The 133683-nt window shown below is 43.8% G+C and overlaps 1 protein-coding gene and 3 pseudogenes across 5 annotated transcripts; 1 reads left to right on the plus strand and 3 right to left on the minus strand.

Annotated features, from left to right (window-relative positions):
* Positions 1-23264: 23264 nt before the first annotated feature.
* On the minus strand, positions 23265-94584 carry LOC132216703 (insulin growth factor-like family member 3). 5 transcript variants are annotated; one of them, XR_009448782.1, is made up of 7 exons: positions 94293-94584; positions 71944-72168; positions 70715-70801; positions 68827-69067; positions 27852-27905; positions 27453-27723; positions 23265-27280 (listed from the first exon to the last, which is right to left on the minus strand). XR_009448782.1 is itself a non-coding variant. In XM_059666081.1 (6 exons), the coding sequence occupies exons 2-6, from the start codon at positions 52845-52847 to the stop codon at positions 27274-27276; spliced, it is 468 nt and encodes a 155-aa protein (XP_059522064.1). In that variant the 5' UTR covers positions 52848-52955; positions 68131-68198; the 3' UTR covers positions 23267-27273. The 5 variants fall into 5 exon arrangements, 1 of the variants encoding a protein (XP_059522064.1); XR_009448784.1 differs by lacking the exon at positions 94293-94584 and having other exon boundaries at positions 27453-27737; positions 27866-27905; positions 71944-72291; XR_009448781.1 differs by lacking the exon at positions 94293-94584 and having other exon boundaries at positions 23266-27280; positions 71944-72290.
* On the minus strand, positions 29120-29883 carry LOC132216333 (TCF3 fusion partner-like; annotated as a pseudogene).
* An 11711-nt stretch (positions 94585-106295) lies between the features above and the next one.
* LOC132216704 (pre-mRNA-splicing factor RBM22-like) lies at positions 106296-107968 on the plus strand (annotated as a pseudogene).
* Positions 107969-122630: 14662 nt separating this feature from the next.
* Positions 122631-124224, minus strand: LOC132217287 (programmed cell death protein 2-like; annotated as a pseudogene).
* Between the last annotated feature and the right edge of the window lie 9459 nt (positions 124225-133683).

Genomic DNA, 133683 nt, shown 5'->3' on the forward strand with positions numbered 1-133683 from the left:
TTTCAAAGAAACAGCTCTTTGTTTTGTTGATCTTTTGTATTGTTTTTTTGGTCTCTATGTTGTTTATCTCCGCTCTGATCTTTATTATTTCTTTCCTTCTGCTTACACTGGGCATTTCTTGTTGCTCTCTTTCTAACTCTTTGAGTTGTAGGGTTAAGTAATTTATTACCATTGTTTCTTGTTTTTTTGCAGTAGGCTTGTAGAGCTATGAACTTCCCTCTCAAGACTGCTTTTGCTGTGTCCCATAGGTTTTGGATTGTTGTGTTTTCATTGTCATTCGTTGCCATGATGTTTTTTATTTCTTCTTTGATCTCTCTGATAACCCAGTCGTTGTTTAATAGTGTGCTATTTAGTCTCCATGTGTTCGAGTTTTTTGGATTGTTTTTATTGTAGTTGATTTTCAGTTTTATGTCATTGTGATCTGAGAAGATGCTCGATATGATTTCTATCTTCTTTAATTTGAAGAGACTTTGCCTGTGACCCAAAATAAGGTCTATCTTTGAAAATGACCCATGTGCATTTGAGAAGAATGTATATTCTGTGGCTTTGGGGTGAAATGTTCTGAAGATGTCAATTAATTCCATCTGATCTAGAGAGTCATTTAGGATTGATGTTTCTTTGCTGATTTTTTGTTTAGAGGATTTGTCCAATGGTGATAGTGGGGTGTTAAAGTCCCCTACTATGATTGAGTTGCTGTCAATCTCTCCCTTGATCCACTCCAGAAGTTTTCTTATGTATTTGGGTGCTCCTATATTGGGTGTGTATATGTTTACCAGAGTTATTTCTTCCTGTTGGATTGCTCCCTCTAGTATTATAAAGTGGTCTTCCTTATCTCTTTTTATGTCCTTCACTTTGAGATCTAATTTGTCAGATATAAGTATTGCTACCCCAGCTTTTTTTTCCATTTCCATTCGCCTGAAAAACCTTTTTCTCTCCCTTCACCATCAGTCTGTGTGCGTCTCTTTTTCTGAGGTGGGTTTCCTGTAGACAGCAGACATATGGGTCATGTTTTCTTATCCACTCAGTTACCCTATGTCTTTTGACTGGGGCATTTAATCCATTTACATTTAAAGTTATTATTGATAGACTAGGGGCCCGGTGCACGAAATTCGTGCACTGGGTGTGTGTGGGGGAGTGTCCCTCATCCCAGCCTGCCCCCTCTCACATACTGGGAGCCCTCAGGCGTTGACCTCCATCACCCTCCGATCGCCTGATCGGCCCCTTGCCCAGGCCTGACGCCTCCGCCAGAGGTGTCAGGCTTGGACAGGGGACCCCCATCTCCCCCCGATCACTGGCTCTGACCCCGCCCAGGCCTGAGGCCTCTGGCCCAGGAATCATGCCTGGGCAGGGGACCCCCATCTCCCTCTGATCGCTTGCTCCACCCCCCGCCCAAGCCTGACGCCTCTGACCCAGGCTTCAGGCCTGGGCAAGGGGACCATCATATCCCCCCAATCCCCAGCTCTGCCCCCCACCCAGGCCTGATGCCTCGGCCAGAGGAGTTGACCCTCATCACCCTCCGATCACCAATCACCGGATCGGCCCCTTGACCAGGCCTGAGGCCTCTGGCTGAGGCGTCCGGCTCGGGCAGCGGGGACCCACAGCTGCAGCGGCCCCGCGATCGTGGGCTACGCTTTAGGCCCAGGCAAGGGGCCCCTAGCTCCCGGGACTGCCAGCTTTGACTGTGCCCAGCTCCCATCGCTGGCTCCACCCCTACTTCCTGCTATCACTGGCCAGGGCGGCAAAGGCGCCTGATTCTCTGATCATGGCTGGGGGGCAGGGCAAAGGTGGCCCCAGGGCCGCCTTTGCCCTGCCCCCAGCTCTTAGCTCCCCCCTGGGTTTCCGATCACTGTCAGTGGCAGGGGGCTTCTTGCTGCTTTCCCTTTCGCCTCCCTGCATTGTGCCTACATATGCAAATTAACCGCCATCTTGTTGGCAGTTAACCGCCATCTTGTTGGCAGTTAACTGCCAATCTTAGTTGGCAGTTAACTGACAATCATAGTTGGCAGTTAATTTGCATATAGCCCTGATTAGCCAATGAAAAGGGTATCGTCGTACGCCAATTACCATTTTTCTCTTTTATTAGATAGGATACTTGTTTGTTTTCAGTTTATTCTTTACCCCTGTGTTCCTACTTCGTTTCCTAGTTTTTGTTTTTACAGCAGACCCTTTAGCATTTCTTGCATTGTTGTTTTGGTGGTAATAAATTCCCATAGTCCATTTTTGTCCGTGAAGCTCTTGATTTCACCCACAATTTTGATTGATAGCCTTTCTGGGTTCAGTATTCTTGGATTCCGACCTTTCCTTTGCATGACTTTGTATATTTCATTCCATTCCTTTCTTGCCCGATGCGTTTCTGTTGAGAAATCGGTCGCTAGTCTGATGGGGGATCCTTTGTAGGTAACTTTTTGTCTCTCTCTGGCCGCTTTTAAGATTCTTGCTCTGTCATTAGTGTTTGCCAATTTAATTATAATGTGCCTTGGTGTTGGTGTTTTGGGGTTCATTTTGTTTGGGACTCTGTGAGCTTCTTGGATTTGTGTGAGCTTTTTCTTCCCTATATCAGGGATTTTTTCTGTCATTATTTTTTCCAACAGGTTTTCCATTCCTTGCTCAGTTTCCTCTCCTTTTGGTACCCATATTATGCGGATGTTGTTTTGTTTTGTGTTGTCCCAAAGTTCTCCTAGGCTCTCCTCTTGCTTTAAAAAATTTTTTTCTAGAAGCTGCTCTGCTTGGGTATTTTTTCCTACCTTGTCTTCTAGCTCGCTGATGTGGTCCTCTGCTTCTTCTAGTCTACTGTTGATGCTTTCTGTTGAGTTCTTTATAGCAGTGATGTCATTTTTCATTTCTTCTTGGTTCTTCTTCATTTCCTCTTAGTTTTTACACATATTGTTGAATTTGTCTCTCATTCTTTTCATCCACCTTATGGCCATTTCTCTGAATTAATTCTCTGACAGGTAGCTTGCCTCCATTTCATTTACTTCCTTTTCTGGTGATGCCTGCTTTTCTTTCATTGGCAGGCTGGTTCTTTGTTTCACCATGATCTCTCTTCTCCAGGTGTTTGGTTATGTAGTTCTCTCTCTGCTTTCTGTGAGGAGAAGCAGGGCTCCACGTAGTCGCGCTGTCCCAGATCCAGTCTTTCCGGGTTAGCATCCGATTCGTGGATGCCGAGGTTGCAGGGTCTCTGGATGTATACACTTCCGAAACAGCCACTCAAGATGGCTCGGTCTCCGTAGCTGAACCGGCGCTTCGGGAGAGATTCCAGCTGCCGTTTCCAACCGTCCCCTTTCTCTGTGAGTCCTCTGCCTTTCCTGGCTGAAAACTGTCTCTCAGCTGAATATCCTCTGCTTATTCAGGCTGTATGTTACCCGCTTCAGCTGCTCATCTCTATCTGCTCAGGGACAAGGCACGGGACACGTCCGTCTATACCGCTGCCATTTTCTAGAATCTGTTGGGATGTATTGTTGACGTAGCTTGTGGGAAGAAACATTTGTCAGAATGAGACAGAATAGTAAGAAGCTAGGAAAAGTTTTTGGCAAGTGGAATGGGGAAAGTGAGACAGACAGCAAACAAACTAGCCTAGCAATTTACACCAGTTACAGAAGGCCGCCTCCCTAGAGACAATATCTAGGCCTCTGTTGTATGTGACCTCCAGGCTCAGAAAAGCAGCAAAACCTTGTGGGCCCCACAAGGAGCAGCTGCCATGATTTGTGCCAACCAATCAGTGGAGACCATGACCCTGGAAGGAAACACGTGGAAAACTCAAGAATATTCTATGGAGATCTCCCCTAAGACCTCCCCCAACCCCCCCCCCCCCCAGCATTTAAAAACCCTCAAAACAAAGGACCCAGCCTGAGCTCTCTCCTTCCTGGAAGCAAGTCCATGCCTTACCCTCTACTCTCTCCTTCCCCCAGAGTGTGTATCATCTAAACTTTAGGGGACCGCCTACCGCTGTCTCCAACCCGACCTTTCTCTGATTTTCTAGTGAAGTAATGGCAGCCCCACCTTGGCCCAGCTCTTCATGATAATATTTCCAGTGATCCCATCAGCCCCACCTTGGCCTCTTCTTCCTGATAACGTTTCTAGTGACTTCAGCAGCCCCACCTTGGCCTGTTTCTTCCTGAGGACATTATTAGTGACCTGAGCAACCCCACCTTGGCCTGTTTCTTCCTGATAATGTTATTAGTGACCCCAAGCTGTGGGGCCTTGGCTCTCCTGTTGCTTTATCTATCCTAACCCCTTCCTTTATTTCACTAAGCACAACTTTACTAAACAGTCTCATAATCACCTTGTGTTGGGAAATGTTTCCTGGATGCAATCAAGGACCCAACGTTACCTGTGGTCGCTAGGTTTATCCACTCCAGGTCTGGTCACCATCCAGTGACAAAATCGTCCACTCAGGACTGGAAAGTCTGTGGAACCAAGTTCTCCCCTTGAGGTTGGTTTGTTTTTAGATCCAGCACAGCCCCAGGAATTGGTCGCTAGTACTTTTTTAAATTGCAATTTTCCAGCATGTTCCTTGCATCAGACTCCCTCTTATGCCTTGATGTGGTAGGACCCATGTTTCTGAGCCATTGACCAGCCCACACCTGCAATCACCCACCTGTGATCACACATATTTTTCCTCTGAAGCCTAAATTTTCTCTTGGAAAATGAAGTACAGGTACATAGTAAATTGTGGAACTTATGAAGGTTTTAATGAGATTTGGTCCAAATGACCTAAAGCGTATGTGAACATGAGAATTTCATACTTTTCACTTACGTAGTAAAAAGGATTCATCAACAACGTTGAAAGATCAGTCTCCAAATACTAGAAGCCTTCTGACTTAATTCTGGAAATAATAAGGAAACCTTTTCATTACTTGCCTCAGTCCGCTTCTACCCTGAGGTGTGGCGGTTTGAGGTAGTAGACTCAGGCTTAGGAATCTGGAGGGGCAAGAGAAGCAAGGTTGTGGAGTAAAACAATTCACCACATGATTCAAAGCTGAGGGAAGAACCTATCAAAGTGCAGCGATGGTTTATAATTGGGTCTGGATTTGGGTTTCATGTGAAGAGGAATTTCAAACACTTGTATATGGAATTACCTACTGATGCACATTTCACATCCCATAAATCAGGCATGCACAAAGACTCATGCATGCTTACATTCAGTGGGCTAAAAGCAGCCTGGAGGAGCAACTCCAGACAAGCAAGTGTGGGTCCTGAATTGTATGAAGTGATTGGGTCCTTACTAAATTACTTAAGTGCACTGGCATTATCAGACATGCCCCACAACCACCACTAAAGCCTCCCTTTTCTTTCTCAAAAGGATATTTAGAATACACACACACACACACACGCACACATGCACACACATCATTTATGCCATGAACTATGGATCATGGCCTCATCCGTCAGGAGTCAGTTCTAAAAGCTCTTCCTCGGGGCACTCACTCACTCACTCCTGACATTATGTGAAGTCTCTTTGTTACCAACTCCCTTTGTGTCCCTTTACATGCACTTTAGGAAAGAGTTCAGTGCTTATCTCTTGCATGTCTGTCCCTGCCCTAGACTAAACCGTTTGCCTAGTTGTCAGCTATGCACTCTGGGTCCAGCACAGGGCCCTGCCGGAGCTGATGCTCTCTGTTTATTGCCATCATTAGCAGCTGTATTCAGGAAGGAGGTGGAGGTGACCCCGATCCAATTTGATGATGAAGGGTCAGGAAGACCAAATACCTTGTAGTCAATCTGATACAAGCATGCAAGATGGTCACACTGGCAACTTCCAAACATTGCTGAAATATAAGTCAGTCCCTTGTGACAGTTTTGAGGATTATCCAGACATGAGCAAGTCTCCCAGGTGCCCACCTGGTTGAGAAACCTGCCGCTCCTTGGATTCTCTGCCTCTTTTGACTACAGCAATGGAGGGACGGTGTGCATGAATGCGTGCGTGTGTGCATGAGTGCATGTGCGTGTCCGTGTGGTGTGTGTGTGCGTGTCCGTGTGGTGTGTGTGTGCGTGTGTGCGTGTGTGTGTGTGTGCGCACTGTGTGGGAGTGTGTTCTCCCAAAAAACGAGGAAGTCAATAAAGCATACAGACAGGCAGATAGACGTGCACTTCCCAAGTGTTCTGTCCTCTGTCCTGGATATTCCCTTGCAGCCGCGGCTCAGAAGAAGAGGTCCACATATTTCTGTCTTCTGAGAGGGTGTGAGCCCAGAGAAGCGGGCCTGGGTTTAAATCCTAATGGGCACTGCCTCGGGGGAGCCGCACTGGATCATGGGAATGAGAGGCGGGGTTTCATACCTCTGTATCCCCAGGTTACTCCTGCTTTGTCAGGCTGACTCTGCCCATTAGCCAATTGCTCTCTTGACTCGACAGTCTATTTTATGATGTCAAACACTGTAAGGCCAGAACGTAGGTATTTGGTTTTAGAAATTTACAGAGGCCCTGGCCGGTTTGTCTCAGTGGTTGATTGTCCACCCATGAACAAAGAGGTCACCGGTTCAACTCTGTCCCATGCCCAGGATGCAGGCTCCATCGCCAGCTGGGGTTGTCCATGACGCACCTGATCAATGATTCTCTCTCACCTTTGATGTTTCTATCTTTCTCTCCCTCTCACTGCCTCTCTTTGAAATCAATTAAAACTTAAAAAAAGAGAATGAAAACATTCAAAGATTAAAAATGAAACTTAACTTACGTTAATTACCTATGATTCAGAAGAAGAAAAATAAACAGATCCTTATACCAAATATTTGTGTTTCCCACCATCGATGAACAAAAGGGAAATCAAATGACAGCTGGAGAATACCCTCTACAGAGTCAATGACTCTGCTCACCGAGTTTCCATTCAGTATGTGACTTTACATTTCTATGGTTAAATGCTTTTGATAAATATGTTGTGGGAAAATTTGTAAACATCTTTAAAACATTTTCACTGAAAAACATTCTAGTGTGTGAAAGTACACACATGAAGCAAATAAGTGGATGAAAAACGCAATGTTTTCCCCACTGAGAAGTGGTGGGACATTTTTGATGCCTCTACTTGCAAGTATTTTCTGTGTCCACTCTTAGAAGTGTACATATAATCTAACTAGAGGCCCCGTGCATGAAATTCATGCACTGGGGTTGGGGTTCCCTCAGCCCAGCCTGCCCCTCAGTCCGGGAGCCCTCAGTGGATGTCCTATTGATGGCCACAGTCTGGCAGGAGAGGCTCAGAGCAGTTGCTGTGTGTGTATGTCTGTTTGTGTGTATGTGTCTGCTGGGGCCTGTTCCCAGCTGCGCCACGTAGGCTCGGAGCAGTTGCTGTGTGTGTGTGTATGTGTGTGTGTGTGTGTGTGTGTGTGTGTGTGTGTGTGTGTCTGCTGGGGGCCTGTCCCCAGCCACACCGTGGAGGCTTGGAGCAGGCGCCCCTCTCTGTTGATCTCTCAGGCTCCTGGCCTCCACTGCATGTTGTACTCTCACGTGAGCTGTGGCCGGGTGGGGTGCTGCCTGCAGGCCTCGTTTTCCTGCTCATGGATCACCATGGCGACCCAGGAGCAGGCCCACCTGGGTGGTTCCTGCAGGCCGCCCTTTCCTACTCACCCGATGGCTGGATCGCCAGGGCACCCGGGGTCAGGCCCTGCTGGGTGCTGCCTGTGGGTGGCACTTTCTTGCTCTCTAATCACCATGGGGCCCTGGCTGGGGGCGGGGCTTAGGCAGTGCAATTGCGCAGCCTAAGCCCCGCCACCCAGGGCTTCACACAGGGCCTGGATGGCAGTTCGGCTGTCCCGCCCTGCCTGCATTATACAAATTAGCTGCCATCTTTGTTGGCGGCTAATTTGCATATCACGCTGATTAGCCAATAGGAGGCGTATCAAAGGTAAGGTCAATTACCATCTTTGTCTATTATTAGATAGGATTGAAAAATCCAACACCAAAACCCCAGTCTGATGAACCCTGAATGCTACTCAAACCCACCTGACCCAGTGCCCTGCATCATGCTCACCCTCTGCACCAGCAAATCCGTGTGCAGCCCGACCCACCACAGCCCTGCCACCCACTTTCATGTCACCTCTTTGAGGACGTTTCCACTGTCCACTGTCACCTCAGCAGACATGGAAGCCCTTCCCAAGGTCCTGGACGCTCCGCACTACAGCGCACGGGGAGGGCTTGGCGTCACAAAGCACAGCTTCCTAAGGAGGGGCCGGGTTGAGGGAGGACATTGGTGTCCACGGCGGATCCCAAGGGCTGGGAGGAAAAGACACCCCAGTGCTTGGCAGCGGTTCTCAACCTGTGGGTTGTGACCCCTTTGGGGGTTGAACAACCCTTGCACCGGGGTCGCCTAAGACCATCCTGCATATCAGATATTTACATTACAATTCATAACAGTAGCAACATTACTGTGATGAAGTAGCAACGAAAATAATTTTATGGTTGGGTCACAATATGAGGAACTGTATTTAAAGGGCCAGAAGGTTGAGAACCACTGCTGGAGGGTCTGGAACTGCTCAGCTTGGATGCAGGGTCGGGCCTTGGGCAGGTAAAGAAATGCACAGGACCCTGGACAGAGGCCCTCGGGGTCCCAGAATCTTCTGCAGGTGGAGGAGTCACTGGAACCTGGGGCTTCCCTGGAAAGGAAGCCTGAGCGCCACCTGCAGCAGCCTGCTTTCAGGGACCTGAGCATGCGCACCACAGGGGAGGGCGCCCTCCCCACTCACTGCCAGGTCAGATCAAGGTCATTCAGTGAGAAAGGGCCCACTTCCACACCCTCGCGCATTCACCCTGTGGATCCGGGCAAGTCCCAGCCCACCGCAGGCCAACCACCTGCAGTAGCACTTTGTCCTGAAAGGATGTGGAGACCCTGGACCAGGGGCCCATTTGTCCTCCATTCCTCCAGACACAGCACTGAGCTGTGAGCAGGAATTCATCTGGGAGGCGCATCCCGGAGACACACAGATGTGTGTCTACCCACCTGGGGGCTCCCTACACCTGACCCTGTAATTCATTCACTCCAGCGTCTCACCTCTGGCTTCCTGCTAAAACACATGCGCATGCGCACAGAGGGCCAGGGCATCCAGGCAGAGATGGGAGCCCCGCCCTGTAGAGAATCCCTAGTTCTGCTGGATTGACACTGAAGCCAACCAGGAGCCACGGACCACAGAACGCTGAGCGGAGGCCAGGTTGAATGAAAGCTCCATCGTGTTGTGCTTTGATGGAGGCCAACAGGAGAGTCTGTCTGAACACCTCTCAGGATGAGGGACGCTTGCTGAGGGGGCCCTGCAGCCATGTCTCCTGAATCCTCATGGCACTCAGTCCTGAGTGACCACAGTTCCTCACCGGCTCTGTGAGAGGTGGAAGCTGAAGGCCAGGTCTTCCTCCAACTTACAGTCACCACCCTCCCTGGGTTCCCAGACCCAGACCCCAGCCAGGCCATGGGCCACCAAGCTGGGAATGTCCCTGTCCCCTCCACCTGGCTGTGCTGAGGATGAGGAGCTCCTGATCTGGCTGTACCGGCTGGGGCCCGATGTGCTCACACACACAGGCTGAAGTGAGTGTGGTCTAATGCTGTGTGACCAAGCAAAGGTTCCTAAACACTGACATGATAATAAACACCAGAACCACAGGATTTATTCTAATTCTAGGGTGAACATGGATATAAGGTAAAGGGCCTCATGATATATACGGTTTGGGGAGGATCAGGTTCAGTGGTGGAGGGAGGGAACAAGTGAGGGGTCCAAGGGAAGGGACAGGGGTGGGACTCAGACAATGTCTCAGGCAGAGGGTCAGAGGCAGTGATGGATGACAGCTGAGAGGCCAAGGCAGGGGGCGGGAAGACACTGAAGGGCTAGCAGCCAGCCAGGGAAAACCGAAATGAGGAGTGGTTGGTGGTTGGACCTGGTGAGACGCTGGGAGGCTGAGAGGCTGTGTGAAGGCAGGCCCAGGCTCATGTCAATAGTCACCTTGTCTTCCCCCAGAAGGTCATATAAAAGAGAGGGGACTCTTCAGCAGTGACACAGGTACAGTGGGGAGACCCTTGGGGTGGAAGCTTGTGAGGTCTGAGTGACTGCTTGTTTCCTGTGTGTGATGGGCTGCCTCCCGCAGAAATCTGGGGATGGTGGAGAGTAGCTGGGTGCCTCCGGAGAGTCCCTGAGGTCTGGGGGTGAAGGATTAGGTGATGGCAGGACAAACATGTGATAGATTGTTTGTGAGCAGGGTGACCCCGAACACCTGCTACAAGTGGGGGTAGAATTGACACAGGTGACAATCGGTTCTGATCTAGAGAGAGGAATGTGGAGCCGTGTGGTGGTGGTGGTGGTGTGTGTGTGTGGCGGGGGGGATGATGGCGATGCAGCTGCAGTCACCATGGCGGAGGATGGAAAGGAGCCTGGGGTCCCAGGTGAGGAGAAGCCTCTTTGGCCTGGGTTCCTTGGAGAGGAGAGTGGGAAGCTGAGTGAGGTGGACATGGAGTTTGGGAATGTAGGGCCTGGGGACTGTTCTGGGGAGGAGCCAGACATGACACCACTCTCCTCAGGTGCCCACCTGGTGGAAAAACTTTCCACTCCCGGGACTTTGCCCCCTCTTCTGACTGCAGCAATGGAGGGAGTGGGGTGTGTGTCCTCCAAAAATACACAGAAGTCAACAGAGCAGACAGACTGGTAGATAGATGTGCACTTTCCAAGTGCTCTGTCCTCTGTCCTGAAAATTCGCTAGCAGCCAGGGCTCAGACGAAGAGGTCCATACACTGCTGTTCTCTGAGAAGATGTGAGCCCAGAGAGGCGGGCCTGGGTTTAAATACCAGCCTTGACGGGAGCCGCGGTGGATCATGGAGACGATGGGCTGGTTTTACCCCTCTCTGTCTCCAGGTTATTCCAGTTTTGTCAGGCTGACTTCACTCACAGTACAGGAAATTGCTCTGTTGACTTGATAGTATATTTATAATAAACAATTTAAGGCAAGAACCTAGATATCTTGTTGGGCAAATTAATCATGATGCCTAATGTATGTTCATCAAATGTAACAAATTGTCACTTCCCTGGGATTTGGGATTGGGGGTGGTGTGTGGAGATGTTGATAATGAGGCCGGCTATGCTTGGGTGGGTATAGGCTTTGAAAATCTCTATACCTTCCTCTCATTTTTGCTACTAACCTACAACTGCTCTATGAAATTAATTTCTTTAAAAATGTTAGAAAGTAAGAGGGGTGATTGAAATAGGGAGAGCTGTGGGTTTAGAGTGGGTGCTCTGGAAGAGTAAAAACTATGTAGACTCCACCCAAAAATGAAAAATAGAGCTTTCATAGTAGTCCCACCTCAGGGTACTTACCTTAAAGAATTGAAATAATAATCTGAGAGATACTAGCGCTGCCATGTTGATTGCACCTTTATTCACAATAGCCGAGATATGGAAACACCTGACATGGACATGGAAAGATGAGGGGATCTTGACAAGGTGGTAGATACACACCATGGAATATTGTTCAGCCAGGAAAAGGTAGAAAGTCTACATTGTGCAACAACATGGATGAGTCTTGAGGACATTTTGCTAAGTAAATAAGCCAGTCATGGAAAGACAAACACAGCATGATCCCATTATCTGAGGTATCTAAAATAGTGAAATTCATGGAATCCAAGAGTGGAATGGTGGTTGCCAGGGGCTTAGGGGATGGGAAATGGAAGTTAGTAATCAATGTGCATAAAGTTTCAGGTAAGCAAGAGGTATACCAAGTTTTAGAGACCTGCTCTATAACACTGTACCTGTGGTTAACAATACTGAATTTTACTCAAAAAATGTGTTAAGAGGGTAGATCCCATGGTAAGTGTTTTTATCACAATAAATACATTACAAAATGGGGGGGGGGTGAGAATGGGCCCTAGCCAGTTTGGTTCAGTGGATAGAGAGTTGGCCTGCTGACTGAAGGGTCCCGGGTTCTATTCCAGTCAAAGACACATGCCTGGGTTGCAGGCTCAATCCCCAGTGGGGGTTGTGCAGGAGGCAGCTGATCAATTATTCTGTCATCTTGATATTTACCTCTCTCTCCCTCTCCCTGCCTCTCTGAAATCAGTAAAAGTACAGTTTTAAAAATGTCTATCTCCATTTAAAAAATGTAATAATTAAAATAAAAGAATGGGAGAATGGGAGAGGAGATGCAGACAGAGGGAGAAATGGAGAAATGGGGAAAGGGAGGGACAGAGAGAGAGGCACAGATAGAGACCTTGGTTTTTTGTCCCTTTTTGATATTTCTCATGGGGAGAAAAGCTAGGCCACAGCCACGGAACAGAGCAGTGATGGATGGCAAGAAAAGATGAAAGAGCTGGGAGAGGGCAGAGCACGGACAGAGGGAGCAATGATAGGCAGGAAGATCAAATGAGGGCCTGATGCTTTGAGGCTGTGAGGGATGCTGAGAGGATGAGAGGTAGTGTGCAGGGAGGGAAAGGGGACATGAATCACTGTCTGCTTCTGGCAATCGGTAGCCAAAAGGATCAGTCCAACAGTGACACAGGCACACCACCATCCAAACCCCATCCTGAGAGACTTGACCAAACTCTAGCATGGCTTCTATGGCAGAAGGCTGTGTCCTAGGATGACCCCAGCCATCCCACCTGCACCCCCAATAGAATGCCTGCCTGGGAAAGCTCAAGGCCGCCAGGGTGACTTGCTGTTTGTTCTGGACATCTGATGACAGGCCCCTGACCTCCCTTTCTTAGCTTGCTTGCTTGCTTGCTTGCTTATTTATTTATTTATTTATTTATTTATTTATTTATTTATCTTTTAATTTTTTTTATTGCTTAAAGTATTACAAAGATTATTACATATGTCTTCTTTTTCTTCTCCCCTTGACCTTTCCTTGGCCTCCCCTACCCCACAGTGTCTTGTGTCCATTGGTTATGCTTATATGCATGCATACAAGTCCTTCGGTTGATCTCTTACCCCCCCACCCCCACTCACCCCCGCCCACCCCCCAACACACACACCAACCCTCCCCGGACTTCCCGCTGTAGTTTTACAGTCTGTTCGATGTTGCTCTGCCTCTGTATCTATTTTTTGTTCATCAGTTTTTTTTATAACGGTCTTAATTATCCATAAATGAGCTTGTATACTCGTTACACAACCAACCAATTATGTTTTAGCCATCTTATCCCTAGAATACCCTTTGACTTACCAGTTCCCGGGAACAAAATATGTGCAGATGTATTTTTGGTTGTTGTTCATCTTCACCTGAGGATATTTTTTCCATTGATTTTTGCAGAGAATGGAAGGTGGGGGGGGGGAGAGAAAGAGAGAGAGAGAGAGAGAGAGAGAGAGAGAGAGAGAGAGAGAGAGAAAGGGAGAATCAATCTGTTGCCTCCTGCTGGGTCTGAGGATTAAACCTGAAACCCAGGTTCGTGCCCTTGACTGGGAATTGGACCCTCCACCCTTTGGTTCAAGGGCCGATGCTCCAACCACTTCAGAACAGTGGTCAGGGCAATGCAAATGTATTTCTACCTGTAGTTACCACTGTGTCCCTATAGACTTTTCCTTCTTCTTGACAAAAACCTCCATTCTCCTGCGGGGGGTGGGGGGAGTGGGAAATGGGGGAAGTTTGCATTCAGTGCATCACATGTCTATTTAGAGAAACAAAGTCCTAATTTTATTAATTCATTTGCCAAGCTTGATTGCTTGCTGTGGCAAGGCTTTGTGTTACCTGGGGTTAGATAACATGCAACCAAAAGAGCTTGACATTTTCTCCTATTTTCTTTTTTTTTTATCCTCATCCAAGAATATATTTTCCATTAATTTTTAGAGAGAGTGGAAGGGTGCAGGGAGGAGAGAGAGAGAGAGAGAGAGAGAGAGAGAGAGAGAGAGAGAGAGAAACATGGACTTGAGAGCCAAAACAGCCAGGGTTCTTCTCCTATTTTCATAGAACTGTATTAAGACTAACTTAAGCCCAGTCAGCATGGCTCAGTGGTTGAGAGTCAACTTATGAACCAGGAGGTCATGGTTCTATTCCCAGGTCAAGACACATGCCCACGTTGCAGGCTCGATCCCCAGGAAGGGGTGTACAGGAGGTAGCCGAGCAATGATTCTCTCTCATCATTGATGTTTCTTTCTCTCTCTCCCTTCCTCTCTAAAGTCAATAAAAATATATTTTTAAAAGAAAGGCTAACTTGAATGCCAAATAAATTGTTTCTTTTGGTTCTGGGGGAGCGGGGTGCGGGGGGCAAGGGCTTGTAATTGTGAATATGCATCTCTTGTGACTCAGAAGCATCTCTGTCAAGGACTTGAGAGCCACCCCTTTGAAATGTAATTATTAGAAAAGATCAGGCAATGATATTGGGATAACTTTACAGGGTGACAGATGGTTACCAGACTTAGTGTGGTGATCACATGGTAAGGTATATAAATGTCAAATCACTATATTGTACACGCAAACTAACATAATATTGCATGCCAACTATACTTGGTGGGATCCTAACTTCCCTGTCAGCTGACAAACACAGCCGGCCTCACTTATCTACACTCGCCAGCCCCTTGAATTTTTTCACATCTCTGAATCCACCGCACCCCCGCACACCCCACCCTGATTCTCCCTTTAATGGAGCTCGGCTTTTCCCCTACTGTCATCATTTACAGAATAAAATACATTTTTGTCTCTTTCACTAATATCTTGCTGTGTCTACCTTTTGTTGTTGTTTGTTTGTTTGTTTGTTTTGTTAATCCTCACCGGAGGATGTTTTTTCCATTAATTTTTAGAGAGTGGAAGGATGAGGGGAGAGAGAGAGAGAGAAATGTTCGCCCTAGCCAGTTTGGCTCAGTGGATAGAGCATTGGCCTACGGACCAAAGGGTCCCGGGTTTGATTCCTGTCAAAGGCACGTACCTTGGTTGTAGGCTCCTACCTGGCCCTGGGCGCTGGTTAGGCTCCTGAGGGAGGCAACCAGTTGTGTTTTGCTCACATCCATGTTTCCCTCTGTCTTTCCCTCTGTCTTCTACTCTCCCTAAAAATCAATGGGAAAATATCCTCAGGTGAGGAGAGAGAGAAAGAGAGAGAGAGAGAGAGAGAGAGAGAGAGAGAGAGAGAGAGAGAGAGAGATATGAATAGGAATGAATCCCGACTGGGGCCAGGGAGAATTGAACCAGCAATCTAGGTACATGCCCTTGACTAAGAATCGAACCCAAGACCCTTACGTGCACAGGTTGATGCTCTAAACACTAAGTGACACTGGTCAGGGCATTAAAGACATTCTTGAATAACAATGTCCATTGGGGATCCTGGGATAGCCCCACACAAGTCCCCCTCGGGGTTCCCTAAGGCAGAAAGGCACAAAAGTCAGGGACAAGCAATAGGCTGCTTATCTCACCTGCTCTGAAGAAGCTGGGAAACAGCAAAATAATTCAAACCTCACACCTCACTCAACTGTGGAGGCGTTAAGCTGTCTACAGAAATATGTTCCTGGCCGAGTAAACCCCACAGAGACGCCATGTTCTCCTCCCAGCTCTCCCCTGCATCCTTCCGCCCCAGAGTATCCTCCAATGGTGTGAGTCCCAGCCCCTCAACGCCCTGTAACCCTGAGAATCACTGGGCCCCCATCTCCGCAGATGAAGCCCAGGGGTACCCATTCCCCAGTGACACTGACAGAAGAAATAACACTTGAACCTTGGTCAGGTCCACATTTCATGACATCACCGAGGACTCTTCTGTCCCCAAAAAGGAAAGGACACAATTTACCAAACCATCTAGTTGCTCTGGAAGCACACTCCCCAGAATTCCCCGACGTATAGCAACGGAGCCAATGGGTTGGACCTGCAGGTGCTTCCCTTTGATTTGAAAAAGCCAAAGGGATCCACCGTCATCCCCGAGGAACTTCCAGCATCTCAGACTCCCCCAGATTCCCACTGAGGACTGAGAAATCAGAGAAAACGTAGCACCCTTCTGCCTAAGGACTTAACTAAGCCCAAAACAGTAACCGTCCTTCTTGTGGTCAACAAACTTCACAGATATTGAACATATATGGGACGCAAAGCTCCTTAAGGTAGAATAATGCTTTTATTCTTTATGTCCACTTCCCAAGATTCATCAATATCATTTAAAACTGGAGCTATTTGAGAGGCTCAGCCCAGGATCCAAGATTTATGATGACAAACTCCTATTCCCCACTTCCAGTCCATGCAACACTCCCATTCTGGCCACTAAAAAACCAAATGGAAAAGGATATTGGCTAGTCCATGATCTGAGCTCTGAGCTCTATCAATAAGTCATCAAGCCCAGACTTGATATCTCACCGTCATCAATTCATATTCAGCTTTTTTTCTTTTCTTTCTTTCTTTCTTTTTTTTCTTTCTTTTTTTTTTTTTTTTTTTACTATTCCTGTCCATAAAGATTTCCAGTACTTACATGCCTTCACCTGGGAAAATCAGCAATATATCTAGATTTTATGCCCCAAGACTCACTGAGACCCCTGCCCCCTTCTTGCACACCATAATATAAATTTGAGGGACATACAATTTCCAGGAAACTCCACTTTAATCCAGTATGTGGACGATCTCATCTTCTGTTCTGACAGTTCTGACAGCTCACTTCTTGACCCAGAGTACATTCTTTTTTTAAAAAAATCTTTATTGTTGAAAGTATTATATATGCCCCTGTTTTTCCCCCATTGACCCCTTCTAGCCCACCCCACCCACTGCTCCAGGCCTTCACCACCCTATTTTCTATTTCCATGGGTTATGCAAATATGCATACAAGTTCTTCCATTGATCTCTTCCCACCCACCCACCCCTGTCTTCCCTCTGAGATTCCAGTCTGTTCCATGCTTCTGTATCTCTGGGTCTATTTTGTGCATCAGTTTATTTTGTTCATTACATTCTACATATGAATGAGATCATGTGATACTTGTCTTTCTCTGACTGGCTTATTTCACTTAGCATGATACTCTCCAGGTCCCTTCATGCTGTCTCAAAGGGTAAGAGATGCTTCTTCTTCTTCTTATGTTTTTTTTTTACTGCTGCATAGTATTACATGGTGTAAATGTACCACAGCTCTTTTATTCACTCATCTACCGATGGGCACTTGGGCTGTTTCCAAATGTTAGCTGTTATAACTTGTGCTGCTATGAACATAGGGATGCATATATTCTTTCTGATTGGTGTTTCTCATTTCATAGGATATATTCCTAGAAGTGAGATCACTGAGTCGAATGGCAGTTCCATATTTAATTTTTTTTTTTTAGGAAACTATCCTGTTTTCCATAATGGCTGCACCAGTCTGCATTCCCACCAGCAGTGCACTAGGGTTCCCTTTTCTCCACATCTTCGCCAGCACTTGTCATTTGTCGAGTTGTTGATGGTAGCCATTCTGACAGGTGTGAGGTGATACCTCACTGTCTTTTAATTTGCATCTCTCTGATGGTTAGTGACTTTGAGCATGTTTTCATGTGCTTCTTGGCCATCTGTATGTCCACTTTGGAAAAGTGTCTATTTAGGTCCTTTGACAATTTTTTTAAAATATATTTTTATTGATTTCAGAGAGGAAGGGAGAGGAAAGAATGATAGAAACATCAATGATGAGAGAGAATCATTGATCGGCTGCCTCCCGCACGCTCCTTACTGGGAATCGAGCCCACAACCCAGGCATGTGCCCTTGACCGGAATCAAACCCAGGACCCTTCAGTCCACAGTCTGATGCTCTATCCACTGAGCCAAACCGACTGGGACCCTTTGCCCATTTTTTAATTTGTTTGTCTTCCTTTTGTGAAGTTGTATGAGTCCCTTACATATTTTAGATATTATCCTTTATCAGATGTATCATTACCATATATTCTCTCATACAGTGGGTTCCCTTTTCATTTTGCTGATGTTTTCTTTTGTTGTGCAGAAACTTTTTATCATGATATAGCCCCATGTGTTTATTTTCTCCTTAGTTTCTTTTGTCTTAAGAGACGTATCTGCAAATATATTGCTACAAGAGATGTCTGGGATTTTGCTGCCTATGGTTTCTTGTAGGATTTTTATAATTTCACAACTTACATTTAAGTCTTTTATTCATTTTGAGTTTATGGTTGTGTATGGTTAAGTTGGTGGTCTAGTTTCATTTTTTTGCATGTATCTGTCCAATTTTCCCAACAATACTTAGTGAAGAGACTGTCTTGACTCCGCTGTATGTTCTTGCCTCCTTTGTCAAATATTGAGTTTAATGAGTTAGGTCGATTTCTGGGGTCTCTGTTCTGTTCCATTGATCTATATGCCTATTCTTGTGCCAGTACCAGGCTGTTTTGATTGAAATGGCTTTGTAGTATAACTTGATATCTGGGTATTGTGATTCCTCCAACTTTGTTCTTGGGTACATTCTTAAGTCAATGGCAGCAAAGAGCCACAAGAGGGCTCTCACTCTGCATAAGAGCAGCAGGAGTGCAGGTTACCATCTGCACTGACAACCCCAGGCCTTTGGGGTAGAATATGACTTTGATGTGTTGCAGTGATGGCAAACCTATGACACGTGTGTCAGAAGTGACACGCGAACTCATTTTTTTGGTTGATTTTTCTTTGTTAAATGACATTTAAATATATAAAATAAATATCAAAAATATAAATCTTTGTTTTACTATGGTTGCAAATATCAAAAAATTTCTATATGTGACACGGCACCAGAGTTAAGTTAGGGTTTTTCAAAATGCTGACACGCCGAGCTCAAAAGGTTCGCCATCACTGTTAGGGAAACAGGCTATTTGACAGCAGCTGGTACCCCGGTCAACATGGACCCCAAACAGTTGGAATTCTGGAGGCACTGTTATTACCCCAGCAAATTGCCATTATTAAAACCGAGGGATGTAATATAAAGAACTCAGAGGGACCGCAGGGAAATAAAGTGGTTACTAACTATGCCAAACTAGAAGCCTCATCCCCAACCACTTGAGAAATTCAAGTCGTTTCCAGACTTTGAGATTATATCCTCAGGTCCCACTTTGAGGCCCCAGACCCCTGGTGAGATTATCCACCTTCTGAGAGGAAACAAGCTTTTCTATGGATGCCTCCCTACGGAATTAATAAAGGAGATCCTCGTGGCTTAAATAACGGAGGAAGAATTGGGTGGGGAAAGGCCAGATGTTTAATCCACTCAGATGGACTTGGGAAACACCGAGATGGCCACTGGGTGGCGCCCAAGATTATCTCCAGAGTCAGTGTGTACAATTAACAAGATTTCACATAACATGCGGGATATTTTTTTTTTCTTTATAATATATTTTATTGAATTTTTACAGAGAGGAAGGGAAAGCGATAGAGAGTTAGAAACATCGATGGGAGAGAAACATTGATCAGCTGCCTCTTGCACACCTACTACTGGGGATGTGCCCGCAACCAAGGTACATGCCCTTGACTGGACTAGAACCTGGGACCCTTGAGTCTGCAGGCTGATGGTTTCAGTTACCCACAGTCAACTGTGATCCAAAAATATTAAGTGGAAAATTCCAGCAGTAAGCCACTTATAAGTTTTAAAATTGTGCAATGTTCTAAACAGTGTGATAAAATCTCATACTGTCCCACACCTTCCCACCCAGGACCTGAATCCTCCCTTTGTCCAGTGACTCCACACTGTATACGCTACCCGCCTGTTAGTGACTTAGTGGCCGTCTTGGTTCTCAGATTGAATGTTGGGGTATCACAGTGCTTGTGTTCAAGTCACCCTTATTTTACTTACTAGCGGCCCCAAAGCACAAGATTAGTGATGCTGGTGATTCAGATAGGCCAATGAGAAGCCATAAAGTGCTTCCTTTAAGTGAAAAGGTGAAAGTTTTCAACTTCATAAGGCAAGAAAAGGAAAATTGTATGTTGAGGTTGCTAAGATCTACGGTAAGAACGATTCTTCAACCTGTGAAATTGTGAAGAAGGAAAAAGAAATTCACTCTAGTTTTGCTGTCACATTTCAAACTGAAAAAGTTATAGCCAAGTGTGTGATAAGTGCTTGTTAACATGGAAAAGGCATTAAATCTGTGGATGAAAGACATGATTAGGGGAGGGAGGGTAAGAGATCAGCCAAAGGACTTGTGTGCATGCATATGAGCATAACCAATGGGCACAGACAAGTAGGAGGGTGAGGGCATGTGGCGGGGGGTTGGGGGGGGAGCATCTGGAGAGAGGTCAATGCGGGGCAGGGGGGAAGGAGACTTATGTAACACTTTAAACAGTAAAGAATTAAAATTTTAAAAAATATATGAATGAAAAACTTGTTTCTATTGACGACAATGTGGTGCTCCACAGAGCATAGAACTTAAACGTCACCTTCAGCAGGGACCCCCTGGAAGGAGTGACACCAAGCTATTTTCTGCCACTAAGGGATGGTCACACAGATTCAGGAATAAAGACAAACTGAGAAATGTAAACATTCCTAGAGAGGCTGCGCCTGCCGATGAAGGGGCCGCTGCCACGTTCCTGGCAGAGTTGAAGAAGTTGATGAGGGCTCGGTACCATCCGTGGTTTCAGACATCCACTGGTGCTCCTGAAACGTATCACCATGGGTAAGGGAGGGGGACCGCTGTATTAGACCAAAACAAATGTTTGGATCTTCTAGTGTTTACGGACCTGAAGGGTTGCCAGTCACCTCATCCACCAGATAAACATGAACCTAAAAAACCGTAAGGGCAGGACGGGAAGGGAGGAGTTGCCCTTGGGCTCTTCCCTCACTGGCAAATAGACTTGGCCCAGTTACTAAAAGGACAAACACCCTTTCTCATGTTATCCCCTGTGAAATATCTTACTCTATAGTGCTTTACCCTTTTATTATATTTGTTTCACCTGTGAGGATAAAATAATGTGTCAATGTATTTATTTACATGCAAGTTTTTTTTCTTTCAAATTTGAGAGGGGGCTCCATAAGAGCAGGCATCTTGTCTGTCTTATTTTCTGGTTTCCTTGTGCCTAAAACAATGGTGAGCACATAATAGGCACTTAATATTTTTCTTCTTTTTAATGTTATTTATTGATTTGGTAGAGAGACAGAGAGAAACATTGATTTGTTGTTCCACTATGTATGTATTCATTGGCTGATTCTTGTATGTGCCCTGACAGGGGATCAAACCTGGAACCTTGGCAAATCCCAGCCAGGGGTAAGAATATATATTTTTAAATATATTTTTATTGATTTCAGAGAGGAAGAGAGAGAGAGAGAAACATTGATGATGAGAGAGAATCATTGATCGGCTGCCTCCTGCACTACTCCTACTGGGGATCGAGCACACAACCTGGGCATGTGCCCTGACCAGGAGTTGAAACCAGGACCCTTCAGTCGGTGGCCAATGCTCTATCCACTGAGCCAAACCGGCTAGGGCAAGAGTATTTTTTGAACATACAACAAACAGAGAGAGAAGGAATCGAAGGAACATCAACATCTAACTTTCTAATTAAGACCTCACACCTGTCCCTGTGTTGCTTGTCACCAAAATCTATGTGCAGCTGAAGTCCTTCCTCTTGTCTGAAAGCTCAGGACTAGAAGCTATTGATGTAGAAAGGGGAATAAGGAGGAGGAAGGCAATGGAGATTTCCATTTGACTTATTTCTCTGCTGGACTTGAGTAAACTAGGGGGAGACAGGCTGAAGGTCCAACAGCCAGATTCCATGTGTGACCACCGCTGGCCAGAGGCCCTCCTCCATCACCCCCGCAGCCTGGGTGGGTCCTGAGTGTAGCCTCTGAATGGCCCCAGAGCAGCACCCGGGAGAGCGGTGATGTTCCCTGCTCCGGCCTATTTGCAGGCACTGTGCCCTGAGGAGTTCCTTCTGTGCTGGCACGTGGTCAAGACCAGCTGACTCTGCCAAAGTGCTCCCAAAAGACGCCAGAGGGAGGCTGACGCTGACAGTGAGTCAGGTATCAGCACTGTAGGCCTTTCCCCCATGGAAGTGACTCCCCACTGATGAGACTCTGGGACTGCATCAGACTTCTGCAGGAAAATGTTTTCAGGAGGTACTAGACCCTCACTCAAAATAGCTCTAACCTAACCCAGCTGCAGACCTGCTCACTTGCCTCCCAGAGGATGTCCCTCGAAGCCCCATCCTCAGTTCCCCTCCTCCCCCTCAGCTGCTGCCAGCATCCTCACCTTCCTGAGTGCACTTATGGTGGGAACACAGGTGAGGACAGCGGGGAGTGAGGAGAGAGGACGTGTTTCTGGAGAGGAGGGTGAGCCCGCTTGGGGTTCTCCGCCACGTGGTCCCTCAGTCTCCAACAGGCTGATCAGGGAGTGTTCACATTTTTCTAGTTTCCTGAGAGAGAAAGAGGAATCACCAAGGTCTTAGACTGGCCTGTGTTTTGCATGTAGCTGTCCAATTTTCCTAGCACCATTTGTTGAATAGATTGTCTTTAACCCATTGTACCTTCTTGCCTCCTTTGTCAAATATTAATTGGCCATAAAGTCATGGTTTTATTTTTGGGTTCTCTATATTCCATTGATCTATATGTCTCTTTTTATGCCTGTACAATGTTTTCAAAAAATATTTTTATTGACCTGAGAGAGAGAAGAAACATTGATGAAAGAAAAACATCAACATCGACTGGTTGCCTCCTGCACATGCCTTGCTGGGGATCGAGCTCGCAACTCGGGCATGTGTCCTGACGCAGAATCAAACCGGTGACCTCTTGGTGCATGGATTGATGCTGAACCACTGAGCCTCACTGGCTGGGCAGTGCCATGCTGTTTTGATTACTATGGCCTTGTAGTATAGTTTGTTAACGGGCAGTGTGATTCCTTCAACTTTGTTCTTTTTTTCTCATGATCGCTATGATATTTGGAAATGTTGAGGTTCTGTGTCAGAAATGTTATTTTCACCAATAATTTCAGGGGAAGGAGATGTCAAATAAGAAAACAAAACAAATGACATGTGGTGAATGAACTTAGATTCTGTGAGTCAGGAGAGGGGCACGTTGATGTTGAGGCTTTTGGAGTGAACCAAGGGAAGAGAATTTCAGACACGAGAACTAACAGGAACAAAGGCCCCGTGGGAGAGAGAAACTGATCACATAGAACAGACATGGGCATTGAAGCTGGGGTGAGGGAAGGAGGGCCAGTCAGAGACTTATTAGATCCCTCAGGATGAGGACTTACTGGGGGTGAGAATAGTGAGCAACTCTGAGAACTTGGTGGGTCTGTTACCAGGAAACTCCCAGATAAGCTCGGGCTGCCTGTCTCTTTGTCTAATAACAAAGTCAGGGTTGAATCACATAAAGCATTTATTGAGAAGGCCAGCCAACCAAGAACAGACACAGGACCTGATAGCGGGGATCTATACTCTGATAGAGCACCTGAATTAATCTGAAAAATGCTTACAAGGGTGCTTACAAGCATTCAAATCCTGTCTTCCAGAAAGATTCAGGGACAGGATTATAAAGGGGAGTGGACTGGGGTATGGAATGCAGCTACATGCAGTCATGGAGGTCCGAAGACGTCAGCTATCGTCAACAGTTACAGGCTATAAGATGATGTTGATGAGTTGATGTTTGACTCCTGGTGGGTGGGTCTAACTCTGCTTAGTGGTTCTGCTTGCTGGATTCACAGCTGAGTCACCTCCTTAATCGCTTCGCACAGGCCCTGAAAAGGAAACTTAAGGAAAACTTAACCGCCTATTCACATATAAGAAACTTAACCCCTATTCACATAAGTATATGTGTTCTAAGATTTAAAATAATATTATTTTTCAGATTAATTCAGGTGCTCTATCAGAGTATAGGTCCCCCCTATCAGGTCCTGTGTCTGTTCTCAAGCCCTTTATATGCATCCAGCCTTTTAATAATCTCAACTACCCCATGAGTTTAGGAATTGCAGGGTCCCCGCTTTCCAGCTGGGAAAATGAGGCACTTAGAGGCTATAGTAACTGGCCCCAATTCACCTGGACCACGCTGCAGAATGTGACAGAGCTGGAATTTGAACCCAGGATGTGTTTGGGCCCAGAGTGAAGTCCTGACTACTGTGCTGTCCTGCTCAGGGCCTGATACCAGCACAGCAGCAGGCCTAGTCCCGCACAGCGACTCGGTCCTCTCTCTGACCCCGACACTAATACTGTGCCTGCACCGAGCAGACCTCTGTACCCATCTGCTCACTGCATGACTTACTTGTCACCAGTTTTCAGATGGTAAATGCAGGCTTACATTTAACAGGCCTGTGGTCATGTGGCCCCGCCAGGTTCCAAATCAGCTGCTGACCCTGCAGTGCTCTGCACTGAGCCTCTCACTGGGGCTTCCAGGTGCTCGTGACCAAGACACTCAGCAGGAAACAAAGTGGCCCAGAAGTCTGCCTCTTCCTCTCTGTTTCTCTCTCATTCACTTGCTCACAATCGGTATCCTTCTCCCTCTTTAGTCATAGATGTTAGGTCGCCGAAGGAGGAACACACAAGGCCAGAATGGCGAGGGATTACGAATTTATTCGATCATCCACACACCAGGTGGCTGAGCCTGAATGGCTCCAGCACCCAGTGACAGGAGTCAGAGGCCTTTAAAGGACTTTTGGCGGGATTTTTTCTGGGTGGAGACCTCTTTATGCATACCTGGAGGGGGAAATAATGAAATGTGGTCACTGCGAGTGAAATGTGGTCTGAGCAAAGGGAATGTCCATAGTGAAATGATCTGGAAAGCCAGTTCCTAGGGGGAGGGGTATCAATTCAATTGCTCGATCAAATCTAACATTCCAGCCTTTTTGTTTATGGAATAGGGACGAAGGTCATATCTTCTGTAATTGCTTCCTGCTGAGGTGGGACATCAAGATCACAGGGGAACGGACTCTGAGAGTAGTGGGCTGGATGAGGGTTGCAGAAGCATGATTTTCCCAAGAGACTGGTTGGTGAAGTCTCGAAAGTGGTCCTGTTGAGTGACTTGGGAGGTAAAAGCTGGTCCTGAGGCCGCCCCAGCATCACTTGCGTAATTTTGCTGCTTTTCTGGGCCTGGAGCTGAAATACAACTGAGATCTAGATGTTATTTTTAGGGGGGAAAGAGTAGGGGTCTCCGTTGCCTCACTAGTGATATGAAAGGGGAGAGTAGGTTACCCTGGGGGTGAGGTTCTTGTTTTCCCAGTTGTGCCCCTCGCTGGGCATCCACAGGTTTCTTGTAGGTCCTGAGACAGGGTTTCAAAATAGGTAGAGCAGTGGTTAAGTCCCGATGGCAGTTCCAACCCCTGCTGTGATGCCCAGGGTTATGAGGAGAGGGATTATCTGGACTCCTCTTTTGTGTCAGGTATGATGGGTTACAGGGCCAGGTAAAGACTGATTATTGGGGGCTATATCTATATTGGGTGAAAGATGAGAGTACAGATTCCTGTCCAGCTGATGGGGAGACAGATGTATGTGTTTTCCCCACAGAGGAAGAAAAATCCCTGATCATGGAGACAAGCTGATAGCTGTAAGGGGAAGAGGTGGACTAAAGGGTAGGAGGTTCCTTTTTCTAGTTCTGCACTCCAAGCTGAGAGGGTAGTCACCATGGCACTGCCAATAAGGGCTGACAGATGAGTGGTTGAGATTTTATTGCAGTGAAAGTGGGAGGTAATGCTAGAATGGGCTGTTATCCAAGGGAAAACAGAAAAGGAAGGAAAGGAGCAGTTGAGGCCAGGGGCCAGGATGGTTGGATAAGAAGTAAGACACTGCACTCAGACCAGCCAAATTTGGCACTTTAAATTTCCTGAGGTGATAATCTGCCACTCACTGGCTTAACTTCTTATTTTTACTGAACCTTAATCCTTGCTGTTTTTACTTTTAAACCTTAAATTGCTGCACTAAAGACTTTTACTTTCTTTCAAGCAGAGCAACCATCTTAGTTGATGTCCAGGAAAATAGGTAGGAGAGAAACATGTTGGCCAATACTACAATGCATACATCTCAAGTAAAAGTAACTTTCTTTTTACTTATGGTGTCTCATTAATGGTGAGATTTAATGCTTCAATAATAACTTTTATTTTACTTGGTAAATAGTAGTGGAAGAGATTTCTACATTTCTTCTTTTTTTCTTTTTTCTTCTTTTTAAGCTTAAATTTACTTCTAAATAGCATTCTTTTTTGGCTAGTGCTCATTTGCATATATATGCAAATTTTACTTTGGACTTTACTAGAACCAGTTGCTCATAAAATATTGGCTTCTCACATGAATGAATTTATATGAGACCTTGATTATATTGTGAAAAGCTAACTTATCAAGTAATTAAAGTATGCTCCTTTATTGAAAAGCAAAGTAAGCAAACCTATACATTTGACCCATTAAGTACAGACCCCACCCCCCCGCCACCTCAGCCAATCTGAAGAGCAGGCTGGATGGTGGTCTGAGGCATTATGCACACTCTTATCTTTAAATTCTGCTGCTGAATATTCTGGTTTAGCTTAAGAAGTATCCAGCAACCTTGTCCTGCCAGGCTTAGAGACTGAAGCCTCACTTTCTTGACCAGAGTAAGCTGGCCCTTTTATATTTCTTGTAAATAGTTAACTTTAGAACTTATTTCTTTCTTTCAACATTTCTCGTTTTCTTCTCATCACATATGCAACCTTCACAAATTTCACACTTTCAAATTAGCCTTCAAACCTTCTTTCTACGTCCTTCAAAAATGCATAACCATGCCTCAGACCTTCCATTAAGTATTTCTACTCTAATATTCTTTCTTTCTGTCACACCTTCAGCAACTTGTACAGACCTTTTATTTCTTTTTTCCTTAAAATATATTAGGATTCTTCACTCTTAGAAACCTTAATTTTTCAATGATAACCAAAAAGTAAACAGCCAACATTTCTTAGATTGACATTTAACAACACACTTCCTTTCAAGAAAATATACATTCAACAAAGTACAAGAGACCTTCTGTAATAAAAACTAAGAGCAGGCGAATTAAATTGTGTCTAGCAATCAATGTTTGAGTATTGTATACTATTTAAAAATATTTAGATGTTTATCATTTAACCCAGCAATGCTCCCGCTCCTCCGGGCAGCTTCCATCCTCCCCACCTCCCACAGGAGCTGCAGGTGCAGGAACCACGAGGTGGCTCTGGGGCTGGGTCCTCTCCCCCACAGGGAGGAATATCCACCTCCCCAGCCTCACTCCTTGTCCCCTTGAAGAGAGAAGAATCCTGACGCAGAGGAGAGAGAGGACACTTAGGCTGACTGAGGACACACTGATTGCTGTGGGCAGGGGGGCTTTAGGAGCAGAGAGAAGTTCCTGTGTAATCATTGCTCAGCAAGTTGCCACAGGAAATTCAGAAAGAACACATCTAACCTCACCAGAATCTAGGACACGGTTTTATCATTTGAAAACCATACCACCCACCCATTTCTTCTCATATGTTAGGGTGCGTGCTTTTAGCCAGATGTTCCAAGGTTCCAATAGGATGTCCAGGTTGTCCCTCATACACTGCAGAAAATGAAAGAGATGGAGACTGAGCGGTTTCGGAGAGATGCAGACATGGAGAGGGATAGGGAGATGCAGGACTGGGATCCCTATCCAGTAGGGCCCCAGCCTCCAAAGTCCATCCCTGCCTTAGCCCCCTTGTCCTGTTGTCATCTTGAGTGAGGCAGGTCCTTACGTGGGACAGAATCTGGAGATGGGAGAGGTAAGGCACTGTGACTTCATGCCTAGAACCTTCAGTCTCACAACAAATCTCTTCTGGGGGCCAAAGGACTCGGGACAGCAGAGCTCAAAGCAGGGCCAGAACCTGCAGCCGAGGCCACAGAGGTTGGTCCGGTTGAAGGGCAGGATGGTGTCATGATCACAGCATTTCTCCGTGGGGTTGTACATCTGGTTCCCGCATCTGGGTGCTCGCTGGCACAACCACAGGCCGGAGTTCATGTGGGCCCCTGGAGACAAATTGCTGGTGACTTCAAGGAGAACCAGGCACTATCCCCATCCCCTGAATCAGGATCCTCTTTAAACCACTTCCCAAGGGCAGTCTCATCCCTCTTCACTCTTTCCACCCTGCACTCACCTGACTTTAAGCACAGGAGGAGGAGGAGGAGGAAGACTAATATGCAGATGAAACCTGGAGAAGAAGGAAGGAGGGTTAAGGCCGAGGCTGAGGTTGTGGACCCCAGGTAGGGCAGGCCAGTGTGGAGAAGGCTTAGTTCCAGATTTGTTTTAAAGATTTGAGTTTGGGATCATCTCTATGTAGGGTCTAGTTCCTGACACAGGTAAGAGTCCAGAAATCTGGGCCTAAACATACTGGATCCCTTGAGGGGAGAGAATGGGGGGGAGAGGGAACTCTTGGAACCATATGTTACAATTGTAAGAATGCAGTGAAGTTTCCCAGTTGGCAGAAGGGCAGAGGGAGGGGGAACTCTTGGAACCATATGTTACAATTGTAAGAATGCAGTGAAGTTTCCCAGTTGGCAGAAGGGCAGAGAAGGTATTAAAGGTGTCAATAAAGTGATTTGGAAGGATGAAGGAAGCTGAAGTTAGATGGGGAGAGAATTGGGGTGCATGGTTGCTTTTGGGGATATGATTTGGCTTGACTAGGTCTTGCAGTTGGAGCTCTCCTGTATTTCAGCTTCTGGGCACCATGACTGCAAATGAAGTTTGAGAGATGAAGTTCAAAGGATGGACATGAATGTTTTTTATAGATGCAACTAGAGGCCCGGTGCACAAAAATTTGTGCACTCGGGTGGGTCCCTCAGCCCACCCTGTGCCCTCTCGCAATCTGGGGCCCCTTGGGGGCCCCTTCCCCTGGCTGCTGGCACCAGTTTTCCTCCGGTGCCCGGAACCCAGGCCTTCGCTCTTCGCTGGGAGGGGCCCACACGGTGGGCGAGGGGCTTAGCTCTTTTAAAAATACTTCTGAATGTTTGGTAAATAACCCTGTAGGAATCTACTTTCTGAAACATGCTGGTTGTTAAGAGCTGATTTGGGTAATCAACAAAATGTATGTTAAAATCCTAATCCCCAGAACCTCAGAATGTACCTGTATATGGATATAAGATCTTTAAAGAGGGGATTACATTAAATTGTGGCAGTTCCAGTGGGACCCTTAGCCCATCTCACTGAAGTCCTTATAAGAAGAGGAATGTTGGGGTCCAGCCCCAGCAGGTCCAGGGGTTCCCAAAGAAGGAATGACACAGAGGCAGCATTCAGGTTATCATCATAGCCAGGTTCTCTTTTTATTGTCCTGTTACATCTATATTTATACTATTTGATCCTATAAACATGCCTCTATAAGCTTTTTTTTTTTTTTTTGCATCGGGTCCATTTATTGGGGGGGGGGGGTCAGTCAAAGGGGGAGCTGGCTAGGGTGGGGTAGGGCAGCAGCTTGTCTGGCCCCCGAGAAACCCAACTTAAGTCCAGAGCCTCTAGGGCTTAGAAGCCAAAGTCTTCCTCCACCTTTATCTGCACGGGGGCCAGCTCCGGAGTCAGTGGGACTCCTGCCCAGTGCCCTTCCTATGGCACTCGCCGCCTCTTCCAACTGCTGGGCCCCTCGCCAGGGGCCGGGCTGCTGGCTTCTGTGGGCGCTGGCGTCCTCCTGGGCGGGGACAGCCCCTCTTTCTCTGGAGGCTCGTTCTCAGCGTTGCCTGGGTTGGGGGCGTCTCTGCCCTGGCTGCCCTCGTCCTCCAGTAAGATGGTGAACTGGCTGGCCCGGTAGTTGTCACCGTAGGAGTCCAGCACCTTCATGAGGAACCTCTGCTCCTGCTGGAGTCTCCATGTTATCCTCTATATCTGATGGAGCCTGTTCAGGACCCGCTCCTTTGCCTGCTCGATCTCCCTGCAGCGCCGATCCAGCACCTGGTACTTCCTGCAATTGAGTTCCCCTTGGCACCGCGGCCTCTGGCCTTGGGCTGCCTTCTCCTCTTCGTCTCGCTCCTGGAGGCTGGAGCTGCCCAGACCCCCAGACACGAACTCCACTTCGGTCTCAAGCTCGCTCTCCAGGATGTGACCACCTTCAGCGGAGGCAGCGCCAGCTCCCAGCCGGGAGGTGCTGAGAACTCCTCAAAGCCCACAGCTGCCATGGACCCTTCTCTCTGCTCCAGCTCCATTTCTCCCTGGCTCCCCGCAGAACTTCCAACCTTGCAAGCCTCTAGTTTAAAGTGGCTTGCGAAACTACAGCCCATCCAATTTCACAGCCAGGCACCCAGGCCCTGGCCGCTAAGCCTCCTGGGAGTTGTAGTTCTCTATTTCCGGCTTGCCTCCCTCGCCCCACTCCCACCCCAGTCCCAACTGAAAGGCCCTGCTGGCTGGTCTAACCCTGTGGCCAGGCATCTGAGTCACCTCGGGTCTTTATTCCTGTCCCGACACCACGCCATCTGACCATGGAGACTCTCCTCTTGCGAGGCCCCTGGGTCTCCTTCTGGGTCTCCTCAGCCCAGGTACTGGATCGCGTGCCCCAGCAGCGATACAGCCCTGGTGCCTGGGTCTCCTTCTGGGGCCTGGCTGTATTGCCCCCGGACTGGATGGTGTGCCCCAGCTGCGACGCAGCCCCGGGCCCTGGGTCTCCTCAGCCTGGGCACCGGATTGCGTGCCCCAGCGGCAAAAACAGCCCCGGTGCCTGGGTCTCTTTCTGGGTCTCCTCAGCCCAGGCACTGGATTGCGTACCACAGCTGCAACTCAGCCCCGGGCCCTGGGTCTCCTTCTGGGGCCTGGCTGCATCGCCCCTGGGGTCCAGATGGTGTCCCCAGGCAGCTATGCAGCCTGGCCTCTGGCCCCGCCTCTGGGTGTTCTCCCATCACTGGTGATCAGTGATCTGAGAAGCCAGGCAGACATCGACCTCTTTCCTGCCCCACTCAGCTTCTCCCATTACTGGCCCAGGGCCGGCAAAGGCGGCCAGGTTCTCTTATCACAGAAGCCGGCAAAGGAGGCCTGGCTTCTCCGAGCAAAGGCAGCTCGGTTCTCTGGCTCTTGGCTGCCGCCTGGGTTTCCGATTGCAGTCAGCGGCAGGCAGCTTCTTCCCTCCTTCCCCTTTCACCTCCCAGCATTGTGCCTATGTTGGCAGTTAACTGCCAATCTTAGTTGGCAGTTAATTTGCATATAGCCCTGATTAGCCAATGAAAAGGGTATCGTCGTACGCCAATTACCATTTTTCTCTTTTATTAGATAGGATAACATGACTATAATATAGGTTAAAGCATAAGTTACCTAAAATGATACAGAAAAAGCATTTGACAAAATCTACATTTTCATACTTTTAAAAACCCCAACATAGAACAAGCTATTAATAGAAAAGAACCTCCTCAACCTGATGAAGGCTATCCACAATAAATCTCACAACATATCATACTGAATGGTGAAAGACTGAAGGCTCTCCCTTTAGCATCAAGAGCAGGACACTCTCACCACTCTATTCAACAGAGCACTGGATGTTTAAGCCAGAGAAATTGGGCCAGAAAAGAAATAGAGTGCACTCAGATTGGAAAAGAGGTAAAACTATTTCTATTTGCAAATGACATGATATTGTACATTAAAAATTCTAAGGAAGCTACCAAGACCCAGCAGAACAAACTGAGAAAGTCAGCAAGGTTGTAAGAGACAAGATAAACATATAAAAATCAATTGTATACACTAGCAAAGACCATCTGAAAATAAAATTAAGAGAATAATTCTACTTACAATAGAATCAAAATTACAGACTCATGAATAAACTTAACAACAGAAGCACAAACTTTGTAAACTGAGAACAATAAAACATTGTTGAAAGACAGTGAAGAGAATACATAAACAAACTGGAATACATCCATGTTCATAAATTGGAAGACTTCAGAAATCAACTAACTGATCCTAAAACTTGCATTGAAATACAAAGGACCTGAATTACTTCAGAGGATTGGCAGCAGGAGAGAGCACTTGACCTTTTCCATTGAAATACCAAGTTAACCAACTATAATTCAACAAAGAAATTGCTGCTCAACACAGACACTTGAAGAGAAAACCAGGGATTGAACCATCTAAAGGTGAGCAACCGAGAATAAATGGGGAGAGGAGAAGGGAGGAAAGGGCAGAAGGTCCAGAGAAGCAGCCCTGCAGCTGGAAGCCCATGGCCAGACCTGGAGAGGGAGGGAGCGGGACGTAGCAGGAATTCCCTTTGGCTGGAAGGAACAGAGAGCTGCAGGGTACAGCCCAGAGGGCCAGTGGCAAGGGCCAAACAGTGTCTGAGTTGCCTGACAGAGCACTGGGTTCTGCCATGTGGTTCTCCACAGTTGGCAGGTGGTGGTGTTCAGACAAAGAAATGGAACCACAGAGCTCTTGGACCCCCAAACTCTCTTCCCGTTGCCCTTGGAGTTAGGCCCTGGAGCATATAACCTATAAACCATGAGCTATTGCAGTAGAATCACTGTTTCCCTCTGTGACTGATCCCAAGGAGGGATGCTTGGGATGGAACTCCACCACAGAGGTCAGGGGTCACCATTATGGTGAGGGCAAAACAAATCCCAGTCCCATAGAGCAGGCTGTACTGTCTTACTCAAGTCTTGGAGGTCAAGACAGGTAGATCACAGAGGTAAAAATAAATAAATAAATATTTTAAAAAATAATCCTATCTAATAATAGACAAACATGGTAATTAACCATACCTCTGCTACGCTTCCCATTGGCTAATCAGGGTGATATGCAAATTAACTGCCAACCAAGATGGCGGCCGGCAGCCACGCAGCTGAAGCTAACATGAGGCTTGGTTGCCCCGGCGATGGAGGAAGCCAAGGTTCCCCGCCTGCCGCGGCATGGCTCTGAGCTCCGAAAGCAACAGCTCCGAAAGTAACAGAGTTTCAATTATAGAAGCTAAACAAACCCCAGATACCTGATTTCAGCCAGCTGGCCTCAGAGCTGGAGCTGCAACAAAGTTTCAATTACAGAAGGTAAGTAAATCCCAGAATAAAAAAAGAAAGAAAAAAAAGGAGAGACTGGGAGCTTCAGTTGCAGGCTTGGCCCACCTGAAAACAGCCCTCAGCCCCTCATCCAGACTGGCCAGGCACCCCAGTGGAGATGGCCACCCTAAAAGGGGTGTGGCCAGCCTGAAAACAGCCCTCAACCCCTCATCCAGGCTGGCCAGGCAACCCAGTGGGGACCCGTACCCTGAAGGGGGTGCAGGCAGCCTGAAAACAGCCCTCTGCCCCTCATACAGGCTGGCCAGGCACCCCAGTGGGGACCCCCACCCTAAAGGGGGTGCGGGCAACCTGAAAACAGCCATCAGCCCCTCACCCAGACTGGCCAGACACCCCAGTGGGGACCCCCACCCTAAAGAGGGTGTGGGCAGCCTGAAAACAGCCATCAGCCCCTCACCAGGCTGGCCAGGCACCCCAGTGGGGACCCCCACCCTAAAGGGGGTGCGGGCAGCCTGAAAACAGCCATCAGCCCCTCACCCAGGCTGGCCAGGCACCCAAGCAGGACCCCCACCCTGATCCGGGACACCATTCAGGGCAAACCAGCCGGCTCCCACCCGTGCACCAGGCCTCTATCCTATATAGTAAAAGGGTAATATGCAAACTGACCCTAACAGCAGAAAGACTGGGACTGACTGGTCACTATGACACACACTGACCACAAGGGGGCAGACGTTCAATGCAGGAGTTGCCCTCTGGTGGTCAGTGTGCTCCCACATGGAGGAGCTCTGCTCAGCCACAAGCCGGGCTGATGGCTGCCAGTACAGCGGCGATGGTGGGAGCCTCTCCCGCCTCCTCAGCAGCGCTAAGGATATCTGACTGCAGCTTAGGTCTGCTCCCCGCTGGCAAGTGGACATCCCCCGAGGACTGCCAGGCTGCCAGAGGAATGTCTGATTGTCAGCTTAGGCCCAATCCCCTGGGGAGCAGGCCTCAGCCAGCAGATAGTCATCCCCCAGGGGTCCCAGACTGTGAGAGGGCACAGGCCGGGCTGAGGGACCCCCCCCCCCCCGCCGAGTGCACAAATTTTTATGCACCAGGCCTCTAGTAATAAAATAAAAATATTTTGATTCAGCACCATCTACTGGAAAATAGTAGAAAGACTTCTTCATTAACATAGATACAAATGTCTAGGGCAAAGAAGAACAGGAAGTACCATGAATAACTATGGTAACAAGGATGATCAGGAAAAAAAAAATGAAAAATCCCCAGAAAGCAAGCTGGAACACATGGAAATATGTGATGTAAATGAGAGATTTCAAGTTTGCAATTCTGAAAATACTCAACGAGATGAGAGAAAATACAGACAGGCAATTCAAATGCACTCAGGAAACAAATCAGTGAACAAAACTAGTACTTTACCAAAGACATTGAAACTTTAAAAGAAAAACAAACAGAAATCTTGGATATTAAGCATGCCATTAAGGAGATTACGAGTGAACTACTGTGCATAGAAAACAGAGCCAACCAGATGGAAGAAGGAATTAGTGATATTGAAGATAGGAATCTAGAAATGGCACAGATGGAAAAAGAGAGAGACCCAAGCATCAAGAAAAATAAAAGAGCTCTATGAGAATTATCTGACTCCATCTGAGAAAGCAAAATATTAGAATTATAGGCATGCAGAGCAGGAGCAGTGGGGGCATGGAAGGGAGAGACTATTCAAACACATAGTGGATGAGAACTTCCCAAACCTATGGAAAGAATTAGATCCTCAAATCAAAGAAGCAAACAGAACACTTAGTTACCTCAATCCAAAGAGGCCTTCTGCAAAGCACTTGGTATTAAAGCTGTTAAAAATTAATGACAAAGAAAAAATTCTCAAAGCAGCCAGGGGGAAGAAGGAAGTGACCTATAAAGGAAAACCCATCAGAATTTCTTCCAACTTCCCAGCAGAAACTCTACAAGCCAGAAGAGAGTGGGACCAAATATTCCAACATCTGAATGAGAGAAATTATAGGCCACGAGTAATATATCCAGCAAAATTATCCTTTAGATGTGAAGGAAAAATAAGAATGTCCCCAGCCATACAGAAGCTGGGGGATTTCATCACCAGAAAACTTCCATCGCAGGAAATACTCAAGGAAGTTATTCTACCTGAAACAAAGAACGTAAGGTCACAATATCATGAGTAAGATCACCAAAAAACTTACAACATAAACAGGGATAATTTGTGATGACAAAAGTATAAAAGGGGAGGGGATAAAGGTCTGAACTGGCAAATGGGGATGAAGATCAGATGCACTCAAAAGAAAAAAAGCTACAGTATAAATGCAGGTTTATTTTTTATAAACTTAATGGTAACCACATACAAAAATCCCCAAACCAGGACACAGAGCTTAAAAAAGGGGAAACAGAGGAAAGAACTACGGAATATCACCGAACAAAAACAACAGAGAGAAAAATAAAGGAAAAGAACCAATGGAGGCAGAGCAACCAGAAAACAAAAGATAAAACCGCTATAGGGAATCTTCATACATCAGTAACTACCCTAAACGTAAATGGTCTGGATTCACCAATAAAGAGGCACAGAGTCGCAGAATGGATCAAAAAAACAAAACCTCACCATATGCAGCCTACAAGAGACACATCTAAGTGACAAAAGACAAAGGTGGATTCAAAGTAAAAGGGTGGAAAATGATTCTTCAAGCAAATAACATCCACAGAAAAGCAGGTGTAGCCATACTTATATATGACAAAATAGATTTCAAGATAACAAAGATAACAAGAGACAAAGATGGATACTTTATAATGATAAAGGGGACACTACATCAAGAAAATGTAACATGTCTTAATATATATGTACCAAACCAGGGGACACCGAAATATATAAAACTACTACTCATAGGACTAAAGGGAGAAACAGATCAAAACACAATCATAGTTGTGGAACTTAATATTCCATTGACAGCTCTAGAAAGATCAACCAAACTGAAAATCAATAAAGAAATATCGGCCTTGCCCTAGCTAGTTTGTCTCAGTGGATAGAGCATTGGCCTGTGGACTGAGAGGTCCTAGGTTCAAGGGCACATGCCAGGATTGTGGACTCAATCCCCAGTAGGTCGCGTACAGGAGGCAGCCAATCAATGATTCTCTCTCATCATTGATGTTTCTATCTCTCCCTCTCCCTTCTTCTCTGAAATCAACATATATATGAAATATCTGCCTTAAATGAAACACTAAACCAAATGGACATAATTGATATTTATCAAACCTTTCATCCCAGAACATCAGATTACATATTCTTCTCCAGTGCACATGGAACATTCTCAAGGGTAGATCATGTGTTGCATCACAAAAGTAGCATCAACCAATTCAAGATTGAAATTATACCAAGCATATCCTCTGACCACTATGCCTTGAAATTAGAAATCAACTGCAAAAAAGGAAGTAAAGAAACCCACAAATACATGGAGATTAAATAACGTACTATTAAAAAAAATGCCTGGGTCAAAGAAGACATAACAGATGAGATCAGAAGATATAGAAAGGCAAATGAGAATGATAACATATCAAAAATCTCTGGGATGCAGTGAAAGCAGTAATAAGAGGAAGTTGATATCATTACAGGCCTATTTCAAGAAACAAGAGAAATCCCAAGTAAACAACCTAACATCGCATCTAAAGAAATAGAAAAAGAAGAACAAAAGCAACCCTAAGTCAGCAGAAGAAAGGAAATAATAAAAATTAGAGCAGAATTAAATAAAATAGAGAACCAAAAGACTATACAAAAAAATCAGTAAAACAAAGAGCTGGTTCTTTGAAAAGATTAATAAAATTGACAAACTCCTGGCTAAACTCACTAAGAAAAAAAGGGAAAAGGCCCATGTAAATAAAATCAGAAATGAGAGAGAAGTCCCCACAGACATCACAGATATACAAAGGACAATACTAGGATATTATGAAAGACTATATGCCACCAAATTCAATAACCTAGAAGGAATGAATAAGTTCCTAGAAATATTAAACTTCCTAGACTAAATCATGAGGAATTGGAAAATCTAAATAGATTGATCAGCAGTGAGGCAGTTGATACAACCATGAAAAACCTCCCAAAAAATAAAAATCCAAGACCAGATGGCTTCACCAGTGAATTCTAGCAAGCATTCAAAGAAGATTTAAAACCTGACTTTCCTAAACTCTTCCAAAAAATTGAAGAAGAGGCAATACATCCTAACACTTTCTATGAGGCCAATATAAGCCGTATACCAAAAGTTGGCAAAGATAACACAAAAATAGAAAACTACAGACCAATATCTCTGATTAATACAGATGCAAAAATCCTAAACAAAATACTAGTAAATTGAATATAACACTACATCAAAAAAATAATACATCAAACCAAGATGGCGGCATAAGTAAACACCTATACTTGCTGCCTCTCACAACCACATCAAAATTACAACTAAAAGGCAGAACATCTACCACCCAGAACTGCAGGAAAGCTGGCTGAGAGGAAGTTCCACAACTAGAGGGGTGAAGAAAGCACATTGAGACTGGTAGGAGGTGCAGAGGCACGGAAAGTGCTGGCACCTGGATGTGCTGCTTTTTTAACCAGGAGGGAGATACAAGCTCCCACTTGCTCTGAACTCCAGTTCTGGGAGAGACTCTGGGGGACCCAGACACATACGGGGAGAAACTGAACTGTCTGGCATCAGGACAGGAATGCGAGGGTGGCTTTCTCTCAGAGGTGCTCTCAGCAATCATTGCTCCTGCACAAGGGGGTGGGACTTGGAGACCTGGGGACCTCTCCGGTGCAGGGCTGAATGGCAGCCATTGTTGTTTGCTCTGCCCTGGTGATTCACAGAGACCCTGCCCCACCCAATTTACAAGCCCACCCAAGCTGTGCGCATCTGCTTTTGTATATGAATGGCCTATCCTTTCTATGCCTAAAACCTGGCAAACTGCAGCTGGGTCAGAGAGCCCTACAGCTTCCAAAAGAAGGCCCACGGCCCAGCAGCAGCAACTGGCCTTGCTTCACAGTGGGCTTCATCTGGCCACTTCCAAACCCCATACAAAGAGGAGGAATCTGAAGATCTCTCTGTAGCTCCTGCTGGGCTACCCGAGACAGTGGCTGACCTTGCACCTCCTTGGAGATCCAAGAGCCAGTGTACCCAGTGGTCAGTGTGAGACCATACCAGATTACAACTCTTCACATTCATAAGAGACATACTCAAGAGGCAGACATAGTGAGCACCAAAGCCCCACTGAAGCAAGTCCTGCCCCATAAGGGTGTCTCCAGACAGTGGTTCTCAACCTTCCTACTGCCGCAACCCTTTAATACAGTTTCTCATGTTGTGGTGACCCCCAACCATAAAATTATTTTCGTTGCTACTTCATAACTGTAATTTTGCTACTGTTATGAATCATCATGTAAATATCTGATATGCAGGATGTATTTTCATTGTTCACAACCCATAGGTTGAGAACCACTGCTCCAGCACAGCAGATCTTCCAGTGTAGACACAGCTGGTCATCACAGCCAGTTGGCCTGAAGGTCAATTCCTCCCAGTGATATCAACAGCAATAAAGGGTTAAAGACAACAAGACTGTGGACACAGCCCACAAAGGGGTGCACCAAGAACATCCACCTCAGGTGACTGGGGAGGCTGAGCCACTGGGCCATATAGGACACCTATCATACAAGACCACTCTAGCAACTTAAGGAGACTTAACTACCCAGTATGCAGAAACAAACACAGGGAAACAGCCAAAATGCGGAGACAACGAAACAAGTCACATATGAAAGAAATGGAGGAAAGCAAAATACTGCATATAGAGTTCAAAACCACGGTTCTAGAAACCTCTGAGAAATTTAATGAGAGCCTCAAAGATATGGAAAAGGACCAGTCAGAAATTAAGCATACACTGACTGAAATAAAGAATAATATACAGAGATCCAACAGCAGACTAGAGGATCCCAAGAATCAAGTCAAATAATTGAAATAAGAAGAAACAAAAAACACCCAACTGGAAAAGAAAAAAGAATCCAAAAATATGAAGATAGTATAAGAGCCTCTGGGACAACTTCAAATGTACCAACATCAGAATTATGCGGGTACCAGAAGAAGAGAGAGAGTAAGATATTGAAAACCTATTTGAAGAAATAATGACAGAAAACTTCCCCTACCTGGTGAAAGAAATAGACTTACAAGTCCAAGAAGCACAGAGAACCCCAAACAAGAGGAATCCAAAGAGGACCACACCAAGACACATCATAATTAAAATGCCAAGGGCAAAAGACAAAGAGAGAATCTTAAAAGCAGCAAGAGAAAACAGTTAGTTACCTACAAGTGAGTACCCATATGACTATCAAGTGATTTCTCAACAGAAACTATGCAGGCCAGAAGAGAGTGGCAAGAAATATTCAAAGTGATGAATAGCAATGACCTACAACCAAGATTACTCTACCCAGCAAAGTTATCATTTAGAATTGAAGGTCAGATAAAGAGATTCACAGACAAGAAAACGATAAAAGAGTTCATCACCACCAAACCAGTATTATCTGAAAAGCTGAAGGGTATTCTCTAAGAAGAGGATGAAGAAGAAAAAGGTACAGATAAAATAATTATGAACAACAAAGTGACAACAAATACATATCAACAAGTGAATCTAAAAATCAAATGAATAAAAAACCTGATGAACAGAACAAACTGGTGAATGTAAATGAATCAGGGGCATAGAAAGGGGGCGGACTGACAATTCTCAGCTGGAGGGAAGGGGGTGTGCAGGATACAGGAAGAGATTGGACAAAGAGCTTACACCTATAGACGAGGACAGTGAGGGGTAGGGGAAGGCCTGGAGTGGGGTGGGAACCCGGTGGAGGGGATGTATTGGGGGGAAAAGAGGAACATCTGTAATAATCTGAACAATAAAGATTTTTTTAAAAATAATACATCATGAACAAGTGGGATTCATTCCAGGGGCACAAGGGTGGTTCAACATATGCAAATCAATCAACGTAACACATCATATTAACAAAAGAAAGGAGACAAATTGTATGATCTTATTAATTGATCCAGAAAAAGCATTTGATAAGATACAACATCCATTTATGATTAAAACACTCAATAAATAGGAATAGAAGCAAAGTACCTCAACATAATAAAGGCCATCTATGATAAACCCTCAGCTAATATCATACTCGGCGGTAAAAAACTGAGAGCTTTTCCTCTAAGAGCAGGAATAAGACATGGATGTCCACTCTTACCATTCTTATTAAATATAGTTCTGGGAGTCCTAGCCAGAGCAATAAAGCAAGAGAAAGAAATAAAAGGCCTCCAAATAGGGAAGGAAGAAGTAAAACTGTCACTTTTTGCAGACGACATGATTCTGTATATAGAAACCCTAAAGACTCCACCAAAAAACTATTAGAAACAATAAATAAATACAGTCAAGTTCAGGATACAAAATCAATGTGCAAAAATCCACTGCCTTCCTGTATACTAACAATAAAACTTCAGGAAAAGAAGTGAAAATATACAATTCCTTTTGCAATTGCAACCAAAAGAACAAGATACTTAGGAATAAACTTAAGAAAGAATGTGAAAGACCTACATATTAAAAATTACAAAGCATTATTAAAAGAGATTGAAAAAGATACAACAAAATGGAAAAATATCCCGTGTTCGTGGATTGGAAGAATCAACATAGTTAAAACAGCCATGTTACCCAAAGCAATATACAGATTTAATGCAATCTCTATCAAAATCCCAACGTCATTTTTTAAAGAAATAGAATGATAAATCATCAGATTTGCATGAAACCACAAAAGACTTTGAGTAGCCAAGGCATGAATGAAGAATGAAGAATGAAGAATGAAGCTGGAGGTATCATGCTACCTGTCTTCAAATTATACTACAGAGCAACAATAATCAAAACAGCATGGTATTGGCAGAGAAACAGACACACACACACATCAATGGAACAGAATAGAGAGCCCAGCTATAAAACCTCATGTATATAGGCAGATAATTTTCGTCAGAGAAGCCAGAAACACCCAATGGAGTAAAGATAGCCTCTTCAATAAATGGTGCTGGGAAAACTAGAAAGCCACATGCAAAAAAATGAAACTGGATTATAGTTTGTCCCTTTGTACAAAAATTAATTCAAAATAGATCAAAGACCTAAATATAAGACCCCAAACAATAAGTTACATAGAAGAAAATATTGGAACCAACCTATGGGCCTTGGTCATAGAGAACATTTCATGAACTTGGCTCTAAAGGCAAGGGAAGTAGAGGCAAAAATAAATGAATGGGAAGAGCTGAGATTCTGAAATTTGCAGGTTGGGGGAGAGATTGCAATGCAGTAAGACATGTCACAGGGGTGGTTAGGAAGTAGGTAGACAATAACTAAGTAGGAAAGAGAATGAAGTGTGAGGTTCAGAGGTACACTACAGGTGTGATAACACATACGCTAGACTTGGGGCTGGTGCCTTCTTACCAAAGCTTCTGGGCACCATGGTTCTTGATGACCCTCCAGAGTAGTTGATTGCAGAGAAGCAGGAGGACAGGGAATGGGACCATAGACTGTGACTTATATACTCACAGCAGAAGGGGCAGGGCTGCCAGCAAGGGAGGGTCATGAAGCGTCATAGTTGCATGAAAAAGAAAACCACATCGTTTTAATAAAATGTTTCTGAACCAGTTTCAACTGATTTCTATCTTCTCATATATCTCAGGCCTCGGGGTGGACTGGAAGGACTACATTCCTGTTTCCTAGGTCAATTATCTTGGTGTTTCATTCATAATTCTCAACCTATAAGCAAGGAATTCATGACTAAAATGTAAAGCCCTTGATAAACAGTACAACTGACTATGAAGCAAAATCATAAGGGTATTACTAGAGGACTTCACGTCTGTATAATTAAATTGTCTACATAGAAATCCCACAGAAGCTGCTGTCGAGCCAGAGGCATGGGGCAGATTGAGCCAGTCAGTCAGAAGACAACAGCCCTTTTTAGATTCAGACCAACCTGCACCCTCTCCAATCCAGGACCCCTTGTGGGATGTCTGACTGCCAGTTTAGGCTAGGATCAGGCCTAAGCCAGCTATCAGACATCCCTCTCACAATTCTGGACTGCTGGCTCCTAATCACTCATCTGCCTGCCTGCCTCCCTGGTCGCCCCCCCCCCACCGCCCATGGCCAGCCTAGTCACTCCCAACTGCAAACTCCCTCCCTGCTGGCCTGGTCATCCCTAACTCCCCACACACACACACACACACACACTGGCCTGGGTGCCTCTTACTGCCCCACCCCTGCCAGCCTGGTTGCCCTCAATTGCCCCACCTGCTGACCTGGTCACCCCCATCTGCCCTGCCCACTGGCCAGGTCACCCCTCACAGCTCCCCCGCTGGCCTGGTCACCCCACTCAGCCTGCTTGTTCAGTTGTTTGGTCATCCCTCACTAACCCCCCTACCAGCCTAGTCATAGGCAGCCATCTTGTGAGGGTATGAGGGTTAATTTGCATATCACCTCCTTATTATATAGGATTATTTAAAACTATGAAGGGGCCACAGCTAGAAACTGGTAACAGCATTGGACTCAGGAGTGCAAATGGGATAGAAGTCAAAGAGGAGATGGAAACTTTTTTTTCATTAAAAACAAAACAAAGCATGTTCTGGAAGTTTTACTATATATTTCCATGTCTCTGAACATTTAATAAGAATCCAGGTTGGGCCAATAACCAGGAGAGTCACCACGCGGCATGCTCAGCAGGATGACAGAGGTGAGCAGGAGTGCTGTGGGGCAGATAGAGTGGGTCCTTGTTCTCTATCACAGGGGAAAAGACAAGGCGGGATAGGATCCAGGATGGGAGGTGGGAGGAGGAGCTGCCTGAGCTGAGCCCTGATGAAGTAACTTTTTCAGGTGATGGGCAGAGGGCTGCAAGCAGAGATGGCAGGAGCCAGGCTTGGAAGCCTGTTGGGGAATTGCAGGAGAGGCTGTTGGGCGGGGATGGAGGCCAGTGCTGCTGCCCACAGAGCTGCAGAGTGGAGAGCAGGGCAGGTCATGCAGCCTTGCTGGGCACGCTAGGGAGTTGGGGTTTCATCCTGGAGACACCCAATGGTTTGAATCCAGGTCATGTTGCTGAGACACTGAAGTGTCCGCCCTCCACTCCGGACTGTCAGTCATCACTGCAGCAAGGCCATCTGCTCCCTATTATTATCCCATCTGCTCCCTATTATTATCTCAGTAATTCACTTGTTTCTCTCTTACAAAATTGTTTGTTGGTGTTGGTGAGAGATTCCATGGGTTTCTTGCATTTCTGCTCGTCTTGCAGTGAAGCACTGACTGTTTTCTCCTCCAACTTCTTTCCAAGGAAGTTTGTACAGTGAACAGCCGTGGCAGGTGGAGAGTGTGTCCCTCCAGAGCACCGGGTAGATGTGTTTAGCGTCCTGTGTAACAGTGACAAGGTCTTCCTCCAAGACAAGGCCAGGCAGGCTTGCTGCCCGATGTGACACATTCACATTTCCTCACTTTGGGGTTCATCTACTGTAATGCAACCCACTGCGTGTGCTGGCATCCCCTAGACCTCTTCCCTCCCTCTGTGGGAATTGGGGCTCTGGAAATAGGTGCAAATTTGGATACTCTGGTTACTCTCTGTTGCTGTGATAGGAAACTGTCCTTTGTCTCTGACCCAGAAGACTGTGTCTTCTGAGAGAACTCATGAAACTATGGCAGTGTACAGTTAATATCTCAATCCATTCCCAGTTCCTGAGGGCTCATTTAAGTTTCTCCTTACTCATTGCCTTTATTTATTCTTTGTTTCTGAAAGGACTCCAGTAGGCACTATATAGCTATTTCTTTTCTCTTTTTTTTATTGTTTAAAGTATTACAAAGAGTATTATATATGTCTCCTTTTTTTCCCCGCCCTTGACAATCCCCTGGCCTCCCCTACCCCCCAGTGTCTTATGTCCATTGGTTAAGCTTATATGCATGCATAAAAGTCCTTCGGTTGATCTCTTACCACCACCCCCCCCCCCCGCCATTGCCCTCCAACCCTCCCCGGTCTTCCCGCTGTAGTTTGACAGTCTGTTCGAGGCAGCTCTGCCTCTGTATCTATTTTTGTTCATAAGTTTATAATGGTCTTTATTATCCAGAAATGAGTGAGATCATGTGGTATTTTTCCTTCATTGATTGGCTTATTTCACTTAGCATAATGCTCTCCAGTTCCATCCATGCTGTTGCAAATGGTAAGAGTTCCTTCTTTTTTACAGCAGCATAGTATTCCATCGTGTAGATGTACCACAGTTTCCTAATCCATTCATCTATTGATGGGCCTTAGGCTGTTTCCAGATCTTAGCTATTGTGAATTGTGCTGCTATGAACATAGGGGTGCATATATCCTTTCTGACTGGTGTTTCTGGTTTCTTGGGATATATTCCTAGAAGTGGGATCACAGGGTCAAATGGGAGTTCCATTTTCAGTTTTTTGAGGAAACTCCATACTGTCTCCCATAGTGGCTGCACCAGTCTGCATTCCCACCAGCAGTGCACGAGTGTTCCTTTTTCTCCACATCCCCTCCAGCACTTATCGTGTGTTGATTTGTTGATGATAGCCATTCTGACAGATGTGAGATGGTACCTCAGTGTTGTTTTGATTTGCATCTCTCAGATGATTAGTGACTTAGAGCAAGTTTTCATATGTCTCTTGGCTTTCTGAATGTCCTCTTTTGAAAGGTGTCTATTTAGGTCCTTTGCCCATTTTTTGATTGGATTGTTTATCTTCCTTTTGTTAAGTTGTATGAGTTCCCTATAAATTTTGGAGATTAGAGCCTTATCAAATATGACATTGGCAAATATGTTTTCCCACACAGTGGGTTTTCTTGTTGTTTTGTTGATGGTTTCTTTTGCTGTGCAGAAGCTTTTTATTTTGTTGTAGTCCCATTTGTTCATTTTCTCTTTAGTTTCAAGTGCCCAAGGAGCTGTATCAGTGAAGAAATTGCTTCGGCATATGTCTGAGATTTTGTTGCCTTTGGATTCTTCTAGTATTTGTATGGTTTCCCATCATACATTTAAGTCCTTTATCCATTTTGAGTTTATTTTTGTGTGTGGTGTAAGTTGGTGGTCTAGTTTCATTTTCTTGCATGTGTCTGTCCAACTTTCCCAACACCATTTATTGAAGAGACTATCTTGACTCCATTGTATGTTCTTGCCTCCTTTGTCAAATATTAATTGAGCATATTGGTTTGGGCCGATTTCTGGGCTCTCTATTCTATTCCATTGATCTATATGTCTGTTCTTGTGCCAGTACCAGGCAGTTTTGAGAACAGTGGCTTTGTAATACTGCTTGATATCTGGTATTGAGATCCCACCTACTTTGTTCTTTCTCAGGATCGCTGCAGCTATTCGGGGTCCTTTTTTATTCCAGATGAATTTTTGGAGAGTTCGTTCTAGATCTGTGAAATATGCCGTTGGTATTTTAATGGGAAGTGCGTTGAATTTATAGATTGCTTTGGGTAGTATGGACATTTTGATGATGTTGATTCTACCAACCCATGAACACGGTATGTTCTTCCATCTGTTTATGTCTGCCTCTATCTCTTTTTTCAAGGTCCTATAGTTTTCTGAGTAGAGGTCTTTTACCTCTTTGGTTAAGTTTATTCCTAGGTAGCTTAATTTTTTTGGTGTGATGGTAAATGGGATTGTTTTTTTAGTCTCTCTTTCTGAAATTTCACTATTTGTGTATAGAAATGCCATAAATTTCTTGGAGTTAATTTTGTATCCTGCTACATTGCCAAATTCATGTATTAAGTCTAGTAGGTTTTTTATGGAGTCTTTAGGGTTTTGTATGTATAATATTATGTCGTCTGCAAATAAGGACAGTTTTACTTCCTCTTTTCCAATTTGGATGCCTTTTATTTCTTCTTCTTGTCTAATTGCAATGGCTAATACTTCCAGTACTATGTCGAACAGGAGTGGTGAGAGTGGGCATCCCTGTCTTGTTCCTGTTCTTAGGGGAAATGGTGATAGTTTTTGTCCATTGAGTATGATGTTAGCTGTGGGCCTGTCATATATGCCTTTTATTATGTTGAGGTATGATCCTTCTATTCCCACCTTGCTTAGAGTTTTTATCAAAAATGGGTGTTGAATTTTGTCAAATGCTTTTTCTCCATCGATTGATATAACTATGTGGTTTTTTTCTTTCAATTTGTTTATGTGATGTATCACATTTATTGATTCACGGATATTGTACCATCCTTGCATCCCTGGGATAAATCCTACTTGGTCATGGTGTATGATCTTTCTGATGTACTGCTGGATCCGATTTGCTAAGATTTTGTTGAGGATTTTGGCATCTATGTTCATGAGGGATATTGGCCTGCAATTCTCTTTCATTGTGTTGTCTTTACCTGGTTTTGGTATTAGGGTGATGCTGGCTTCATAGAATGAGCTTGGGAGTGTTCCTTCCTCTTGAATTTTTTGTAGTAGTCTGAGGAGGATAGGTTTTAGTTCTTCCTTGAATGTTTGGCAAAACTCCCCTGTGAAGCCATCTGGTGCTGGGCTTTTGTTTGATGGAAGCTTTTTGATGACTGCTTCAATTTCTTCCATTGTTATTGGCCTATTGAGATTTTTAGATTCCTCCTGATTGAGTTTTGGAATGTTGTATTTTTCTAGGAATATGTCCATTTCCTCCAGGTTGTCTAGTTTGTTGGAGTAGAGTTGTCCATAGTATTTTTTAACAATCATTTGCATTTCTGTGGGGTCTATTGTTATTTCGCCTCTATCATTTCTGATTTTGTTTATTATTGTCCTCTCTCTTTGCTTCTTGGTGAGCCTGGCTAGAGGTCTGTCAATCTTGTTTATCCTTTCAAAGAACCAGCTCTTGGTTTCATTGATTTTCTGTATTGTTTTTTTGGTCTCTATGTCATTTATTTCTGCTCTAATCTTTATTATCTCCTTCCTTCTGATCACTCTGGGCTTTTCTTGTTGCTCTCTTTCTAATTCTTTGAGCTGTAGATTTAGATGATTTACTACCATTTTTTCTTGTTTTTTGAGATAGGCCTGTAGAGCTATAAACTTCCCTCTCAGGACTGCTTTCATTGTGTCCCATAGGTTTTGGATTGTTGTGTTTTCATTGTCATTAGTTTCCAGGATGTTTTTAATTTCTTCTCTGATCTCATTGGTAACCCAATCAATATTTAATAACATGCTATTCAGCTTCCAAGTGTTTGAGTATTTTGGGTTGTTTTAATGTAGTTTATTCATAATATTATGCCTTCGTGGTCTGAGAAGATGCTTGGTATGATTTCAATCTTCTTGAATTTTGGGAGACTTTGTTTGTGATCCTATATGTGCTCTATTTTTGAAGATGTCCCATCAGCACTTGAGAAGAACTTATATTCCGTGGCTTTGGGGTGAAGTGTTCTGAAGATGTCAATTAAGTCCATCTGATGTAGTGAGTCATTTAGGATTGCCGTTTCTTTGCTGATTGTTTGTCTAGAGGATTTATCCAGTGATGTCAGAGGTGTATTAAAGTCCCCTACTATGATGGTATTGTGGTCGATCTCTCCTTTGTTATCTTCCAGGAGTTTTTTTATGTATTTGGGTGCTCCTGCATTGGGTGCATATATGTTTATCAGGGTTATATCTTCTTGTTGTATTGATCCCTTTAATATTATGAAGTGGCCTTCCCTATCTCTTGTTATGGCCTCCACTTTGAGGTCTATTTTGTCCAATATAAGTATTGCTACCCCAGCTTTTTTTTTTTCCATTTGCCTGAAAGATATTTTTCCATCCGTTCACTTTCAGTCATGTGAGTCCCTTCTAATGAGGTGGGTCTCTTGTAGACAGCAAATGTATGGGTCATGTTTTTTTATCTATTCAGCTACTCGATGTCCTTTGGTTGGAGCATTTATTCTGTTTACTTTTAAAGGTATTATTGAAAGGTACTTGTTTGTAGCCATTTCTTTTTTTGTGTGGCTGTTTTCTTTCTGAGCTTTTTATTTCCTCTTTTTACACCAATCCCTTTAGCATTTCTTGCATTGCTGGCTTGGTGGTGATAAACTCCCTTAGCCTTTTTTTGTCTGTGAAGCTTCTTATTTCCCCTTCAGTTTTGAATGATAGCCTTGCTGGATCGAGTATTCTTGGATTCAGTCCTTTGCTTTGCATCACTTTGTAAATTTCTGTCCATTCTTTTCTGGCCTGATGTGTTTCTGTTGAGAAATCATTTGATAATCTAATCGGAGATCCCTTGAATGTAACTTTCCGTCTCTCTCTTGCAGCCTTTAAGATTCTCTCTTTGTCCTGAACATTTGCCGTGGTAATTATGATGTGTCTTGGTGTGGGTCTTTTTGGGTTCACCTTGTTTGGCACTCTCTGTGCTTGTGTGATTTTTTTTCTTCCCCACCTCCAGGAAGTTTTCTGATATTATTTCTTCAAATAGGTTTTCTAAGTCTTGTTCCTCTTTCTGTTTTCTGGCACCCCTATAATTTTTATGTTGTTTCGTTTCATGTTGTCCTATAGCTCTCCTCCTGTCTTTTAATTTTTTTCTCCAATTGCTGTTCAGTTTGGGTGTGTTTTGTTTCCCTGTCTTCTAATTCACTAATTAGGTCCTCCGCTTCTCCTAGTCTACTGTTGATACTTTCAATGGTGTTTTTTTATTGCAGCTATATCACTCTTCATTTCTTCTTGGTTCTTACATAATTTATTTATTTTTTCATCTGTTTCTTCTTGCTTCTTCAATAAGTTGTTGATTTTTTCCTCCATCCGGTTTATGCATTCTAGGGCCCTTAATCTGAATTCTTTTTCTGTCATGCTACATGCCTCGGTTTCACTTAGCTGCTTTTCTAGTGAGTCCTCCTTTTCTTTCCTTTGGAGGTTTCTTTGTCTACCCATGTTTGATCTCACGGACAGATCCAGATGTTGAGTCGTTCAGTGGCTCCTCCCTAGGTGGCAGTGGCTCCTCGGGCTGCGGTTGTCCCTCGGGTGGTTGTGGTAGCAGTTTGCTCCTCAGTTGGCAGCAGCTCCTGTGGTGGGTGCTGTTCACCGCTGTGGTGGCTCCTCTGGCTGGTGGGGGGAGGCTTCATACACAGCTGCTGTTTCTCAGCAGAGGTTGTGGTGATCAGGAGGCTGCTGTTCCTTGAATGGGTGTGGGCTACACAAGCAGCTCTATATAGCTATTTCTTGTCACAGTTGAAAGACACTTACGTAAAAGTGATTTTGCTTTATTTATAAAATTATGAGTACTTTTTATTGAAATATTATTTGTGCCATTTTATTTTATTTTATTTTATTTTATTTTATTTTATTTTATTTTATAGAGAATGGAATGGAGGGGGGAAAGGGAGAGAGGGAAAGAGAGAGAGAAAGAGAAACTTTGATGTGAGTGACCTGGGCCAAGGATTGAACCTGCAACACAGATATTGCCCTCCACTGGGAATTAAATCCATGACCCTTCAGCCAGGGCATGTTTACCACTTTAAAGAATAGGATTCAATGATATTTTTGCTGACTACATTAAACACTTCTAAAGAATACAATGAGACTCCCCAGGAACAGGGTGTGGGTGGAGACAATTCCCACCAGGTGATGGGAAGAGGTCCAGGTGACCCCACACAGAGGGTTTCCTTACAAGAGAAGAGCCACAAAGTTAGGAGACCTTAACCTTTCTTCATTGTGTCAACTTTATTGACTCAGTCACTGAGAGACTCTTTGTATTCTCCTCTGAAGGCATCCAGCCTAGACTGTACACTAGACCCGTCCACAGTGATGGGCATGCGCTTTATCTGCACTGTCCAGTGTGGTAGCCACCAGACAGATGAGGCTATTGTGGACAAAAAAAAAATGGTGCTGTAGTAAATCACAAATTCCTAACTGGACAGATCATGATGGGTAGTCCCACCCCAGGCCTGTAACTTCTTTAGCTCTGTCCATTGTTCTTGTGCATCTGCTTTACACGTCTTTAAGGTACCAGAAGTAACACTACTTGAAGGCACAACCACCCTTAAGGAAGCACATAATCTTCCTAATTATCCTGTTATCCCATCCCCGCCTTGCTCTTGCCCATATCCATGTGATCTTCCTTACAGTCCCTCCTGAATTTCAGCTGCATACAAGAAGCTACAAAACTTATTCTCTGGAGTCTTTGAGGTCTTGCTCCCCAGCATATGTTGTCAGTTTGGCTCAAATAAACTCTATATAAAATTATCTACATGTTTGGATGTTTCTTATGTGGACACTATCAAACACTTAAAATGTGGTTTGTAAAACTGAGACACTGAACTTTGCATTTTGTTTAATTTTAATTCACTTAAAGGTAGCATGTGTGCAGTGGCCGCCGTATTGGACACCATGCTCCTGAGACAGACATTGCTGCCTCAAGAGAGCCCAGGATGCTGACATCCCCATGTCCCCAAGGTCACCTCACCTAGAAAACATTGCAGAGCTATGGCCTGGAGTCAGCAGGACCTGGGAGAGCCCTAGGTTTCAGAAACTCACTCTTGGTTCCACTTGCTCTGGCTTTTCCAGGTCTATTGCTTCCAAGCTGCAGCTGAACCTGTCCCAGGGGATCCAAGCATTGGTCTCAGTCACAGGGAGCTCTCCAATGGGACTGAACCCTGGACAAGCTGAAGCAGCCTTCTTTCGGGTCGTACCCGGGATGAACATGGCCCCTGAGTGAAAATTGTGCATGGTGAAGGTGGAGAGGGGAGTCTGAGAGCCTGTGAGAAGTTTGCAGAGCACAATGTGTGATTACACCAATTTATCTTCATGGGCATGCAGGCACCAGCTGTCACTCAATGTTCCAACCTGCTGATCTGGAATTTCATATTTATCTTGAGTGAGTGACTGCTCCCAGTCTCAGGATCTGAAATGGTAAATACATGGGGAGCTTGGTTCCTCCCTCGATTGCACAAACTCTACTTGCAATATTGGGGTTAGCAATACCAATTGGAATCTTTGGTGTTGAATAATCTCTGTGAGAGTGCAGAATCTCTGAGGGAAGGCAGGAGAGGATGGGTGGGTGGGTAAGAGGTAATCAATAAAAGACCTTTTATGCATATATGCATAACCCCTGGACACAGACAATAGGGTGGTGAAGGCCTGGGTGGGGCGGGAGTGGGTTGGAGGGGACCAGTGGGGGGGAAATAGGATATATGTAATACTTTCAACAATAAAGATTTATTTTTTTAAAATTTCTGTGAAACTCACAGGCAAATCTGAGTGATGATGTAGATGGTAGACACATCGTGGGAGAGCCCTAGGGTGAGGGGAGAAGTGCAATCTTACTTTGTTTTCCAAATGTGAAAACCGTATTCACTCCCCCACATGCTCATCTGTAGCATGACCTTGCTGCTCCCATCAACAGATGGAGTCTCATTCTCCTCCCTTTGATTCTGCATGAGCTCAAATGACTCATTTTCCCAATAAATGTGGCACAAGTGGTGCTGGGTGATAAGATCACATTGTGTTTATCTTTCTCCCTTGGAACAGCCCTCTGGATGCTGCCCTTTGAGACACTCCCACGCAGACCCCACCACCAGTAGGTAAGTGCCCAGGGCTCAGGGAGAGGCCAGGTCTCAGTGTTCTGGCTGAGTCCCAGCTGCTGGAAGCATTTGAGTCGTCTTAGCCCAGGTGCCAGACACCTGTACAGTGAGCCTCCGGATGATTCCAGCCCCAGCCTTGGGGTCACCCAGCCTTCACGTCTACCCAGCTGAGGCCCAAAGACGTTGGAGCAGAGACATTCCTTTTCCTCTGTGTCCTGTCCAAGCTCCTGACCCACAGGATCCATGAAAACCCTGAAGTGGTGGTTTTTGCTACTACATTTGTGGTGGTTTCTTATGGAGCAACATGTCACGAGAACAGACATGGGTATATGGCCACGAGGAGCTGCTAAAACAGAGACATAAACCACATGGTGTTGGCTTGGGGCTGGGGGCTGGGAAGACACTGGAAGATCCTAGAGAAAGTTCAAGGAATCTGGAAGGGCCTCAGATCAACTCTGGGTGCAAGCTGGGAGCACAGGGGGAAATTTTTATGGCCTCTGAGAGAAAGTAACTCATATAGTGGCAGAAAGTTTGACAGCACTGATACCTGAGGTGATATTTAAAATAGTAAATATACTGAATAAGCTGCTAGATTTAAGAATATTTCTAGCCCAAGCCGGTTTGACTCAGTAGATAGAGTGTCCATCCTTGGACTGAAGAGTGGAGGGTTAGATTCCAGTGAAGGGCGTATACCTGGGTTGCAGGCTCAATCCCTGGTACATTTCACATTTCTGTTCTAGTAACATGTTGCTTCTTTCACATCAATGTGTCTCTCCCCCTCCTTTTCACTCTCTCTAAAAATCAATGAAAAAAATATCCTTGGGTGAGGATTCACAACAAAAAGACTATTACTAGACAGAATACTAAATGTACCCAGTGGTTTCTTTTAGCCACATATGATCAGAATAGGAATATGAGAGGTATCAAAAGAGAAAATATCCAGTTTCCCAGCAAATTTTAGGGGATATATATAGAATTAACAGGACTTGCTGAGTATACACACACACACACACACACACACACACACACACACACGTTTCTCAGTTCCTACCTCTCCAAATAACAAGATTCTCAAATTAAAAAAACAGAATATTGGCAAAGATCAAATCCAGAGTGAGGCTGTTAGGTTCTCTTTAAGGCCTCAGAACTATCCAGGGTGATGCCATCACACAAAGCCTTTCAGCAGAGCATTATGACTTCTCTATCTCAAGGTCAGTCTCCCAGATGCCGCCACGTAAATTAAAGGGCATCTAAGAATCTGAAGGTAACTGAATATCAAAGAAATATACAGTGTGGGGTTTTTATTAATAAATCTTTATTGTTCAGATTATTATAGTTGTTCCTCTTTTTTCCCCCAATAGCTTCCCTCCACTCAGTTCCCACCCCACCCCATGCCCTTACTCCCCATTGTCCTCGTCCATAGGTGTACGATTTTTGTCCAGTCTCTTCCCGCACCCCCCATGCCCCTTTCCCCCCAAGAATTATCAGTCTGTTCCATTTCCATGTGTCTGATTCTATTAGATTCACCAGTTTATTCAGCTCATCAGATTTTTTATTCATTTGATTTTTAGATTCACTTGTTGATAGATATGTATTTTTTGTCACTTTGTTGTTCATAATTTTTTATCTTTACCTTTTTCTTCTTCATCCTTTTCTTAGAGAATACCCTTCAGCTTTTCAGATAATACTGGTTTGGTGGTGAAGTCAAGACTGGTAGCTCACAGAGGTAAAAAATCTTGTGATTCAGCTCCATCTACTAGAAAATAGTAGAAAGACCTCTTCATTAATATAGATAATATGAATGTCTAGGCAAACGAGAACAACAAACACCATGAATAACCATGGTAATAAGAATGACCAGAAAGAAAATGAAAAACCCAGGAAAGCAAGCTGGAGCACATGGAAATATATTATATAAATGACAGAGATTTCAAGATTGCAGTTCTGAAAATACTCAAGATGCAAGAAAATGCAGACAGAAAATTCAATGCATTCAGAAAACAAATCAATGAATAAAATGAGTACTTTACCAAAGAGATTGAAATTTTAAAAAAGAACCAATCAGAAATCCTGGAAATGAAGCATGAATTAAGGAGATTAAGAGTGAACCAATAACAACAAGAAAGACCACCGCATGGGAAAACATATTTGCCAATGTTATCTCAGATAAGGGATTAATATCCAAAATTTACAGGAAACTCATACAACTTAACAAAAGGAAGATAAACAATTCAATCCAAAAATGGGTAAAGGACCTAAATACACACTTCAAAAAAAGATATACAGCAGAGACATATGAAAACATGCTCCAAGTCACTAATCATCCAAGTGATGCAAATCAAAACAACAATGAGGTACCATCTCACACCTGTCAGAATGGCTGTCATCAACAAATCAACAAAAGACAAGTGCAAGCCAGGATGTGAAAACAAAAAGAAAAAGGAACCCTTGTGCACTGCTAGTGGGAATGCCGGCTGGTGCAGTGATTGTGAAAAACAGTATAGAATTTCCTCAAAAAGTTAAAAATGGAACTCCCGTTTGACCCCATAATTCTACTTCTAGGAATATATCCCAAGAAATCAGAAACACCAATCAGAAAACATATATGCACTCCTATGTTCATAGCAGCACAATTTATCATAGCTAAGATTTGGAAACAGCCTAAGTGCCATTAGTGGATTAAAAAACTGTGGTACACTCTAACCGGTTTGGCTCAGTGGATAGAGCATTGGCCTGCGGACTGAAGGGTCCCAGGTTCAATTCCAATCAAGGGCATGTACCTTGGTTTCAGGCACATCCCCAGTGGGGGGTGTGCAGGAGGCAGCTGATCGATGTTTCTAACTCTCTATCCCTCTCCCTTCCTCTCTGTAAAAAAAATCAATAAAATATATTTTTTTAAAAAACACAAAAAACTGTGGTACATCTACACAATAGAATACTACGCTGCTGTAAAAAGGAAGGAACTTTTACCATTACAACAGCATGGATGGACCTGGAGAGCATTATGCTAAATGAAATAAGCCAGTCAGAGAAAGATAAATATCACATGATCTCACTCATTTGTGGAGTATAATGAACAACATAAACTGATGAACAAAAATAGATCGAGAGACAGAGAAACACTGAACAGACCATCAAACTTCAAACAGAAGGCAGAGGACATGGAGGGGGGGAGAGGCGGGGTGTGTGTATAAGAGACCAACCAAAGGACTTGTATGTATGCATATTAGCATGACCAATGGACACAGACATTGGGGTGGTGGGGGCTTGTCCTGGGCGGTGGGAGTGGCCAGGGAGGGGTCGAGAAGGGGGGGAAGGAGACATATGTAATACTTTAAACAATATAAATAAATAAATTTATTTATTATATGATAATAAATATAAATAAATTTATTTATTTATTTTAAATAAATAAAATTATTTATTATGCTCAGAGTGAACTACTGAGCATATAACACAGAGCCAACCAGTGATATTGAAGATAGGAATCAATAAATGACACAGAGGGAAGGAGAGAGAGACCTGAGCATAGAGAAAAATGAAAGAACTCTATGAGAACTATCTGACTCCATCAGAAAAAGCAATATTATAATTATAGGCATTCCAGAGGAGAAAAAGAGGGAGCATGAAACAGAGAGTCTATCCAAATAAATAGTGGATGAGAACTTCCAAAACCTATGGAAAGAACTAGATTGTTAAATCCAAGAAGCAAACAGAACACCTAGTTACCTCAATCCAAAGAAGCCCTCTGCAAGGCACTTGGTATTAAAACTGTCAAAAATTAATGACAATAAAAAACTTCTTGCCCTAACCGGTTTGGCTCAGTGGATAGAGCGTCGGCCTGCGGACTAAAGGGTCCCAGGTTTGATTCCGGTCAGGGGCATGTACCTTGGTTGCAGGCACATTCCCTGTGGGGGTTGTGCAGGAGGCAGCTGGTCGATGTTTCTCTCTCATCGATGTTTCTAACTCTCTATCCCTCTCCCTTCCTCTGTGTAAAGAATCAATAAAATATATTTTAAATAAATAAATAAATAAATAACTTCTCAAAGCAGCCAGGGGAAAGAAGAAAGTGACCTATAAAGAATAACCCATCAGAATTTCTTTCAACTTCTCAGCAGAAACTCTACAAGCCAGAAGAGAGTGGAAGCAAATATCCAAATGTCTGAAAGAGATAAATTACCAGCCACAAATAATATATTCAGTGACATTATCCTTTAAATATGAAGAAGAAATAAAGATGTTCCCAAACATACATAAACAGAGGGATTTATCACCAGAAAACTTCCATCGCAGGAAATACTCAAGGGAGTTAGTCTACCTGAAACAAAGAACATAAGGTCACAACATCATGAGTAAGATCACCAAAAATCTTACAACATAAACAGGGATAATTTGTGGCAACCAAAACATAGGAGGGGGTAAAGGTCTGAACTGTCAAAGGATAATGAAGATCAGATGTACTCAAAAGAAGAAAAAAAAAACTACAGTATATATGCAACTTAGAAAAATCTCCAAACCAGGACACGTAGCTTTAAAAAAAAAAAGAAACAGAGGAAAGAACTATGGAATACCACCAAACAAACACAACAGAGAGAAACGCAATGGAAAAGAACCAGTGGAGGCACAGAGCCACCAGAGAACAAAAGATAGAAAGGCTATAGGAAATCCTCATACATCACAACTACCCTAAGTATAAATGGTCTGAATTCACCAATAAAGAGGCATAGGGTAGCAGAGTGGATCAAAAAAACAAAACCAACCATATGCTGCCTATAAGAGACACATCTAAGGGGCAAAAATAAAAGCAGATTCAAAGTAAAAGGATGGAAAATGATTCTCAAAGGAAATAACATCCACAGAGAAGCAGGTGTAGCCATACTTATATCTGACAAAACAGATTTCAAGATAGCAAGAGACAAAGATGGACACTTTATAATGATAAAGGGGACACTACATTAAAAGAAATAACACTTCTTAATATATATGCACCCAACCATGGAACACCGAAATATATAAAACAGCTACTCACAGAATTAAAGAGATAAACAGATCAAAACACAATCATAGTTGAAGACCTCAATATTCCATTGACAGCTTTAGACAGATCAACCAAACAGAAAGTCAATAAAGAAATATCAGCCTTGGAAAATGGCGACCAGCAGGAAGGTAGGGAGGGAGAGCGTGTGAGAGCGCAAGGAAGTGATAGAGGAGTGTGTGGACGTGTGTGGTGTGTGTGTATGAGCTAGGGGCAGTTAGATTCTGCAGGTCTTCTAAGGGGCTACTAAACCGGGCAGTCTTAGGCTGCGGAGTCCCGCTCCCTGCGGGGACATTCCTGGGCGGCCACGCCATCTTGGGAAACAGCTGCTTGAGACTAGGATCCTGGCCTCAGCACCACCCAGTCTGATCTCAGACGCATACCAGGACCCTGCAGCCACTGGGGACAGAGACCTGTGACCACAGCTACAGACCTGCGGACACCAAAAGTTCAGAAATCCCCAGGGCAGATCCGTGAGTAACAGAGCCCATCCCCCCTTCCCGCAGGCTCGCGGGCAGCGCCAGAGTAACTAACTGATAGACCCAACCCTTGCCCGGGCCTCAGCGCTCCAGGAACTTTAGCCTGGAAGTGCGCAAGCACCTTGGAACTGATCCCGCATAGGGCCGGGTTCAGGAGTCCTGGGCTGGGAGCAATCGCGCGAACACCGGGATCTGGTCCTGCTTGCACTGCCTGCTCCAGGAGCCCTGGGCTGGGAGCAAACGCTTGAACCCCAGGAACTGATCCTACGCGCACTGCGGGCTTCTGAGCCCTGGGCTGGGAGCAAACACGCAAACCCTAAGAAGTGAGCCTACACACTCTGCCGGCTTCGGAGCCCTGGGCTGGGAGCAATCGCGCGAACACTGGAAATTTGTCCCACGTAGCACAGGCCCAGGAACCCCGATTCTCTGGGCAGGAGGCAGCACCAAGCACCAGTGACTTGACTGTGTTTCTTATCACCTGTGCCTGAGATCCTGATTCCCTGTGCATTCATACTAAGAGCCAGTGACTCCAATTCCTGGTGCAAGGGCACACAGGGACCCTGATTCTCAAGGCAAGGTCATGCAGAGCAACAGAGACTCTGATACTGGATTCTTGGGGAACTCTGACTCCTGGCACATGCTAGGGGGCTCTGGTTTTCAACACGCTTCAGGGGGGTCTCTGTTTCAGCACGGTGCAGGCAGGGTCCCTGATTCTAAGGGCGCGTACTAAGCCACATTGAGCGCTGACAACACTGACTATGAGCGAGCCTGGTTCCCACCAACCCACCACAACCACACATCTTAGTGTCAGAGCTCTTCAGTGACACTAGGGTGGTGGGAGGCTCCCACTGCACATGGCCCAGGCCCACGCAACTCGACGTTTGAACCATTGGGAGATAATCAGAATGAAGAGACAAAACAACACCCAGAGGAAAGACAATGAGGAGTCGCCAAGAAAGGAAATTAATGAAGTTTAAGCATGCAACCTGACAGAAAAAGAATTCAGAATAATGGTTGTACAATTCATTCACCGGATGGATGAGAAAATCAACAACCTATGCAAGAATCAGGAAGAAATGAAAAGTGATATAGCTACAATCAAAAACACCATGGAAAGTTTCAACAGCAGACTAGAAGAAGCAGAGGACCAAATTAGTGAGTTAGAAGATAAGGCAGAGAAACAAGCTCAATCTGAACAGCAACTGGAGAAAAAAATTAAAAAGCAGGAGGAGAGCCTAAGGGAGCTTCGGGACAACATGAAACGAAGTAACATACGCATAATAGGGCTGCAAGAAGGACAAGAAGAGCAGCAAGGATTAGAAAATCTATTTGAAGAAATAATGTCAGAAAACTTCCCAGATATGGGGAAGAAAAAAGTTACACAAGTACAGAGAGTCCCAGGCAAGATGAACCCCAAAAGACCCACACCAAGACACGTCATAATAACGATGGCAAATGTACAAGACAAAGAGAGAATCTTAAAGGCTGCAAGAGAGAAACAGAGAGTTACCTACAAAGGATCCCCCATCAGCTTATCAAATGATTTCTCAACAGAAACACATCAGGCCAGAAAAGAATGGACAGAAATTTATAAAGTGATGCAAAGCAAAGGACTGAATCCAAGAATACTCTATCCAGCAAGGCTGTCATTCATAATTGAAGGGGAAATAAGAAGCTTCACAGACAAAAAAAGGCTAAGGGAGTTTATCACCACCAAGCCAGCAATGCAAGAAATGCTAAAGGGACTGGTGTAAAAAGAAGAACTAAAAAGCCCAGAAAGAAAAGAGCCACAAAAAAATAGAAATGGCTACAAACAAGTACCTTTCAATAATAACTTTAAACGTAAATGGACTAAATGGTCCAATCAAAAGACATCGAGTGGCTTAATGGATAAAAAAAACATGACCCATATATTTGCTATCTACAAGAGACCCACCCTCATTAGAAGGAACTCACACGACTGAAAGTGAAGGGATGGAAAAATATCTTTCAGGCAAATGGAAATGAAAAAAAAAGCTGGGGTAGCAATACTTATATCAGACAAAATAGACCTCAAAGTGAAGGCCATAACAAGAGATAAGGAAGGCCACTTCACAATACTAAAGGGATCAATACAGCAAGAAGATATAACCCTGATAAACATATATGCACCCAATGCAGGAGCACCCACATACATAAGAAAACTCCTGGAAGTTATCAGGGGAGAGATCGACAACAATACAATCCTTGTAGGGGACTTTAATACACCACTGACATCACTGGATAAATCCGCTAGACAAAAACTCAGCAAAGAAACAGCAATCCTAAATGATTCACTACATCAGATGGACTTAATTGACATCTTCAGAACACTTCACCCCAAAGCAACAAAATATACGTTCTTCTCAAGTGCTCATGGAACATCTTCAAAAATAGACCACATATTGGGTCATAAACAAAGTCTCCCCAAATTCAAGAAGATTGAAATCTTACCAAGCATCTTCTCAGACCACAAGGCCATAATATTAGAAATAAACTACAATAAAAACAACCCAAAATACTCAAACACTTGGAAGCTGAATAGCACGTTACTAAATATTCATTGGATTACCAATGAGATCAAAGAAGAAATTAAAAACATCCTGGAAACTAATGACAATGAAAACACAACAATCCAAAAACCTATGGGACACAATGAAAGCAGTCCTGAGAGGGAAGTTTATAGCTCTACAGGCCTATCTCAACAAACAAGAAAAAATGGTAGTAAATCATCTAAATCTACAGCTCAAAGAATTAGAAAGAGAGCAACAAGAAAAGCCCAGAGTGAGCAGAAGGAAGGAGATAATAAAGATTAGAGCAGAAATAAATGACATAGAGACCAAAAAAACAATACACAAAATCAATGAAACAAAGAGCCGGTTCTTTGAAAGGATAAACAAGATTGACAGACCTCTAGCCAGGCTCACCAAGAAGCAAAGAGAGAGGACACAAATAAACAAAATCAGAAATGATAGAGGCGAAATAACAATAGACCCCACAGAAATGCAAATGATTGTTAAAAAATACTATGGACAACTCTACTCCAACAAACTAGACAACCTGGAGGAAATGGACATATTCCTAGAAAAATACAACTTTCCAAAACTTAATCAGGAAGAATCTAAAAATCTCAATAGGCCAATAACTATGGAAGGAATTGAAGCAGTCATCAAAAAGCTTCCAGCAAACAAAACCCAGGACCAGACGGCTTCACAGGGGAGTTTTGCCAAACATTCAAGGAAGAACTAAAACCTATCCTCCTCAGACTACTACAAAAAATTCAAGAGGAAGAACCACTTCCAAGCTCATTCTCTAAAGTCAGCATCACCCTAATACCAAAACCAGGTAAAGACAACACAATGAAAGAGAATTACAGGCCAATATCCCTCATGAACATAGATGCCAAAATCTTCAACAAAATCTTAGCAAATCGGATCCAGCAGTACATCAGAAAGATCATACACCATGACCAAGTAGGATTTATCCCAGGGATGCAAGGATGGTACAATATTGGCAAATCAATAAATGTGATACATCACATAAACAAATTGAAAGAAAAAAACCACATGGTCATATCAATTGATGCAGAAAAAGCATTTGACAAAATTCAACACCCATTTTTGATAAAAACTCTCAGCAAGGTGGGAATTGAAGAATCATACCTCAACATAATAAAAGCCATATATGACAAACCCACAGCCAACATCATACTCAATGGACAAAAACTAACACCATTTGCCCTAAGAACAGGAACAAGACAGGGATGCCCACTCTCACCACTCCTGTTCGACATAGTACTGGAAGTGTTAGCCATTGCAATTCCTCAAGAAGAAGAAATAAAAGGCATCCAAATTGGAAAAGAAGAAGTAAAACTGTCCTTATTTGCAGATGACATGATATTATACTTAAAAAACCCTAAAGACTCCATCAATAAACTATTAGACTTAATAAAAGAATTCGGCAATGTAGCAGGATACAAAATTAACGCCAAGAAATCTATGGCATTTCTATACACCAATAGTGAATGTACAGAAAGAGAGACTGAAAAAGCAATCCCCTTTACCATCGCACCAAAAAAATTAAGCTACCTAGGAATAAACTTAACTAAAGAGGTAAAAGACCTCTTCTCAGAAAACTACAGGATGTTGAAAAAAGAGATAGAGGAAAACATAAAGAGATGGAAGAACATACCATGTTCTTGGATTGGTAGAATCAACATCATTAAAATGTCCATACTGCCCAAAGCAATCTATAAATTCAACGCACTTCCCATTAAAATACCAATGGCATATTTCAGAGACCTAGAACGTACTCTCCAAAAATTCATCTGGAATAAAAAACGGCCCCGAATAGCTGCAGCAATCCTGAGAAAGAACAAAGTAGGTGGGATCTCAATACCAGATATCAAGCTGTATTACAAAGCCACTGTTCTCAAAACTGCCTGGTACTGGCACAAGAACAGACATATAGATCAATGGAATAGAATAGAGAGCCCAGAAATCGGCCCGAACCAATACGCTCAATTAATATTTGACAAAAGAGGCAAGAACATACAATGGAGTCAAGATAGTCTCTTCAATAAATGGTGTTGGGAAAGTTGGACAGATACATGCAAGAAAATGAAACTAGACCACCAACTTACACCATACACAAAAATAAACTCAAAATGGATAAAGGACTTAAATATATGACAGGGAACCATAAAATTCTAGAAGAATCCAAAGGCAACAAAATCTCAGACATATGTCGAAGCAATTTCTTCACTGATACAGATCCCAGGGCATTGGAAACTAAAGAGAAAATAAACAAATGGGACTACATCAAAGTAAAAAGCTTCTGCGCAGCAAAAGAAACCATCAAGAAAACCCACTGCGTGGGAAAACATATTTGCCAATGTCATATTTGATAAGGCTCTAATCTCCAAAATTTATAGGGAACTCATACAACTTAACAAAAGGAAGATAAACAATCCAATCAAAAAATGGGCAAAGGATCTAAATAGACACCTTTCAAAAGGGGACATTCAGAAAGCCAGGAGACATATGAAAACATGCTCAAAGTCGCTAATCATCCGAGAGATGCAAATCAAAACAACAATGAGGTACCATCTCAAACCTGTCAGAATGGCTATCATCAACAATTCAACAAACGACAAGTGCTGGAGAGGATGTGGAGAAAAAGGAACACTTGTGCACTGCTGGTGGGAATGCAGACTGGTGCAGCCACTATGGGAGACAGTATGGAGTTTCCTCAAAAAACTGAAAATGGAACTCCCATTTGACCCAGTGATCCCACTTCTAGGAATATATCCCAGGAAACCAGAAACACCAGTCAGAAAGGATATATGCACCCCTATGTTCATAGCACCACAATTCACCATAGCTAAGATCTGGAAACAGCCTAAGTGCCCATCTGTAGATGAATGGATTAGAGAACTGTGGTACATCTACACGATGGAATGCTATGCTGCTGTAAAAAAGAAGGAACTCTTACCATTTATAACGGCATGGATGGAACTGGAGAGCATTATGCTAAGTGAAATAAGCCAGTCAATGAAGGAAAAATACCACATGATCTCACTCATTTCTGGATAATAAAGACCATTATAAACTTATGAACAAAAATAGATACAGAGGCAGAGCTGCCTCGAACAGACTGTCAAACTACAGCAGGAAGGTCGGGGAGGGTGGGAGGGCAGGAGGGGGGTGGGTAAGAGATCAACCAAAGGACTTGTATGCATGCATATAAGCATAACCAATGGACATAAGACACTCGGGGGTAGGGGAGGCCAGGGGATTGTCAAGGGTGGGGGGAAAAAAGGAGATATATGTAATACTCTTTGTAATACTTTAAGCAATAAAAGAAAAATTAAGCTATCTAGGAATAAAGTTAACTAAAGAGGTAAAAGACCTCTACTCAGAAAACTATAGAACGTTGAAAAAAGAGATAGAGGAAGACATAAAGAGATGGAAGAACATACCATGTTCTTGGATTGGTAGAATCAACATCATTAAAATGTCCATACTGCCCAAAGCAATCTATAAATTCAACACACTTCCCATTAAAATACCAAAGGCATATTTCACAGACCTAGAACGTACTCTCCAAAAATTCATCTGGAATGAGAAACGACCCCGAATAGCTGCAGCAATCCTGAGAAAGAACAAAGTAGGTGGGATCTCAATACCAGATATCAAGCTGTATTACAAAGCCACTGTTCTCAAAACTGCCTGGTACTGGCACAAGAACAGACATATAGATCAATGGAATAGAATAGAGAGCCCAGAAATCGGCCCGAACCAATACGCTCAATTAATATTTGACAAAAGAGGCAAGAACATACAATGGAGTCAAGATAGTCTCTTCAATAAATGGTGTTGGGAAAGTTGGACAGATACATGCAAGAAAATGAAACTAGACCACCAACTTACACCATACACAAAAATAAACTCAAAATGGATAAAGGACTTAAATATACGACAGGGAACCATAAAATTCTAGAAGAATCCACAGGCAACAAAATCTCAGACATATGTCGAAGCAATTTCTTCACTGATACAGATCCCAGGGCATTGGAAACTAAAGAGAAAATAAACAAATGGGACTACATCAAAGTAAAAAGCTTCTGTGCAGCAAAAGAAACCATCAAGAAAACCCACTGCGTGGGAAAACATATTTGCCAATGTCATATTTGATAAGGCTCTAATCTCCAAAATTTATAGGGAACTCATACAACTTAACAAAAGGAAGATAAACAATCCAATCAAAAAATGGGCAAAGGATCTAAATAGACACCTTTCAAAAGGGGACATTCAGAAAGCCAGGAGACATATGAAAACATGCTCAAAGTCGCTAATCATCCGAGAGATGCAAATCAAAACAACAATGAGGTACCATCTCAAACCTGTCAGAATGGCTATCATCAACAATTCAACAAACGACAAGTGCTGGAGAGGATGTGGAGAAAAAGGAACACTTGTGCACTGCTGGTGGGAATGCAGACTGGTGCAGCCACTATGGGAGACAGTATGGAGTTTCCTCAAAAAACTGAAAATGGAACTCCCATTTGACCCAGTGATCCCACTTCTAGGAATATATCCCAGGAAACCAGAAACACCAGTCAGAAAGGATATATGCACCCCTATGTTCATAGCACCACAATTCACCATAGCTAAGATCTGGAAACAGCCTAAGTGCCCATCTGTAGATGAATGGATTAGAGAACTGTGGTACATCTACACGATGGAATGCTATGCTGCTGTAAAAAAGAAGGAACTCTTACCATTTATAACGGCATGGATGGAACTGGAGAGCATTATGCTAAGTGAAATAAGCCAGTCAATGAAGGAAAAATACCACATGATCTCACTCATTTCTGGATAATAAAGACCATTATAAACTTATGAACAAAAATAGATACAGAGGCAGAGCTGCCTCGAACAGACTGTCAAACTACAGCAGGAAGGTCGGGGAGGGTGGGAGGGCAGGAGGGGGGTGGGTAAGAGATCAACCAAAGGACTTGTATGCATGCATATAAGCATAACCAATGGACATAAGACACTCGGGGGTAGGGGAGGCCAGGGGATTGTCAAGGGTGGGGGGAAAAAAGGAGATATATGTAATACTCTTTGTAATACTTTAAGCAATAAAAGAAAAATTAAGCTATCTAGGAATAAAGTTAACTAAAGAGGTAAAAGACCTCTACTCAGAAAACTATAGAACGTTGAAAAAAGAGATAGAGGAAGACATAAAGAGATGGAAGAACATACCATGTTCTTGGATTGGTAGAATCAACATCATTAAAATGTCCATACTGCCCAAAGCAATCTATAAATTCAACACACTTCCCATTAAAATACCAAAGGCATATTTCACAGACCTAGAACGTACTCTCCAAAAATTCATCTGGAATGAGAAACGACCCCGAATAGCTGCAGCAATCCTGAGAAAGAACAAAGTAGGTGGGATCTCAATACCAGATATCAAGCTGTATTACAAAGCCACTGTTCTCAAAACTGCCTGGTACTGGCACAAGAACAGACATATAGATCAATGGAGTATAATAGAGAGCCCAGAAATCTGCCCCAACCAATACGCTCAATTAATATTTGACAAAGGAGGCAAGAACATACAATGGAGTCAAGATAGTCTCTTCAATAAATGGTGTTGGGAAAATTGGACAGATACATGCAAGAAAATGAAACTAGACCACCAACTTACACCACACACAAAAATAAACTCAAAATGGATAAAGGACTTAAATATACGACGGGAAACCATAAAAATACTAGAAGAATCCAAAGGCAACAAAATCTCAGACATATGCTGAAGCAATTTCTTCACCGATACAGCTCCTAGGGCATTGGAAACTAAAGAGAAAAGGAACAAATGGGACTACATCAAAATAAAAAGCTTCTGCACAGCAAAAGAAACCATCAACAGAACAACAAGAAAGCCCACTACATGGGAGAACATATTTGCCAGTGCTATCACTGATAAGGGTTTAACCTCCAACATTTATAGGGAACTCATACAACTCAACAAAAGAAAGATAAACAATCCAATCAAAAATGGGCAAAGGACCTAAATAGACACCTTTTAAAAGAGGACATTCAGAAAGCCAAAAGACATATGAAAACATGCTCAAAGTCGCTAATCATCTGAGAGATGCAAATCAAAACAACAATGAGGTACCATCTCACACCTGTCAGAATGGCTATCATCAACAATTCAACAAATGACAAGTGCTGGAGAGGATGTGGAGAAAAAGGAACACTCGTGCACTGCTGGTGGGAATGCAGACTGGTGCAGCCACTATGGAAGACAGTATGGAGTTTCCTCAAAAAACTAAAAATGGAACTCCCATTTGACCCTGTGATCCCACTTCTAGGAATATATCCCAGGAAACCAGAAACACCAGTCAGAAAGGATATATGCACCCCTATGTTCATAGCAGCACAATTCACCATAGCTAAGATCTGGAAACAGCCTAAGTGCCCATCTGTAGATGAATGGATTAGAGAACTGTGGTACATCTACACGATGGAATACTATGCTGCTGTAAAAAAGAAGGAACTCTTACCATTTGCAACGGCATGGATGGAACTGGAGAGCATTATGCTAAGTGAAATAAGCCAGTCAATGAAGGAAAAATACCACATGATCTCACTCATTTCTGGATAATAAAGACCATTATAAACTTATGAACAAAAATAGATACAGAGGCAGAGCTGCCTCGAACAGACTGTCAAACTACAGCAGGAAGGTCGGGGAGGGTGGGAGGGCAGGAGGGGGATGGGTAAGAGATCAACCAAAGGACTTGTATGCATGCATATAAGCATAACCAATGGACATAAGACACTGGGGGGTAGGGGAGGCCAGGGGATTGTCAAGGGCTGGGGGGGAAAAAGGAGACATATGTAATACTCTTTGTAATACTTTAAGCAATAAAAAAATAATAATAATAATAATATAAATAAATAAATAAATAAATAAGAAATATCAGCCTTGCCCTGACCAGTTTGGCTCAGTGGATAGAGCATCTGCCTGGGGACTGAGGGTCCCAGGTTTGATTCCAATCAAGGGCATGTACCTTGGTTGCGGGCACATCCCCAGTGGGAAGTGTGCAGGAGGCAGCTGATCGATGTTTCTAACTCTCCCTCTCCCTCTGTGTAAAAAAAAAAAAAAAAATCAATAAAATAAATTTTTTGTAAAAAACTTCTGGGATGAAGCAAAAGCAATAATGAGAGGGAAGTTTATATCATTACAGGCCTATCTCAAGTAAACAACCTACATCACATCTTAAAGAAATACAGAAAGAAGAACAAAAGCAACCCAAAGTAAGCAGAAGAGAGGAACTAATAAAAGTTAGAACAGAATTGAATGAAATAGAGAACAAAAAGACTATATAAAAAATTGATAAAACATGAGCTGATTCTGTGAAAAGATTAATAAAATTGACAAACCCCTGGCTAGACTCACTAAGGAAAACAGGGTAAACACCCATATAAACAAAATCAGACATCACAGATATGCAGAGGACAATACTAGACTATTATAAAAGACTATATGCCACCAAATTCAATAATCTAGAAGAAATGGATAATTTCCTAGAAATATGTAACTTTCCTAGACTAAATCATAAAGAATTGGGAAATATAAACAAACCAATCAGCAGTGAGGACATTGAAACAACCATCAAAAACCTCCAAAAAAATAAAAGTCCAGGATCCGATGGCTTCACCAGTGAATTCTAGCAAACATTCAAAGAAGATTTAAAACCTATCCTTCTCAAACTCTTTCAAAAAACTGAAGAAAAGGTAATACTCCCTAACACATTCTATGAGGCCAATATAACCATTATATCAATACCTGGCAACAATGACACACAAAACGAAAAGTACAGACCAATATCTCTGATTAATACAGATGCAAAAATCCTAAACAAAATACTAGCAAATCAAATACAACAGTACATCAAAAAAATAATACATCATGATCAAGTGGGATTCATTCCAGGGACACAAGGATGGTTCAACATATGCAAATCAATCAATATAGTACACCACACTATGCAAAAGAAAGGATATATGCACCCCCTATGTTCATAGCGGCACAATTTACCATAGCTAAGATTTGGAAACAGCTTAAGTGCCCATCAGTAGATGAATGGATTAAAAAACTGTGGTACATCTACACAAGGGAATACTACGCTGCGGTAAAAAGAAAAGATGGAATTCTTACCATTTGCAACAACATGGATGGAACTGGAGAGCATTATGCTAAGTGAAATAAGCCACTCAGAGAAAGATAAATATCAGATGATCTCGCTCATCTGTGGAATATAATGAACATAAACTGATGAACTAAAACAGATCCAGAGAAAGAGAAGCAATGATCAGACCATCAAATCTCAGAGGAAGGTAGGGGAAGGTAGGGGAAGGGGGAGAGATCAACCAAAAGACTTGTATGCATGCATATGAGCAGAGCCATGGTTACATGTTTTTAAAAAAAAACCCACATCAATGATTTAATGGTGGTCTGAACCAGTTCTAACTGAGTGTCACATTACAGTATCTCAAATCCTCAAGATAAATACTATCTTGGAAACTACCCAAGTTGTGACATCTTTCTGTGAATACTGATGAAGGGGAAACCCAGTTAGCAAAGATTCATTGGCATATAACCCACCAAACTCTGGATTTCCCACAGTTCTCACACAATCCACCTCAGACCTACACTGTCTACAATTCCTCAGAGTTTTTAGTGGAAATAATGACGTTGCAGCATGATTTAGAAGGAGAGCAGGGGCTGCAGGAACCCTGGTAGAGAGAATAAAAAAGTCACAGATAGATGTAGATAGAGATCTCTGGGATTCATAAAACCAACTGAAAGAGCACCTTGTAGACTGCCTGGTCCAAAGAAAGGCTCCATCCATGATTCTCACTATTATTGTATTGTCACCATCACTGTTGTTGCCCCTCTGTTCTCTGCTGGCTTCCTCCCATGTCACAGTGAATAGGCTGGGAAGGTGAAACAGAGGAGGCAGACACTTTCAGACCTGGTAAAGCTCATGGTTAGTGGAGGGACTCCCTCCCCTTAAGTGTATGTGCAGTACTTCCATATGAGTGGTCCATGCATTCACGTATGTCAGCCCTCCTCTCTTAATTTGGCAGGTGCCTGTGTGGGTTGGTATATATGTTGGCAGGTTTCCTTAACGTGTCCTGCCCACGCACCTGTCAGGACTCCCACCTGTGGAGACTCGCCTCCCATTTACACAGCACAGCTGCTGGAAACACAAATCCAGAGGACCTACATTCCTGCTTCCTAAGCTCTTAAATTAGCTTGGCACTTCATTCCTAATTCTCAACCAAAAGCAAGGAATTCCTGACTAAAATAGAAAGCCCTCAATAAATAGTACAACTGACTATGAAACAAAATCACAAAGAGTATTACTAGAGGAATTCATGTCTGTGTAATTAAATTGTCTACATAGAAATCCATGGAAGTTACTGTCGAGCCAGAGGCATGGCTGATAGATTCAGTCAGTCACAAAACAGTATGCCCTTTTTAGATTCAGACAGTTTAATACTTACATAGACAATGAAAGTAAGTCTAGTCCCAGGTGCCAGCTGCCTCTGTTCCTTGCACAGGGCGACGTCAAAAGGGGTCAGGTGACTGCAGCAGGGATGACAGGACCCTGTTGCTGAGGAGAGAATACCATCTGTGTCTGAGCACTTTTGTAGCCTGAAGCTCAACCCCATGGGTGAGAGGTAGAAGCCTCAGACCCGTCATCACTGAGAGACGACAAGGAGAAACGCTCTTAGGACAGATTCCCTGAAGGATAGAGAAGCAGTGAGAACAGCGTTGTAGCAGCTCTTCATAAGCCTCCCAGGCTCTCCTGTCCCGGGAGGATTAGAGTGTCCTGTCAAAGTTAAGATTAGCTGCTCCCAATCCTGGCTTATATGTTGACACATGCTGATACATGAAAGTACCAGGAAACTGAAACCAACTCCCCAAATCTCCTTTTAAAAAATTCCTGGAAGTAATCATTGAAATTGAAAGGTTGTAGGATGCAAAGTAAACACACATCAAACTAAAAAGCTTCTGCACAGCAAAAGAAAACATCAACAAAATGAAAAGGGATCTCACGGTATGGGAAAACATATTTGTCAATGATACTTCTGATAAGGAGTCAATTTCCAAAATATATAAAGAACTTATGCAACACAACAACGGGAAGACAAACAACCCAATTAAAAACTTGGCAAAGGACCTGGTAGACACTTCTCCAAAGAGGACATACAGATGGCCAAAAGACATATGAAAAAATGCTCAACATCAATAATCATCAGATGCAAATTAAAACCAAATGGAGTTATCACCTCCCACCTTTTGGAATGACTATCATCAATAAAACAACAAATAAATGCTGGCGAGGATTCGGAGAACAGGGAACCTTGTGTAGTGTTGGTGGGAATGCAGACTGGTGCAGCCACTGTGGAAAGCAGTATGGAATTTCCTCAAAAAAGTAAACATGAACTGCCTTTTGACCCAGCAATCCCACTCCTGGAAAATATTTGAAGAGACACTAATTTGAAAGAATATCAACACTCCTATGTTCATTGCAGCATTATTTACAATAGTCAAGATCAGGACACACCCCAAGTGTCCATCAGTAGATGAGTGGATAAAAAACTGTGGTACATTTACACAATGGAATACTACTCAACCATTAAAAAACACACACACAAGGAAATCTTACCTTTTGTGACAGCATGGATGGACCTGGAGATTATTATGCTAAGTGAAATAAGCCAATCAGAGAAAGACAAGTACCATATGATCTCATTTATATGTGAAATCTAATGAACAAAATTAACTGACAAACAAATAAAGACAGACTCAATACAGCAAACAGACTGAAAAAGGTGGAGGGATTAAGGAAAACACACACAAACACACATACACACACACCTATATTGTATTGTGTTGTGTTCACCACCCCAAGTCACATCTTCTTCCATCACCATTTATCTTCCCTTTATCCTCTTCTCACCTCCACCCACCCATCACCATACTGTCTGTGTCTATGAGTTTGGGGGAAGTTTTTATGCTTAATCCCTTGACCTTTTTCACCCAGCCTCCCAAACCCCTCTCCTCTGACAGCTCTCATTCTGTTTTCTGTATCTATGGGTCTGTTTCTATTTTGTTAGTTAGTTTCTTTTGTTCACTAGATTCCACATATAAGTGAAATCCTATGGTACTTGTCTCTCTCTAGCTGGCTTATTTCACTTAGCATAATAATCTCCAGATTTATCCATGCTGTCACAAAAGACAAGATTTGCTTCTTTTTTTACAGCTGAGTAGTATTCCATTGTGTAAATGTACCACAGCTTGCCCTGGACCATGTTGCTAAGTGGTTAGAGTGTCACCCCGAGCACCAAGGGGTCCCGGGTTGGATTCCCGGTCAGGCATACGTACCTGAGTTTCAGATTTGATCCCTTGCCCCGGTCAGGAGGCAACCAATCCATATGTCTCTCTCACATCAATGTTTCTCTCTCTTTTATTCTCTCTAAAAATCAATGGAAAAATATCCTCGGGTGAGTATTAACAAAATAGAAAGCCCTTGATAAAAAATAAATATACCCACAGCTTTTAATCCACTCATCTATTTAGAGCAGTGGTTCTCAACCTGTGGGTCGCGACCCCTTTGGGGGTCGAACAACACTTTCACAGGGGTCGCCTAAATACATCCTGCATATCAGATATTTACATTACAATTCATAACAGTAACAAAATTACAGTTATGAAGTAGCAACAAAAATAATTCTATGGTTGGGGGTCACCACAACATGAGAAATTATATTAAAGGGTCACAGCATTAGGAAGGTTGAGAACCACTGACTTAGAGGCACATGGGTTGTTTCCAAAATCTTGGCTATCCTATATAATAAAAGCCCAGCAACTGAACAGTGGAACGACCAGAACAATCAGAACGACTGGTCAGCCAGTCACTATGTTGCTCACTGACCACCCGGAGGCAGACGCTCAATGCACTGGTGGTCAGTGCTCTCCCACAGTGGGAGCGTCACTCAGCTGACCACAGCAGGTGCAGGCACTAGACCAGGGGTGGGCAAACTTTTTGACTTGAGGGCCACAATGGGTTCTTAAACTGGACCGGAGGGCCGGAACAAAAGCATGGATGGAGTGTTTGTGTGAACTAATATAAATTCAAAGTAAACATCATTACATAAAAGGGTACGGTCTTTTTTTTTTTTAGTTTTATTCATTTCAAACGGGCCACATCCGGCCCGCGGGCCATAGTTTGCCCACAGCTACACTAGACTGACCCCACCAGTGCATGAATCCCGTGCACCAGGCCTCTAGTTGTAAATAATACTGCAATGAACACAGAGGTCCTTACCATATTTTCCCGTGTATAAGACAATCCCATGTGTAAGACATCTCCCACTTTTCCAACCCCAAATTAAGAAATCAATATCTTAAACATTTTGCTGGTTTTCCTCTTAAGGTCTTCTCTTTTTTTTGGCATCTTAAGGAGTTATTCTTCCTGTTTTCTCCACTCTCTGATCATACACTCAATGGGAGGAGGTCCAAATTGTCTCTCTCTCTGCAGCTCTACCAGTATGTCCATGCTCTTTGGCATAGCTGATTACATTCAGTTTGAATTTTGCAGAGTCAACAATCACTTGCCAGTATTTATCTTTTTATTTTTTGACATCTTCATGGGCTCAGAACGCTTCAATCCCTATTGCATCTGCGCACTCTCCATCTCCATATCCAATTATAGCATCAACTGACGTCAGTAACAATAAGGCTCATGATTGGAGGAAGCCTGTTTGACAAGGTATAGGCAGCTACACACCGCAGGGCTCTCTCCTCCGCTGGCTTCCAGACACCCCTCGATTTTCAGTCTAATGATTTTAGAAAAAAAATAGTGTTATGCTATACCTTAAATATGGTATATTCTTTCAAATTAGTGTTTTGGGTTTCTTCATATATATTCCCAGAAATGGAATCCCTGAGTCATAAAAGCAGTTCCTTCTTTATTATTTTACTAGAGGCCTGGTGCACGAAATTCGTGCACTGAGTGTGGGTGGGGGGGAGTGTCCCTCAGCCCAGCCTGCCCCCTCTCACATACTGGGACCCCTCAGGCGTTGACCCCCATCACCCTCCAATCGCAGGATCGGCCCCTTGCCCAGGCCTGACGCCTCTGACAGAGGCGTCAGGCCTGGGCAGGGGACCCTCATTTTCCCCCATCACTGGTTCTGCCCCCAGCCCCCTCCGATTGCTGGCTCTGCCCCTTGCCCAGGCCTGATGCCTCAGCCAGAGGCGTAGACCCCCATCACCCTCTGATCACCTGATCGGCCCCTTGCCCAGGCCTGACACCTCCACCAGAGGTGTCAGGCTTGGACAGGGGACCCCCATCTCCCCCTGATCACTGGCTCTGGCCCCCGCCCAGGCCTGAGGCCTCTGGCCCAGGAATCATGCCTGGGCAGGGGACCCCCATCTCCCTCTGATCGCTTGCTCCACCCCCCGCCCAAGCCTGACGCCTCTGACCCAGGCTTCAGGCCTGGGCAAGGGGACCATCATATCCCCCCAATCCCCGGCTCCGCCCCCCACCCAGGCCTGATGCCTCGGCCAGAGGAGTTGACCCTCATCACCCTCCGATCACCAATCACCGGATCGGCCCCTTGACCAGGCCTGAGGCCTCCGGCAGAGGTGTCAGGCCAGGGCAGGGGACCCCCAGCTCCCCGTGGTTGCAGGCTCCGCCCCTGCCCAGGCCTAACGCCTCTGGCTGAGGCGTCCGGCCCGGGCAGCAGGGACCCGCAGCTGCAGCGGCCCCGCAATCGTGGGCTCCGCTTTAGGCCCAGGCAAGGGACCCCTAGCTCCCGGGACTGCCAGCTTCGACAGTGCCCAGCTCCCATCGCTGGCTCCACCCCTACTTCCTGCTATCACTGGCCAGGGCGGAAAAGGCACCTGATTCTCTGATCATGGCTGGGGGGCAGGGCAAAGGCGGCCCCAGGGCCGCCTTTGCCCTGCCCCCCAGCTCTTAGCCCCCCCCCTGGGTTTCCGATCACTGTCAGTGGCAGGGGGCTTCTTCCTGCTTTCCCTTTCGCCTCCCTGCATTGTGCCTACATATGCAAATTAACCGCCATCTTGTTGGCAGTTAACTGCCAATCTTAGTTGGCAATTAACTGCCAATCATAGTTGGCAGTTAACTGCCAATCATAGTTGGCAGTTAATTTGCATATAGCCCTGATTAGCCAATGAAAAGGGTATAGTTGTACGCCAATTACCATTTTTCTCTTTTATTAGTGTAGATTTGTTGGTTTTAGAGAAAGAGAGAGAGAGGGAGGGAGAGAGAGAGAGAGAGAGAGAGAGAGAGAGAGAGAGAGAGAAACATTGATCTGTTGTTCCACCCATCCATGCATTCACTGGTTCATTCATGTATATGCCCAGACCAAGGATCAAATCTGCAGCACTGAAGTATTGGGATGATGTTCCAACCAACTAAGCTACCCCACCAGGGCTCCAATTTTTTGAGGTAACTCCATACTGCTTTCACAGTAGCTGCACCAATCTGCACTCCCACCAACAGTACACAAATGTTCCCTTTTCTCCACATCCTAGCCAAAACTTTTTATTTGGTAATTTATTGTTGATAGCCATTCTGACAAGTGTGAGGTGAGATCTCATTGTGGTTTTACTTTGCATCGCTCTGATGATTAGTGACATTGAGCATCTTTTCATATGTCTATTGGCCATCTGTATGTGTTCTTTGGTGACGTGTCTATTCAGGTTCTTTGCCCTTTTTTAGTTAGATTGTTTGTTTTGGTATTAAATTGTATGAGTTCTTTATAAATTTTGGCTATTCATTCCTTATCAGATGTATCATTGGCTAATATGTTCTCCCATTCAGTGGGTTGTCTTTCATTTTGTTGATGGTTTCTTTTGCTGTGCAAAAACATTTTAGTTTGATGTAGTTCCATTTGTTTATTTTTTTCTTTTTCTCTACTATATTTTTGTTGATTTCATGGAGAAAGGGAGAGGGAGAAAGAGATAGAAACATCAATGATGAGAGAAAATTATTAATTGGCTGTCTCTTGCACACCCCCTACTGGTGATTGAGCCCACAACCTGGGCATATGTCCTGACTGTGAATTGAACTGTGAGCTCCTGGTTCACAGATCAATACTCAACCATTGAGCACACTGGCCTACCTGTCAATTTTTTATTTTGTTTTTCTTGCCTGGGAGGTATATTAGAAAAAATAGTACTATGAGAAATGTTCAAGATTATACTGCATATGTTTTCTTCTAGGATTTTTATGGTTTTGAGTCTAACATTTAAGTCTTTAATCCATTTTGAGTTTATTTTTGTATATGATGTAAGAAGGTGGTCTGGTTTCTTTTTCTCTCCCTTTCTTTTCTTTCTTTTCTTTTTCCTCTTTCTTTCTTTCTTTTTTTTTTTTTTTGCATATATCTGTCCAATTTTCCTAACATCATTTCTTGAATAGACTATCTTTATGCTATTGTATATTCCTGTCTCCTTTGTCAAATATTAATTGATCATAATGGTGTGGGTTCATTTCTTGGCTCCCTATTCTCTTCCATTGATCTATACTTCTGGGCGGGGGTTGCCAATACCATGCTATTTTGATTACTATGGCCTTGTACTAGTATAGTTTAATGTCAGGTAGCATGATTCCTCCAACTTTGTTTTTCTTTCTGAAGATTGCTGTAGATAGTCAGGATCTTTTGTGGTTCCACGTACATTTTTTAAAAATATCTTTTTTATCTATTCCAGAGAGAGAAACAGGAAGAGAGAGGGAGAGAAACATCGATTGGCTGCCTCTGATATGTGTACCCTGACCAATCCAGGACCAAACCCCAAACCTAGGCATATGCCCTGACCAGGAATCAAAACAGCAACCTTTTGGTGTAGGGGACGACACTCAACCAACTGAATCCCACAGGCCAGGGCTCATACACATTTTTTTGAAGTATTGGTTCTAGTTCTGTGAAATATGCCATTGATATCTTGATAGGAATTGCATTGAATCCATAGATTGCTTTGTATAGTATGAACATTTTAATGATGTTAATTCTCCCTATCCATGAACACAGTATATGCTCCCACTTATTTGTATCTCCTTCAGTTTCTTTCTTCAGTGTCTCATAATCTTCCAAGAGCATGCCTTTTACATCCTTGGATAATTTATTCCTAGGTTTTTTATATTAATGTAAATGGAATTGTTTTTAGTTCTGCTTTCTAATAGTTTATTATTGGTATATATAAATGCAACTGATTTCTGGATATTTATTTTGTATCCTGCTACTTTACTGAATTCATTTACCAGTTCTAGTAGTTTTTTGGTGGAATTTTAGGATTCTCTGTGTACAGTATCATATCATCTGCAAAAAAAAAAATGACAGTTTTAGTTCTTTCTTTCCAGTTTGGATGCCTTTATTTCTCCTTGTTGTCTGATTGCTGTGTCTAGAACTTTGAGCACTATGATGAATAAGCGGTGAAAGTGAATATCCCTATCTTGTTCCTGATCTGAAGGAAAATGGTTTTAGCTTTTGCCCATTGAGTGTGATGTTGGCTGTAAGTTTGTCATATGTGGCCTTTATTGAGTAGATGTATATTCCCTCTATTCCCACTTTGCTGGGCGTTTTTTAATCACAAATTGGCACTGAATTGTATCACATGTTTCTTCTGCATCTATTGATATGATCATGTGATTTTTATCCTTCATTTTGTTTATGCGATGTATCACATTTATTGATTTGTAAATATTGTACCAACCTTTCATCCCTGGAATAAATTCCACTTGATCATGGTGTATGATCTTTTTTAAAAAATATATTTTATTGATTTTTTACAGAGAGGAAGGGAGAGAGATAGAGAATCAAAACATCGATCAGCTGCCTCCTGCACATCCCCTACTGGGGGTATGCCGGCAACCAAGGTACATACCCTTGACTGGAATCGAACCTGGGACCCTTGAGTCCGCAGGCCAACACTCTATCCACTGAGCCAAACCGGTTAGGGCGGTGTATGATCTTTTTAATGTACTGTTGGATCTGGTTTGTTAATATTTTATTGAGGATTTAGCATCAATGTTCATCAGAGATATTCGCCTATAATTTCCTTTCTTTGTATTGTCTTTATCTGGTTTTGGAATTAGGATAATGCCAGCCTCATAAAATAAGCTTGGAAGTCTTCCCCACTCTTGAATAATTTGAGGATAGGTGTTAGTTCTTCTTTCAATGTGTGGTAAAATTCACCTGTGAAGGACTTTTTGTTTGTTGGGAGTTTTTTTTATTACTGCTTCAATTTCACTAATAGTAATCTGTCTATTCCTATTTTCTAGGGGTTTTTCTGATTCAGTTTTGAAAGATTGTATGTTTCTAGGGATGTATCCATTTCATTCAGATTGTCCAATTTGTTGGCATATAATTACTCACAATATTTTCTTACAATCCTTTGATGTCAGTTGTTACTTCTTCTCTTTCATTTCTGATTTTATTTATTTGGATCTTCTCTTTTAGTCTTAATGAGTCTGGTTAAATTTTTCTGATTTTTATTAATTCCTTTCTTCAACTCACTTTGGGCTTTGCTTATTGTTCTAGTTCCTTTAAGTGTAAAGTTAGATTCTTTATTTGAGATTTTTCTTATTTCTTGAGATAGGCTTGTAATGCTATGAATTTCCCTCTTAGGACTGCTTTCACTGTGCCCCATACATTTTGGCTAATTGTGTTCTATTTTCATTTATTTCAAGGGATCTTTTGATTTCTCCCTTGATCCTCATTTTTAATTCAATCATTGTTTCATAAGGTGTTATTTAGCCTCCATATGTTTGTGTGTTTTTTAGTTTTATTCTTGCCATTGATTTCTAGTTGCATACCATTACAGTAAGAAAAGATGCTTGCTATAATTTCAGTCTTCTTAAATTTATTTAGACTTGCTTTGTGTCCTAACATGTGGCCTATCCTAGAAAATGTTCCATGTGCACTTGAGAAGAATGTATGTTCTGCTGCTTTGGGGTGAAGTGTTCTGAAGATACCAATTAAATCCATCTGATTTAGTGTATCATTTAAAGCTGCTGTTTTCTTGCTGATTTTCTATCTGGAAGATCTATACATTGATGTCCTTGAGGTGTCAAAACCCCCTACTATGACTGTATGACTGTTGTTCGCTCTCTTTATTCCATCAAGATTTGCTTTAGCGGGCACATCCCCAGTGGGGAGTGTGCAGGAGGCGGCTGATCGATGTTTCTCTCTCATCGATGTTTCTAACTCTCTATCCCTCTCCCTTCCTCTCTGTAAAAAAATCAATAAAATATTTAAAAAAAAAAAAAGATTTGCTTTATATATTTAGGTGCTCCTATGTTGGGTGCAAAAATGTTTACAAGGTTTAGATATTCCTGTTGGATTATTCCCTTTATCATTAAGTAGTCTCATTTTTTAAAAAAAAATTTTTTTTATTGATTTTAGAGAGAGAGGTAGCGAGAGGGAGGCCCTGTGAAGGGAGGGCTCTGCACTAGTCAAGCATGTGAGGAAAAAATGGCTCCTGTCCTAGAACCACACAACTCAGTGTGTCCCAAATTATCCCAGAATCCTAATTTCAGCAGGGCAGGACTACCTGGAGTTAGGAGGAGGTGGCTAGTAGATCCTCCCATGAAGGGGAATTGCCCATCAGGCTTTGGGGAAGGTGAAGGGACTTGCCCCTGCCCCAAAGCTGCACAACTCAGTCTGACCTGGATTCTACCAGAACTCAGCAAGGTGGAGCCACCAGGAGTCAGGAGGGTGGGGCTGATGGGAGCCCTGAAAGTGGGACTCATGGATCTCCTATAAGGGGCAGATGCCAATCAGGTTCATAGGAAAGTGGGGGGAATTGACCCTGCCTCAAAGCCACACAACTCAGTCACTAACACTCCCTGAGTCTTCCCAGACCACGATACCCTAGCCCAGGCAGCTGACTCTTCAGCAAGGTGTAAATTCCACAGGGTGGGGCAAGAGGGAGCCCAGACGGTAGGGCTATTGCTTTTCCCAACTGATGCTATATGGAAAGGAGTGCTCCATCCAAGAGAGATGGCATCTGTGGTGTGGGAGAGTGACTCAACACAGGGGTCCTATGGGCTGTCCTTTCAACTCTCTCCCCAGAACTACAGACCCCAGTCTCTCCTCACACAACTCTACTCCTCTCTGTCCTCCCTCTGCCAAAGCCCAGGGTGAGTGGCTGCAAAGGAGATTTTGTGCATTTGCCCTTTAAGATGACACCTGTGTCTCTAGCATACACTTATCTCTCCCTGGCAAACAGAATCCCCATTGATTTTCACAGCCAGATGTTATGTGGGTGCCTCTTCTCCAATGTTGGTGCTCTGGGCTGGGGAGCCCGGCTTGGGATTGAAACCCCACACTTCACAGGGGGAACCCCCACACTTGAGATATTCCTCTGGAATCTCAGCCACCCATTGGAGCAGGGGCAGCCCTTTTCTCATCTCTGCCCTTCCTACCAGTCTCAATATGGCTTCTTCTACAAATCTTTGGTTATAAGACTTCTCTTCAGCTAGTCTTCATTTGGTTATTCATGTTGCTTGCTCCATATTTTAGTTGTAATTCTATTTTGGTCCTGGGAAGAGTTAACATCCACCTATTCTACCACCATCTTGGAGCTCTCCTACTACTTTTTTTTTTAATCACCAAGGATTATTTTTTTGTGTTTTTTTTTCCTCAATTACTATTTACATTCAATATTATTCTGTATTAGTTTCATATGTACAACAAAGTGGTTAGAAAATCATGTACCAGTACTTTACAATGTGCCCCCCCACGGGCCCCCCTACACATTTATCATGATATTATTTACTATACCAGAAGTCCAGTGCATGAAATTTGTGCAATGGGTGGGGGGGGGAGAGGATCCCCTCAGCCCAGCCTGTGCCTTCTCACAGTCCAAGAGCCCTGCATGGTGGTAGGCCCCACCCACCCGGCCAGGGTTCTGCGATAGATCACCCTGCAGAGGGAGACCTTGCCCACCCACTGCAGCCCACTGGTCGGTGGTCGGAGGCCTGGGCCTCCCTCTTTGGGGCAATTGGGAAGCTCCCCGATTGATCGTCCCACCAGCCGCTGACCTGAGCCTCCCTCTTCAGGGCAATCACGGAGCAATGGCGGGGGGGCCTCCAAACCAATTGCATCGCACCCGCTTTGGCTGTTCTGGCTCCAGTGGGTGTCATAGTGTGGTCGTCCAGACAGTCATTCCACTGTTCGGCTGTTTGGTCAATTTGTATATTACACTTGTATTATTATAGATTCCCTTACCTTTTGTGACAGTATGGATGGACCTAGTGGGTATTACGCTAAGTGAAATAAATCAGATAGAGAAAGACAAATGCCATATGATTTCAATTATATGTGGAATCTAATGAACAAAATAAACCAAACAAAATAGAAACAAACTCATAGATACAGAGAACAGACTGATGATTGTCAGAGGGCAGGGGGCTGGGAGATGGATGAAAGGGGAAAGGATTAAGCAGTACAAATTGTTAGTTACAGAATAGTCACAGAATTAGAGAATTTCTTAATGAGTTCCCAGATGAGGAAAGGATAGGGGAGGCACTCCTTGAATGACTTTCCCACAGACTCCACCCAAAGGTATCGCTGGGAAGATCTCCATTCTGTTGCATAATGCTAAATATTTTGGTGCAATGATTTTGTAAACCACAGTACTTTTGTTTGCTAATATTCTCTGTAGGGTTTCTACATTCTGTTATATAGGGTACTTGTTTATAGCACAGTTTCTCAATTAAAGGTTTTCTCTCTTACTTAAGTGATTTCTTTTAAAGGTGGGAAAGTATCTCCTACTTTGCTAATTGCTCTCATTTATCAAGGCCAGCCTTAATCATGATGCCCTCATACAGGTTCTCACTCAGCATTTCCCTGGGTGTGACAGGGATTTCCATCCTTCCTGAGTCTGGAAGCTGGAAATTTACAGGAGAAGAAAAGAAATTTTTTAAAGATTAATTCCATTATGAGAATATTGATTTCCAATGAAGAAAGGGAAAAAGAAAGAATGAAAGAAAAAACCAACAACAGAGAACCTAAAATAGCATGGGCTTTTCAGATCTGGCCCTTCTAGGAGGTTTGGCAGTCACATCATTTAGGAGAAGGAAGATCAGAGGATATAAAGCATGACCACTGATCTGGGGTAGTGTTAGGGGCAGAAATAGAATATCGGAAACTAACTATAATTATAAGAAATATTAATCATGCTATGTCAACCATGATTGTTCTTTTCTGATTAGAGAAAGCATGCTTTCACCTCGCTGGGAGTTATATGCCCGGGGACATGGAAGCTAACATCAGAAAGCAGTCCATCCTCCTGTCCCGAGAACTGCCTATCATTATGGAAAGATTTACAACCTTGTGGCTGAAACAATCTAGTCCCAGAGGCACCTGCTCTTTACAACCTTCAGCCCCTATTTCCTGTAATCTGGTCCCGGGGTTCTCAGAGGCGCCCACCTTCTGTGATACACCCACCCCCCACCCCAGCCTGCATGACTTGTAACGTGTAATGATCATCCCATGCCCAGTTTCCTATACTGTATCTCTAATCCCTGCTTCCCCATGTAATCCTTGTCCTACCCAATATGAGCAGCTGGCTTATGGGGGGCTGCAGAGCAGATTCTTTGTGGATGACCTGCTGCTCTCCCACGCTGCCGGCAGGATTGGAATAAACACTCACATAAGATTCAACCCTGTCTCTGCCTAAGTGGCTCAAGTATTGACAGGCAGCACGGACACACTGGCTATCTAGTTTCAGTAGGAGAAGAATCCTGGTTTTCCTGATCAGCGTCCTCATCTTTCACAAGCATGGGAAGCACCACTGTCACTCCCTATTCTCAGAAAAGTTTATCAGCTGATTTGCAATGGTGTGTTGGCTTATCAGAATAATTTCTACATTAATAAACCAGGTCAGATGTCTCAACACTGGAAATAATAATTCGATTGTTCAATAGAGAATAGCTAATGATGGGTTACTACTAAGAGACATGTTGTGCAAGATGATTGAGATAGAAATGAGATGACAAAGGGAAAAAATTAATCAGAACTTATTTTCACATAAATAAGCCAAACCAGCTAGGGCTGGAGAACTTTACTTTGATGCCTTTGTTAAACATTTGGATATAGCAACCTATGGAATAAAAATGCAGAGTATACTAGTATTTCCAAATAATCATAGTGAAGAAAAAGGCATGTGTGTGTACACACACATAGAGAGAGAGAGAGAGAGAGAGAGAGAGACACACACACACACACACACACACACACACAGACAATGATCTATTCAGGAAAAGTAAGTATATTTTAAAAAATAAAACAGGGAAAATCACACTATATGGAAAGCATATTTTTTATGATGATAGAGAAGGAGAGAGAGACAGAGACAGAGACAGAGAGAAAGAGAGAGAGAGAGAGAGAGAGAGAGAGAGAGAGAGAGAGAGAGAATGAGAGTGGGGGGAATATAGATTTGTTGTTCCACTTACTTATGCATTCATTGGTTGATTCTTGTATGTACCCTGAGTGAGGATCAAACCTGCAACCTTGGCCTATCAGGACAATGCTCTAACCAACCAACCTACCTACCTGGCCAGGGCCTATTTTACTCTTTTTGATGCAATTGTAAATGAGATTGTTTTCTTGATTTCTTGTCCTAATAGTTTGTTGTTAGTGTACAGAAACACAACTGATTTTGTGTATTGATTTTGTATCCTGCAACTTTACTAAATGTGTTTATTAGTTCTAACATTTTTGGTGGGGCCTTTAGAATTTTCTATATATAATAGCATCTCATTGCAAATAGAGACAGTTTTCCTTTCTTTCTGATTTGGGTGCCTTTTATTTCTTTTTCTTTCCTAATTGTTCTGACTAGCGTTGTGGTTGGTTAGACAGAGATGAGCAAAACAAGGATGATAGGCCAAGTACAGAAACTCACCATGCCAGGAAGTCCTGGGTGCTTAGCAAGGGGCAAAACTGGGAAAACAAGAACCTTACCCCACAGGGCTATTAGGTCTGATCAAATAATTTAATCAATATCCCCTCCCCTGGAAACTGACCTTTAGACCACTACACAATGGACATTTCACTTGCATTCCACTTGCTAAGACCATTATCCTTCCCCTCCGGACCTTCCTAGAATCTGGACCAGAGAATTCTCCACCTAGAAAAAGCCGGCCTAGAGTCCTTTAAAATCTCTGACTCCCTGTCCCTGGGTGCTGGCACCATTTAGGAGCTCAGCACACCTGGTATCCAGATGACCTAATAAATTTATAGTCCCTTACCCTTTTTGGCCTCATGCATTCCTCCTTTGGTGACCCTAACATTTGGTGTGGAAACCCAGGAGGGTTCCACAGGGAAGGGGAGCCATCACCCTGGCTTCGGTCACCCCGAGTTTGCTACTCAGAGAGCAGTAGGCAGCAGCAGCTTGTCCTGGGCTTACCTCTGAATCCTACTCTAGTGACATGATCACTGACCTCAATTAATCCTCCCCTCTCTTACAGGCCCTCCCAAACCAGCCAGGGAGGACCCCAGGTCAGGAACCTCTTCTCCATTGCTGACCCTTCATCCCACACCAGCCAATCTTCTCTAGGTGAGTGATGTTCAACAATTTCCCTCACCTAAAGTCTTCTGCCCACACTCTCAGTGACTTCTCAAAAGTCCTAGGGCTAGGCCAGAAGACTCCTCAGCTGATTGGCTTTGGGTCCTTCTGGATTGGGGACACCCAGTCCAGAGGGTCACCCCTCATTTTTCATGGTGATTTGTTTAGCAGCGGGGACACCTGCCCTAAACAACCACCTTTGGATTTGTGGTCTGTCACTCACTCTTCTCTCATGGGCCACGCTATACTCCCTCTGCACACTCATGGGGGAGATCATGCCCAAGCACCTCATTTTCTTTTGTAACACTGTTTGGCCACGATATAAACTAAATAATAAGTCTCAGTGGCCTCAAAAGGGCACTTTCAATTTTAGCACATTGCACAATTTAGATAATTGCACACAGCGCAATGGAAAATGGTCAGAGACTCCCAGACCTTTTTACCTTCAGTCCCAATCCTTTCTCTCAGTCCTGCTCTACCCATCAGATCCTACTCCTTCACACAAATCATCATACCCCTCACATTTCTCATTCTGTATCTACTTTTGACCCAGAAGACCACTAACCTCCATCCCTTTATACACCCTCACCTGCAGTAGATTCCCAAAACCCAGACTCTCCTAACTGGCAACCAACTTCTTCCCTAGCCTCTGTGAGTCCAAATTCTGAGAATGTGAGTTCCAAAACAGCTTTCTCCAACCTAACACTGGCTCTCGACACCTTCCTCAACAGCCACTTCTATTCCCACACCCATTCTACCGCTGTGGGAGGTAGCAGGAACTGAGGGTATTGTCCGGATACACATCCCATTTTCCAGGTCTGACTTCACACAGATTAAGAGGCATTTTGGGTCTTTCTCTACCAACCTGACTACCTTTACCAAGGAATTTGAATATCTGACCCAGTCCTATGGGCACGATATCTATGCCATTCTGTACTTCTCTCTAATGCCAGAGGGAAAGGAGGGTGTTTAGCTAACAGCTCAAGACCATGCCAATGCCCTCCATAGACACTCAGCAGCCAACCTGGTTGGCGCTGACACAGTCCCCCAAACTGACCCAAGATGGGACTATCAGGTTAATTTGCCAGGATGCCAGCTCTGTAGCCATATAATCACCTGGACTCAAAAAGGCTGCCCAGCCCTAGCTAGTTTGGATAGAGCATTAGCCTACAGACTGAAGGGTCCCGTGTTTGATTCTGGTCAAGGGCACATGCCCAGATTGCAGGATCAAATTCCAGTAGTGGGCATGCAAGAGGCAGCCGATCAATGATTCTCTCTCATCATTGATGTTTCTATCTCTCTCCCTCTCCCTTCCTCTCTGAAATAAAAAAGGCTGCCCATATGGTGGTCAACTATAACAAACAATAAAATTACTCAAGGCCCTGATGAATACCCAGCTCTCTTTCTCTCCCGCCTCATGGAGGCCTTACAGAAATTTACCACCTTAGACCCCACCTCCCCTTCTTCTGAACACCCATTATATAGCCCAATCAACCCCAACATACACCGCAAACTTCAAAAAACAGACACAGATCCACAAACCCCTCAATCTGGTCTTTAAGGTCTTTAATAATAGAGAGGAGGAGACCCAAATCTAAAACCAAAAGCGAGATCAGGCCCTAACCGGTTTGGCTCAGTGGATAGAGTGTCAGCCTGCGGACTGAAAGGTCCCAGGTTCGATTCCAGTCAAGGGCATGTACCTTGGTTGCGGGCACATCTCCAGTAGGGGGTGTGCAGGAGTCAGCTGATCGATGTTTCTCTCTCATCGATGTTTCTAACTCTCTATCCCTCTCCCTTCCTCTCTGTAAGAAATCAATAAAATATTTTTTTTTTAAAGCGAGATCAGGCCAAGGCTGAGGCCCAGAAGGAGGACTTCCAGCTCCTAGCCACCGCTCTCACAAACCCCAAATGAAGTGTCGGCCCTCCAACTAACAGTAAGTCAGGGGCTAAGTTTCCTCTGGGCCGGTGCTTCAAATGCAAAAATAAAGGACACCGGGCCAAGTCCTGTCCAAACCTGAGACCCCCACCTGGGCCCTGCCCAAGGTGCGGGAGGGAAAGCCACTGGAAATTAGACTGTAGTCTGACCCCTCCAGGTCAGATCTCAGTAAGCCCAGCAAGTCCGCCCTCTGGACCCGGTTTGGAGCTCCCAGACGTCCTGGGACTGGCCACCAAAGACTAAAGCTGCCCAGGCCCTGACAAGGCCCCACAGAATTACAGCACCAGGACAGAGCCTCAGGTAAGGATAGTGGTGGCAAGTAAGCTGATCTCCTTTTTAATCAACACTGGGGCCACTTATTCTGCCCTTTCTGAATTTTCTGGACCCTTGTCCACTCCTCAGTCTCGATTATAAGAGTTGATAGATTAGTCTCTCAGTCATTAGCCACCTCACCTCTACACTGCATCTTACAAGACACCCCTTTTATTCCCTCTTTTCTCGTTCTACCTCGGTGCCCAACTGGAGCTACCTAACACCCCTCATAAAACCCAGTTGTCCCGAACCACAGTCACCTACATAAGGTTCACTCTTGCCCTACAAAGTAGAGCCATTACCTTAGACTCTCCTTTCTCTGGCTCGCTGGGTACTTTTGCCTCTGGGTTCCCAACTTTAGTCTTCTTACAAAGACCCTCTATGACACGGGGAAGGGACCCCTCACTGAGCCTTTACATCCCAAAGACACATTCTCACTCCTTTTAATGATCGGAAAACTACTCTCACTTCCGCATCTCCTCACCCCCCTTCCCCAAAAAATAACTTTCTTTACTGCAAAACTGCAAATGCTTGCTTAACATTCCTGCTACTATCAGAAGCTGAACTCATTATCACTCAACCTTAGCATGTTATCTCTAAGGGAAAATGTGGAAGTTTTAAATCCAAGTGGCTGGCAGTGTGGAAACTCCAGTCCTTGCACAGGCTGCAGGGACTGTTCCTTTCCCTCCTCTGCCTCTTCTCCAGCCTCATAGACCTATACATAATTTCCCAAAGTCTTTGGTAACTCAGAGCATTGCTGGGTTAAATAATAAACATCTAAATATTTTAAAATAACATAAAATACTGAAACATTGATTGTTAGACAAGTTTTAAATCCGCCTACTCTTAGCTTTTATTATAGAAGTTCTCTTGTACTTGGTTGAAGGTACATTTTCTTGAAACTAAGAGTGTGTTTAAAATGCCTTCATAAATATCAATCTAAGAAATGCTGGTTGTTTACATTTGGCTAAAGCTGGTGATTTGTGAATGGGCAGAAAAGTTTGTGAACATTGTAGAAAAGTTTGTCCAGTGAGTTAGGACCTGATCACCCCTGACGTCCAAAGGGACCTCTTCTCTCCTAGTAAGCTAAAGCAGCCTCGCCGAGACTCTCTACTGTTGCTTATGGCCTCAAGTTGAGGCCTAGACTTTCTTTATTTCCACTGCTCATTCCCAGTCCTTGACACCATCATTGAAAGCCTCAACAGGTCTTCCTGCTTGATATTTAGGAACTTCTCTCCCCTTTTCTAGCCTTCTTAAGAGTCATACACTGCAAAGGACACCAAGTCGGGAATGACCAAAGCAGGGAAATAACAAAGCAGACCAGGAAGCCAAGGCAGTGGCTCAGAGGAAGCCTCCATGTCCCCAGCTCTTGGCTACACCCATACAATGCCCCTACACCCATATAATGCCCCTACACCCATATAATGCCCCTACACCCATATAATGCCCCTACACCCATATAATGCCCCTACACCCATATAATGCTCCAGAGGAACTTCAGTTCCTACTAGCTCTTGGGGCCACTCAGGAAGACCCATGGTTAAAATTTCAGGGAAAGTTATATCCTCCCCTAGGGACAGGCCCACAAGATCCTAGAAGTTAATCACAATTCCCTACATATAGGATACAGACCACTCCCAAAACACCTTATCACATGCCTAGCCTCCCTACTGTAAGATTTTACCAAAACCTGTTCTACTTGTGACTCAGTATCTCCCCAAGGATAAATTAGACCTCTTTCTTTCCCCACTCATCAGGCAAGGGGCCAAAACCCTTGACAAGACTGGCAAATTGACTTCACTCATATGCCCCCTATTAAAAGAACCAAATATATCTTACCCCTCGTAGATACCTTCTCAGGCTGAGTGAAGCCTTCCCCACTACCTCTGAACAGTCCTCCAAGGTCGCACAAGCTTTCATTCAGCGTATCATTCCCAGATTCGGCCCTGAAACCTGTTCTAGGACCTCATTACAGTCAGATAAAGGACCTGCTTTCATATCTCAAATAACTCAGCCGGCCTCCTCCCCTCTGAGCATCCAATGGAACTTACACACCCCCTACCGGCCCCAATCTTCAGGCAAGGTAGAAAAAGCAAATTCCTTAAGTCTCACCTAACTAAAATAACTCTTGAAATCAAAGACCCTTGGACTATTCTCCTACCTCTAGCCCAGCGGTTCTCAACCTGCTGGCTCTGCCTTTCCCTCTCCTCTTCAGTGTAGATACCATCCCTGTGTCAATCAACAGATGGAATCAGGCAAAAATCACTCTGACTTATAAAAAGGCAAAGGGAACTACATTTCTTGAAAAGGCAGACACCCTTCTAGGTAATTATCCTACAGCCCAGGCAAATCAAGCCTCCCTTCTTTTCCATACTTATATTCTCTTACTGAGGTAGCTCCTTCCTCCCTCCTGGCCACAGGTCCTATCACGCTGCACACCCCGCTAACGGCACAAGGTCACAGTCCATTTGTGGACTCCTTGTCACCCTGCACATCTCACTCCCTTTGGAGTAGTCCACAGCATGGTGTAGAGGCCGGGGCAGACTGAGCGGGTATTAGTAACTGAGTTGTGTGGTTCTGGGGTGGGGGTTTCCCATGAGCCTAATCGGTGCCTTTCCCCCTATGGAAGATTCGCTGGCCCCACTCTCCCGATTCCTAGCAGCCCCACCCTGCTGAGGTTGTGCTCTCCAAGAGGTCCAGGCAGAATCCGGGACAGACTCAATTGTGTGGCTCCAGGAGAGGGGCCATTTTTCCCTCCCATACCTGGCCAGTACAGCCTGGTCAGTTTGGGCCTGATAAACTCTGCTGGCCTCCCCCTGACAATTCCCTGAGACTCCCCTCACCACAAAGACCTACGGGTACCTGGGGGGTGGGAGTTAGCCGTGGTATAAATACTCAGAGACTTTTGCTGAGTGCCCTCAGACCCAACACTGGAACCAAGTTGGAATCTGTATTAATCTGATAAACACCACTCGCCACTACCTGGTGACTCACTGAGAACCTGCCTCATGCAGCTGACGTCCCACCAGGGGCTCCTTTAGTGACTGAACCTGAAAGCCCACTGGCAGGTGGAGGAGGATCTCGGGGTGGCTTAGGTCTTTTGCTGACCTGGCCTTCGGTTCAGTGCTAGAGGAAGCAGGCCTTGGTGCACAGTTGACCATTCCCACGCAAACACAGGCCCAGCAGAGGCTGCCACAAACTGTATCGCTTTGTAGCTCCAAACGGTTGCCCAGGGCCAGTCACAGGCAGTGTCTGATATTGACATTCACCAGAGTCCCTCCCCAAAGGCCCCAGAACTAATACCATCAGTGGCCAGCTTCAGACATCAGAGCAGGATCCAATTAGCTCCACAAGGGACACATAGACAGGGAGATCCCTGCAGGCAGCAGACCCTGCTGAGATGAATTCTGCTTCAAGGGGTCGGCAACCACACAGCAGCTCCTACATTGTGGTCAGGGGTTGATCCTCATGATCATCCAGACTGAGGGTGGGCCCCCCACACAGATGGGCCAACAGCAAACAAAATTCAATTCCAACGGGAGGGATCACATAACCCACACAAGGGATGCTCCGGAGCACTCCGTCAGGATGATCAAAGAGCCTGTGACACTGGGTACCACAGGACACCTACTACATAAGGCCACACTACAAAGACCGAGATATAACATACTTTGTTTGTAGAGAGGCAACCAAAATGGGGAGATAAAGAAACATGCCCCAAATGAAAGAACAGGAGAAATCTAAAAAAAAAAAAAAAAAAAAAAAAAAAAAAAAAAGAACTAAATGAAATGGAAACAAGCAATCTACCAGACTGGAAGTTCAAAAAAATGGAACTAGATTACTTTCTTACACCACACACAAGAATAAACTCAAAATGGATTAAAGACCTAAATGCAAGACTTGAAACCATAAAACTCCTAGAAGAAAACAGAGGCAGTAAACTTCCAGACCTTTCTCTTAGTAATATTTTTTCTGATATATCTCCTCTGGCAAGGGAAACAAATGGAAGAGTAAACAAATAGGACTAAAAAGTTTTTGCACAGCAAAAGAAACCATCAGCAAAATAAAAAGACACTTCACTGAATGGGAGAACATGTTCGCCAATGATACATCTGATAAGGGGTTAATATCCTAAACTTATGAAGCACTCATACAACTAAACACCAAAAAAAAAATCCTATTTAAAAAAAAAAAAAATGGGCAATGGACCTGAAGGGACACTTCTCCAAAGAAGACATTCAGATGGCCAATAGACATATAAAAAGACGCTCAATGATACTAATCATCAGAGAAATACAAATTAAAACCACAATGAGATACCACCTCACACCTGTCAGGATGGCTATCATCAATAAAACAACAAATAACTACTGTTGGTGAGGATGTGGATTGGTACACCTGGAAAACAGTATGGAGGTTTCTCAAAAAATTAAAAATGAAACTGCCTTATGACCCAGTGATTTCATTTCTGGTTATATAGTCGAAGAAACTGAAAACGCTCATTCAAAAGAATACATGCAACACTATGTCATTGCGGTGTTATTTACAATAGCTTAGCTATGGAAGCAACCCAAGTGCCCAAAAATAGATGAGTGGATTTAAAAAAGCAGAAGTGCATATATACAATGGAATATTACTGGCCATAAAAAAGAATAAAACCTTACCATTTGAGACAGCATGAATGGACAGCAGTGATGGCGAACCTTTTGAGCTCAGCGTGTCAGCATTTTGAAAAACCCTAACTTAACTCTGGTGCCGTGTCACATATAGAAATTTTTTTATATTTGCAACCACAGTAAAACAAAGAGTTATATTTCTGATATTTATTTTATACTAGGGGCCTGGTGCACGAAATTCGTGCACTGGGTGTGTGGGGGGGGGGGGGAGTGTCCCTCAGCCCAGCCTGCCCCCTCTCACATACTGGGAGCCCTCAGGCATTGACCCCCAACACCCTCCAATCGCAGGATCGGCCCCTTGCCCAGGCCTGACGCCTCCGCCAGAGGTGTCAGGCTTGGACAGGGGACCCCCATCACCCCCTGATCACTGGCTCTGACCCCGCCCAGGCCTGAGGCCTCTGGCCCAGGAATCATGCCTGGGCAGGGGACCCCCATCTCCCTCTGATCGCTTGCTCCACCCCCCGCCCAAGCCTGATGCCTCTGACCCAGGCTTCAGGCCTGGGCAAGGGGACCATCATATCCCCCCAATCCCCGGCTCCGCCCCCCACCCAGGCCTGATGCCTCGGCCAGAGGAGTTGACCCTCATCACCCTCCGATCACCAATCACCGGATCGGCCCCTTGACCAGGCCTGAGGCCTCTGGCAGAGGTGTGAGGCCTGGGCAGGGGACCCCCAGCTCCCCGTGGTTGCAGGCTCCGCCCCTGCCCAGGCCTAACGCCTCTGGCCTAGGCGTCCGGCTCGGGCAGCAGGGACCCGCAGCTGCAGCGGCCCCGCGATCGTGGGCTCTGCTTTAGGCCCAGGCAAGGGACCCCTAGCTCCTGGGACTGCCAGCTTCGACTGTGCCCAGCTCCCATCGCTGGCTCCACCCCTACTTCCTGCTATCACTGGCCAGGGCGGCAAAGGCACCTGATTCTCCGATCATTACTGGGGGTCAGGGCAAAGGCGGCCCCAGGGCCGCCTTTGCCCTGCCCCCCAGCTCTTAGCTCCCCCCTGGGTTTCCGATCACTGTCAGTGGCAGGGGGCTTCTTCCTGCTTTCCCTTTTGCCTCCCTGCATTGTGCCTACATATGCAAATTAGCCGCCATCTTGTTGGCAGTTAACTGCCAATCTTAGTTGGCAGTTAATTTGCATATAGCCCTGATTAGCCAATGAAAAGGGTATCGTCGTACGCCAATTACCATTTTTCTCTTTTATTAGATAGGATATTTAAATGCCATTTAACAACGAAAAATCAACCAAAAAAATGAGTTTGCGTGTCACCTCTGACACGCGTGTCATAGGTTCGCCATCACTGAGAGAGTAGTATGCTGAGTGAAATAAGTCAGTCAGAAAAAGACAAATACCATATGATTTCACTTATATGTGGAATCTAACGAACAATATAAATGAGCAAACAGACCCATAGATACAGAGAACAGCCTGATGGTTGCTTGCCAGCTGGGAGAGGGGTTGGAGGACTGGGTGAAAGGGTGAAGGGATTGAGAAGTACACATTGGTAGTTACAAAATAGTCATGGGGATATAAAGTGCTTCATAGGAAATATAGTTAATAATATTGTAAATTACTATGTATGGTACCAGGTCGGTACAGGAAATATCAGGGGGAACACTTTTTAAAGTACATTATTGCCTAATCACTATGCTGTATACCTGGAACTAATGCAAAATAACATTTAATGTCAACGTTAAACACAACTACATTTTTTAAAACAATAAATGAAGCAGAAAAAGCCTATTGGAGGCATTTTAAAGTACTTGGGCGCCATCTACTGAGCAAATGATGTAAGCACAATGAAAGACTTTTCCATATCTGCATCAAGAAGGTGTGCAGATTTTGCTCTCTTTCATAAATTTCTTTCTTCTCTATTTATGGTTTTCCCGACTTCTTTGGGGGATTTAAATTTTATTTCAATGCATCAGTTTACCTTCCTTCTATCTTCCTTTCTTTCTCACTCTCCGTGTCCCTCCATCCTTCCTTTTCTTCCTTCTTCTTGTAACACTCAGTCCTGTGGTGCTCCTGTCACACGCCTTGCTTAGTGTTCCTCACGTGATGTGAACTGATTTCCATGGACCGTGGGTCTCTGGCAATAAACCGGCAGGTGAGCGGGGAGGAGGAAGCACCCAGGACTTTGAAGACAGTCTCGGGAACATGTCCCTTTCTGAGTTTCCCTCCAATGTGTCTTTCAACTTTTCCATGTAGGCATCAGGTCGCTTTCCTTTATTTTGTTTACAATTACCAGTTTGGGTTCTTTCAACTTTTCAAGAACATATTTTTAGAATAGTTTGTGCTAAGGAATCCCAAACTTTAACTCTGCTCAAAGGCTATGTAGCCAATCCAAATGCCACTTTCTATTCTCAGACGGCCAGCTTGCATGCAATATTTATTTAATATCTAACTAACTAGTACTGTAGCTGGTTGTGCCATATGTATGTAAAAAAATACGGGGGGGGGAGGGCTGGCTAGTGTTGTTCACTGGTTAGAGCATTGGCCCCACGCACAGAAGGGTTGCCAGTTCGATTCCTGGTCAAGGGCACCTACTTGAGCTGCACATTTGATCCCTGCCCTAGCAGGGGTATGTGCGGTAGGCAACCAATCAATGAAACATCTTTCACATCGATGTTTCTCTGTTTCTCTCTCTCTCTCTCTTCCTCCCTCCCTCGAACCTTCTCTTCCACTCTCTCTAAAAAGCAATGACAAAAGTATCCTTGGGTGAGGATTAACAAAAAAATTAAAATACAGGGGGAAAGTTTGTATAGGAAATTTAAACTGTACTTCATGTTTCTCTTTAAATTGTATAGACTTCGCTTATGTCAGGGACTCTTTTGCTAAATTTATGAGGTTCTCTGACATCCGAAGGCGTGACTATTTACAATATACTTTAGGTCCTTCTTCTAGCTAGGAAGTTGTTTTAAAGGAACAGTGTGGGGAGCCGGCACGGCCATGGCATACTCAGCCCCAGGGCGCCTTATGTGCCGTGCCAGCTCAGCCTGGCTCAGTGACCCTGAGTCAGGGGGGTGAAAGGATTGAGAAAAGACAGACAAGAGAATGAAAGCTGGGTCTCGGTGGGACGCTGCTCCCTGATGAGGAGACAGCGCCGGCGCCCACAAGCCGCGTCTTTAGTTTATTGCAGATGCCACGAGGCCAAGCAAAGGCATGATCACGTTGTTTACAGCATTCTCATGAGTTCCAACCTCACTCAACTACATGCACCTGACCTCTACCACAAGGCACGTGGGGCTACGTGTTCCGACCATAGGTTCAAGCTCACAACCACAGCCGTTGGCTATGATTGTGCTGGGAGGGCCCTGCCCTTCCAGCTGGGACTTTGCACGTGGCAATGAGAGGATCCTGTCCTTTCATTAGCCCGAGGCTTGAAACCGGCCAAAACACTGTATCCACACCCCACAGAACAGTTTAAATTTCCCAGGGGCTAATGAGCAATGGAAACTATAGCAGGCTGGCCACACTGGAATTTAAGATTTTATAATTTGACACCTGGTCAAATTAAGATAAGGATGAATATTTCCCATCTGGCAAAGTTCTTATCGGCTCAGTGAAACTACTTCCATTTCAGCAGAGACAATGCGTGACTATTGTCCTTTGATAATATTTAGGCAGTATTATAGGGGATGGATGGTAGCCAATGAAATCCAGATATCTTTAATTTTAATATAAAAGTATATATAGTCCAATTAGGTTTATAAGGAAGTTGTTTTATATATATATATATATATATATATATATATATATATATATATATATATTTAAACTTGACTTTTAAATTTTCCTGTATCTGTATGCCATTTATCTTGGGCTTAGATAAGCATTTAGCACTTGAAAGTCTCTGAAAATCAGATAGGAGTTCCACTGAACTTGAGAGACTTATGTCCTTTATTTCTAACGCTGTTTGGAAAAGACCTTTTTCGCTAATTTTAAAATAATTTTGAAAGGGAGAAAGAGAAAAACATCCCTGACATCCAGGAGCTGGCCTGGATCTCCCAGCCAGGCCTTGGTGTTCTGTGATGAGCATCAATGTCACAGAACATCCGCGTCAGGCAAGGCCACTCTCACTGTGATGGGAAAGGGCAAACATCAGGCCACTCTGGAATCATGTCTACACAAAAACATAAACATTGTCCAAACCATAAAAACAGCCAAACATCTCCTGTCTTCACTAAGATGAGCGACTGCTGCTTCCTTACCATCACAGCTTTAACCTCACACTAGTCTTACCTCCTTCTAGTAATAAAAACAGTCACAGAATTATCTCAGCTTCATGACAGCATCCAATTCAGAGAAAATTCCCACTTCCTTAAACCCTCCTCAAAATGATCTATCATAAGCCCAAATCTTATATAGTAAGTCCTTTCTAACACCCTCTCTCTTAGACACCCCACAGTTCCCATGGTGTGCAGTCTCCATCACTGCATCCAGCAATAGACTTACCTTGTTCAATGACAGCTGTGCCTCTGGCCACCGTTGGGTGGATGATGTTGATAAAACGAGGTGCCTTTCTTAACTCCTCCCTCATAAATTCACACCGATCCTTGAGAGGTAAGCAGCTTCAGCCTAGTCATTGCTTTAGCATTAAGAAAGTTTGCAACATAATCAGGAGGTTTTAGAATCTCATTCAAAACTCTCCATTTTCAATTCACTCAAGTTCCAGTACTTGAGAAAAAACTAATTGAAGGATGGGAAAATTACCACAGTCACAAGCAAGCTGGTGACTTTTAGGGAGGTCTTCTTCTGGGGCATGTTTCCCTTCCCTGAGTCATAACCACTAGTTTGTTTTTTTGTTTTTTTTTTTTTTTTTTTAATATATTTTATTGATTTTTTTACAGAGAGGAAGGGAGAGAGATAGAGAGTTAGAAACATCGATGAGAGAGAAACATCAATCAGCTGCCTCCAGCACATCTCCTGCTGGGGATGTGCCCGCAACCCAGGTACATGCCCTTGACCGGAATCGAACCTGGGACCTTTCAGTCTGCAGGCCGACGCTCTATCCACTGAGCCAAACCGGTTTTGGCATAACCACTAGTTTGGATCATAGTCTGGATAGAGAATTTAAAAGCTAGTCCACTCCCTCCCAGGGGAGGCACTTACAGTCCAAGGATATTTGGCCTTATACGTACTTCTATTTTGTTATGCACTCATTTTGTAATAGTTGGTCTCCTAAAAATGTGCGAAAGGCCGATCTCAACACTCAAATCTTCCTGCTGGCCCTGAAAGTCTTTCTTCACACCTTGACTTAGCTTACTTGTGTATGTCTGTGGGACTTCCCTATTTCTTATAAGGGAAAGAAAGAAACAGACACTCAGAAGCAACTTCAGGGTGTTCAGCCAACCAACAGGGTGTTCTTTCACCTCCTCACCAGAGGGAGGCGCCCTGTTGCTAACACAAGGCAACTCTCACAGGCTGTAAGTGCCCACCCAACATTGAACCTGTCCAGACTCTTTTCTAGTTCACTCGCAGTGTGGTGGGGGAGGGGGGGAACGTGTGGCCATTTGGGCCTTCATTTTAGAGGAAAAAACACTTTAACTGAAAAATGAAACTATAGAGATCTATTTCTGCAGAAGAGAGCTTTTAGCTCTTCCCCTCCCCTAATGATAGTGATGATGACTGCTTTTATTAACATGCTAGTGGCCCGGTGCACAAAATTTGTGCATATTAAAAGGGAATTAATTAGAGGAAATATTTTAATGTTCCTATTTGCTCTTTCTCTATAATAGAAGTGTCAGAGATGAAAGGAAATAAGAAAAATGTATATGAAAATAATATATGAATGTATTAATAAATAAACAATAACAAAATGATGATATAACAACAACAAACACATGATATGGAAACAACAAAAACATTCAGGCGGCAGGCGACCCCCCTCCCCTTCCCCCCACGGGGCTGAGGGGACTGGGCGCCGCCATCTTTGTAACTGTGAGCACTGCCATCTTTGTGAGGATGTGGTGGTCAATTAGCATATCCCTCTTTATTATATAGGATAATTGACATATAACATTGTATGAGTTTAAGATGTTCAGTGTTGATTTGATATAGTTACTTATCACAGCATGATTACCACTGTAGCATTAACTAACACCTCTATCATGTCACAGAATTATCATTTCTTTTTGTAGTGGAACAATTAAGATCTAGCTGTTGTTTTTTATTGTTTAAAGTATTACAAATAGTAGTACATATATCTCCTTTTTCCCCATTGACCTCCCTTTGGCCTTCCCTTTCACCCGGCACATGCCCTCACCCTCTCACCTCCCCAGTATCTGTGTCCATTGGTTACCCTTATATGCATGCATACAAGTCCTTCAGTTGATCTTTTACCCTCCCCCCAACCCTCCCCTGCCTTCCTGCCGTAATTTGACAGTCTGTTCGATGCTTCTCTGTCTCTGGATCTGTTTTTGTTCATCAGTTTATGTTGTTCATTATATTCCACAAATGAGTGACATCATGTGATATTTATCTTTCTCTGACTGGCTTATTTCGCTTAGCATAATGCTCTCCAGGTCCATCCATGCTGTTGCAAATGGTACAAATTCCTTCTTTTTTACCGCACCGTAGTATTCCATTGTGTAGGTGTACCTCAGTTTGCTAACCCACTCATCTGCTGATGGGCATTTAGGCTGTTTCCAAATCTTAGCTGTGGTGAATTGTGACTCGATGAACATAGGAGTGCATATATCCTTTCTCATTGGTGTTTCTGTTTTCTTGGGTTATATATTTAGAAGTGGTCTTACTGGGTCAAATGGCAGTTCTATTTTTAGTTTTTTGAGGAAATGCCATACTGTCTTCCACAGTGACTGCACCAGTCTGCATTCCCACCAGCAGTGCACAAGTGTTCCTTTTTCTCCGCATCCTCTCCAGCACTTGTCATTTGATGATTTGTTGATGATAGCCATTCTGACAGGTATGAGATGGTACCTCATTGTTGTTTTGATTTGCATCTCTCGGATGATTAGTGACTTTGAGCACATTTTCATATGTCTCCTGGCCTTCTGTATGTCCTTTTTCAAAACATGTCTTTTTAGATCCTTTGCCTATTTTTTGACTGGATTGTTTATCTTCCTTTTGTTAAGTTGTATGAGTTCCCTATAAATTTTGGAGATTAAACCCTTATGGGAGATAACATTGGCAAATATGTTCTCTCATGCAGTGGGCTTTCTTGTTGTTTTGTTGGTGGTTTCTTTTGCTGTGCAGAAGCTTTGTATTTTGATGTAGTCCCATTTGTTTATTTTCTTAGTTTCCATTGCCCTAAGTCCTAGGAGCTGTATCAGTGAAGACATTGCTACAACAAATGTCTGCTATTTTCCTGCCTATGTCTTCTTCTAAGATTTTTATGGTTTCCCGTCTTACGTTTAAGTCCTTTATCCATTTTGAGTTTATTTTTATTTATGGTGTAAGTTGGTGGTCTAGTTTCATGTTTTTGCATGTGTCTGTCCAATTTTCCTGCCACCATTTATTGAAGAGACTGTCTTGACTCCATTGTATACTCTTGCCACCTTTGTGAAATATTAATTGAGCATAATGGCTTGTGTCGATTTCTGGGTTCTTTGTTCTGTTCCACTGGTCTATATGTCTGTTCTTGTGCCAGTACCAGGCAGTTTTGAGAACTGTGGATTTGTATTATAGTTTTATATCTGGCATTGTGATCCCTCCAACTTTGTTCTTCTTTCTCAGGGTTGCTGTGGCTATTCAGGGCCTCAATTTATTCCAGATGAATTTTTGGAGAGTTTGTTCTAGGTCTTTGAAATATGCTGTTGGTGTTTTAATGGGGAGTACATTGAATCTATAAATTGCTTTGGGTAGTATGGACATTTTAATGATGTTGATTCTACCAACCATCAACATGGTATATTCTTCCATTTGTTTATGTCTTCCTCTATCTCCTTTTTCAGCGTCCTATAGTTTTCTGAGTACAAGTCTTTTACCTCCTTAGTTAAGTTTATTCCTAGGTATCTTTTTTTTTTTTTTTTTTTTTTAGTTTCTCTTTCTGTGAGTTCATTATTGGTGTATAAAAAAGCCATAGACTTCTGGGTGTTAATTTTCTATCCTGCTACATTGCCAAATTCATTTATTACATTTAGTAGTTTTTTGATGGAGTCTTTAGGGTTTTCTATGTACAATATCATGTCATCTGTAGATAATGACAATTTTACTTCTTCTTTTTTGATTTGGATGCCTTTTATTTCTTCTTCTTGTCGGATTGCTATGGCTAGCACTTCCAGCACTATGTCGAATAGGAGTGGTGAGAGTGGGCATCCCTGTCTTTTTCCTGTTCTTAGTTTTGCCCACTGAGTCTAATGTTAGCTGTAGGTTTGTCATATAAGGTTTATATTATGTTGAGGTATGATCCCTCTATTCCCACTTAGCTGAGAGTTTTTCTCAGGAAAGGGTGTTGGATTTTGTCAATGCTTTTTCTGCATCAATGGATATGATTATATAGTTTTTATCTCTCAATTTGTTTATGTGGTGTATCATGTTTATTGATTTGCGGATATTGTACCTTCCTTGCATCCCTGGAATAAATCCCACTTGGTCATGATGTATGATTTTTCTAATGTAGTGCTGGATCGAATTTGCTAGAATTTTTTTTGAGGATTTTAGCATCTATGTTCATCAGGGATATTAGCCTGCAATTCTTCTTTTTTTTTTTTTTTTTTTTTTTTCTTTTTTTTTTTTTTTTTTTTTGTAGTGTATTTTGTTTCGGGATTAGGGTAATGCTGGCTTCATGGAAAGAGCTTGGAAGTGTGCCTTCCTCTTGAATTTTTTGGAATAATCTGAGGATAGATTTTAGTTCTTTTCTGAATGTTTGGTAAAATTCCCCTGTGAAGCCATCCGGTCCAGGGATTTTGTTTGCTGAAAGTTTTTTTTATTACTGCTTCAATATCATCACTACTTATTGGCCTATTCAGGTTCTTTGATTCCTCTTGATTGAGTTTTGGAAGGTTGTGTTTTTCTAGGAATATGTCCATTTTGTTGAGGTTGTTCAGTTTGTTGAAGTAAAGTTGTAGTATTTTTTTTACAATCCTTTTTTATATCTTTGGAGTTGGTTGTTACTTCACCTCTTTCATTTCTGATTTTGTTTATTTGGGTCCTCTCCCTTTGTTTATTGGTGAGTCTGGCTAGAGGTTCATCAATCTTGTTTATACTTTCAAATAACCAGCTCTTGGTTTCATTGATCTTTTGTATTTTTTTTCCTCTGTGGCATTTATTTCTGCTCTAATCTTTATTATTTCCTTCCTTCTGCTTACACTAAGCTTTTCTTGTTGCTCTCTTTCTAATTTTTCAAGTTGCAGGGTTAGATAATTTATTATCATTTTTCTTGTTTTTTTTATGTAGACCTGTAGAGCTATGAAATTCCCTCTTAGAACTGCTTTCACTGTGTCCCATAGATTTTGGATTGTTGTGTTTTCATTGGCAATTGTTTCCAGGATGTTTTTTATTTCTTTTTTGACCTCTTTGGTAACTCAATCATTGTTTAATAGTATGCTATTCCACCTCCAAATGTTTGAATTTTTGTGATTGTTTTTATTGTAGTTGATTTCTAATTTTATGCCATTGTGATCTTAGAGGATGCTTGGTATGATTTCAATCTTCTTGAATTTGGAGAGACTTTGCCTGTGTCCCAATATCTTTGAAAATGTCACATGGGTGCTTGAGAAGAATGTATATTCTGTATCTTTGGGGTGGAATGTTCTGAAGATGTTGATTTAGTCCATCTGATCTAGTGAGTCGTTTAGGATTGCGGTTTCTTTGCTGATTTTTTGTCTAGAGGATTTATCCAGTGATGTTAATGGGATAAAGTCTCCTGCTATGATTGTATTGCTATCAATCTCTCCCCTGATATCTTCCAGAAGTTTTTTTTATGTATTTGGGTGCTCCTATATTGGGTGCACATATGTTTACCAGAGTTATATCCTCTTGTTGTATCAATCACTTTAGAATTATGAATTGGCCTTCCTTGTCTCTTATTATGGTCTTCACTTTGAGGCCTAATTTGTCAGATATAAGTATTGCTACCTCAGCTTTTTTTTTTTTTCATTTCCATTTGCCTAAAAGATATTTTTCCATCCCTTCACTTTCAGTCTGTGTAAGGCCCTTGTTCTAAGGTGGGTGTCTTATAGACAGCATATATATGGGTCATGTTTTCTTATCCATTCAGTCACTCAATGTCTTTTGATTGGAGCATTTAATTAGTTTACATTTAGCATTATTATTTTTTTAATATATTTTATTGATTTTTTACAGAGAGGAAGGGAGAGGGATAGAGAGTTAGAAATATCGATGAGAGAGAAACATCGATCAGCTGCCTCTTGCACACCCCCTACTGGGGATGTGCCCACAACCAAGGTACATGTCCTTGACTGGAATCAAACCTGGGACCCTTCAGTCTGCAGGCCGAAGCTCTCTCCACTGAGCCAAACCGGTCAAAGCTAAAAATATATTTTTATTGATTTCAGAGAGGAAGGGAGAGAGAGAGAAACTACAATAGATGAGAATCATTAATTAGCTGCCTCCTGCATGCCCCTACTGGTCCTAGAGCCCGCAACCTGGGCACATGCCCTGACCAGGAATCGAATCATGACCTCCTGGTTCATAGGTCGATGCTTTACTACTGAGCCACACTGTCTGGGCTTTAACACTTTTTTAATAGAATCCTCTTACTTCTAATAAGAACAGTTTTAGGCCTTTGCAAAAGACATACTAATTGTGTGTTGCAGGCTCCATCCACAGTGTGGGGAGTGTAGGAGGCAGCCGATCAGTGATGCTCTCTTATCATTGGTGTTTCTATCTCTCTTGTTCCATCTCTCTTCCTCTCTGAAAGCAATAAAAATAAGCTTAAAAAAAAAAAAGAACGGTTTAAGTCGGCTGCACACTGTCAGACTAAGATTTCTTTCCATTGCACTCCAGGCATAATCCCACTTTTTCTAATGTACCTTTTTTTTTTTAACCATGTGTTTTTATTTCTGGAACAAATTTTGCAGAATTTGTTTCAGACCTGGAAAAATTTTCATGAAAAACATGTGGTTGTGTGTTGGGGGTCCAACTCCAGCAGGTCCAGGGGTTCCCAAAGGTGTGGACGGAGTCGGCAAAGAAGAAATGACACGGAGACAGCATTCAGTTGATCAGCAGCCTAGCCAGGTTCTCTAGTCAGGTTCTGTAGTCAGGTTCTCTAGCATTATTATTGATAGGTACTTGTTTGTAGCCATTTCTATTCTTTATGCCTGTGTTCCTGCTTCTCTTTCTATTTCTTCTTTTTACAACATTCCCTTTAGCATTTCTTGCATTACTGGCTTGGTAGTGATAAACTCCATTATTCTTTTTTTGTCTGTGAAGCTCCTGATTTCCCCTTCAATTTTGATTGATAGCCTTGCTGGATAGAGTATTCTTGGATTCAGTCCTTTGTTTTGCATCACTTTGTATACTTATTCCATTCCTTTCTGGCTTGATGTGTTTTTGTTGAGAAATCATTTGATAATCTGATAGAGGATCCTTTGTAGGTAATTCTCTGTCTCTCTCTTGCAGCCTTTTAGATTCTTTCTTTGTTGTTAACATTTGTCATTGTAATTATGACATGTCTTGGTGTAGGTCTTTTAGGGTTCATCTTGCTTGGGACTCTCTGTGACTTTTTTCTTCCCCATATCTGGAAAGTTTTCTGTCATTATTTCTTCAGATATATTCCCTAATCCTTGCTGCTCTTCTTGTTCTTCTGGCACCCCTATTATATGTATGTTACTTCATTTCATGTTGTCCCAAAGCTCCCTTAGGCTTTCCTCCTGCTTTTTAATTTTTTTCAGTTCCTGTTCAGATGGACTTGTTTCTCTACCTTATCTTCTAACTCACTAATTCGATCCTCTGCTTCTTCTAGTCCACTGTTGAAACCTTACATCGCATTTTTTATTGTAGCTATATCACTTTTGATTTCTTCCTGATTTTTGCATAGGTTGTTGATTTTCTCATCCATCCAGTTTATGAACTGTACGACTATTACTCTGAATTCTTTTTCTGACATATTGCATGCCTCAGTTTCACTTATCTCCTTTTTTGGTGATTTCTCTTTTTCTTTCCTTTTGGGGTTGTTTCATTGTCTCCACATTCTAGCTATCACCAAGAGGGCCAAGTGCCAAGTTGTGAGGGCCTGAGCCATGTGCAGCAGGAGCATCATGCCACCTGAGTGTCACTGAAGAGCTCAGACACTGAGATGTGTGGCTTCTGTGGTCAGCAAGAGCTGTACACGCCAAGAATCAGAGTCCCTGCATGCTTTCGTCAAGAATCAGAGTCACAGGTGCTCAGTGCAGCCTCATGGGTGCACCAAGAATCAGAGTCCTCACATGCCTGTGCCAAGAATTGGAGTCACTGGCACTTGGTGTGGCTTTGCATGCACACTTAGAATCAGGGTCCCCGCATGCGCATGCTGAGAAACAGAGTCCCCAAGCATGTGCCGGGAATCAGAGTCTCCATGTGCGCTCGTCGATAATCAAAGTCCCTGGCCTGCTATGGGGGCAGGGTTGCACAGCCTCCCAGTGTCAGCAGGAAGCCTGCTCGCACTCCACTGGTTGTGCAGGCCTTATGCTGCTGCAGAGGGCCGGAAGGGTGGGGGATGTGCTCTATGATTCAGAGAAATCTGCAGCCAGGCTTTCTGGAATCTCAATGTCCCTGGGTCTGAAGCTGTGGTAGTTGGTCTTTGTCCAGAGTGGCGGCTGTAGTGTCCTGGTTTGCATCTGAGGCCAGTCTGGGTGGTGGTTAGGCTAGAATCCTAGTCACAGCAGTTCTGCCCTTCAAGATGGCTTGGTTTCTGTGCCAGCACCGGCCACATGGGAGTGTATGCAGTGGCAGTGGGGTCTCACAGTCTAAGATCATCTGATCCTCCAGCTCCCAAAATTCCTGCAGGATCTAACTGTCCCTAGCTCACACACACACTCACCACACATGTATGCACACTGCCCTTTCGCTCCCTTACTCTCTCTCCCTGCCGTCTTGCCAGTCACCATCTTCCGAGACCAAGATCTAGTCTTTTAGCAACTTTGATGTTTATAATACTATTTTTGAAATACAGCATTCCATGCCAAAACCGGTTTGGCTCAGTGGCTAGAGTGTCGGCCTGCGGACTAAAGGGTCCCGGGTTCGATTCTGGTCAAGGGCATGTACCTGGGTTGCGGGCACATCCCCGGTGGGGGATGTGCAGGAGGCGGCTTGTCGATGTTTCTCTCTCATCGATGTTTCTGATTCTCTATCTCTCTCCCTTCCTCTCTGTGAAAAATCAATAAAATATATTTTTAAAAAAATAAAAATAAAAATAAATTTTAAAAAAAGAAATATAGCATTCCAGCTCTAGCTGGTTTGGCTCAGTGGCTAGAGCCTATACGCATGGACTAAGATTCCTGGGTCTGATTGGGGTCAAAGGCACATACCTTGGTTGCAGGTGTACAAGGCATGTGGCACCAGGATCAGTTGCCGTAAGCCTGAAATCGTGACTACCCGAGGAAAAGAGAACTTTCGCCTGAAAAGTGATAAAAAATAAGTTCCTGAACCCTGATGAGATGGGCAGGAGGAGGGAAGAAGGACTGCAGCTTCGTAAGCAGAAAGGAGAAGAGCAGTTAGTCAAGCGACGAAATGTCGCTACAGCAGAAGAAGAAACAGAAGAGGAAGTTATGTCAGATGGAGGCTTCCATGAGGCTCAGATTAATAATATGGAAATGGCACCAGGTGGTGTCATTACTTCTGACATGATTGAAGTGGTATTTTCCAATAGCCCAGAGCAACAACTTTCAGCAACGCAGAAATTCAGAAAACTGCTTTCAAAAGGACCTAATCCTCCTATTGATGAAGTCATCAGCACACCAGGAGTAGTGGCCAGGTTTCTAGAGTTCCTCAAATGAAAAGAGAATCAGCTTGGGTATTGACAAATATTGCTTCAGGAAATTCTCATCAGACCCGGATTGTAATTCAGTCAGGAGCTGTGCTATCTTCCTAGAGTTGCTCAGCTCAGAGTTTGAAGATGTCTAAGAGCAGGCAGTCTGAGCTCTTGGCAACACTGCTGGAGATAGACTATGTGCAGGGACTATGTCTTAGACTACAACATGCTTCCCCTCTTTTGCAGTTATTTTCAAAGCCAAACTGCCTGACTATGACCTGGTATGCTGTGTGGGCTTTGTCTAATCTCTGTCGAGGGGAAAAGTCCACCTCAAGAATTTGCAAAGGTTTCCCCCTGTCTGAATGTGTTTTCCTGGTTGCTATTTGAATTTCACACAACTGCTTGCAACAAGGGAGATGTTTAGACCTGTTATGTACTTCAGAGTACTTCTCATGCATTCTTTTACAGTGAACCCTGCTAGCTCTTTCTAGCCAAATTTGCATTAATTCTTACTGAGATTGGATGGTTCTCTTTCCTCTATTGGCGCCTTTTTTCACAGATATTAAAGTTAAACCATCTGCTCTCTCACCTTCAGCCTTCAGTGAATGTGCTTTCTAGTTGTCAGGAATGCTGAAGAATTAACATTGATTCTCTCATGTGATAATGATTTGAAGATTTTTACTTCTTGTGTGAATTTTCGGACACCCTGTATTCTGGTAAATGTTGGGGGCCTAAGCTGTTCACTCTTTATGGTGAATTTATAACATAAGAGCAAGAATTTCAAGGAAGGGAAGAGGATAAGCAGTATTTTTTTCCCACTTAAAAGGTAATTATGAGGAGTCCTCTTTTTTTCTGCCACAAAATAAGAAAGCCACATGAATATGTACATAAAATTTAAAAAAAAAAAACCTCCAATTTTTCCAACCTAACCAGTGTGATTAGAGGCTGTGTTTCTGCATTTAAACAGGTGTTTCAGGCTTTGTGGTCCTGATAAGGTCCTCATTAAATTTTAAAGTTCACCCTTGGGGCTTTTTCCCTCTGTGATTGGCAGAGAATGTGTACTTTTAAAGGTTACTTAGGGACTTTTTCTTTTTTTTTAATTTGGTGCAGCTTGATTTTAATGTGTTCATGCTGCATATATGAATATATGTTCCCTTTAATGTATCAACCTTATCTTGAACAAATAACTATCTTCTCAACATGACCTATTTAACCCAAATAAGGGCAGTGATCTTTTTTATATAGCCTTGTTATTCCTTCCCTAAATCATATCATTTCACATCCTACTAGTTAGTATAGCCCAGTTGAAGTTGCCCTCCTCCTTGTCATAAAATAAAAACAGTTTCTACCTTCTGGCTCATTTAATGATGACTGCAATCTGTACCTGCAAAAGGTGCTTCTAGTACTGTCTTCAGTGATCTACACTTGAGCTTGTACTAGAACAAAAAAAATAAGTTTAATTACCAAGAGAACTGCAACTGAACATACGACTTCTTGGTGCTAGTTGGCCATCTTGGCTCAATGTTGGGGCACACTATCAGAGAAGACTTATGTTTGTTAATGTGCTATTCAAAATGAATTCTGAAGGAAAAGTTGCTCATTTCTGTTTTAGAGAATACCCTTTTAATCCTCTTTAATCTTGTCCTCTTCTAGAATTCATTTTAACCCTACAGTGTAAGTAATTGGAAGTTCCCCTGATAAGCTATTTATACATCTCTGGTAAATCCTGCTCAACGTTAGGGATAATCAGAGCTCTCATACCTCATCATGTTGTCATTTAAGCAGTCAACTTATGTGACCTGGTTTAGATTTTTTTAAAATCCACTTCATTTAAGGTAGAAAGGTAACAAAAACAATGGATATTTAGCCAAGCCTGTGACACTGTCTTCACATCTAGCTTGTAGTTGTGTCTGTGCTCTGGATGGATACCATCTGATGTTTGTGTGTCATTGATGGAGCAGCCACTGCAAAACTAGTCAACTCTCTTTTTTAAAAAAAATATATTTTATTGATTTTTTACAGAGAGGAAGAGAGAGAGACAGAGAGTTAGAAACATCGATGAGAGAGAAACATCAATCAGCTGCCTCCTGCACACTCCCCACTGGGGATGTGCCCACAACCAAGGTACATTGCCCTTGACTGGAATCGAACCTGGGACCCTTCAGTCCGCAAGCTGACGCTCTATCCACTGAGCCAAACCAGTTAGGGCTCAACTCTCATTTATAACTGTTAATTTTTCTAGTGCTGCTTTGTGCTGAAAGCACTTTTTAGTTTACTGCACTTGACCTGTAAAAGACTTTGATTCTTTGGAATTTTAGGGACAAGTTAGGTGGTTAATTTAAAGAAAAACTTTCAGTGTTGCCAAAATCTGCACCAAACAGTGACACGTTGTGGATGCATTTGGTTTTCTGAACCCCGAATGCGACAATTTTGTCGATTAACCAAGCCATCAAGATGAAAATGAAACAGAACCTGGCTGGAAAACCTGACTAGAGAACCTTGCTATTCTGATCAACTGAATGCTGTCTCCGTGTCAACCTTTGGAATAGAAATTGACAGGATTAAAATCAACTGGTATAGGGACCTGACAGGATTGTGGCGGTCCTATCTGCCAACTTGGAAGCGGCGACTGCCTCCGGCCGCTCTCAAGATGGCGACCTCTCTGGGGTCCAACACCTACAACAGGCAGAACTGGGAGGATGCGGACTTCCCCATCCTGTGCCAGACGTGTCTTGGAAAAAAAACCGTATATCCGAATGACCAAAGAAAAGTACGGGAAGGAATGCAAAATCTGTGCCAGGCCATTCACAGTGTTTCGCTGGTGCCTCGGAGTCCGCATGCGTTTCAAGAAGACTGAAGTGTGCCAAACCTGTAGTAAATTGAAGAATGTCTGTCAGACTTGCCTCTTGGATCTGGAGTATGGCCTGCCCATCCAGGTTCGTGATGCGGGGCTGTCTTTTAAGGATGACATGCCAAAATCAGGTGTCAACAAAGAGTACTACACACAGAATATGGAGAGGGAGATTTCTAACTCTGATGGAACACGGCCAGTTGGCATGCTGGGGAAAGCCACATCCACCAGTGACATACTGCTCAAACTGACCCAGACCACACCCTACTACAAAAGGAATCATGCCCACATTTGCTCCTTCTGGGTGAAAGGAGAATGTGAGAGGAAAGGAATGTCCATACAGACATGAGAAGCCTACAGATCCAGATGGCCCCCTTGCCGATCAGAACATTAAAGACCGATATTATGGAATCAATGACCCTGTGGCAGATAAGCTTCTAAAGCGGGCTTCAACAATGCCTCGTTTGGACCCGCCAGAGGACAAGACTATCACCACACTATATGTTGGTGGTCTGGGCGATACCGTTACTGAGACAGACCTAAGAAATCATTTCTACCAGTTTGGAGAGATTCGGACGATCACCGTGGTGCAGAGACAGCAATGTGCCTTCATCCATTTTGCCACAAGGCAGGCTGCTGAAGTGGCTGCGGAGAAGTCCTTTAATAAGCTAATTGTCAATGGCCGTCGACTTAATGTGCAATGGGGAAGGTCCCAAGCAGCCCGAGGAAAAGAGAAAGAGAAAGACGGAACCACGGACTCTGGCATCAAGCTGGAGCCTGTTCCAGGCCTGCCAGGAGCTCTTCCCCCTCCTCCTGCAGCAGAGGAAGAAGCCTCTGCCAACTACTTCAACCTGCCCCCCAGTGGCCCTCCAGCTGTGGTGAACATCACCCTGCCACCACCCCCTAGAATTGCCCCATCCCCACCCCCAGGTTTTGGGCCACATATGTTCCACCCAATGGGACCACCTCCTCCTTTCATGAGGGCTCCAGGACCAATCCACTATCCTCCTCAGGACCCTCAGAGAATGGGAGCTCATGCTGGGAAACACAGCAGCCCCTAGCACATGATCACCATTCTGGGGCTCTACAGAAGACAGGGCGCTTAAAAATCCTAGTAAACGAATCTTGGAATAAATATATTTTTCCTTCCTTTGTAGTTTCCACAGTAGCTGAATGTGTTCAGATGTGGGCAGTCAGAAAACAATAGCCATGCTTTGATTGATGGACCTCAAATAAGCTGCCATTGACACATCTGGTTACTATAACGTTACTAATAACACTTAATGCCTGTTCCCCTTCTGTGGGGAGCAAGCAACAGGGTGAATTGGAATATCCAATGGAGTTTCCATCCCAATTATATGTTCATTTTGTATTATTTTGGGGGGGGGGCATTAACCTGCTGAAAGAATCTTTTGACCGTTTTTTATGTCCATTAGGTATTTTCCTTTTTATCATCTAAAAAAGATTGCTAGTACTAATCATTGTAGTGGCATAAGTGTGATTTAACACTTCCAAAGTCGCATCCTCAGAAAGACAAGTGGAATCCAGCAGGCAGCTCTGCCCAGGTCTCTTCTTAACCTCACCTTCCCTCATTGATGGCTAAATGAATCTGGCTGACAGTTGTACTTTTCTACGCTACCAAAAGAGACAACAATAAAAATTACTTTGTATTCCTTTTGGATGGAAACAAATGTCATGAAGCTGTGTATCATTGAAGAAACCTGGTGTCTGGGATGAAATTAAAGAACTTCCGGGAGAGAACCAAGATGGCGGCATAGGTAAACAGCGGAGAATGCTGCCTCGCACAACCACTTCAAAAATACAACTAAAAGACGGAACAGACATCACCCAGAACCACAGGAAAGCTAGCTGAGGGGAAAATTCTACAACTAGAAGGAAAGAGAACAGCATACTGAGACTCAGAGGAGGCGCAGTGTGGAAAATACAAAGGTGCGGAGGTGCGCACGGAGCGGGCTGGTGGCTGAGGGCATGGTTGTCTTTTTCAATCGGGAGGGAGGCTCAGGCCCTGAGCTCCAGTTCTGGGCAAGTCTCTAGGGACCCAGACTCAAACGGGAGAAGCGGGACTGTCTGGCATTGGTCAGAACACGAGGGCAGCTTTCTCTCCGAAGTTTGCAGCGGTTGCTGGGACTCTGAGAGGCAGAGCCTCTGGGGACAGGACTGAGAGCAGCCATAACTGCTCCCTCCACCCGCCCTGTTGATCCCCTGCGACCCGCCCCGCCCAAGCCCTGCACAGAGCCATTTCCCGGATAGCCTCAGGCAAAGGCTAAATTAGCACCTCCCCAGAAGACAGAAGTTTTCCCACTGCAGACACAGCTGACTCTCACAGCCAGCTGGCCTGGAGGTCAAATCCCCCCAATATTAACTACAACAATCAAGGCTTGACTACAACAAGACTGCGCACAAAGACCACTAGGGGGTGCACCAAGAAAGCATAAAAAATGCGGAGACAAAGAAAGAGGAAAAAATTGTCAATGGAAGATATAGAGTTCAGAAACACACTTTTAAGGTCTCTCAAGAACTGTCTAGAAGCCGCCGATAAACTTAATGAGATCTACAAGAAATCTAATGAGACCCTCGATGTTATGATAAAGAACCAACTAGAAATTGAGCATACACTGACTGAAATAAAGAATACTCCCAACAGCAGACCAGAGGAGCGCAAGAATCAAGTCAAAGATTTGAAATGCGAAGAAGCAAAAACACCCAACCGGAAAAGCAAAATGAAAAAAGAATCTGAAAATACGAAGATAGTGTAAGGAGCCTCTGGGACAGCTTCAAGCGTACCAACATCAGAATTATAGGGGTGCCAGAAGATGAGAGAGAGCAAGATATTGAAAACCTATTTGAAGAAATAATGACAGAAAACTTCCCCTACCTGGTGAAAGAAATAGACTTACAAGTCCAGGAAGCACAGAGAACCCCAAACAAAAGGAATCCAAAGAGGACCACACCAAGACACATCATAATTAAAATGCCAAGAGCAAAAGACAAAGAGAGAATCTTAAAAGCAGCAAGAGAAAGAAACTCAGTTACCTACAAGGGAATACCCATACGACTGTCAGCTGATTTCTCAACAGAAACTTTGCAGGCCAGAAGGGAGTGGCAAGAAATATTCAAAGTGATGAATGCCAAGAACCTACAACCAAGATTACTTTATCCAGCAAAGCTATCATTCAGAATTGAAGGTCAGATAAAGAGCTTCACAGATAAGGAAAAGCTAAAGGAGTTCATCACCACCAAACCAGTATTATATGAAATGCTGAAAGGTATCCTTTAAGAAGAGGAAGAGGAAGAAAAAGGTAAAGATACAAATTATGAACAACAAATATGCATCTATCAACAAGTGAATCTAAGAATCAAGTGAATAAATAATCTGATGAACAGAATGAACTGGTGATTATAATAGAATCAAGGACATAGAAAGGGAATGGACTGACTATTCTTGAGGGGGAAAGGGGTGTGGGAGATGTGGGAAGAGACTGGACAAAAATCGTACACCTATGGATGAGGACAGTGGGTGGGGAGTGAGGGCGGAGGGTGGGGTGGGAACTGGAAGGAGGGGAGTTATGGGGGGGGAAGAGGAACAAATGTAATAATCTGAACAATAAAGATTTAATTTAAAAATAAATAAATAAAATAAAATAAAAAAATTTTTTAAAAAAGAGAGAAAAAAAGAACTTCCTGTAAAACACTTTAAATAGACTGAAACGAAAAGCTTTGGAGTATATTTGAATGGAAGACTTGTAACCTTGGCTGGAACTTTGATCTTCGGCATTCACCTTTGTGTGTCTCATTTTAATTCCCCGCTCTGGGCAGGGAACTCTGTTTGGTCTTAGAATGTTTAGATATAACTGGATTGTAGATGGTAAAACATAATTTGATGTTGTGTTGTGTTTTATTTTTTTGTTTTTAAAAAATTAAAACGGGTAAATTTTCCAATAAAAAATAAAAATTTAAATCAACTGGTATAAATACAGATGTAACAAGACAATAAAACACAGAACCTGGCTGGAGAACCTAGCGAGAAAACCTTGCCATGCTGATCAACTGAAAAAAAAAAAAAAAAAAAAAAAGATGAAAATGAGCCTCATCGAAATTCAGCCACATTTATGCAAAACGGTCAAGGAAAATTTCAACAAAAGTGTGCGTATGTGCCAGCAAAGCCATGGAGGCCATTTACCCAATATGCTATTCCATACATAACCCTGTACTGTATACTTTATGAATCAATAAAAAAAATTACATTTTTTTATTATAAACCTGTGTTTTCTATCAAAATTACTTCTTGCGTGAATTTTGGGACACCCTTTATTCGGGTAAAGGTTGGGGGCCTAAGCTGTTCACTCTTTATGGTGAATTTATAACATAAGAGCAAGAATTTCAAGGAAGGGGAGAGGATAAGCCAATTGATCCAAATGGTCAATTAACACATTCCACCAAGATCCCTAACGCAAGAGGGGGCAGCTCTTTAGTGTTGTGGCTGGCGATGTGTTCATTCCAGGCAGCCCTCTTTGAAGTGGAAGCCTCCCCTCCCCAATCACAGCTTAAGTCGGGCACCTGCATTACAAAAAGAAAAGCCAAATGTCAAGCCTTACACACCTCCCGCCTCTCCTCCAAGCTGCCTCAGTCAGAGTTGATTTTCTCTGAAATCTTTCTTCAACTTCTTTCATATTTTCTCCGGGAGAACATCTTTTTGCCGCAAGGAGGAACCAAGAGATGATGAAACATAGACAAGGACATGAATAGGATTTCTCTAGAGATTAGACGACAGAGGCAGGATTCATCAAAAGGAGTGGCCTAGACATCCAGACTGCCCATCTCATTTTTCTGTCACCTCCCCCATACCCACCCCAAGCCATGGACAGGGTCTTACTGGGCATATTCCCAGGTAAGGACGCACCCATGTGACCTGCTCAGGTGTACTTCAGAGAGCAGGACTCTCCAAAAGGTACTGACACTCAATAAGGCAGCAGCTGGAACTTGCCAAAGCTCCCGGACCACCAAACGGAGCCATCACAGAGGATCCAGACCCATAGGAGGGGCTGCCCCAGCCACAAACTCAGCTGCCTTCCAAGTGTTGGTGTGCCCGATAGTGGCAATAGCCCCTGAATAGTGACATGGACCCGATCACAGGGACAGACACTTTTTGGCCAGTACGTGGTCCCTGTGCGAGTCCTGCTGGAAGAGTTTGCGCTCTGCAGGGTCGGAGCCTCCCACCGTCATCCCAGCTGTCTCCTGTTATCATCCAGTGTTGATAACTGGGAATCCTGGGTCAAGAAAACAGGGGGTGGTTGTCGGGCTTTTTTTTTTTTTTTAATATATTTGTATTGATTTCAAAGAGGAAGGGAGGGAGGAAAGAGAAATTGAAGCATCAATGATGAAAGAGAATCATTGATCAGCTGCCTCCTGCACGCCCCCTACTGGGGATTGCGCCCACAATCTGGGCGAGTGTTCTTGACCTGAGTTAATTCCCGACCCTTCAGTCCTCAGGCTGACGCTCTATCCACTGAGCAAACCGGCTAGGGTGGGCGACGGGCTACCTGTGTATGACTCGGCCACAACACGCCAGGCCACACCAAAGCTCAGGCACCCTAGATACATAATACTGACAGAGGAAGAGCTCACAATTGTAATTTGAGGGAACAATTGTGCATATTAGGGTATCTTTAATGAATGTTACTTTCAATATGATAGCAATTTCTTATAAGTATCACTTAAAACACTTTCCAACTGACTACTTTGAAATATTTTAGACTTATAAAAATGTTTCAAAGATAGCAAAGAATTTCTATCTTTCCCCCAGCTTCCTCTAGTGTTAGTATTTTACATGAATCTAACACAATTATTACAACCAGGAAACTAGCATTGGCATGATACTAGTGACTAATCTACAGAGCTCATTTTCATTTTCCCAACTGCCCCCTAGTGTCCGCTGCCTGCTCAGGATCCAGTCAGAATCCCACACTGCATTTGGTCAGTGTGACTCCTTTGTGCCCTTCCGTCTGGGATCGTGTCCTCGCTGTGTGCTCTTAGAGTCCGTCCTCATCTATTTAGGACCCACTAATTATAGGACAAACGAATGGCCAAGCTGTTTACATCTCCCTGCGACCCAGTGTCCATTCTCTACACAGACCCTCTGTCTACTTTACACACCATCAGCTCAGGGGAATCAACCAGAGCCAGGAGCCAGACAGCTCGAAATCACCCTGAAGCCCAGAGCCCGCCAACATTATTCAAGCAGCTGACCCTAAGATGTCTCCTCCGCCCGCTCTGCCTTTGCCCAGGAAAACACCCAAGGGCTCTGACCTATGACCCATTTTCATTCCCTCTCTGCCTCCTGAAACACCTGTTGCTTTCCCAAGAGGTCCTGCATGCTATGTCTCTCCTTTTTAGGGAACCTATAGCATCAAACTTCACTCAATTGCATTGGTCTTGCTGTATCATCACTTAGTCACCTCCTTGCATTAAACTCCCATGGGCACAGCTAGTTCTTCCTCAATCCTTACCTTTCTGGTCAGCTTTGGGAGGTCCTGCTTGCACATGCACAGCTGGGCCTGCATCCAGGAGCTTCGGACAAAAACCACATGGACTTCTGGGGCTCCCCATGTGCACTTCTTTGATGCCACAGCTAAGAGCTCCAGCTCTACCCTGTGTCACATACAAAGGACTTTCTCAAGGACTGTTGTGTTCTACTGAGATCCCTGCTACTTGGAGGAAGTTGAGAAATTGTCTCCAACAGAAAATTCAATTATCCAGATGCTCACTTTGTAAGGTTCTTTTCTTTCAGAGGCCTCAGTTTTACAGTTGTTATTATCAGGGAAAATGGTCTGGTTTCTGTTAGTGCCCTCATGATATTAAGTAGGAGAATCTTCATGGTCATATTGGTCAGCTATTTTATCAGGTGCAAACTTTTAGATGGGCTGTTTTCATTTACCTCTTTTAAAATGTCATACTACCATTTGTCTGGTTCAGTAGGAAACTCCCAATTAGTTCTGTTCATGTCCTTCGTCAACAGACCAGACTTGCCCTTGCAGGTCTCCTGATTTCACACCACCGTCTCCCATGTGAGTCACTACTATCTTTGTCTTCTTCTCCCCCTATCCCCAGTTCAATGAAGGTTATTTCTTTATTCGTATGTTTCTTTATTTGGTTTGAAACTCCCCTGGCTCCCGAGATGGAAAGGAGCTTAACCAACTAGACAGATAAGAGGGAGCTGGAACCCAGAAAGGGGGTGGCTCGGGGAAGAATAATGTTTTTCTAGAGACACTATGACTTTTGTTCATTCCCATATGGTGGAGGGGAGAGGTGAAAGTGACTGGTGTCATAGGTCAATCATAGTGAACCCCTGACTTATTGACTCCCCATGTGCCACTGGATTGAGGGAAGCACTTTGGGGAGAAATGCTGGGCTGATAGAGACAGGCAGAGAAAGACTCAAGGTCATGTCCTTGAGTTCCTGATTCCCAAGAGCCATGGAGCTGGGTCCCACCCATGCCAGTGGACCCCAGAGTTGAGCCTGGAAATAGACTGCATGGAGGGCTGCAGGATTGTTGGAGGCTATACTTTGTTGAGCAGATAACACAGACCTCAGAGGAGTACAGTGTAATGCTATCTCCTGAGGATCATCTGGAAGATTTCGGTGATTTAACCCATTGAGGATGAATTGTTTCTCCCAAAAATACAAAAGCATAAAAAAAGATTAAACAGAAAGCACACAATTGAAATAAATCAAATCCTGCTGTGCTGACGGGAGTACTTGAGGCTCAGCCATGGAAAAGAGGGAGTGGGAGCCGTGATTCCTAGTTCTCTTAACTGTTAACTGTGCCTTCATTTCTGAGAGGAGCTTTATTTTAATGAAAGGAGGAGAGCTGGTGAGCCAATGGATATAACTCTCTGATGTCATGAGTTGGTGAGGGCGATTCTCCATGACAAACTCCATATAATGAAGTCTTTTCCCTTAAAGGGATTGGGCATTTTGACTTGGGTGTGGGATACGAAAGTCAGAACTGCTGGGGAATTTGCACGACCGTGGGAAACATCTCCAGAAACAAAATCTCTGATAAACATGACTCTCCTGTTTGGAAGGTTTGGAGTTGGTGCTAAGTTTATTGGAGGCCATTAAAAAGGTAGAACTGAAACTCTGGGTCCACCCTGGCTCATATTCTTCTTAGATAAGACAATGAGTTTGTACTTAGGTTCAATTTTATTTTGTTTTCCATTTACATATGACTCAAGGCATCTTACACAGCCTGCTTCACAATTCCCCTCCTAGTGCTGTTTCTGATGGAACACTCTAACATGTGCATAAAAATATGTGCAAAATTATTTATTGCAGCATTTTTAGGGTAAAACTGAAAAATCAGGAATAGTTCACATGATATTCAAAGAAGACAAATGAAATAAATTACAATTTACTCATACAATGGAATCGAGGCAGCCATAGGTAATATTGGTGAGCTTTTAGACTTAAAATATATATATATATATATATATATATATATATATATATATATATATATTATTCTTTTTTTAAGTGTGGCTTACGTGTGCCCATATTTATATGAATAAAAATATATAACATTTATAGAAAATGCAAGCAGTGTGTTGTGAACACAGTTACCATTGGGCAGGGGAAGCGATGTAACAAAGATTGTCAACTCCCACTGTATAATCTCTAGTTCTCAACAGATGAGACAGTTTTCAATAAAATATATCCTGTTGTCTATATTGTTATTTTAAGCAATATCAGAAGATAGGGATAGACCAAAGGTAGATGGAGAAAGGGTGACAGGAGGGAAAAGTCACAGAGGGTGGGGAGAGACAGCAAAACTCCTCAGCAATAGAAAGTCCAGGTGGAGAGAAGTCAGGATGCAGGGGGGTGGGGGGCGGGGGTGTGTGGAAGATCTTGTTGTTGGCATTGGCATTGGCGGTGGCTGGCCTGCCTCCGGACCCACACAGAACAAAGCTCACCAAGCCCCCTCTGCCTGGGGACAGTCCATGGCAACAGGTCTTCTCAGTCCAGGGGGCTTTCCCCTGACCCCCTGATCTGAGCAGAGCTGACTGGACAGCTCTCCCACTTCCCACCTACACCTGGAGCTGGGACTCCACACGTCCCTCCAGCCAGAGTCTGAGAGCAGAGGGGAAATATGTTCCTTCATCCTAGTCACCGGTGAGACCATTCCTGGTATGAGGACCCACTTGTCTTGGTGGAAATGAAGTGGGTTAGACAGACATGTAGGTCCCAGTCCTTGGATGAAGGTGCCTTGCAAATGAATGGGCCCTGAGTCGGAGAGGGTGATAGAACCTGAGTCATCAGAAGTTCTTTCTCTTTACAGCTCAGGCTACAATCACAAGAGTCTAATGCTAATTGTCTGGAGTCTTTCCAAACAATTTCACAGCAGGAAGGCCATGAGCAAGATTGCCTACCCAGGAATGGAAGGCGAAGTTACTCAGAGAAATTTTATCTCTGTATGCCATCACCCTCCTATCAGGCTTCAAATCTCTCCACCTCAAAATACACACCACACCTTTGCTTAGGATCCATTACCGCAGGAGGACAAAGATGGAAACAGGTCAGGTTTCCTAACAGGCCACAGTTTGTAGGCCAAAAATCAAGAAGAAGAAAAAGTCTTTGCTTATTTTTTTTTCTTTTTTTTTCTTTTTCTTTTTGTATTTTTTTTCTTCTTTTTCTTTCTTTTTTTTCTTTCATTTTTTTTATTTTTCTTTTTCTTTTTTTGCTTAATTGAACACTCAATTAAGCATAATGTTAGCATTCAGTATTGCTTTATTTTGAATTACACCATGATGAGATGGGACAAACAGCGCTCTGTTCTCCAAAGCCCTCAGAGCACCCTGCACACACCCCACCCCTGTATCCCAGGGCCAGGCAGATCCCAGGCTCCTCTCGAGGCGGCTGCAGGAATCATGGGCTCTGGTCCCTCTGGCAGGTCTCTCTTCAACTAGAAAGACAAACAGAGGGACTTTGTGAGACTGGGCTTGAGGGAGACATAGATGCAGAGCAGGTGAACGAGAATCTGGGACAAGAGGTGGAGAGATGGAGGACAGAGCAGGGTGCCCTGCCTGGAGGACCCAGACATTAAACTGTCCCCTGCTCACCCCACACTCTCTGCAGCCTGTAGCACAGCAGGGCCTACCTGAGGCATTCCTTCATGACGGGAGCAGAGGAGCAGTCAGACTTCTCTCCTGGCACCTTTTCCTCAAAGTCATCTTAGTCATCTTCTCCAGGAAACCAGAGAATTTTAGGAGCACAGCTGGTAACAGGGCCAGTAGGTGCAGTTATATCCACACGGAGATTCTGGACAAAGGGCACAAGGTCTCTTCCACACAGCAGTGCTCCCTTGCATCATAGATCTGGTCCCACACCTGTTCCCAGGGGGAGCCTGGGGAATGGAGCAGGTGTGAGTCCCAGAAAACAATAAGCCTGGTCGCAATCTGGGGTAATATAGGAGCCCATCCCACCACCCCATGAGCTTCCTCCTCCTCATCCTCATCCTCACCTGAAACCCCTCTGAGACTGAGCACAGGTACACAGGGATGCAAACCAGCCCTGTGGGGAAGTAATGGGCTGGGTGACAAGGCCAGTTTGTAGTCCGGGGTATGCTCTGAGGCTAGTTGGGTTCTGGCTGAAGCACGGTGTTAGTTTGGGGATGATTCTTCTGGGATTTGTTTGACTGGGTTGGGGTCAGTGTCCCAGAGCTGGTCGTGGCCTCTCTGGGACCCTGGAAGGTGAAGGATGCAGGGATGATCCAAAAGAGCCAAGGTGGGAGTCCAGGGAAGGGACCGAGTATCGTGTTAGTGGAAGATGCTGCTGGAACTGAGGGGTTGCAGGGGCCATGGGGACGGGAGGGAGGGGGCTGGCATGGAAGAGGACCTCTGGAGAGTATGGGGGTGAGATATGTTGAGCTAATGATGTTGGACTTGGGGCTGGGATCCTCCTTACCCAAGGTGCAGCTCCTGGTCATCATGGCTTTGCAGCAGCCTCAAGGGGAGTGCGTGGGAAAGTGTTTAAGAATCTGAAATGGCTCTTTTATTGCAGCTTAAAGGCCCATGTGTGATTCTGGAAGGGTCTCTAGGTAACCTCAGTCAGATCAGAGAATTCCCAATTCCCAAGTCACTCTGATGAGAACCGGACTGGACAGGAGGAAACCCCATGTGAGCTCTCGCTGAGCAGGAGGGACTGGGTCGTGCACTCAATCAAACCATGCCTGGCCCACGCACAACTTTCAGGGGACACTGTGTGTTCAGGGGCCTGAGTCTGCTCAGCTCCCTCTTCCTTGGTGTGTTAGCACACCCCAACAGACCCTATTAGATACACTTACACTGCATGATGCTACTGGTATTTCTGTCCACGAGCACATGGCATGACACGTGTGTCAATTTGTAAGACTCTTAGAAGAGTGTGTTCCTCCTGGTAAAACCTTATCAGTGATTGCTAAGCAATAGAAAATCATCTTTTCATAGCTATCACTTTCTAACATTTAAAACTGTATCCTGACCTAGTCGGTTTGGCTCAATGGATAGAGCATCGGCCCTCATACTGAAGTGTCAGCCTGTGGACTCAAGGGTCCCAGATTCAATTCTGCTCAAGGGCATGTACCTTGGTTGCAGGCACATCCCCAGTAGGGATTGTGCAGGAGGCAGCTGATCGATGTTTCTCTCTCATCGATGTTTCTAACTCTCTATCCCTCTCCCTTCCTCTTTGTAAAAAATCAATAAAATATACTTAAAAAAATAAGGCTGTGTAGAAAATTCTATCCAGAGGAAACGCTTATTTCTAGAAATCTTTTTAAATATATTTTTATTAACTTTTAGATAGAGAGGGAGAGAGTGATAGAAACATTGATTGGCTGCCTCCTGCATGCCCTTTATTGGGGATCAAACCTGCAACCTGGGCAGGTGCCCTGGCCTGGAATCAAACCAGAGACCTCTTTGTCCATGGGACTATGCTCAATCCACTAAGCCACAGCAGCCAGACTATTTTTATAAATCTTATCTCAAGAAAATATAGATTAGAAGTATGGGATTTTTGAGAACCAGGATGGCAGTGTACGTAAATGCCTGTACTCAGCCACCTTCCACAACGATATCAAAACTAAACTAAACCCTAGGCAGTTTGGCTCAGTGGATAGAGCGTCAACCTGGGAACTGAAAGGTTCCAGGTGTGATTCTGGTCAAGGACACATGCCCGGGTTGTGGGATCAATTCCCAGTGTGGGGTGTGTAGGAGGCAACCAATCAGTGATTCTCTCTCATCATTGAACTTCCTATCTCTCTTTAATATATAAATTAAAAGTAAGCTAAAAACACAGAACAACCATCATTCAGAACTGTCTGAAATCTGCCTGAGTGGAAGTCCCACATCTAGAGAAGTAAAGGAGGAAAATTGAGAAATGTACTTTCTTGGTAGGAGGGGCAGAGGTGCAGAACAGGCTGGTTGATCACTCCCATGTGGTGTATTTTTAATCGGGTGGGATATATAGGCTTCAGAGGACCCCCATAAGAAGCAAGTGGTCCAAGACCCACGTAAGCCCCCCAGCCCAGGGTTCCAGAGCTGAAAAGAGAAGTCTCTGTGACTTTGGTCTATAACAATCAGTGGGAATTGTGGCTGAGTAACAGGGAGGCTGCTGGAGACCCAGCAGTTCCTCTTAAAGGGCTGGTGCATGGACTTACTCAGACTTGATCCCTCTGGGCTCCAACACTGGGACGGTGACTTGGGGTGGGGGGGACCCAGGGACATATGGGGAAGAACTGGATTGTCTGGCATTGTGGCAGAAACTCAGGAGCAGCTTTCTCCCAGACAGGGTGCTCACAGGGGTCATTGTTCCTGCGCTGGGACCTCTCCCATCCCAGGGCTGACTGGCAGCCATATATGAGTTTCCAACAGCTTGGCTCACACTGTTTGCTCCACTCTGGTGATTCCCTGAGACCCTGCCCCATCCAATTTGGAGCCCCACCCAAGCTGTTTGCAGCAGCTTTTCCATATCAATGCCCTGTCCTGGCTCAGGCTTCAGACTTTCCTAAAATCTTTCAAACAAGCAGCAGCTGGTATCAGCATGCCCAAACCTACCAATAAGAGGCCCAAGATCCAGCACTAGAACCAGCCTGCCTTGCTTCACATCTGATCTCTCCCGGGCACTTCCAAACCCAATATAAAGAGCAGCCACCTACATATCTCTCTGTAGCTTCTGCCTGGTAGCCCCAGGTAGTGGCTAACTTTATACCTCGCCAGAGGCTCCAAAGCCAATGAACCCAGGTGACAGTTTCAAACCATACCAGATTACAATTGTACACATTCACAAGCAACACACTCAAGGGGCAAACCCACTAAAGCAAGTCCTGCTCCACAGGGGCTTCTCCTGCACAGCAGCTCTTTCATTGTAGTCACAGCTGGTCCTCACAACCAATTGGCCTGGAGGTCAATTCCTCCCAGTGACACCAATAGCAATCAAAGCTCAACTACAATAAGACTGCACACACAGCCCACACAGGGGTGCACCTAAAGGGCCCAGCTCAGATGACTGAGAAGGCTGAGCCACTGGGTCCTACAGGACACCTACTACACAAGGCCACTCTACCGATTTCAGGAGACATAGGAGCTCTACCTAATATATAGAAACAAACATAGGGAAGCAGCCAACATGTGGAGACCAAGAAGCATGTCCCAAATGAAAGAAATGGAAGCAAACAAACTACTGGAAACAGAGTTCAAAACAATGGTTATAAGGCTGTTCAAGGGTCTTAATGAGAGCTTCAAGGGACTTAGTGAGACTTACAAGAATCTCAGTGATAATTTTGAAGACATGAAAAAGGACCAGTCAGAAATTAAATATACACTAACTGAAATAAAGAATAATTTACAAGGGTTCAATAGTAGAATATTCTGATAATCAAATCAATGATTTGGAATATGAGGAAGCAAAAAACACCCAATCAGAAGAGCAAAAAGAAAAAAGAATCCAAAAATATGGAGATAGTGTAAGGAGCCTCCAGGAAAACTTCAAGCGTACCAATATTCACATTATGTGGATGCCAGGAGGAGAAGAGACAGACCAAGATATTGAACACCTGTTTGAAGAAATAATGACAGAAAAATTCCCCTACCTGGTGAAAGAAATAAACTTACAAGTCTAGGAAGCACAGAGAGTCCCAAATAAGAGAAACCCAAAGAGACCACACCAAGACGCATCATAATTAAAATGACAAGGGTTAAAGACAAAGAGAGAATCTTAAAAGCAGCAAGAGAAAAGCTACATGGGAGTGCCCATATGGATGTCAGCTGATTTCTCAACAGAAACTATGCAAGCCAGAAGGGAGTGGCAAGAAATATTCAAAGTGATGAACAGCAAGGACCTACAACCAAGATTACTTTATCCAGCAAAGCTATCATTTAGAATTGAAGGTCAGATAAAGAGTTCCACAGACAAGAAAAAGCTAAAGGAATTCATCACCACCAAACTGGTATTACATGAAATGCCGAAGTGTATTCCAGAAGGAGAAGGAGGAGGAGGAGGAGGAGGAGCCCAGCAGCCGTGGCTCAGTGGTTGAGCATCGACCTATGAACAAGGAGGCCACAGTTTGACTCTTGGTCAGGGGACATGTCCAGGTTGTGGGCTTGATCCCCAGTATGGGTGTGCAGGAGGCAGCCAATCAATAATTCTCTCTCATCATTGATGTTGCTGTCTCTCTCTTCCTCCCCCTTCCTCTCTGAAATCAATAAAAATGAAGAAGAAAAAGATAAAAATATGAACAATAAAATAGCAATAAATATCTATTAACAATTGAATCTAAAGGTCCAAATAAATGAACAAGGAATCTAGTGAACAAAATAATCTGGTGAATAAAATAGAACCAGAGGCATGGAAACATGGAACAGACTGACAGATCTCAGAGGGAAGGGAGGGAGGGGTAGGAAGAGATTAACCAAAGATCTTATATGCATTGCCTATGTACATAGATAATAGTGTGGTGAAGACCTGGGGTGGGGTGGGTACCAGTGGAGGGGGGCAATAGAGGGTAAGGGGTACCTCTGTAATACTCTCAACAATAAAGATTTTTTTCAAAAGAAAGATTAGCAAATACAATACAATAAAAATAATAAAGAAGTACGGGCCTTTTCATTAAGAAGGAAAACAACTCCTAAGCAACATAGTTTGTCAGAAATATTGAGATCACAACAGAAACCCTTTTCCAGGAAATGTTAGCATTGTTTCTATAAAAGAGAAAACCTTTTTCATTGCAAAAATATTTTTTATTTCTTAATTTCTCTGAATTGCACAAATATTAAATGTACTAGTTGAAGAATTTATAGGTGTATAACCACACTCACATCAAGATAGAGACCATTTACATCTTTCAAGAATGCTTTCTCATTCCCCTTGTCAGTCAGCTCCATCCAGAGTTAATAATAGTCTACTTTTACATATCATTCCAGTTTTATTTCTGTATACATACATGTGTACAATGATTTTTTAAATATATGATCACACTATGAATACCATCCACAATGGTATCTTGGAGTCAGTTTAGATCTGCACCATATTTGATGTACATATAGGTTTGTGTTATTAAAACTGCATAACCTGCCACTGGATAGATACACCAAAATTTATGTAATTTCCTGTATTGGACATTTTTGTTTCACTGATATTTAAACATTCTAAGACAACATCTTTGTACCCCTCTCTGGTATAATTATTTCCTTAGGATAAAGTCCTAAAAATAGAATACGATTTTACTGATATGTGGAATCTAATGAATAAAATAAACTAACAAAAAAAATAGAAACAGGCTCATAGGCACGGAGAAGAGACAGACAGCAACAACTGTCAGAGGGGAGAGGGAGAGGGGCAGGGTGGAAGAGGTGAAGGGATTAAGAAAAATAAAAAACCTCATAGACAACAGTATGGTGATTACCAGAGGGAAGGGAGGTAGAAGAAGGTAAAGGAGGCATAAATGATGATGGAAGGAGACTTGACTTGGGGTAGTGAACACGCAATACATATACAGATAATGTATTATAGAACTGTGCACCTGAAAACTATATAATTTTATTAACCAAAGTCACTCCAATAAATTCATTTTTTAAAAAGGCTTAAAAATGGAAATGGGAGATTATGAGCATTTTGAAGGCTTTACTGTGTTGTCTTTAAGGCATATCTGTTACATCTTGCTTCCGGACAAATTCCTCTGTGTAGCCAGTGCGGGGTCTGCAGCTCTGAGCACAGAGGCGGCCAGGACGCCCAATCAACACGCCTGCGCAGTCCGGGCCTTCCTTAGCTGGGCAGCTGAGGCCTGACCTGGAATCCAAATATCCTCTTGGCACCACAGGGGCAACCTGGAATGACCTTTTCTTGAGGGATATTTTCACCAGAGACCCGGATGGGGGCACTTCCTCTGCCATGTCTGAGAATCTCTCCTGATTCCTGAACTATTTTAGTTTTAAACCTCTGGAAAATTGTATCTTCCCTGGATTCATTTTTCCATGGGATCCAATTCTTCCTGAGGTGCTTCACCCTCGCTCACGATAATCTCTGATTCATCTTCTGTTTCTGAAACTTCAGGTGTAACCTCATCTTCTATGCTCTGTGCTGGGTACTGTCCATAGTTCTGAAGATACAGCTGTGAACAAAATAAAGTCCCTGCCATCATAGAACATTAGTTACTATGACGATTTCAAATTCTGGAAAAAGGAAACTGTGGTCTGGAACTGTATTGTCCAAATGATCTGGTTGTACAAGCCTGCTTATGTCCAGCGCCTACTTGGGGGCCTGCACAGCCACAAACCCTGCAGAGATGAGCCGCAGACCTGATGGGGAAGGACACGGAGACCTCCCATCTCTGGGGAAGGACACTCAGAAGGCGGCTCATATGAGTACAAGTCCTTTCTCCTAGGTGGCTGATTTGTAAAAATTCGCAGGCTCACTCAACACCGAGGCCGCTCGTGGCCCCAGAAGAGGAGCAGGGTGAGATGGAGGCTAGAGGGGACTGGGGCGTGTACAGCTGGAGAGAGCATGCCAGTCCTGGAGGCGAGGGAAAATTCCGGACTCCTTGTCTGGAACTACTGATCACTCCACCCTCCTGCCTGCGGCACACTGTGAATCCCGCTCCACCACTCCAGGGCACACCCCAGATTTAATGATCTGAGTTACATCATCACAGATTAGTGTTGCCTGTTTTAAACGACCAATGTGAACACACAGTATGTTCTGTTCAGTGTTGGCTTTTATTCATGGAACACGATGTCTGAGAGACACAGTATCTATGTGTGAAGCAGCAGATCGTGTTTGTCGCTGGGGAGCATTCGTTCCACTTGGTGAACTTACCACTATCTACCTGTCTGTCTACCACTGGTGGATATGTGAGCCGTTCGCAGTTTGGGACTGGAACGAATGAGGCTTCTCTGAACATTCCTGTACATGTCCTTTTGATGAATCCAATATTACAAGTATATTTTAATTAATGGAGGGAGGAATCAAACTTCCCATGTATTTATCATTTCAGACCCTGGGACTAGGGGTGGTCACCTCCTCTAAGTAAATATGAAATTCCAGGCCAGCAGATTGGGACCTTGAGCGGCAGCTGGTATCTGCATGCCCATCAGGATAAGCTGATTTAACCACTCCATTGTGCTCTGCACTTCTCACAGGCTCTCCTACCACCCCACCCCACCCCAACCCCCACCACCACCACCTTCACCATGCACATTTCACTCAGGTGACAAATCTATCCTGGGTACAACTCAAAAGAAGGCTTGCTTCAGTTTGTCCATGGTTCCATCCGATTCACAGAGCTCCCTTTGAATGAGACCAATGCTCAGAACCACACCAATCAGGGCAAAAAATAGCCCATAATAGAAGGAAGTCTCACCTGTCTGAACACATCGCTGCATATTCCACAGGTGAGTGAGGAGATCCAGGCGCACTGGTGAATTGCAAGTTGGATTAGTTACCACAGACACCGTGGGAACCTACGTCTGTTTATCTCAAGAGCTGTACCAGGGCTTCTTTCTCTGAGGATTCTTCATGTTGAAAAGTAAAAAAAGGCCAGCCAGGCCAGTGTGGCTCAGTGGTTGAGCATCGACCCAGGAACCAGGAGGTCACGGTTTTGATTCCCAGTCAGGGAACACGTCTGGGTTGCAGGCTGGATCCCCATCATAGAGTGTGCAGGATGCAGCTAATCAATGATTCTCATCATTGATGTTTCTCTCTCTCTCCCTCTCTGAAATTAATAAAAACATAAATCACTTTTAAAAAGTAAATAAGTTATTAAACTCTTGGTTTATTTTAAATACCCACATTTAAAAATTGGGGTGATTAGTTCTAGCTCAGAAATGCCCTGCCATATTGGGGTTGTTTAAAGGGTTTACAAAATTATGAAAATAGTGCCCTTCACGGGGAGTTGGATGGTAATGGGACAAGTGCACAGTTGTAGGATGGCCTTGGTCCATCTGTTGGCTCTCTCCATGATGGGGGTAGTCATCTCTTAGGAGAAGGAAACCGGTTGATCCTTTTGAGGTCTGAGCCCGGTGCACCGCATGCCTGGATGATCTGGGACAGGTTCAGCCTCAGCTTGGAAACAATAACCCTGGGAAGAACCAGAGAGATTGGAACCAAGAGTGAGTTCCTGGAACCCAGGGTACCCAGGACCTGCTGACTCCAGGCCATAGCTCAGCAATGTTTTCCAGGTGAGGCGACCTTGGGGAACCTGAGGACGGTCAGCATCTTGAGGCAGCAGTGTCTCTCTGGAGCATGGTGTCCAATATGGCAGCCCCTGCACACACACTGCTTTTAAGTGAATTAAAATTTTAAAAAAATGAAAAATTCAGTGTCTCAGTTTCATGAATCACATTTCAGGTGTTTAACAGTGTCGACATAAGAAACATCCAAACATGTAGAGAATTTTATATAAAGTTTATTTGAGCCAAACTGATGACATATACTGGGGAGCAAAACCTCAAACACTCTGGAGAATAAGTTTTGCAGCCATTTGTATGCAGCTGAAATTAAGCAGTGAATGTAAGGAAGATTATGTGGAGGTGGGAGAAAGCAAGGGGGGATGGGATGACAGGATAATTAAGAAGATTATGTGCTTTCTTAAGGGCGGTTGTGCCTTCAGGTAGTGTTACTTATGGCATCTTAAATGTTGTGGAGAAGCACGGGACTTAGTTGAAAAGTCTATGAGGAGGATTCTCTGAAAGGTCAGGGGCCACTAGGGAGACCTTGCCGAAGGCAGCAGCCTCTGCCTTGACTTTTCCAAACAAGTCCGAGCCCCCGGGTATTTTGCTGGAATCTCTATGTTTAGTCTTTAAACACGACCTCCTAGAAACATGTGCTTTCTCAAGGATACTTACCCTGCTGATAGTAGAAGTTAATTTTAGTTCAAGCTGTTGTTACAATAAAAGCCTAAAGAGGCAGGCAGTGGGGCTGTCTTGGTGCCTCCTGCCAAGCAGCCCCTTAGCCTTCTCTTTCACAGAAACTTGTGTCAGAGTAATCCATTCATCCGTCGCTCAGGGTCTGCTGGTCAGTCCCGGCAAAAGGTGTTTTAACCAGATGCACAAGAACAATGGACCGGTCTAAAGAAGCTATAGGCCTAGGGTGGGACTATCCACCATGACCTGCCCAGTTAAGAATTTGTGATTTATTACAGCACCACTTTTTTGTCCACAATAGTCTCCTGTGTCTGGTGGACAGTACAGATAAAATGCATGCCCATCACTGCAGAAAGATCTAGTGGGCAGTCTAGTCTAGACACCTTCATAGGAGAATTCAAAGAGTCTCTCAGTGACTCAGTCAATAAAGTTGACACAATGAAGAAAGGTTCGAGTTTCCCAACTTTGTGGTTCTTTTCCTGTAATGAAACCCTCTGTGTGTGCTTCACCTGGACCTCTTCCCGTCACCAGGTGGGAAGTGTCTCCACCCAGACCATGTTCCTGGGGAGTTTCATTATATCCTTTAGAAGTGTTTCATGTAGTCAGCAAAGATATCATTGAGTCATATATTTTAAAGTGGTAAACATTATGATGCGTAAATTATATCTCAATAAAAAGTACTCGGTATAAATTTTGCAAATAAAGCAAAATCACTTATATGTAATAAAAAATCACTTATAAGGCCCGTTGCAGGAAGATTCCTGCAAGAATAGGGCTTCCTGAGGCCAGAGCGAAGCAGAGAAGGGAGCAAAGCCCGCAGTGGGCTTCACTCCCTTCTCCGCTGCCTCGCTCCCGCCCATCTCTGCCGCCCTGCTGGTCAGGCCGGTGGATCGGTGGATCGCTGGTGTCCCGCCTGGCCACCCCAGGTCGGTTGGCACAGGGGACGCCCGGATGGTGGCTGGTTGGGCCGGCGGATCGCTGCTGTCCTGCCCGGCCGCCCTGGGTCAAGTTGCAGATAGCAGGCCCGGATGGCAGCGGGGCAGGCGATGGATGGCGCTGTCCTGCTCTGCCTGCAGTATGCAAATTTAATGGCCATCTTTGTTGGGTTAATTTGCATTCTCTTCTGATTGGCTGATGTGCATAGTGAAGGTATGGTCAATTAGCATCTTTGTCTTTTATTAGTGTAGATATCAGTACAGTACCTGCAGAAGTCCTTTTGGAAAGAAAGAATAAATAAAGGCAAGAAATAAACACATATTTATTTTATTTATTTTTAAATCCTCACCTGAGGATATTTTTCCATTGATTTTTAGAGAGAGTGGAAGAGAGAAAGAAAGAGAGAGAGAAATATCCATGTGAAAGAAATACATCAATTGGTTGCCTCCTGACCAGGGCCTAGGCCAGGGAGGAGGCTGCAAATGAGGTATGTGCCCTTGACCAGAATCGAACTTGGGACCCTTCAGTCCACAGGCTGACACACTCTATCCATTGAACTAAACCGGCTAGGGTGAAATAAAAACATAATTTTTTTCCATATAAGTTTCCTTTTATTTTGAAATTGAGATAGTGGAATGAAGTGGTTCGTGGCTGACACTGGAGTGCTCATCCAGCAAAAGCACAAACTCCAAAAAGCCTGAGCCAGCTGCTCCACTTCCCCCGACTCCCACCCCAGATAAAGTCAAGACCAGATTAAAGGGTGGAAGAAAGGGTACAATCAAAATCCAGGTGGTGACGGCTGGCTAATTTCCAGCAAAGTGCAATTTCCAAAGTGGCCCCGTTTACAAAAGAGGGTCACATAATCACAAACTTGAGTCTCTGCTCCAGCTCCAATCCCTGCCCCTGCCCATGATTCAAATTCATAACAATACATTTTTCACTGTCCTGAGTAAGAGGCCTCTCTCATATACCCATTCACTCTGCCTCAGGGGAGGGGCTCTTTTGATTTATTTTGGTTCCTGGGACCAAGATCATGATGCTGGAGATGGGAGAATCCAAATGGTGGCAGATATTTATTCATATGCTAACTCATTATCTGCTGAAATTCATCTTACCTTTCTATTGCAGTGGGTTACGTACAACTTACAGAGGTGTTATAAGAAGTGTCCCGCCCGCAACCCCCACAGGGGAAAATGGTAAATCAAGACCTAAGCACCCAACACACACAAAACCTTAGTTCTTGCTGACAGTGACTGGAAGTCACCTGGTGGGGTGGGGTGGGGGTGGGGTAACAGATGAGAAGCCTGGGAAGGACTCTCAGGCAGGAATAGGATGTGGGGACAGGGCCCCCATGTGAAAGCTCTACCTGTTTGAGTATCGTGTCATCTTAAACGAGTGGAGAAATTCACCAAAGAGTGAAACTTATTTATGGGGGAAAAGAAAGAGAAAAGTTTGGGGAATTAAAATCATCCAGCGGATACTGGAAAATGTCTCCCTCTTTTTTTTTACTTTTTAAAATTTTTTGGAAAGTGTTTTTAAGGTAATATTTTTATTTCCCTTTGGAAAAAGAAATCTTTTCCCGCCCGCCCCCCCCCCCAACCTAAGCAAGTGGAGGTGCCACTACCTAATTTTTCTCTATTGTCTTCCTAAGAGGTAGATAAAACAAACGTGAAATTGGGGCTTCTAGGAGGAGGTCCATTCATTACAGGGTCGAGAGGGGCTGGGATGGCCCAGTGGAACTCCCCAGACTACACAGACACCTGAGCGACCAGAGGACCTGGCCTCAGACTCTCGGGACAAAGGATCCTGCTCCACCTCTTTCCCTTCTACAGCCATGTCTCCATGGAGACAGAGAAGCAGATGCAGTGGAGGTGGAGCATCTCAAAGAAACCCTGTTGAAGAGGTCTTTGTTCGGCTTCCCCAGGATTCTAGGCCACACCCCAGATCGCACCTCCAGCCAGCTCCCCTCCTCTCCTCAATCTCTGGACCAGCGGTCAGCAAACTCATTAGTCAACAGAGCTAAATATCAACAGTACAACGATTGAAATTTCTTTTGAGAGCCAAATTTTTTAAACTTAAACAATATAGGTAGGTACACTGTTATTAATTTCATTAGGGTACTCCTAAGGCTTAGGAAGAGCCACACTCAAGGGGCCAAAGAGCTGCATGTGGCTCACGAGCTGCAGTTTGCCGACCACGGCTCTGGTCCAACAAAGAAATAGCCGGTGAGAGGGACAAACTGGAGGGAAAGGGGGGAAACATGGGACCCCAGGGCAAAGAAGGCAGAAAGGGGGGACCGCATGGTCAGCCCTCCCAACCCAATTGGTATGAGTGGGGGATGCTGGCAGGCCTGCCTGCTCAAGGACAAACCGTTTGTGGCACAAGCCTCAGCTCTCTCCTCAGGCTGGGATTCCCACCCCATGCCTGAGTGCCTGCCCTGGGTTCCAACCTTACAGTAAAGACTGATGTAGTTAATCCATTTATGCTCATAGCACAGAATCACCTGTGATGATTCAAAACACACGCTCCAAGGAGCTTCCTGCTAATTCATTTAAGAAAAAAAAAATTTTCTTCCTTTTGTCTTGTCAGTCCAAACTCAACCACACTAAGGCACCAGTGGTGCTGTCAGACTCTGCCCCCAAGGAGGGCTGAGTGAGGGTTGGGGCTGTGGCCCTCACCCTCCAAATGCACCTTTGGTCCTGAGACCTCCTGCCCTGCACCCCATAGAGAAGCCTGATGCATCCAAAGGAGAGAAACCGAAGTTCTCAGCTGGTATTGCTCTCAGTCTGAATACAACAGAAAATGCTCTGCATCTAAACCAAGTGTCTGAAAGGGAAATGACTTTATGTCCCCTGGCACTGAGGATTTTTCTCCCATCTTCCTGCAATGACTGCGTCAGGCTATGCTGTTCTCCTTCTACCAGCTAAAAACATATTTAAAAGATCTGTCAGAAACTGGGAAGGGACTGCGATATTAACTCTACTGCACCCTGCTGTAGTTTCATTGGCTTCTCCCAGAAGACACAGGAATTCTGGGCCAGAGACAAAGGACAGGTTCCTACTCACAGCAACAGAGAGTAACCTGAGTCTCCAAATTTGTACCTGTCCCCAAGTCCCAGTTCCCACAGGGCGAGGGAGGAGGTCCAGGGGATGCCAGCACACACAGTGGGTTGCATTACAGTAGATGAACCCCAAAGTGAGGAAATGTGAATGTGTCACATTGGGCAGCAAGCCTCCCTGGCCTTGTCCTGGGGAAGACCTTGTCACTGTTACACAGGACGCTAAACACATCTACCCGGTGCTCTGGAGGGACACACTCTCCACCTGCCACGGCTGTTCACTGTGCAACAAGCATGTCAAGCTCATGCAACAAATATTTTTACAGCCCAGCCAATATAATGGTATGTAAGAAACATTTTAATAAAAATTTCATAACTTAATTTTTATAATATCCTGTTACACATAATCTATATATACACTGAGTGGCCATATTATTATGACCAGCCAGATTATTATGACCACCCCATCAGTACTTTGTTGTACTGATCATAAGGAAACTGGGGTGGGTGGTGGCAGACAGGGGCAGCAAGGGAAGGAGGAGGGGGAGATGTGGGGAACTTGATTGGTCCTGATTGCTGGCCAGTTTAGGGACCCCACCCATGCAGAAATTTCGTGCACCAGGCCTCTAGTTATTAATAACAAACTACAAGGTTCGCTAATGATTGATTATTATAATTGTGTTTCATTCATTTCCCTTACACACCTTACACACAGGCGCACCATTTCTCTCCACTAATACTAACAACGAATATTTTAGCAGCCGATTGCCATGCCATTAGTCTTGGACTGACTTGTTTGGTGTGCGCAACAGGAAATATTTCGTTTTCGGAGAACAAGAAAAATAGGTTTACTTGAGTTACACTTATTAATTTGTGCAGTTATTCAGTGTCTGTCTGGTGAGTTAATGTTCAAGAAAAATATTAATTTTTATTAAATGTTCTATTATTTTATGTTAATGTATATAAAAGCCTAAGCAATCATTAGAACCGAATGACCAGAATGACTGGTCCCTATGACCTGCACTGACCACCAGGGGGCAGACGCTTAACACAGGAGCTTCCCCCGGCCCGCAGGCCCCTATCGCCTGGCCAGCAGGCCCCCATTGCCCAATTGGGGCCAGGCCTCAGGCTGGGACGGGGAACCGGGGGTGGGGGGGGGGTGGACACGGGCAGCAAGGGAAGGAGGAGGGGGAGATGTGGGGAACCTGATTGTTTCAGCCCTTTGTACTTAGCATGTCTCTATCAAAATCAAGTGGTAGTAAAAATAAACAAAAAATTGCTGGCAAACAGCAAAATTTCCAGGAAAAGTGGGAATTGGAGTATTTTTGCTGTGAAGTAAAAAATAAAATAATCTGCTTGAAATGTAATAATGCTATTAGTGTACCAAAGTTATACAACATTAATCGTCACTATGAACAACATAAATCAAAATATGATAATTACGAGGGATTAATGACACAAGAAAAGTTGAAAGAGCTCAAGTTAGGACTGAAAAAAACAACAGTTCATGTTTACTAAAGTATCACAAGAAAATGAAGTGGCCGTGCATGCAAGCTACGTCTTGTCGGAGTTGATGGCTAAACCCTTGAAACCTTTTACTAATTAAAGCTGCAGAAATTGTTTGTCCTGGAAATGTGAAGTCTTTTCAAACAATCTTTGTCTCGAAATCCAGTTGCAGAAAGAGTTACTGATTTGGCCGACAACTTCAGTATTCAGATCAAAACAAAATCATCTAGTTTCAAAGTTTTTCCCATTGCCTGTGAGGAGAGTACAGACACTGGAGGCTTAGCTCAATTAGCCGTGTTTTTTCGTGCTTGTGAAACAGATTTCAACATGTTTGAGGAATTATTGGAACTAGTACTGATTCATAACACTAATACAGGACAAGATATATCTAATTGTGTTTTTAAGCTTCTGCAAAAATACAATCTACCTCTCTCAAAATTAACTTCTGTAGCTACAGATGGAGCTCCTTCGATGGCCGGAAAAAACAATGGTTTTGTGGCATTACTGCAAAAAAAAACAGTGAAATTTATGACGAATCCAAGATTCATCTTACGCATTGCATTATACATCAAGAAGTATTATGTGCAAGGGAATAAACATGAAAAATGTGTTGACACCTATCAAAAAAAATTATCAACTTTATAAGATCTAGAAATTTAAACCAGTGACAGTTCTCTGCTTTCTTAAGTGAATTAGCAAATATTCTGACTTGCCCTACTATGCCGAGGTACGATGGCTATCCTGCTCCAAGATTCTTAGACGATTCTGGGACTTGAAAGAAGAAATATGTCAGTTATTAATAACTAAAAATCAAGACACAAGCCTGTTTTTTGAGACAATATGGTTGCAAGATTTAACAAAATACTCATGGTTGATATAACAAAACACTTATACAATTTAAACTTAAAACCGCAAGAAAAAAAGGAGACATATGTACTACTATTTGTAATACTTTAAATAAAAAATAAATAAACAAACAAATAACTGCAAGGAAAAGATCAGATTATTACAAACATGTGTTACCAAGTTAAAGCATTCAAATGTAAGCTAGTTCTTTGGGGAAAACGGTTGAAAAATGAAGATTTAATGCACTTTCTGACATGCAACATGAATAAATCAAGTCTAGGTGAAACTGCACCGTAACAAAAATACGCAGAAAAAAATTTTTAAGCCTTAGAACTGAATTTGAAACCAGGTTTGCAGACTTTAAATTTTTGGAAGGCAAGCTTTCCTTGTTTTCTTCAATATTTTCAATAAATATAGAATCAGTACCTAATCAAATGCAAATGGAGGTCATTGAGATCCAGTGTGATTCAGATTTGAAGGCAAAATTCAGTGAAGTTGGTGTGCCTGAATTTTACAAATATTTACCTGCCAGGTTTGAAAATACTCGAAAATTCGCATATGAAATTATTTCCATGTTTGGAAGTACTTATCATGACAGCAGTTATTTACAATTATAAAAGGAAATAAGTCTCCTGTCAGATCCAGAATTACTGACACTCACCTTGGGTCAGTTTTGAAATTGATCACTGCAAACAAGATTTCCCCTGAAGTAGGAGTGATAGTAGCAGAGAAGACATGCCAAGTGTCAGGAAGAAACATTAATTTTATCATTGCTCTTGTTCTTTTTTTTTATACTATACTTTTCGAAATAAACCTACGTTTCTATGAAAATTGAAGCTTTTATTTTTTTTTGTGGCCCACATACACTTAAACGTTGTTTATTTGACCCGTGTTAGCCTTTGAGTTTGACATGCTTGCTGTACAAACATCCTTGAAAAGAAGGTGGAAGAGAAAGCAGTCCGTGCTTCAGTGCAAGACGAGCAGAAATGCAAGAAACTCATGGAATCTGTCACCAACACCAACAAACAATATTGTAAGAGAGAGACAAGTGAACGATTGAGATAGTAATAGGGAGCGGACGTGTGATCCAGGGAATCACTGCCTTGCTGCTGTGATGACTGACAGCCCCGAGTGTGAGGGCGGACACTTCAAGTGTCACAGGAATGTGACCTCATTTGGAATTTCCGGCTGGAAATCCTTGGGGGCTCCCCACTGTCTCAGGGATGAAACCCCAACTCCCTAGCGTGCCCAGCAAGGCCTCATGACCTGCCCTGCTCCCCCCTCTGCAGCTCCCACAGCAGCGCTGGCCTCCATATCCCCGCCCAACAGCCTCTCCTACAGTTCCCCAACAGGCTTCCAAGCCTGGCCCC

The sequence above is a fragment of the Myotis daubentonii genome, chromosome 15 (assembly GCF_963259705.1).
Source record: "Myotis daubentonii chromosome 15, mMyoDau2.1, whole genome shotgun sequence".
NCBI classification, from domain to species: Eukaryota; Metazoa; Chordata; class Mammalia; order Chiroptera; family Vespertilionidae; genus Myotis; species Myotis daubentonii.

Excerpts from the sequence above, each read along its gene's own strand:
- LOC132216703 (XM_059666081.1), bottom strand. Across the intron at positions 27,906-41,157 it reads CATGGTGCCCAGAAGCTTTG|GTTTCATCTGCATATTAGTC; the intron begins GTAAGAAGGCAC and ends CTTCTTCTCCAG. Across the intron at positions 27,724-27,851 it reads CCTCCTGTGCTTAAAGTCAG|GGGCCCACATGAACTCCGGC; the intron begins GTGAGTGCAGGG and ends ATTTGTCTCCAG.